Source organism: Panthera pardus, unplaced genomic scaffold (assembly GCF_024362965.1).
Source record: "Panthera pardus isolate Hobbes unplaced genomic scaffold, ASM2436296v1 HiC_scaffold_17, whole genome shotgun sequence".
NCBI lineage: Eukaryota > Metazoa > Chordata > Mammalia > Carnivora > Felidae > Panthera > Panthera pardus.
The window spans coordinates 131,892,392-132,036,570 of record NW_026526732.1 but is presented as its reverse complement, the minus strand read 5'-3'; the positions used below and the strand labels follow the sequence as shown (position 1 = coordinate 132,036,570).

At 39.1% G+C, this 144,179-nt stretch overlaps 1 protein-coding gene and 1 long non-coding RNA gene across 4 annotated transcripts; one reads left to right on the top strand and one right to left on the bottom strand.

Moving 5' to 3' along the window:
* Nucleotides 1-40,879: 40,879 nt before the first annotated feature.
* Nucleotides 40,880-127,163, bottom strand: MYLK4 (myosin light chain kinase family member 4). Of its 3 annotated transcripts, XM_019419911.2 has the most exons (15): nt 127,014-127,163; nt 125,045-125,315; nt 66,976-67,054; nt 66,181-66,631; nt 64,681-64,979; nt 63,193-63,298; nt 60,832-60,925; nt 60,649-60,758; nt 59,556-59,697; nt 56,488-56,558; nt 55,560-55,688; nt 54,791-54,943; nt 51,508-51,586; nt 47,663-47,735; nt 40,880-44,971 (listed from the first exon to the last, which is right to left on the bottom strand). In XM_019419911.2, exons 1-14 carry the CDS (start codon nt 127,028-127,030, stop codon nt 47,688-47,690), a joined length of 2,049 nt encoding a protein of 682 aa, XP_019275456.1. In that variant the 5' UTR covers nt 127,031-127,163; the 3' UTR covers nt 40,880-44,971; nt 47,663-47,687. The 3 variants fall into 3 exon arrangements, with proteins under 3 accessions (XP_019275456.1, XP_053760919.1, XP_053760920.1); XM_053904944.1 differs by lacking the exons at nt 125,045-125,315; nt 127,014-127,163 and adding an exon at nt 120,725-120,937; XM_053904945.1 differs by lacking the exons at nt 64,681-64,979; nt 66,181-66,631.
* Nucleotides 76,627-79,192, top strand: LOC128777730 (uncharacterized). Its single transcript, XR_008423067.1, has 2 exons — nt 76,627-77,669; nt 78,889-79,192. It is a non-coding gene; the product is annotated as an uncharacterized LOC128777730 (long non-coding RNA).
* Nucleotides 127,164-144,179: the final 17,016 nt, after the last annotated feature.

Below are 144,179 nucleotides of genomic sequence, written 5' to 3'. Positions count from 1 at the left end.
TAAGCCATACAGAGAAAGACAGATACCATATGGTTTCACTCTTATGTGGATCCTGAGAAACTTAACAGAAACCCATGGGGGAGGGGAAGGGAAAAAAAAGAGGTTAGAGTGGGAGAGAGCCAAAGCACAAGAGACTCTTAAAAACTGAGAACAAACTGAGGGTTGATGGGGGGTGGGAGGAAGGGGAGGGTGGGTGATGGGTATTGAGGAGGGCACCTTTTGGGATGAACACTGGGTGTTGTATGGAAACCAATTGGACAATAAATTTCAAAAAAAACCAAAAAATAAAAAATGGAAAAAATAAAAAATAAAAAAATGAAAGGCCACAATAGCAGGAAGAATTCCAAGATGGCCCCATGATTTCCATTCTCTAGTGTGCAGACAACCTTCTCTCAGTCACTGGATAGACTAACCTAGATACTGCTGTGAAGGGATTTTACAGATGTAATTAATTAAGCTCCCAAATCAGCTGACCTTAAGATAGATTATCCAACAGGCCTGATCTAATCACATGAGCTCTTTAAATCTAGATGGAGAGGTCAGAGATTCAAAGCATGAGAAGGATTTGATGCACCATCACTGACTTGAAGATGCAAGGAAGGCAGGTGACCTCTTAGAGCGTAAGAGTAACCCCAGCTGACAGCAAGCGGGAAACAAGAACCTCGGCCCTATAACTATGGGAACTGAATTCTGCCAACAGTGAGAATGAGCTTGGAAACATTTGTTTTCTACAAAACCTCCAGATGAGAAATAAGACAGGCCCACCCCTTGACTTAAGCCTTCACCTGAGCAGAGAAGCCAGCCAGGTCAATGCTGGACTTCGGATCCACAGAAACCATGGCGTAATAAATGTGTGTTGCTTTAAATCACTCAGTTTGTGTTGTTATTCCACAGTAGAAAACACATCGAGCCACCTTGGTGTCTTTCTATATTTGTCTGTCTCCTTCTGTCTCACTTATTCTCCTTCTCCATCTATGACACACATAAGCCAGACAAGTGAGAATAATTCATCTGTCTAGATCTAAAAGAGGAAAGTCCTTTATACAAGTAAAGTGAAAGTAATATTTCTATTACAAGATTTTGGCATGTAGAGTTTTGTCTTAAGAAAAACAAAACAGTTTGATGACTGCATAAAATGTGGATAGGTCATCCCAGTGATATGCTGGTTCTCTGCCATGGCACCCAGCAGCCCTCAGCTTCTCAGAGTCAGGAAAGAAGGGCCAGGACGAGGGGGTGATGAGTGAGGTGCTCATCTTGGGTGCAAAATTTAAGGGGGTGCCAGAAATATCAGTCATTGAGATGGATAACAATTTTAATTGCAGTGAAACACACATAGCATAAGATATACCTCTTAATCATGCTTAAGTATGTGCTTCAGTGGCAACATACATGAGCAACCATCACCACTATCCATCTCCAGAACGCTTTTCATTTTGCAAAACTGTAACTCTATACCCACACTATAGTAACTTCCCAGATAAATCACATTTAATACAGTATTTTTTGTTAGACTTCATTCCTTAGAGCAGTTTTAGTTTCACAGCAAAATTAAGAGGAAAGTACAGAGATTTCCCACATGTCCGCATCCCTACACATGCACAGACTTCCCCACTATCAAGATCCCCACCAGTGGTACAGTTGTCATAACTGATGATTCTACACTGACACGTCATCAGCACCCCAAATCGCAGCTTACATTAGGGTTCACTCTTGGCTGCTGTACATTCTTCCAGCTTAGACACACGAATGATGACATGTATCTACCGATGTAGTTTTTTTGTTAATTTTTTTTAACATTTATACATTTTTGAGAGACCAAGAAAGCGTGAGCAGGGGAGGAGCAGAGACAGAGGGAGACACAGAATCTGAAGCAGGCTCCAGGCTCTGAGCCATCAGCACAGAGCGCAATGCGGGGCTCGAACTCAGGAACTGGGAGATCATGACCTGAGCCAAAGTCGGATGTTTAAGCAACTGAGCCACCCAGGCGCCCCTCTACCAGTGTAGTTCTTAACAGAGTAGTGTCACTGTCCTTAAAAATCCTCTGTGCTCTGCCTATTCACCCCTCCCTCCCCTGCAACCCTGGCAAGAACTCATCTTTTTACTGTCTCTACCTCTTTGCCTTTTCCAGGATGTCATATATTTGGAATCATATAGTACTGGCTTTTTTCACTCAGTAACATGCATTTAAGTTTCCTTAAAACTAGTGTAAAACAAATTCAGGATGAACAAAATATCAGAATTTAAAGACCAGATCAGTACTAGTGGCCACCCCAACCGGCTTGACACTTGAACTCAATCTGTGGTCCCATCACATAAGGGATTCTGTCCTCTCATACAATTGGGACATTTTCGTTCAACCACTTGCTGCCAATATTTTTGCTTATTTCGAGAAAATCATCTACGTGAATTATAAGCCAGAATAGACTGGAAATGGAGTCGGCAGTTGCGCGCCCTGCCAACAGTCAGAGCATTGCCGCTCGCCACACCCCCCCCCCCTCCCCTGCCGGACATTTCTGGGAAGTTCCTAGGTGGTGGGTGGTGTAGATTACAGCTGAGAAATTAGTTCAGATCCTGCAAATAAATAAGAGGGATGAAGAATCAGCATGGAGCATATGTCCCCGGCTTCCAGCTCAAGCTCCCATCACTGTTTCCAGCGCTTTTACTGGCATGACTTCAAAATAACCCCTTTCTGAATTTCAGCAGAAAAGTGCTTTCAGCAATGAGAGAATTACTTTGTGAGTGGGGAAAGGCAAAGCATGTCCCCTCACAAGCCCTCTTCCCACCCAAAGAGTGCCGTCAGGTTGGGGTGGAGCAGCTGCAGGTGCTGGCCAGTGCTGGTCCCTCCTTAAATGAGGGGCTCAGGGGTGAGCCCTCCTGGGTGGTGGCCACAGACCCTGACACCACTGCACCACGTGGTGTGTGATTCACTGGGCTACACGTCTCCAAAGGAGTCCAAGCTCACTGCAGTGAATAAGAAGAAAAGATGAAATTTCTTTTGAGCCTTGTCCAGGAAGGCCATCAGAACGTGCCATTTCTGATATTCCTCTGATGGAAGACAGCCTCTAGGCTTCTCAGGAGCCAGCGAGTGACTTGGCCACTGTTGATTTCTAAATAGAATATTCCTGAATAGATCCAGGTCCGACAGCAATTGCACTGGAGGTGGAGAAACTTAGGTGTTGCGACAGGGTAGGATCAGGGAAAGGTGATCAGCTTTAAAGTTACTCAAAAGCCCTTCTGGATACAGTCCCCTTGCCTGGCTCCTGGCAAAGCAGGTCGATCTACCAAATGCTCTTTCCTCCCCAAAAGATGGAAAGGCATTCTGTCCTGCTCCCAGAAGAGAATGTTCCTGAACAGATCAAGGGAAACCCATGGGTTCACAGAAAAGAAGTGCTCACTATCTTAGGTTTATTCTTCTCTGCCTACTATGAATATGGCAGTTTAAAAAGGGATATAAAGAATTTTCATTGTTAATCTCCAGGAAATGGCTCTTAGCTTCTAGAGCAGAAGCCACTTTAATTTTTAAGGATCTATAAAACAATGGCTGAAACTCTTGCATCTCTTCACAACTTCTAGGAATCTTGCGCAGGAGAGCAAGATCCACACCCTTCTCTAGAGTTGGAAGCTACTTCAAGCCATTGCGCAGAGGCAATGTCCTTACAAAAAAAGGAAAGGCAGGCTGGAGTGAGGGCCAAATCCCTGTGCTTGGGGATTTTCTCTGTGTTCTTTACCTCAACCTCATACCTGCTTCAGAGAGAGGATTCAGTTTGTGATTTCCTTGATGAGGAAACAGGTTGTCAGACAATGTAAGGCACTTTCAAAGTCAAACAACTCCTGCCCTTCCTGCTGTGCCTGGAGCCCCTGGAGAGCTGAATTTTGCAGGAGTGAGGGTGGCATGTGCAGTGGGAGTGTTAAAGGGACTTTAACCCTTTTGTGTTTGTGAATGAAATCAAGTCAGGCTGTGCATTCTTCCCCAGTAGTCTAAGAATTTCTTCTGAGAAATAAAATATTTTATGTTATGCTTTTTGATAGCCTGTGTGGGATAAAGTTAAAAGAGAAAGTTAGGCTTTACTATTATTTTCCCAGAAATGGTCATTCTGTGATTTTCAGGATCTAAATCCAACTGGCCTTCCTTGAAAGAGAGTGAGGGCCTCAAGCACCAGTGGCTGCCACAACCCCCCTCCCCACCTTGTGAAGCACCAGGTGGCTCCATGTGACCGAATCCAGCAGGTAGAATGCTCCCCTGCTCAACAAGCTCTCTCTGTGCTCCCAGCCATGGGCAATGAGAGATGGGGCACTGTGTCTCCTTTGATGCACATGCAAAATGAGATTCAGAGAGGTTAGCAGATTCCCCCCAGTACTTGGACTTTGGCCCCAGTGGCCTGATGGCAGGTTTCCATGGCAGAGAGTGGTACAGTAGGAGCAGGTCACCTGTCATCTAATGGGGCCGCCAGGGGGCTGGTTGAATGAGAGACCTGGGACCCCCTGGGTCTCTGTCCAAGGCCTGGCCAAGGCAGATTCTTCTTTCCTGCTTTCCAAAGAAAGGCTGAGTGCCACTTCCCTGATTTTACCAGGTGACTTAGGGCTGAGGTGGGGGTCCCAAGGAGGCTGTAAAATTAGACCCTTCTGACAAGGTGAATATGATGTACTCACATTTTCTCAAGGTGAAAACTCACACCCAGGAGGCAGCGGTGGCAGTCTTTACCCCTGGAAATTCTATTAATGTTGAAGTACGAAATGCAATGAATATATACTATGGTGTCTTTTTGTTTGATAAAAAAAAAAAAAAGGCAAAAACAAATCTCAGCTCCAAACTATTCCAGCAATATAGGACTTCTCTGAAACAATCTCCAAAAGAGCATCCCCCTCACCACCAAGATCATTTCTCTTCCTGATCATGAATTGCAAAGAAAAGAAGCAAATAGGAGAAAGAAGAGGGAAGCATTTCAGATTGTACAGACGGGTTTCTGGTTCAGCCTTTTTAACAAGGAAGTCCATACAAAAACAAACAAAACAAAATGCAAATTAAAATGCAACCTTGAGAGCTGTGTGTTTATTCTAAATTTGTCATGATTTGCATTACTGTTTGATATGTCTTTGCAACATCCTGAGGCTCTAATTGTGACTTTCTTTTTTCCCAGTTTGATTTTCTGCTCTTTTGAAGTTAGGAAATGTCAGTGGTTTCTTTCAAGCATCTTTCGGCAAGACTTTTTTTTTTTTTTTTTTTTTTTAGCGTCAGAGCAGGAAAGGGCCATTCAGCTTATCTTGTTCACTTCCTGAAATCCAAACAAGCTCTCAGAAAACCACATCTCACCCTATCCATTCAGCAAGAGTCTCTGCACTTGGACAGGATATTTCAGAGCCATTTCAACCTTATAAAAACTTTTAGAACTGGTTTGAAAAGTCTCCAAAGATTTTGAGAAATAACTTAGAAAGTTTGAGACTAAAATTGGTGTGGTTATTTCTCTCCTAAAGAAATGATTCAGAAAAATCCTTTCTTTCCTCAGAGAATTCCATTCCAGTTGGCTGTCCAAAGCCCTCCAGTGGACTGATGGCTAATATTTTCAAACTCTTGTCTTAATTCTATTCAGCCATTGAGTGGAGGATGCCTCCAGCTATTCTTGTAACACCCCTCATCCTGACTGAGAAATGGGTTTTGAGATTTGCATGTGATAGAAATGAAGCATTTTGAATGAATCTACTTGCCCTGATCCAGTAATATCTATTTAAGACTAATTTGCAAAAAAAAAAAAAAAAAAAAAAAAAAAAAAAAGACTCATTTGCAGAACATCGAGGTTTTCACTATGCAAGAACTCCCCCCAAAAAAAACAAAAAAACCCCACAAAAGATATGAATTCCAGTGCAAACTCTGCATCTTATTTTGCCAAAAAAAGATTTAAAACTGCCTGTCCTTAAAAAACGGTTACAGGGAGGGTCAGTGGTCAGTACAAATCAACTAAATTTCCAAATACAGCGCCACCTCTTGGCCAATAATCTGTAGTCCTCCTATTTTAATGCGGAATCAAATTACTCCTATTTTAATGTAAAAAAGCAGAAATGTCAGGTAAAATATATTACCAAGGATCAGAAGCAAGCAATGTCCAACCTTCTCAATTGAAATAACAAAGCTCCTTATAATGTACCTGGAGTGTTCTTGGGAACATGACAGCATGGGTTTGTGTGAGTGAGCTCTTAATGCTGTGGCTATTATGGCTACAATTGACTTTAAATGGTGGTGTCTCTGAATACAGGCAGTTACTCCCAGGGGCCCATGAGGGTTATGTGTGTTTAGGGCTGGCCACCAGGAATCTGTTCGTTGTTATCAATGCAGACAGTAAATGTATTCATCCATCAACCCCAGATGCTCATGTGGAAGCCCTAAACTAACACTCATCAGAGGAGCCAGGCTGGGCTCAGGCCATAGAATGAGCCCAGCCATAGAATGCAAGTTATTATTTTTTTTAAGTTCCATTATCACACCACAAGATTTGTAATCATATTTCATTGTGAGAGTTAAAAATAAAATCCAGTCCCCCAAAATCACAACATTCAATTCTATTAGAACATGATTGCTTGCTATTTTTAAACTAATCCCAGTGACATCATATACAACCAGCTTCTTTGATAAAAGAGAGACAATTCATGAGTGAATCATCAAGATAGATTTTGCTTATCCTTTTAAGCAGCACATTTTTATTTTTAATCATAACCATTTCGGTTACATTTTTTCCCAAAACATATCAAAAACTTCCCAGCCTTCTTAATAACTGAGTATTTTCATTGTGGTAAAATATACACGACATAATTTGCCATTCTACCCATTTTAAGTGCAGTTCACTTTTAAGTGCATAGTATTTAAATAGTGTGAAATACATCCAAAAGGTTGTGTGCAACCATCACCACCACCCATAAGAACCAATCCTTTTTAACATAAATGAACCTTGTTTTGATGATTCTGACATCATTATAAATATCCAGCATTATTCTGTGTTGTAATATTACTCATGGGGACAAATGAAGGGTTTATGGTTGTTTACCCCATGTATTAGACAACCTCCAGTTGCTAAAGTATTGAGGCCTTGAGATAGCATTTTAATTGCTTTCGTTTTTGTTGTTCTTTGTCTTTTCCCATTGGGGTGCGAACCATCATTTGCTTGTGACACCCACTCTTCCTTAACTTTCTGCCGGGAAAGCCAATAATCACACTTGGTAACTGCTACATACACATCCTGTGAATGGACTTCATGGTGTGCATTTTTGTGCTTTGGAAAACATTTTTGTTTCTCTCAGGTTCTTAACTTTGTCTTAGATTGCATGATTGACATATATCTGACCTGTAAATAAGGAAAGACCCTTATTCTTGTGAATCTTGCTTGCCTGAAGCTCCCCTTCACATCAAAAGGCAAAATGCAATAATAACATCTGGAAGCCTAGTCCCCACTGTGAAAGCAAAAGAGAAAATTCAATTAAGGAGACAGAAAAATTTAAGCAAAACTCCCTTTTAGGTTATTATCATTTCCTGCCATAGAAATAAAAGACAGATTCTGCCTATATTTTCTCTCAATTTGAATTGACCATACATTTTTACTTATGGAATTGTTCCTCCTAAATATAGTAAGAAAAGAAATAAACTTTGGCCAAAACCTGAAAATTTAGAGCAACCAGAAATCAGGCAACTCTGGTAAGGATAAATCAGGTGGGAAGGTGATGTTTCCAAATACCTATTTCCTTTCTGCTTCAGTATGTGCTGGGTGGATGAATAAGTACTTTCTCTGAAAGTATCTGCTACAGTTTTGTTTTTGTTTTTTTGTTTTTTCAGTTAAATCAGTAGTTCTCACCTGTTGGTGATTTTTCCCCCAGAGACATTTGGCAAGGTCTGGAGACATTTTTGGTTGTCACAGCTGGGGAGGAGATGCTACTGGCACCCAGTAGGTAGAGGCCAGGGAGGCTGCTAGACATTGTACAGTGCACAGGAGAGTTCCCATAGCACAGAATTATTCAGTCCCAGTATCAATAGTGCTGAGGCTGAGAGCCCTGAATTAAGCAAATCAGAACATAATAGAAGAGATGGTTGCCACAGGGAAAGGCCACAGAGAGGAAAGCAGTAACTGTAAGTAGGTCACATAAATGCTGCACGTGTCATGAAATGTCTGTGGGTTCCTAAAAATTGATTTTTAAACCTAGAGGACTATTGATTATTTGAGTTTGATCCTACAAAATGTGAATGATCCTCCTAAGAAGTAGAAGCTGTCTGGGCCCCCGGGTGGCTCAGTTGGTTAGGCTACCAACTTCAGCTCAGGTCATAATCTCACAGTCTGTGGATTCGAGCCCCACATTGGGCTCTGTGATGACAGCTCAGAGCCTGGATCCTGCTTCAGGTTCTGTGTCTCCCTCTCTCTCTGCCCCTCCTCCACTCACACTGTCTCTCTTTCTCTCTCAAAAATTAATAAACATTAAGAAAAACACACACACACTTTAGTTAGAAGAAGAAGAAGAAGAAGAAGAAGAAGAAGAAGAAGAAGAAGAAGAAGAAGAAGAAAAAGAAGAAGAAGCTGTCAGGATGAGCCAACCTGAGCATTTGGAGAATTGTTATAATTGTATCTGCCTCTAAAGGGAGAGGACAGAAGTTGCCTCAGGTCTGGAAAAAGGATCTGACTCTAGCTTAATCTATGTGATTCTCAGAAGAAACATAATTATTTAATAATAATTGAAGAAATGCTCAAACCCCTCATAATCAGGAAAATGCAAGTTAAGAAAATGGAATGCCCTCTTCCACCCTTCAAATAGCTACACTTTAAAAGTATGACAATATAGACTTTTGTTCCTTGTACTTCTATATTGTTATGCATATTTCACTAAGAGTGTGTACTTATATATTACCAAAACAATCATAATTTTTATTTAAAGAATCAAATTCATTTCACAAATATAAAATTACAGGACAAACTATATTTATTTTGTGGCCTATTTGAAGGCATTTTTTGGATGGGATTAACATTTAAATCAATAAACTTTGAGTAAAGCAGATTGTCCTCCATAATATGGATTGTGCCTATAATGTGGGTGGGCCTCGTCCAATCAGTGGACGGTCTAAGAAAAAGACTGACCTCCCTCAAGGAAGAGGGAATTCTGTCAGCCTTTGGACTTGAACTGCAACTTTTCTTTGGGTCTCCAGCCTACTGATGTACCCTGCAAATTTTGGACTTGCCAGCTTCCAAAATCAGGTGAGTCAATTCCCTAAAATAATTCCCTCCCTCTTTCTCTCAATATATATATTGAGATATATTTCTATGTAACTATAGATATATCTGTATAGGTACAGATAGACATATAGAGAGTTGCTTTACATACACACACACACACACATATCCTATTGGTTCCATTTCTCTGAAGAACCGTAACACTAACTAGTTTATAAGAAACAAGTTTGAAGACAATTTAAATTCCCAACATTATTGGAGCCAATAGATTAAAAGCACCATATTCGTATAATGGAATTAAAAATATTCATTAAAATGAATAATTATGTTTATGTCTTTCCACTTGAACAGCTCTTGAACACAAAATGTTGAATATACAAAATAGTGTTAAGATGCCACTAATGTAAATTGTAAAAATATAAAACACTACTACCCTTTTATTATGGAAAATATAAGTGTAATGAAAATATAAAAAATGTGATTGGGGAGGATATACATAAAATTACTGAGTTGTGGGTCTGTGGAGGGAGAGGATGAGGGAAGGCAGAATGTGACAAGAAATGGGACCGCGAAGGGCTCAAAGAAAACTCCCATTTCATTAGTAATGTTTAGGGGGGGTTGGGTTTATTTTTTTTTTTTTTGAGAGAGAGAGAGACAGATTGTGAGCATCAGAGAGAGAGAGGGACAGAGGATCCGAAGAGGAAGTGGGCTCTGTGCTGACAGCAACAAGCCCAATGCAGGGTTTGAACTCATGAACCATGAGATCATGACCTGAGCCGAATTCAGACACTCAACTGACTAGCCACCTAGGCATCCCATGATTAGTTTTTTAAATAAAAAATACCTGGGGCATATGAAAAGATGTTAGATGGTGCTTGTAGGGTTTGAATTATGCCCACACACACAAGAGATAGAGATAGAGAGAGAGAGAGAGAGAGAGAGAGAGAGAGAGAAAGTAAAGAACATCCACCCATAACCTATTAATGTGACATTCTTTGGAAAGAAATCTTTGCAGATGTAATTGAGTTAAAGATCTTGAGATGAGATCATCCCAGAGTAGGGTGGGTCTTAAATCTAATGACAAGTTCTTACCATCACAGACTTCAATTCTGTTTCCAAAATTCTGGAACTATTATCCAAAAATATGTTGATATATCTGAGATACATACATCAGGTAAAAGTATGAAGATTAGATCCAATTAGCACAGCAGCACCTAACCAGTTCTTGTCCTTCTTGAGGTGGTACAACACTCTAATTCCAGCATTAGAATATGGTCTTAAAAGCTTCCCACCTGCCCTCTGGCCCTCTCTTCCTCACGTTGGCAATCTTGGGAGCCATGTGCTCCAGATGGCATAGTGACAAGATGTAAGCCTGGATCCCTGCACAACTTTGGGAAGAGGTCTGCCTTGAAAGCCGCCTGATCTGGATTTTGATAAACACAAAGCAAACTTCGATTGAGTTACTAAGACCTTGGGGTTAGTTTCTGCAGCACGAGCAGTTTTCCCAACAAATACAAGCCCCAGAAGCATCAATCTCATTATTTAGTCTTTGACCTCCTTGAACAACCGCATTTACAGATCCTTCCATCACTATTATTCCATTAATTATTATGGCTCACTTAGTTCTTTTTTGGATTATTAAACCATTAGTAAACATGCATTAAAATAAATTTATAGCCTGTCCCACTGGGATTTCATAAATACCATTTAATAGCCAAATACTTTACCTCCTGCCCCATCTGACTCTGAAGAGCATATTGTAATTAGAACACTATTTGCACAATAATAAAAACAAAGCAGCTTTATGGATTGTGCTGGATACCCAATGTGGTTAAGCCATTCAACTTTGAGTTCTGACAGGCTCAGATTGTTTGTTTAGACCCTTTTCAAAAAGAAAGAGATATGCCATGTGCTATACAAGGTGTGTATGTGCGCATATGTTTGTTACCAATGAAGCCTTGCTTAGTCTTCGTTCTTCCTGACCAAAAATTGGCATTTTTCTATAGATCTCTCTCACACAAGATGTCTCACATGTGATAGAGATGTGACTTAAGGAAGCAGTGAAATGTAGTGAACACAGGCTTTGAAGTTCAGGAGACCTGGGTTCAAATTCTGACATTTACCAGCTATGTATGCTTGAGCAACTCACTCAACTTCTTGATTTCCTCATGTAGAAAATGGGCTAACAGTATTGCCTTGTGGCATTTGTCAAGAGTTTTAAAAATCCTTAACAGAGGGGAGCCTGGGTGGCTCAATCAGCTAAGCCTCCGACTTCAGCTCAGGTCATTAATGATCTCCCAGTTAGTGAGTTCGAGTCCCGCATCAGGTTCTGTGCTGACAGCTTAGAGTCTGGAGCCTGCTTCAGATTCTGTGTCTCTTTGTCTCCCCCTGCCCCTCCCCCACTCATTCTCTCTCTCTCTCTCTCTCTCTCTCTCTCTCTCTCTCTCTCTCTCCTCTCTCTCTCTCTCTCTCAAAAATAAATAAATAAACTCAAAAAACCCAAATCCTTAACAGAGAGCTTGTCCAGTCTAAGCCCAGGTTGAATGGTATCTTTTACTGTAGCCCTATTGTCCAGAGGAAATTCCCAAAGGTCCCTTGCCTGGAAGATCAAGGAAGAATACAGGAGATACCCATTGTGATCTCCACCACCATGTCCATGGAATCCTGCCCCCTAGAGGCAGAAGGTGTAATATTACCCATCTTAGAAGCAGACCAAGATGCAGCGCCTGATGGCTCAGTGGGTTGAGGGTCCTACTCTTGGTTTCCACTCAGGTCATGATCTCTGGGTGGGTTCAAGCCCCGAGTTAGGCTCCACTCAGATGGTGTGGATTCTCTCTCTCTCTTGCTCTCGCTTTCTCTGCCCCTCCCTCACTCGTGAATGTGCTCTCTCTCTCTCTCTCTCTCTCAAAAATAAATAAACTTAAAAAAAGAGAAGACGCTGACCAAGTTGACATTGGGGGAATTCGAGGACACCGTTAGGAGCTGGTGAAGCACAGGCATTAAAACCAAGCCTTTACAGAGGTGGAGGAGCAGACACCAGGGCTTGGGGGTGAGGAAATTCTGCAGCCAGGAAGGCACTCCCCTTGACAAAAAACAGAGGCCCACCCAGTTAGACAAATCTGAAGACCAAAAGCCACCTGCTTTGACTCAATTCATTGTGTTGTGACCAATTTTCAAGTAGGAATAGCCTGGGTATTGACAAACTTGTCTTAAAATTAAAGCAAAAGACAGATGTCTTGAAGGATACTTATTAAAATGTTTCTGGTCATCCTTGGATGGTGGTACTTGAGGTGATTTCTCACACTTTATTTTACAAAACCTATAAAGCCATTTTCAATAAGAACAGCAACAACAACAACAAACATAGTGGGAATGAGGAAGAGATACCCAGGGGTCTAAGTTAAAGAACTAACTTCAAATCCCAAATCTACCACGACCAGCTGGAACCTTGAGTGAATCACATAGAACTACCGAGGGCCTAAGTTTCCACATCTGCATGATGGGGATAATGGTATCTACCTCCTAGGATTCTTTGAAGCTTAAAGTAGGTAAGTTATGATATGCAAAACATCTAGAATAGGGCTCAGAAAGCAGTAATTTTTTTTTTTATTTTAACACTGTAAAACAACTTGTTTGGGTCAAGTCATGTTTCATGGAAGGTGTTGACTTTATTGGAAACTGACCATCTCCATCACAATTTTCCACAAGAAACTCAGAGAAGGGGGACTTTCTACCTCACTTCTTAATGCCTCCAAGACATTGGCAGGGGGAGAAAGGGAAAGGGAAGGGGACTGTGAAAAGCACAGCTGTTGAAATCAGAGGCTAATGTCAGTATCCACCCATTCAGATTTTAGCTATCACAGCCAAACTGAGATTCAGCCCCTAGAGAAGGTGTTTGAAGCCACAGCAACTCTGCAGACCCTCACCCATGCGACCTCACCCCAGGCCTGGCCATCTAGCCCACAGTGTACCCAAGCCAGAGGCAGCAGTGACTCAAACCCATCTCCATTTTAACTTGGCATCCTGGAGCTTTTGAACAGGTTACACAAATGTGTGTGACAAAAATAGGCCAGCATGCCCTGCTCTGCCAGGGGCTCATTGTTGAGGGATGATGTTAGGGAGAGTCAAAACCAGGAACCCAGGCTCAGCACAGGACCCTCTACCTCTACAGTAGGCGTCCTCTCTTTGTTCTTTACTTGCTCCTCTTCTCCATTCGTTGTAATCCATCCTTTTCCAAAAGTTGGCAGGTTAGCTAGAGACAAATCCCCCTGGCCAGCTTTTCTGTCTTTTCCATCTTTAGTTTAGATTTCTCCTGAGAGCTGGTAATCCACTCTCGGCTCATCAATAACTTCATCAGCAAATCCTTCCAGATCTTCCTCGCCTCCTTCCCCTACTCAGCTAAGCCGAGAATATGACCTGGCTGCCCTGGGGGTTCCAGCCTCTCCATCTTCCCATCTCCTTCCTCCCAGGGCCTCAATCTTTCTCTCCTTGTTTGCATCCTATGCTCACCGTTTGCCACTGCAATGAACATGCAGTTGTTTTACTGTGACATCAACCAGTTAGGGACTTTTCCCAGGACTTACAATTTTGTAGCAGAGAGGGATTTTCTATCCGAAGCAGAATGTTGGTCTTGTTTTTAAACATAACAATAATCTGAGGCGTGCCAGGGTGGCTCAGTAGGTTGAGCATCTGATTCTTGATTTCAGCTCGGGTCATGGGATTGAGTCCCGAGTCAGGTTCCAAGGTAAGGGTGGAGCTTGCTTGGGTTTCTCTTCCTCTCTCTCTCTCACACACACAATCTCTCTCTCTCTCTCTCTCTCTCTCTCTCTCTCTCTGCCCCTCTCCCCCACTCATGTGCACTCTCTCTCTATTTAAAATAAAAAAATAAAAATACATTAAAAGATAAATAAAAATAACAATAAACTGAAAGAACAAGTTACTCTAAAGGTATTTGTCCCAAGGCAGTCATGTCCAGAGAAGCATTTTTCCTATCTATTAATTTGTCCCCTTTCCTTAACCAAATGTGCACACTGCTGTGGGGCCTTGTGACAATAGCTTGTGACCTTCTTCCAAGGGAATGTGTACTTAAAAAGGGTGGCTCAGTCGGTTGGGCGTCTGACTTCGGCTCAGGTCAATGATCTCACTGGGTTTGTGAGTTCGAGCCCCACATTGGGCACTGTGCTGACAGCTCAGAGCCTGGAGCTTCCTTCGGATTCTGTGTCTACTCCTCTCTCTGTCCCTCCCATGCTCATGCTCTGTTCTCTCTTTGTCTCTCAATAATAAACGTTAAAAAAAAAAAAAAAAAAAGGATCTCCTCTCTGCCCCTCTGGGCTGTGGCTTCTCAAACCACCCTCCATGCCCAAAGGCAGGGTGCTGTAAGAAGGTGAAGAGTAAGCCGGAGGAGACTCACCTGGCCCAGTGTCTTACCCACAGCCTGACGCCACAGTCTGCTACACTCTGAACTGCCAGAAGAGCAGCTCTGGGTGCCTCTCTCCTCTCAGCTGGCAGGAACACTTGTAGGATAAAGGCAACATCCTTTTGAGGTTCTGTGTGGACATGCTCGCTCACTTCTCTGGATGCACACGCATCCGGTTTTTCTTAGGAAGCCAGCAAAGTATAGCAATGGGACCTGGTCAGTCTGAGAGCTGCAGGGCTTTGCCCCGTTCTGGTATTTATCTCACTGGCCATGTGACCCTGAATATCTGAACTTCAATTTCTTCCTCTGTAGAATGGTGAACACAATGCCTACTTTGCTAGAATATTGGGAGAACTGCTTAAAACAAAATAGGTACCAACCAGCATATTTGATGAACCAAGAGTCTTAAAACAAAATAAACATGTGCTCAGGCTGTCCTAGAGATGCACAGGCACCTGCCAGCTCTTGCCATTTTGCTGTGGCCCTTGCACTCCATGAGCCGTGTCATTTGTATCAAGGTTCTTTATTTTTGTTGCCATCTCATCAACACCCTCCTGTCTGAGTTGCCCCCTTAATGATGTCCCCCCTTTCCGATGTCCCGGTACAAGATATTTTATCGTTTCTTTCAGCTATTCTTACACCAAGGCTCCATCTGTAACCTCAGCCCTGTTCAGGGTGCTCTCTCAAGGCTCAGCAGTTCCCAGAGTCTGCTCCCAGCATCCCTGGTCCCAACTCAGAGAGTTCATCTGCATCAGTTCCCTAAACAATGAGAAGCACATTTAGCTCCCTGCAGATTGAGGCAGATTGAGCTGGGCTCTTCCGTTGCCAGTCACAGTGCTGGACTGACAACAAGGACTGATTCAGGCCCAGCAGGTCTTGGCTTGGAATGTTTTGATTGCTAATGTCCAAAGTTGGTCTTCACTCTTTTATGGGAACAAATTCATGCATGCGCCCCAGTGGATAGAGCTGTTTTCCCTGCTTGCTGTGGACACGTGTCACCCTGCTGCTGACCTCCGGCCCCCCATCCCCTGGCCAGTGCCTTTGCCACTAGGGCCCTACTGTCAACAGATTTCTTTCCAGATGTTCACCTGCGTGCCTCTATCAGACCACCTTACACTTTGCAGGGGTTGCTCTCCTTGCTCGTTAATGCTTCTGAGAGCTTTCTCTGAAGCAGCTGGGGTGGGAGGGGAGATTCTGCGGAGAAATGGCGCTTTATAAATCAAAAAATAATAATGGAGTGTATGCTAAGCACTGGAGGCTGGAAAGGGTCTGGCAACCCCAGAGGGCGCAGGAGCAAAGGGGCGCGCGACTAGTGAATGACGACACTGCCCTCTGGTGGCCAGTCTGAGCTAGAACCCGGAAAGTGGCTGCAATCTCCGGAGCAGGCCCGGCTGGGTTTCCACACAATGCAGATGAGTTTTACCACTAACCCCGTAGATACCAAACCATAATTGTACAATGAAAAGAATTCCCCAGGAAACATTAAATCCAGGAGGAAGCATAATAGAAAAACCTCATTTTTGTACGGTTTCAATTTGTGTGTGTGTGTGTTTTTTGTTTTTTGTTTTTTTTTTTTTTGTCCCCAGATAGTAGAACTTCTGAGTAGTTCAGAGCTCACCAAAGAAGTCCAAACTTTCTAGGGTATTTTAAAACGTTGCTTTTCATAAACAAAATATTTAAGCCATTTCTATCACTGTTGTTGAGGGTTACTACTGACCAAAAACGCTTGTGAAACCCCCTAAAAAGAATGGAAGTTTGTACCTCTTTCGCATTAAGTAAAAATGCCAGTTTTCATGTTTAATTTATTCAGACTCTGAACTTCATATATAACATAAACGCAGAATCTAGCTTCTCTCCAAGCCAGAAACCTGGCTTCTGCACTCATCCACATACTGCTTGAGAATGGCATGCTTGAAGTTGAACATATAAGCCAAGTTTGATGAAGTTGTCTTTAACAGGGCATTTCATTAAAATTTCAATGACTTGCTGTAAATATCTCCAGTCTAGACTGAGGAAAACGCTGTAGCATACTTGGAAGTTGGGATGGAGTATTGTAGTCCAGGAAGGCATATTCCTTTTGGTATTTCCACCCCCTGGCTGTTTAATCTCAAAACTTTGACTCTATTTCTTCATAACTGAAAGATCCTAATGTTTTCATTCTACCTCATAATTGTGTGGAAAAGAGGTTAATACGATAATTTTTATAAAGCACTTTGAACCCCAAGGGAACAGCTTTATGAAAGTTACCTTCAGTAAAGTAGAAAAAAATAGACTTACATTTAGATATGATGATCCAAAGTTGGAAGTTCTCAGAAGATTATAGATCAAATCTACCCCTCCCCCAAATGATGTAAACTTTGGGCAAACATTAAACTGGTCTTGTGTGTTTATGTTATGGTACTTGAGTGCCTGATGAATAGAAATATTGGTCTGAAGAAAGTGTTGTTTTCTAATAGAGTTATAAGTATCACAGTTAGGAAAACTGAAACCCAAACAAATACACAAAGAAATCATAAGCAAAGGGCTTAACCTGTGCTCTGCAAACTGGGCACTACTCCCACCTGGGATCCTACAGAATACTTACCAGAGGCCCTACCCATATGAAGAAAGATCGATCACGGTGATTAAAGGTTGGAGTGACTCTATGAAGCAGAGGAACAGTAGCAGGGTACCCCAGTTCAGTGGGAAATGATCTCCACATTGAGAGCTCATCTTTCACTAGTTTTCAAGCTGCATTCTTTAAAAAAATTGTGGTAAATACACTGACATAAGATTTATCATCTTAAGCATTTTTAAGTGTATGGTCCAATGGCATTAAGTACATTCACATTGCTGTGCAACTATTACCACTATCCAACCACAGAATCCTTTTCATCTTGCAAATCTGAAGCTCTGTACCTATCAAACAAGCCCTTTCAGCCCCTGGCAGCCACCGTTCTCCTTCCTGTTTCTACTCTAGGAAACTCATCCAGTATTTGCCCTTTTGTGACTGGCTTATTTCACTTAGCTTGATGTCCTCAAAGTTCATCCATTGTCTGGCATGTGTCAGAATTACCTTTTTAAGCCTGAGTAACATTCCATATGTGTATACACCACGTTTTCATCTGTCAGTGGACACTGGGGTGCTTTCACTTTTTGGCTATTGTGAATAATGCTGCTATGAGCATGACTTACAAATATCTCTTCAAGTCCTTGCTTTCAATTCTTTTGGGTGTATACCTCAAAGTGGAATTGCTAGATCATATAGAAATACTATATTTAATTTATTTTCCATAAGAGCTGCACCATCTCCCATTCCCACCAACAGTGCACGAGGGCTCCAATTTCTCTGCCTCCTTCCCAACACTTATTTTCTGGTTTTTTGACAGAAGCCATCGTGATGGGCATATGAGGTGATAGAGCTGCCTTCTTTTGATTAGTGCGATAATTACAATCTCTGGGAGTTTTACAGAAAGATGATTTATTTTCATTTCTTAGACAAGAATAATTTAGTTAGTCAAGATCTACTCAGCACAGTCTTATAACAGGGCCTAGCCTCCATGGGGATTCTCCATTTCTCCTGGCCCACCCATCCCCCAATCTCCTAACCCTGCCCACCTAACCATAAATAGGAATTGGTGGAGGGAGGGAAGGAGGATACCCAAGACTTGAGGAAACTTGGAGCCCATGTGACCCAGTGCCTGGGTGGCATCCGGAGGGCAGCAGCCTCCAGACAAGACCTCACAACTACCTCACACAGCCCAGACACCCTAAACTCATTAGTCTTGAGGTCCAGTGTCCGGTAGCCGCCTGGTTGGCTGGAGCTGTATGCTGATGTGCAACCACACAGTGGTTTCCAAGGGAGCCTGGGAAAAGGGTTGGACCCCAGATTATAAAGGAACAAGACCCTGATAGACAAAAATGACCAAGTGGGAAGCCGCTGTGGCCCTGACCAGGTCTGGGAATGAGTTGGGATGGAAAGTCATCTAAATATAGTCTGTTTATAGCCAGTGATCTGACTTCCTCAGGCACTGCTTATATGACAGTGGTGACTATAGCACAATTATTCTAAATTGGTCATTTTTATCACTGACTTTTTATTTGTACTTGAACTGATTTTATTGTAGGTAGCAGAGAATTATAACCCCAGACTATTGCTGTGGTTAGAAGATATGCACAGCTTCTCTGGAAAGCTTGGTGTTGAGCCTGTTTTGGTATTTGAATATTTAAAACAAGATAAAAATAATACAAAGGGATCACATCTTTTTTCACATCTCAACACTCATCTTACTTAGTTTCCTACAGAAAAATCCATATTAACTCCTTACTTGTGCAAAGAGTTGCAAATATAAACTTCAGTTATGGGTCCCGCTTGAGGGGCTGTGAATGAGAACTCCAGGACCAAGGATCCTGTAAGCATGGGAACTGTCTTCTTAGGGACAGTGTGGAATTCCAGATGTGGTTAGAGCTTCCCCATCTGTAAGCCATAAGAGTGGACTCAGTAAAAACCGCCTGAGTAATAAACTGAGTAATGTTACTCTGTAAAAAACCAAGTTACTCAGTAGAAAAAAAACAAAAAAACAATCCCATTCCTTCTGGCAGTGAGTAGTCCCCAACCTTGCTACATATGAGAATCGCTTGGGGAGATTTTGGAGAGCTCAGTGCCCAGGCTGCATCCCAGACAGACTGGATGGGATGGGAACCACCAGATGGGACCTGGGCAGCAGCTGTTAGCTGACTTTTGCATGCACATGAGGTACACGATCACTGCCCGGCAAATGCATGGCACCTGGCACTCCAGGGCTGATCTGATGTGCAGCGGGAACAACAGCAACAAGACATTGACATTTCAAAAGGAAATAATGGATCAAAGATTCTTTGATTAGGTGCAGTGAGCAGCTGACCTCTGAAGAGAATTGTGACTTTTTAGGCAGTGTGAAAGTAAAGAAAAACACAAAACACATCAACAAACAACCGACACCATTACAAAGTAGAGACTTGTGAGCCCCCTTTCACCCAAATACTTCCTTCCCTCACACACTCATTAAAAATCCTCTTAAGGTATGGATTTAAATAAAAGTTTTTTTACATTTATTTATTTTTGAGAGACAGAGCACAAGTCGGGGAGGGGCAGAGATAGAAGGAGACACAGAATCCGAAGCAGGCTCCAGGCTCCAAACTGTCAGCACAGAACCCAATGCGGAGCTGGAACACACAAACTGCGAGATCATGACCTGAGCCGAAGTCCGACGCTTAACCAACTGAGCCACCCAGGCGCCCCTTAAGGTATGGATTTAATCAATTCTCTCCGTAGAGTAAATGACTGTGGAAAACCAAAAGGATGCCCTTGGCTGGAGCACTCAACTTGATCCCTCCTCCCCACAACCCCCAACACACAGGCACACATGTGCATCTAGACATACTTGCAAACACACATACCCACACATGCTCACACACACAAACACGCATGCATGCACGCATGACAACACCCACACGTGCAAACTAATCACTATTTTATGAATCTCCATTTTATTGGAATCTTAGAAGATTAGGAAGTTCTTCTGCCTTTTAAAAATCTCTTTCCCAGGGCTTCTGGGTTGCTCAGTAGGTTGTCTGACTCTTGGTTTCAACTCAGGTCATGATCTCACAGCTTGTGGGTTCAAGCCCTGCATCAGGTTCTGTGCTGACAGCTCAGAGCCTGGAGCCTCCTTCAGATTCTGTGTCTCCCTCTCTCTGTTCCTCCCCGATGCATCCTCTGTCTCTCTCTCCTTCAAAAATAAATAAACATTTAAAAAATAGTTAAAAAAAAACTTTCCCTAAAATTTGCTAATTCCCAGAGCCCATCTCCTACACTGCTCCTAAAATTAAATCTATACATCCTTTTGATTTTAGGGATATTCATTTTTAAAAACAGTGAAATAGACGAGGTTATAGAATTAACAAGCACAGGAGATAACAGAGAATCAAAAAATCTAGAAAATTATGGAGCCATGGTTCCAACGCTCCTAATTGCCTTTTCTAGGAGATCTGGAACATTCTATCTCTGGCTTCTATATGTTTTTCCCAGTGGCTGGCCAGAGAAGCCCAAGAGCTTCAGGTCTTTGCTTTTATTCCTGAGGGTAAAACCCACACCTCACCCCCACCACCATCCTCCTCCAACACTTATCCCTAAGTCCTGAAGGATTCCCTGTCACTAGATCCCCTTTATAGAATCTCTGCCAGCAGGCATATATTAGGCATTTTCTCCCACTGGGCTCTAAGCGCTAAGTTCAAAGACCACCTCTCCCAGAGCAGAAAGTATTTGGGGCATCAAGGAACAAGGAAGGGAAAATTGAGTGACATGGGGTCTTTGCCACCTGCTCCCTAGACCCTGAGAGGATAAATGGAAGGCTTCCTTCCTGCAAGCCCCAAATGGGCCAAGCTGATGGAGGAGAATGCTTCACAGCAAAATAACTTTCAGCACTTACTAATTAAGCATGTGACATTGCCATTTATTAAATCTAGTAGAAATGGTTAGAAGTACAAGAGCTAAAAAGAACAAAATAGTTGGCAAATGTTGAATTGCTGATGTCAGCTATTAATGTCAAAATATGACAAAATATTGTCAAAATGTGCCACTAGCCTGCCAAAATTTAAGGTTGCTAATGTATCTTCAAGGTCCTTTAATAACAGTTGTTCCAAACATTTGAGAGCATGTGGCCTAGTAGAGAATGCACAATTCTAGGAAGCCTCACTTCCAATTCTGCCAGAAGTAACTTAGGTTGTTCATGCAGCCACTATAGGCCTCAGATCTTCATTTGGAAATGAGTGGTAATAACATCTGCCTTAGGCTTGGTGCATCCCCTAAGAATATCTGAGCACTTGTTGAATAGCAACACTATCTGGACAATACTCACATAACAATGTGCTCAACATTATTATCCATCAAGGAAATGCAAATGTAAACCACACTGAGGTAGGTAGCGCTATGCTCCCACTGAAATGGCTGAAGTAAATAAGGTTGAGCACACCACAAGTTTGTGAGGATAGGGAGCATCTAGAACTCTTATACACCACTAGCGGGGGTGCAAAGTGGTACAACCATTTTGAAACCCATGTGGCAGTTATGGTACTTCCATATGACCCAGCAATCCCATGCCTGAGTATTTACCCAAGGAGATGAATCACATGTCCACACAAAGACTCAAATGCCAACATTCACAGCAGCATTATTCAGATAACAAAGACCTGGAACAACTTAAATACCCTTCAGTTGTTAAAAAAAAATAATAATAAAGTCTGGAATATCCATAGGATAAAAATTACTGAGCAATCGAAAGGAACAAAATACTAACCCAAGGAGAAACATGAAAGGATCACAAAACATTCTGCTAAATGAAGAAAGTTGACTTCTTTCCCCAAAAAATTATATATTATTTGATTCCATGGATATGAAAGTGTACAAAAAGCAAAACTATAGTGACATAAGGTATCAGTAGTTGTCAGGGGTTGGGATCAGGAGAGGGGATTAAATGTAAGGGGACACAAGGACATTTTGGGGGTAATAGAAATGTTCCATATCTTTATTATGGTGATGGCTGCTATATGAAAGTACCAAATTCATCATACTGTAGTCTACAGTGTGTATGATGTATGCAGTGTGTGCACTTAAAATGCTTGAATTTTATTGTATGTAAATAATGCCACATTTAAGCTAGAAAAAAATTAAGTCTTCCATGCGACATCCATTTTAATACTATCATTACAGCATTATCTTTGGGGCAAGCAAGTGTTTGCTGGTTCCCACCATGGCCAGTATCACCCACTTGTGGGGCAGATGGCCGAGGTTAGGGATCAGCCTTGGTTCAACTCTACCACCTCCGCACATTCTAAGGGGATAACTGTTTCTTTCACTGGCCCACAGGGCAATTACATTGTGAGAACTTTCTGTTTTCAGCAGGAGAACCAAACAAGTGCAGGAGTAAAGTGTGCCGCCCTTTGGGACAGAGTTCAGGGACCAGATGCTGCTGGCAGAGAGGTTTCCAGATGCTCCATGCTGTTCTCAGAAAGCTCTGACCTCTACATGGGGTGGAGGAGCCTTACAGGGAGAGAAAGTGCAGGCTGCACAAAAGGGGCAGGTCCTGGGGGCACCTGGGTGGCTCATTCAGTTAAGCGACTGACTTCGTCTCAGGTCATGATCTTATGGTTTGTGAGCTCAAGCCTGAGCCTTGCATCGGGCTCCCTGCTGTTAGCACAGAGTCGGCTTTGGATCCTCTGTCCCCCACTCTCTCTCTCTGCCCCTCCCCCCCCCTTTCTCTCAAAAATAAATATTTAAAAAACATGTGTGTGTGGAGGGGGGTAAGTCCTGAGTAAGAAAGAATCCTGGAGGAGGTTTCAAATCCAATGCAGGAACATGTAGTAGGGAAAAGCATTCATGAGAAGCAGCATACAGGCTCCTGTTGTGTGAAAACCAAGTACAATTCATTCAAAAAACTGAAAGCAAATTCATTCAAGTAACCAAATAGATTGTTTATTTAAATAAACTGACCTTCTCTTCCACTTTATTGAGTAGTGGAGAATTAGTTGTAATGACCTAGCCAACTAATTGGTCATTTTGTTCCCATGTAGACTTAAACTTAAGGACATTAGGATGACAGCTGTTAGTTTGAGTTATTTTGAAAGCAGAACCTGAGGGGCACTGGGTGGTTCAGTCAGTTAAACATCTGACTTTGACTCAGGTCATGATCTCACGGTTTGTGAGTTCAAGCCCCGTGTCAGGCTCTGCACTGACAACTAGAAGCCTGGAACCTACTTCAGATTCTGTCTCCCTCTCTCTGCCCCTCCCCTGCTCTCTCCCAGAGAGATTCTGTCTCTTGCTCTCTCTCTCTTTCTCTCAAATAAATAAATAAATAAACATTAAAAGAAGAAGAAGAAGAAGAAGAAGAAGAAGAAGAAGAAGAAGAAGAAAGCAAGCAGAGCCTGAGACAGAGTTTGGATGCAGGTATTTTATAGAGAAAATAGTCAGCAGAGTGAAGGATGGAGAGAGGAAGACCAAAAGAGAAGAAAAGTCCATCAAGACTGTGTTACTGAGCTGGCTAATGCAGTGGGAAACTGGGCTCAACTCCCCTGGGGGTTCTGAGGAACTGGGAAGAATGTGCCCTAGCATCCTCTCTCCAAAGGACAGGAAGTTAGGGATTTCTCATGGACTTCCATCTCCCATAGGTGGAAGGTCCCCAGGGGGATTTTGCTCCAGGGCTGTGTGTACCTAGACAAAGCCACTTTCCATGGTTTAGGAAGAGTCCTGCAGCTGAAAAGGAGCAAGCCAGCTAGAGCATACATTTGTACAGACTTGGAACTGCCCACTGCAGTTGCACTGAATTTAGGTGAGTTGAGGGATGTGGTTCCAGACAGTAAAAGGGTGGGGCAGACAGCTCACTCTGTGAGATGTGTTGGGTGATCCTTCAGTGCTGTTCAGTGGCTGGAAGGTGAATATGGAGAGGTTTTCAAGCTGCCATTGGCCTTCTGATCCTATGACCCTATAAAAGGTATGGGTGTCCCTGACTGGAAGAACTGGAGATGCAAGATTGTTACCATGTGCCCTTCATCCTAAAACTTAGACTAAGTCATCACAAAAAACAAACTTGTAGACAAGGTTTAATGGCTTCACTTTAAAGGCATCCAATTCCTCCAAGGCAAGCCAAGGGCACACTTCCTGTCCCGAGCCTTGCACTTGCAGTGAAAGCTCCAGATCTAAATGGGAGACAAGATGCACTGGAGGTAATCTGATATTTTAGCCTTATTCCTGAAGTAAGTGGACAGAATATGCACATGTGTAATAAGAGCTCCAGGGGTGACCAGATACTTGCCAAATGACCTGGGGGATTCTCTGTGCTTTTTGAACTTTTCTTTGGAGATAAGGGATAATGAGCAGGTTTCTGCCATTTTTGAAATATCAACTGAATGTGCTCTGCCTTTTCTATGGAGGTCACTTTACCCTAAAGCTTTGAGGAAATGTCTCAATTCTCCAAAAAGCTTAGATCCTGAACAAACTCTTGTCCTACCAAAAGAGGAGAACCAATCCCCAAGCAGCTCACAGATGGGAAATCAGAAGGCAAGAGAAGTGATTTCAGATAAGCTCTTAATAACGAAACCTTTTATTAGCAATGGTGTTTCCCTATATCACAAATTCCCAGGACCTGGCTAAACACTTTGGGTAACTGAGAGGCCAGCCTATCCCCAGAGAGTATTTGACACTCAATAAAAAGAGCTGCAGTAATTTAAACAGTTTCAGAACGGCTGACAAATATGAACGAAGCTCTAGACTAAAGAGTAAAAATGTAAAGGAGCATTTTCATTTTGAGTGGCCAGATTGACTTTAAAACAGAAATAACAGATAAGAGCATCCAATAAATCAAGCTCATAGACACATTTACAATGAAATAATTATCTGGTAAATACTGACCTAGCCTAAGAAAAAGTCTGGGATATCAGATTGTCCGAAATGTGCTTTCTTGTTTTCCACTTAGATTTGTGTCTATTCATGGCAGGTGCTGTAAAACAGCATTCAGGAAACTCTAAGTGTGTGTGTGTATTTTTAAACAAATTTCTATCTTAAGCCAACTCTTCTGTACCCTGATGTTTTAATACGAATTCATGATCATTTAGTTTAACCTTTGTTAAATGTTTCCCTGAGGCTAAAACACTACATGTATATGTATGTGTGTGTATATAAGTGTGTGTGAATTCATAGAGAATAGAAAATAATGCCAAAAAAAGAAAGAAAAGAATGCCAGTGAAGATAGGCATAAAGAGAGTTTCCTTATGATACCATAAGTGCTACATATGTGCTGACTACCTTTACGACCACAGCTAGTATCGCTGCAATCATATGTGTCAAAGCACCATCTCTTCAGTAACCCCAAAGGAGAAGATGCATTTTTCACAAGGGAGAGAATTTCAGTTTTCCAGATGGGCTCTCTTACAATGTTTCTCCCCTAACCCAATGACTTGGTGCCATCCTCACCAGACCAATATCCATGTAGTCAGGACATGCTTATGAACTGGCATTGGAGACAATGTGATAGACTATTTCACTGATGCTTTTGGTTTAGAAAGACCATAGGGTAAACTCCAGCCTGGCCACTGAATGACCTTCAACAAGTTACCTAACTGTAGAAGACAGTTATATGGAAAAATCAGTATTATAGCAGGACACATTTCACACTGACTACTATGGAGATTAAATTAGATAATGAAGGTAAATCTCTTAGCACAATTCCAGGCACAAAATATCTGCTCAATTAATAATGATAGCTATGAACATGGTATGCCAGGTAACTTTTCATACACGTAAGCACCAATGCTTGAAAACCTCCTTGATCTGTCTCTGTCTTAGAGCCAGTCTGCTTCTTTGGGCAGCGTATTTGAACCTTATTTTACTTTATTTTATTTTACTTTATTTTATTTTATTATTTTATTTTATTTTAATTATTTTCATCTTTACTTATTTTTGAGAGAGAGAGAGACAATGTGTGAGCAGGAGAGGAGCAGAGACAGAGGGAGTCACAGAATGTGAAGCAGGCTCCAGGCTCTGAGCTGCCAGCACAGAGCCTGACGCGGGGCTCAAACCCACAAACCGTGAGATCATGACCTGAGCTGAAGTCGGACGCTTAACCAACTGAGCCAACCAGGTGCCCTGGAACTTCATTTTAAAATAGCACATGACAGCATAAAACTTAGTAACCCTAATATTCCATGGATTATATCCAAGGAAGCATAGCTATGAGGGAGTTAATGAAGTTTTGCCTGAAAGAATATCCCATGGAATGGATCCTATATACAATGCTATCAGGAGCCTGGTGGATATTTTATTTTACAACACAAGCTGAGAAGCTTCTAATTTGTATCACAAACCTCTTTGGGGTTATGGCTAAAGCAGCAGATAGGGACATTATTAATATTACGTGCCTATATTGGAAAAGAAGGAATATTTCAAATCAATGACTTAAGCTTCCTTCTCAAGAAATTGGGGGCAGAGGGAAGCAAACTGAACCCAAAGTAAAGAAAAGAAAGAAAATAATGAAGATAATAAAAGAAATAAATGAAATAGAAAATAGAAAATGAATAGAGAAAACCAATGAAACAGAAGCTGGTTCTTTGAGAAGATCAATAAAATTGATAAACATCAAGTTACTATGATCAGAAAAAAAAGAAACAAGACACAAATCAAGAATGAGAAAGGTAAAATCATCATAGATTCCAAAGATGTTAAAAGGATCATAGGGAATATTATTAACAACTTTATGCCAACAAAATTAGATGAAATAGGCAAATTCTTTGAAAAACATTAACTTCCAACATTAACTCAGGAAGAAATAAAAACTCTGAATAGTCCTATATCTATTACAGAAATTGAATTGAATTTGAAGTTAAAAACCTTCTCACAAAGAAAACTCCAAGAAAGATGGCTTCATTGGTGAATTCTACCAAATATTTAAGTAATATTTTATACAAACTCTTCCGGAATATAGAAATGAAGAAATTCTACCCAGTTTGTTCTATGAAACCAGAATCTCTCTGAAGCCAAAAGACATTATAACAAAACTAAAGAATAATAATTCTCATAAACATAGATGCAAAAATTCTAAATAAAGGTTTAAGTTTTTTATTTGAAACAGAGAGACAGTGGGGGAAAGGCATAGAAAGAGAGAGAGAGAGAGAGAGAGAGAGAGAGAGAATCCAAGCAGGCTCCACGCTGTCAATGCAGAGCTCAGCATGGGCTCAAACTTACGAACTGTGAGGTTATGACCAGAGTCAAAACCAAGAGCTGGGCGCTTAACTGACTGAGCTACCCAGGTGCCCCTAAATAATGTTTTAACAAATTAATTCCAAGAATATATACAAGGATAATAAATTATGACCAAGTTGGGTTTATTTAGGGAATGGATATTTGGCTAACAAATGGATCAGTGAAATACTTGAAAGTATTTAACAAAATCCAATATCCATTCTTGATGAAAACTCTCATAAAACTAGTAGTAGAAGGAAACTTTCTTAACCTGATAAAGGGTATATATGAAGAACTTACACCTATCATTACACTTAATATTGAAAACTTGAATGCTTTTTTTCCTAAGACCAGGAACTAGACAATGTTGTCTGCTCTCACCACTTCTATTGAATATTGTACTAGAGGTTTTAGCCAGTACAATAAGATATGAAAAGAAATAAAAGATACCCAGATTGGATAGGAAGAAGTAAAATTATTTTTATTTGCAGACAGCATGATTGGTTATGCAGAAAATTCAATGGATAATACAAAAATCTATGAGAATTGTTGAGCTCACTAAGGTTGCAGGATATAAGATCAATATGCAAAATCAATTTTATTTTTAGAGTAGCAATAAACAATCAGAAACTAAATATTTACAAATGCATTTACAATAGCTTCAAGAAACATGAAATACTTAGGGATAAAATCTGACAAGAGTGAGACCTGAACACTGAAAACCATAAAACATTGATAAAAGAAATTAAAGAAGATATAATTAAATGCATAAAATACACTATATTCATGTGTTAGAAGACTCAGTGTTTTTTTTAATTTTTTAATGTTATTTATTTTTGAGAGAGAGAGAATGAGAGAGAGAGCATGAGCAGGGAAGTGGAAAGAGAGAGGAGGGAAACAGAAAATTTCAAGCAGGCTCTGCACTGACAGCAGGAAGTCCAACATGGGGCTCACAAACCCTAAGATCATGACCTGAACTGAAGTCAGGCACTTAACTGAATGAGCCACCCAGGTGCCCGGCTTAGTGTTTTTAAGATGTCAATTCTCTCCAAGTTAATTTATAGGTTCAGTGAAATATCAATTAAAATCCAAGTGGAATTTCTTTGTAGAAATTAACAAACACATTAAAAATTCTTGTGGAAATGTAAAGAATCCAGAATAACCAAAAAAAATTTGAGAAAGAAAAAAAAGGACAAATAATACCCAATTTCTGTACTTTAATTATAAAACTCCAGTGATCAAAATAACATGGTCTTGAACTCAAGATAGACAAAGTAGATCAATGAGACAGAATAGAGTCCAAACTACACATATATGTTCATCTAGAATAGAGTCCAAACTACACATATATGTTCATCTGACTTAAGACAAAGACATAAAGTCAGTCCAATGCAAAAGGGATTTTTCCCCCAACAAATAGTGCGGGAACAATTGGTATCCATTGGCAATCAAACAAACTTTTACCCATCCTTGCACCATATGCAAAAATTAACCCCAAAGGCATTATTAACCTAATGAAAAGTTTAAAATAATAAAACTTACAGAAGAAAATAAAAAAGAAAATCTTTGTGACTTTGGGTTAGATAAAGATATATTGGATATGACATTAGAAGAATGATCTATATAAGAACAAATTGATGAACTACAAAATAAAATTTCTGCCATTTGAAAGACACTGTCAAGAGAATAAAAAGGCAAGTCATAGACTAAGATAAAATATTTGCAAATTGCATATCTGACTGAGGACCTGCATTCAAAATATACAAGAACTCACAAAACTCAGTGATAAGAAAACAAATGACCTAATAAAAAGGGGCAAGAAATCTAATCAGATACTTCACCAAAGATATACAGATGGAACTTAAAGTGGCTAAAATTAAAAGGTCTAGCCATACCAAGCCTTAGCAAAGATGTAGAAGAACTGGTGAGAATGTCAAATGGCATAATTAATGCAAAAAACAGTTTGATAGTTTCTTAGTAAGTTAAATATTCTTCTGCCATATGATTCAGCCATTCTACTCCAAAGTATTTACACACACACACACTCACACACACACACACACACACACACAAAGAAATTTGATGTCCATTGAAAGGCTTGTACAGTACATGAGTGTTCATAGCAGCTTTATTTGTAATAGGCAAAATTTGGATATAACCCAAATGATTATCAACAGATGGCTGCACAAAATGGATTAGTGCTCAACAATATAAATAAATGAACTATTCATATAACATGGATGAATCTTAAAGTAATTGTGTTGCATGAAAAAATCCAGACAAAATGACATATACTATATTTATATGGAATTCTAAAAAATGCAAACTAATTAGCCTTTAGATCTGTTAGAAAACAGATCAAAGTTTGTATTGGAATGTGGGAGTGAGATATAAGGTGCAGGAAAGAAGTCCTACAAAGAGGCATGAGGAAATTTTGAAGAGTGATGGCTATGCTAATTATCTGATTATGGTGATAGTTTCACAGGTATAAGCCTATGTCAAAACTTATCAAAGTGTACACTTTAGTTTTGTGGAATTGTTGTATGTTAATTATATATCAATAAATCTGCTAAAATTATGAGTATATTAGCTATTTTCTATACTAATTGCCTATATATACCTTTTCAATGAAGAATGTGTATAGATTTTTGTAACTGTCCTCTTTTTATTTGATTTATATTTATTAAAGTCTAATTTTACATGTCTTGAGTCTAACAATGAAAAATTAAGGCCTGTATTTTTAATGTTTTGTTTCTATTTCATTTTATTAGTAATTTTTCATTGAACTTCACAAAAGTACCAATTTGAAATGGATTGAAAATCGGGGCACCTGGGTGGCTCAGTGGGTTGAGCGTCTGACTTCGGCTCAGGTCATGATTTCCCAGTCTGTGAGTTCAAGCCCCACGTCGGGCTCTGTGCTGACAGCTTGGAGCCTGGAGCCTGCTTCGGATTCTGTGTCTCCCTCTCTCTCTCTGCCCCTCCCCTGCTCATGCTCTGTCTCTCTCTGTCTCAGAAATAAAAAAAAAGTGTTGAAATGGATTGAAAATTAAAACTAATAATTCAAAACACCTGGTGTTTCTTGACCTGTAGATTGAGAAACACTTCTCTGGCATAATTCCTGTCCATTAATCAGGATCAGATCACATGGCCATGCCCTAACAGTAAGACAGTCTGGGAAAGAAAGGAGAGCTACCAACTTTCGTCACATCTGAGGTCACAATATCAAAATGTGTATAGCCCAGAATGGTGGAATAAGGGACCTCTGGATATCCACTGCTCCATTAAAAACATGAAACAAAACAATAAAACGAAACAAAACTGACAAAAAGGTCCAAATCAACCTTTTTTAGAACTCTAGAAATTAATCAAAGGTTTACAACAATCTGAGGAATATTTATTCAAGAATGGATGAATATCATAATTACAGTTAGCTTTACAACATTTTAACTTGCCCTATTTTTATTGCCTCCTCCAAAGTTCTGTGGTAGTCTTGAAAATCAGCAGCTTAGCAGTCATTAGGGAGTATATGCTAGTTTGGAAATTCCCCCAAAAATTTCATCCTGAAAGCATTGTATTAGACCTGTGTGACAGCTTCCTGAGAAATCCCCATTTTCAAGGCTTGTTATTTAAACTGACTCAGATCTTGTTCAGTGGGAAAAGTTCTATCCCAAGGGCATGTGTGAAAAACAACCAATGAGAATTGTTTAAAATCTCAGTTGCCTCAGTCGGCATTACCAGTTGGGGCAATCAAGAGACTGGCCAAAAACTTAAAAGAAAGACCTGGAGAATGAGATATTCATGGGAGTTTGGGGAAACTCTGACATATTTCTGGGAATTTAGAAAGCCATGCACATGTGCAGGGCTATGTGCATGCCCAGGAAAGAACTGAGAAGACTCTAATCTATCTACCTCTGACTGACTTTGAGGCCCTGTGCAAAGCAGGAAATGAAGACTAAGGCAGAGTTCTAAACTACTGTTGCATTAAAGAAGTGCCCCAACACACAGAGAGAGTCCATCAGCTTTATGTTGGAATCACGTATAAAAATCACTATCTAATTATGAACTCATCACTAAGCTTACATTGAATAGAGACTTCAGCAGCCACTTCATAACAGGGAATACAGATTTTATAAAATTAGTCCAAGAATGTGACTAAACAAGATCATCATCGTCAACAACAACAATAATAACAAAGCAACAATGGCAAAGCACAAGGAGAGAAGAATCTGATTTCCAGAGTAACTACATTATGTTATTTAAAATGTCCAATTTTGGGGGCTCAGTCAGTGAAGCATCCAACTTCAGTTCAGGTCATGATCTCACTGTTAGTGAGTTCAAGCCCAAGCCCCATGTTGGGCTCCGCGCTGACAGCTCAGAGCCTGGAGCCTGCTTCAGATTCTTGTCTCCCTTTCTCTGCCCTCTACCCCCCCCCCCCAAAAAAAATAAACACTAAAAATTTTTTAAAATAATTAAAAATGAAATGTCCAATTTTCAACAAAAAATCATGAGACACTGAAAGAAAAAGAGAAGTATGGCACATATAAAGGAAAAAAAGTAATCAATAGAAATTTTCTGAATTTCTGAAAAAGCAAAATTTTAGAGCTTACTAAAAATGCTTTTTAATAGCTATCACAAATTTATACAAAGAATTAAAGGAAATCATGTTTAAAGAATTAAAGGAACATATGAAAGTAATGACTCACCAAGCAGAGAATATCAAGAGACATCAAAAGAGATGGAAATTATGTTTAAAAATTAGTAATTCTATGGTTAAAAAGTTACAACTGAAGTGAATATTTCACTAGAAGGGCTCAATAGCAGATTTAATTTGTAGAAGAAAGAATCAGTAAAAGTGAAAATAGATTAATTTCATTATCTAAGTTTGTGACAAAAAAAAATGAAGAAAAATGAGCAGAGTTTCAGATACCTGTGGGATACCATTAAGCATGCCATCATATACTCAGTGGGAGACCCAGAGGGAGAGATGAGACAGAGAAAGGGGGGGGGGGGGGCAGAAAAAAATATATTTGAAGGAATAATGACCAAACACTTCCCAAATTTGATGAAAAACATCAAGATGCTCAACAGACTTCAGGTAGAATAAACTAAAAGAAGTTCACACCTAGAAACAGAGTCCAACTTCTAAAAGACAAAGAATCTTGACAACAGCAAGAGAAATCAACTTTTTGTGTACAAATGATCCTCAATAAGTTGAGCTGACTTCTGGTCAGAAACCATAGAGGCCAGGAAGCAGTGGAATGGTGTATCTAAAGGGCTGAAGAAAAAAGGCTGTTGGCCAAGAATTCTACATGTAGAAAACTATACTTCAAAAATAAAAGGAAAAGCAATTCCAAGATAAACAAAAATTGAGAGAATACTTTTATAGCCAACCTTCCCTACAAGAAATAGTAAAGGAAATCCATGTGTATGTCAATAAAGTAAAATAAATATCTCAATAAAGTAATTTAGATAATAATGTGAATCATTTAGGCTGAAATGGACAACAGAAAGTAACTTAAGTCCGTATGAAGAGAGAAAGAGCACCAGTAGAGGAACATAGGTAAATATAACATCTTTTGTCTGACCTAAAAGACACTACTGCATAGAGCAATAATTATAAAACTGTGTTGATGGCAAGATAATATATAAAGATATAATTTGTATGATAATAAGAGCACAAAGAAGGAAGAAAGAATAGGGTTATTTTGTAGAAAATCTTTATATATTACTTAAATTAAGTTGGTATTAATACAAAGTAGATTGTTTTAACTTAACATGTTAATTGTAATCCCCAGGAAAATCTCTAAGAAAATAACTAAAAAGCATAGTTAAAAAAAAACAAGAGAATTAAAATGGCACACTAGAAAATACTTTTTAACACAAAATAAAAGAATGAAAGAGGAATAGAGGGGAAGAAAGACATGACATATAGAAAACAAATAGCCTAAAGACATGCATAAATCCTACTTGATCAATAGTTACATTAAATGCAACTGGGTTAAATACTCCAATTAAAAAGCAGATACTGGCAGAATTAATTTTTTTTTAAGCCACAACATAACTACATAGTACCTACAAGTGACAAACATTGGGTTCAAAGTTAGTTTGCATGGAAAAAGATATACCAGGAGAGCTGGAGTGGCTATGCTAATATCACATTATACAGACTTTAAGGCAAAAAATATTACCAGCAACAAAGAAAGACCTTGTTCAAATGAAAAAAGAGACAATTCATCAGGAAGTCAAAAATTATAAACATATGTGCCTAAGAATAGAGTCCCAAAATACATGAAGCATAAACTTACAAAATTGAAAGGAGAAATAGATAATTCACAGTAACAGTTGGAGAGTTCAATATCCCCCTTTTAGTAATGAATAGATCAAAATGGAAAGAGAAGAATTGAGAATGTGTGAACCAACTACACCTAACAAACACGTATAGAACACCTGTTAGTGAACTGGGCCCTTGGGCTCTCTAAACAATGAAAATTGACAAGAGGCCGAACAGGAGTTCCAGGCAAGGCTTTATTGGGGCTTATGCTCAAGCACAAGAGAGAGAGCCCAGAGGAAAAGTCCTTCAGGCTGGCCCCCAAGGAGAGGTGGGGGAGAGCTTTAAAGAGGCCCAGGTGGGAAAAGGGTGACATTTAAGCATGAAGAGGTGGAGATTTCATGGCTCCTGTGCACTTAAACGTCGTGCTTCTTCATGTGTCGCGTGTCTAACCAGCAGGTTAATCTCCACCCTTGGGTACGATTTTTAGTAGTGTAACAAGGGTACAAGTCAGTGAAAGGCCAGTGCGGGGGGGGGGGGGGGGGCATCTTGGCATAGACCGGTTTCGTCCTGTCTTCTCCAGTCTTCATAGTAGAGTCCCTCCTTTCACTAAGTCCCTCCTGCTTCCTCATTCCTGCAAGATACACTACCCAGGAGGCATAGAGCATTAGCTTTACTTTTTATGAGGACAGCCAAGGAATCCTGTATTTTGCAGTTAGAATTGAAGGGACCTTAGTCCAGTCTCTGCTCTGTCTCACACCCAATCACAGCAAAATATACACTCTATACTAATTGTATAGAATGCCCACAGAACATTCTCTAAGATAGACCATAAGTTAGGTCATAAAACAAGTCCTCAAGAAATTTCTAAGAAGTGAAATTATACAAACTATGTTCTCTGATCACAATGGCATTAAATTAGGAATCAGTAACAGAAATTTGGGAAACTCACAAATATGTGGAAATTAAAAAACAAACTCCTAAATGACCAATAAGTCAAGAAGAAATCACAAATAAAATCAGAAAATACTTTATGATGAATGAAATTAAAACACAACATACCAAATCTTGGGGATCCAGGAAAAGCAATGCTTATACCTAACTTATATAACTGTTAACATTTACATTACAGGTGGGTCTGGTCACTATCACAGAAGTAACTTGAGAGTTACACCTATCCAATTGTACCAGCATATCTTAAAACCATTTTAGAACTTTTATGGAATAATTTCTAGGGTACCTATTATGGTTTTTAAAAAAATATCTTCAATGATAGCAATTCTTTGAATTTAAAGGATTTACATAATTTTTGAAAACAGAAGTCATATTAGTGAATAAATTGAGTGGTGAGGCTAAAGATTCCATTGTTGGTCTAAAGAAGTGATACTATTTTGATGAAGGCATTTTCAAAACAGGACAGTGGGTGGTTCCTGAAGAGGAATTCCAAACATGCATGAAGCAAAAAAAAAAAAAAAAAAAAAAAAAAAAGGAAAAAAGAAAGATTGGAATAAGTGCATACCTACAGAGGATGACTGTTTTGAGTACAAAAGTTATTTAAATGTATGCCTTAGGGCACATTTCTAACATAAGTATCCTCAGTGCCTCATTACTTGAAGTATCTCACCATTTCCAAGTGGTTATCATTATATCTGCCCCTGTTTTGTTGGTTCCAAGAGAAATTAGAAATGGTGACTAGACAAATATTGGCCTAGGAGTTTGGTCTTCTAAGTTAAGTTTATATTGACTAAATGAGTTTCTATTTGATCTTAATTTGATTTTTCCATTGTTTTGACAATTGAACATGTGTTCACAAGTCTAGAGATATGTGCACATGTGGAGATATACCCATACAGAACACAATAGACTATTTTTAAAGCCAGAAAGTCTGTGTGCTATATATACTCATCTTTATAAACCTATTTTTTTTTATTTCCCTAGCTGTCTCTGTAGGCTACCAATACCACATAGTAACTGCCAATAACTAATAAAAATAACTATTAAGTTATATGCAATATAAACTACTATATAAAGGCTAAACAGTAAACACTATTTACAGCTTACTATGAGAAAATGGAAACCTCATTGTGCCAATATGAACAAGATCTCCTCTTATCCTGTAATTCAAAGGCTATTACTTTGAAAATTATGAGTCCCAATTGATTGCCATACTAGAAACAATTATTATCTGATCTGTTCTTCTTTATACTATTAGTAATGTCCTAATATTCTAAAGGACCTTAATCAAACATTCAATGTTTTAAGAAACATCTGGATGTTAGCCAAATTTGTAAGATAGCACAAGCTAGAGCAAAAGAGGTGGTGAGAGGGACATAAGGAAAGTGAAAGCTATTACAGAAAAACTGACTAGAACCGTGGAATCTGATTATAGGGAGCTTAGAAGGTAGGCTTGGCAGGGGAACAAAGCCATGTTTCACCTTGGAAAGCTGTGAGGCACTGCACATGACAAAAGCTGCTAATTATGAATGATAAGATTTAGGACAAATAGGAAGCTTTTTGGCGAAAGGATTTTTTAAAAATTCTGTTAAAGTGTGTATAAAAGCAAACCATACATTGTCTTTTGAAACCTTTGGGAAACTTCATAATTTTTAAAATGTAAAGTTCACTTTTATTAAACATATGGGTAAGTTTGAAATTATTCAGAATATTAAAATTAATTTGAAAATAATTAAAATTCAGAAAAACCTCAGGTGTACATCCAAGTTCTGGGCAGTATTAACATGCTATAAAAATTGCTCAGGCAATTTACAGTGAACAGGTGTGTGAAGTAATTGACAGGGGAAAAAGTTCAGACATTAATTAACAAGAATTATGAATATCCTTGTTGAATTGTTTTCTCTCCATTGACATATTTTTAAGCATATGTGTAGAGGAAATTTTTTTCATTACAAATACGCATGGAAAATGAACTCTTACTTATTAATAATACTCAATGCTTTTGCCATTAATTGCTTGATGAGACATGGAAGGAACACAAAAAGAAAAATGCTCTAAACCAAAAGAAAAATGTCATAAATATTTTTGAAAGTTTATTCAGTCTTGCTAATAATGTTGAAATGTCTACTTCCAAATCCAACAAAATAAGGATTCATGCACTCAAAGAGTATCTCTGTTGAAACTTGGGGAGAAAAGAATAATTATGCCAAAAATAGGACCCAAGTCCTACCTCAAGAAGCTTCCAGAAGGAGCGAAGCCAGAACAGAAAAGCAGGATGTTAGAAAATAATATGAGAACTACCATGAGAAACATAGAGGATGGGATAAGGACTCTGCCCTGGAGGAGGAAGGATGGTAGGATTTGGCTTTGAATCAGGTAGTCAAGATTAGAGGCAAACATTGTACTATTTTTTTAATGTTTTTATTCATTTGTGAGAGACAGAACATGAGTGGGGGAGGGGCAGAGAAAGAGGAAGACGCAGAATCTGAAGCAGGCTCCAGGCTTGAGCTGTCAGCACAGAGCCTGACACAGGGCTCAAACTCACAAACCACGACCTGAGCCAAAGTCAGACACTTAACCCACTGAGCCACACAGGCGCCCCATAGGGACAAACATTTTAGACAGAGATGGGGTTGTGTAAAGCTGCAGATTTCTAAGGAAGCCTATTGTGCTGGTGCTGTCCAGACACTGTAGGACAGTATGGTAACAAACACCTGGAAGGTGGGAGAGGCTTTGGAAGCAGGTCATGGCAAGAAGCTGGGAAGACTCTGGGGAGAGTGTGAATTTGAAAGCTTGAAGAGCCTGCAAGAGTGTTTCATGAAATCCTAATGACCTTTGAGATGCTTGTGAGTGACGGCTTGAGGAGGCAAGTGAAGAAAATGCTATTTGAAACTGGAGGAAAATGATCTTTTTTATATAGTGGCAGAAATTTAGCAACACTATCACTTGATATAGTAAGTAGAAAACTTATGGAATGAACTGTGTGATCTTAGCTAAGGAGATTTCCAGATACTGTTGAGAGTATTTCTTGGTTTCTTCTTGCTGCTTATGATAAATGTGAGAAAAGAGAGGTAACTAAAGAAAGGACTTCTAAACAAAGAAGAACTTAAAAATTTCAGCCTCTCCAGAAAATAAATGGTACTACAATTAAGAAATGGCTGGGGCATGGGACTCTTGATCTCAGGGTTGTGAGTTCAAGCCCCATGTTGGGTGTAGAGATCACTTTAAAAAATAAAATCTGAAAGAAAGAAGAAAAAAGGAAAGAGAAAGAAAGAAAGAAAGAAAGAAAGAAAGAAAGAAAGAAAGAAAGAAAGAAAGAAAGAAAGAAAGAAAGAAGAAAGGAAGGAAGGGAGGAAGGGAGGAAGGAAGAAAGGGAAAGAAAGGAAGAGGAAAGAAAAAGATCAAATCCAGGACACTCTGAAGAAAACATGGTCCAATCATGAAGCCAAATGTTTAAAATCCTCTGTTAAGAACTCAGAAATATTGAAGACAGTACATCAGAGAATCATTCAGTCAAATAATAGGGCTTTTAAGAAGCTTGAGAGTGTTGTTCCTCAAAAGGCTCAGAAGTCCAAGGCAGAGAAGAGTGATTCTCGAAGAGATCTGTGGGGGTGGTTTTTTCTAATGGAGTCAATCCCAATAAAAATTCACAGGTGACCTATACAATTTTTAAAAGATTCACGTCACCAGGTGCACCACCAGCTTGGACTAAGATGGGCAGAGGGAGCACAAAGAGGTAAGGGATTTGAATTCTCAAACTTCTCTGGGCAGGAACTAGGCTGAGGAACCATCTAATAGTTGGCTTACGGGGGAGAAGACTTCTGCCTTCACTTATCTTTACCTATTGGAAGCTTGTAAGAGTTCCCAAGAAGATCCCGATAGCTGTGGTGACTAGGCTTAAGTTGTGACGGCTTAGGTCTGTCCCAGCACGAAGCATGAGACTGACAGGGCACTGAACATTTTCTGCACTTTCATGACACTGTGCACATAGTGTTCATGTGATGAGGTCTCCAGGTACTTGGAGTCCTGGCCTCTTGAGGGAAGCCTGGAGGCAGCACTTGGCAGGAGCAGCTGTTTCAGGGTGGGCTGGAGCAGCAGCAGGGAGGTACCCTCAGGTGGTGTCCTGCCAGGAGAGGCCACTCTCCCTGACATACCATTTCTAAACTTGTGTAAGAATACTTTAGACGTCTCTACAAGTAACTGGGTGAGTTTGAGGGGGTTCAGAGGACCTAAGCTCTGCAGTTGAGGCCATGAGCCAACTAAATACAGATTAGTACCTTTCATGAGACCCTATTTGTACCTGCAACAATGCCTGTGGAACATAAATTAAAAGCTCTTGGAGAAGCCCAGTATGAGGAGAAGGAGAAATAAGTTACTGAAGGAGGAGCATCAGGAACCACTTATCCTCCTGATGGGTGTGGATCATGAGGTGGGGTTGGTGTCCCCTTTCAGAGCAAGGAGTGCTCAAACGAAAAGATGAAGTGGGTTTCAGTGCCCTCCCTTTGTGCAGGAAGTGAGGGAGATTGACCCACTCAGTTTACTTCAGGAGAGGGCAAGGAGAGGTGGGAATATGATTGGTTCCTATCTCTGAGTTCCAGGCCCTGAAACTCTAGCACTGAGGATTTATTTTTGTAAAAGGGTGGAGATGTCCATTGGGACCTATATTGTTCCAATATTTGAGGGTAAAGGAAAACTGTATCTCTACTCATACCATTTCTGACACTGAATGTGTGGAGGTTTTCCTCATATTAAACAATTCTAGCACAAACTACTTGGAGTTTGCACATACCTCACAGGTTAAAAGCTCAGTCCCACAAGACTGCCCCTAGTTCAGGGGCCAATCACAGGTGGTGAGTCCCCAGGTTACCCCCCACTTCTGTATGACATGACTACAAATCTAAGCTCCCTGTAACCCCTTCCTAAGACTCAATAATTTGCTACAATGGTTCACAGAATCCAGGAGAAAACTTCACTCATTATTACCAATTTATTATAAAGGGCATTATAAAGGATACAAATGAACAGCCAGATGAGAAGGTCCATAGGGCAAGGTCCAGAAGGGTCATAAGCACAGAAACTTCTGTCCCTCTGGAGTTTGGGGTAAACCACTCCCCTGGCACATGGATGTGTTCTTGTTCACCAGCTCAGAAACTCTCCAAACCTCTTTGTGTGGGGTTTTTATAGACATTCCATTATATAGGCATGATAGATAAAATCATTGGCCGTTGGTGATTAACTCAGTCCCCAGCTCCTTCCCCCTCCCTGGAGGTGGAGAGAGGAGGTTGGAAGTTCCAACCTTCAATCACCTGGCTGGTTCCTCTGTCAACCGACCCCATCCTCCAAGAATGACCTCAGTGGCCATAAACTCAGGTGCGGTTACAAGGGGCTGATGATGAATAACAAAAGATACTCACTCTTCTCATCCTTGCTACTCAGGAAATTCCAAGGGTTTTAGGAACTCTGTGCCAGGAACCAGGGATAAGACCAAATATATATTTGTTAAAATATCACAATATCACAAATGATCAATGAGGTTTCCCCACTTTGGGGAAGAAGTCAGAATACCTCACCTAGAGGTCAGAGTGGGGAAAAACCTGGGGCTCATTCTAAAGAGAGGGATAGGATTACTTTGTGTGAGACAATAGAAAATTCAGTGGGTCTGTCTCAAGCCAGGTAAAGGTGGGCGGTTTTGTTGACACTGAGTATCTCAGTGTTGATCACTGCTGGGCTAACATATGAATGTTGACATGGGTGTGAATGTCATCCTCAGGCACAAAGGCATGCTTGATGCTGAAGAGTCTCAGCAGCATTTCCGGCCAATGCTGCCCCCAGAAAGCAATGTGGCTGCTGATGACTGGGTGGCCATTATATACTGAAATATTTCAGTGGCAGATTTTCTGAAGCAGGTGCCTTACAAGCATCTGAGGAATATTCACTAAGATACATTAAAGGGATTGAATTGCTAATTGCCTTAATTTATTAAACAGTGTTCTGATACTAGACACTTTACATATATCTTAGTCAATGTTTTCTATTCATAGGGAACAAAAATCCTAAATCTTTGTGGGTACATTGCAATCACCATGTTTTCAACTGGGAGAGTTGTTTTCTCCACCTTGGGGCTGGCCAGTGTGCAAACGGATCTGGAGCCCCAAATAAATAGCATGGCATCATTCTTTTAAGGTATGGGGTCTTAATGTCATGGGACTTTTAACGTGTCAGAACTTGTCATAAAAAAGAGTTTGTACTGCATTTACCAAGTCCACTTATTTGAATAATTTAGCTCATCAACCAAAGGATAAATAAAGTCCATGTTTATTTGTCAATATAATACATATATATGACTGTTATACATCTTTATAAGGCAAAGAAATACAGCTGAATTGAACTATGTTCAGAAATAAAAAATATACATGACAAATTCAGTCACCACATTGTGAATCCATTTTTATTTCTTATCTACACTACTAAACTTCATCGAAAGGACTCACTGACATCTATCGGATGGGACAAATACAAAATACATACAATTCAAGATCGGAACACTCAGGTATTAGATGTTCTCTGCTCTCTTGAATAAGTAGTGGTTGAGTTATAAGCCTTCATGGAAGGTGAAACTACACACATAAAGATCACTTATGGAAAGTACACCTGACTGAAATGTATCTAGGAGACATACATAGACCTTCAAATGTGAGAAACTGTTGACTTCGTGCAAGGCAAGGAAGTTGCCTTCATCTGGAAATTGAGCATCTGATAGTCTGATAGTCCAGCTTCAAGTTTCCTTTAGGACAGCAAGCCATTTGCCTTTTGGGAATATAATTTTCATCCCAAAAAGGCTTCAGGGGAGCATTGTGATGGATAAGAAGATGGACTTTGATTCTAACTGAAGAAAAAGAGAAAGAAGAAAAAAAAAATCAAAACAAAGCAAAAGCAAAATAGGGAGCATCACAGCTATTGAGAAGTGAGCCATGCAGTCTAGACCCATGCTGAACTTGCCAGCGGATAGAGAGCTGAACTGAGTTCACTGGGCATGCCTGCTCAGACCCCTGCTTTGCCCTCTTGCCTCACTTGCACAGATGAACTTTCCAAATGAGGTTCCCTCAGCTGGCCTGTAATCCTAACTAAGCAAGCACATGTAGGCATCCTGACACCATTTGCCTAATGCCTAGGGTGGGGGTACTGGGAGCAGAAGGAAGAATAAAGGAATGAAATAAAGAATAAGACCCTCATTTCCCTAATATCAAATACATATTTTGATTTTAAAACAAGAAAAAAAATTCTACTCTAGTTTCCATAAAAATAGTGAAAATGTAATAATTCATGTATCTTTCAAAACACATTCACATCCAAGTATGCCACAACAATAGCAGCATGCCTATTTACATTTTTGAGGAAAGAAAGCAAAATAATGTCAAGTCAGACAAAAAGTAACTAAAAAACAAACATGAGAATTACCCAATTTTGACTTGGAAATCTTTCCCCAAGGTAGTTCAGGTGAGAATCCATTTCAGATGCTTTTATGTAACAAATTAGGGCATGAGCTCTTTTCTCCCTGATTTTTTGAAATAGCAACAGGTTGTGGGTAAGTGTTGGTGTCTTACAAATTACAAAAGGGGCATGCTGTTTCTTTAATCCTTTGTGAGGTTTGTTTCTCTCTAGGCAGTGGGAAGTGCCACATCAGTGCTTTAATTTCCTCTATTTTCTAAAGCAATGGCTACTGCCTAATGCGAGTGAGTGAAGCCATAACGTCCATTAAGTGGGTGGGGGAGAAGTACAGCCTATCAAATCCTAATGACTTCTTGGAAAAATTGATCACAATAGCCCAAGTCTCGCCAGACTCAGCTTCTCTGGTCCATGCTTGCATCTGGTTTGATTCCTCTGCTGTGCAAAGCCCCCTTTCCCATCAAAGTGGCAATCTACCAAGTTACCAGTGCTTGCTGGAGCAGCCACACATGGGTGTGGAGGGAGGGAACAGGATGAGCAGGAGACCGAAAATCTCCCATTTCACTGTAACTGTAGACTGTAATAATCAACTCTGCGATGCAAACTATCCTCAGCTCTCATATAAAAGGCACCCCGCTGGCACGGGGATACCTCCCCATCCAAATGTGGAAATTCAACTCCAAATTCAAAGGAGATTCGTTTTTAAAGTAGAGTCTCCTTTCTAAACCTCTTTTTTAAAAAAATCACACCCACTGACTGCAGGGTCATTAGTGGATTAATTTGTCAAAGAAATCGTTCCTTCATTTGGCCTAAGCTGCCTGTCCCACGTGTGTTGGGGTCTGGTGAAAGCTTCTCTGCCAGCGTGAGTCAGGATGAGAGTTGGATGCAAAAGATCTCCTGCTCTATCTGGTAGAGATTCCACACCACAGGACAGAAAACGCCCTTCCATGAGGGGTTTCAAATCAGACCCTTGCGTCTTATTTAGCATTTGAGTGAATGCCAGCTCTCTGTGGTCTGAGTATTAATGCATGCACTGACTTGTATTTTTCCAGCCTCAATGAATACCATCAGCTAAAGATAGCACAGTAATATAACACTTCAGTCACAAGGCTTTGTTGTGTTTGTGTGTGTGTGTGTGTGTGTGTGTGTGTACGTGTTTGTTTGTTTTTTTTAAGGAAACCAAATTAACCATTTTAAGCACAGTCACATAACATGAACAGGAGAAAACCAACCTTGGATAAATGCATAGGTCAAAGGAAAAAAGAAATGCATCATAATGTAAGAGCAAAGCTAGAAAGGAGTCAGTTTTATAGCTAGCATGACCACTAAATTGGCATATGGTCCTAACTAAATTACACATTTTCTTCTGTCTCTACTTCCCTTTTACCTTACACATGAGAATAAGAACATTGCACATTTAGTTATTCATGGGCATGCTATAAGCATCCACTAGGTGCATATGAGCAATAATGGAGAAAAGTCAATGCCAATTAAAACTGCCCTCACTAACATGGCCATCAAGTCATTCTTATTTCATGTCACTGCTATTGTGACTACCAGAGCCTAGAATGATTTACAGCTAAAAATAAAGACATTATTATAGCTGATCTCAACACAGGAGTTATTTGGAAATGGGAAATATGAGGAAAACTTAAGAGGCTGAATAGTGAGCTTGATGCTGGATGTGTAATAGGAATTTAGTGTGGCTTTGCGTGGCCTCCTCTTCGTAAAGAAACGACGCACGTTTCACCCTTGAGAGGCCCGATGCCCTTCTGTGCTGTATACGGTCAGGCTCATGTCCATTATTAAATATCTGTAATGAAATGCCACATGAGCTCCGGAGCAAGAAGAAGCTTCCAACTGGAAGTTATTCTCATATCCAAAGAGTGAGCAGCAGTGTTCCCCTCACCGTTGATTTCTGGATGTTCTTTCTTCACAACCACTGAGCCATGTGAGACTCCACGTAGGTGAGATTACCGGTCTTCAGAAATGCTGGAATTTACCCAGAAGCCTGAGTGCTATTTCCCGAGTCATTGCAACACTGGAAGCAAAGCACTGTCCTTCCTTGGCATGCACACGGCCCATGTTTCATTGGTAATGGCAGCATGAGGAAAGTTCTTGTGACTATCAACATTTTTCCAAAGGTTGTAATTCCAAAGACTAACCATAAACAGATACCTCTTGCTCCACCTGTGAAAACTAGAGCATTTCATGCAAGCAAATGTACAATCAGAAGACAGCAGGGAGTGTCTTGTGAAATGCACGTCACGCATTTGAAAGTAGAATCAGCTACTCAGAAGAAACTGATGAACTTGGAGAAAGTTCAGGATATATGGAAGATATAACGTCTGATGCCTCTTGCCTCGGGATTCAAAAACAGTTTGTGTTCCAGAAAGTAAATTATTTATCAGTTGGATTCACCTGATTTCAGACCAAATAAAAATTATAATAGAGTCTGAGAAACTAAATGCTCAAGGGTGCAAAAGACAGAATTTTTTTCTGGCGATATGATGGCCCCCTTTGAAAGGCATAGTTTAAGGACTGGAAGCAGTTTTCTCCCTCTAAATGTATCCTCCAGATTTAAATGTCTCAAATAAATCTCCGGTATGATTGCTCTAATAAGCTGAGAAAGAGCAGAAATAATGTACCCCCTGCCCCAGTGTCTAAAGTCAAAAATTAAAAATTGAAAACTCAAGATGGCAGGGAAGCATCTTTCCCGTTGTGCACTACCATGGGGTCTGGGGAGTTGAGGAAAGGGATGCAGGGCTTGTCTGCACCCCCTGGGACCACAGGACTAGGTGTCCCCCTTAACTGGGTGCTCAGAGTTCAAGTGCAGCGGCTCCACCGCCCCCCCCAGGGCCACCCGTCATCACAGGGGTCAAGGCATCAGAACTGCTGATTTTTCCAAAAATCTTCTCAAAGCAGCAGCAACCGCAGCAGTTTTCCTGCAAAGCAAACAAAATATGACTCTTGTTAATTCAGCAGGGCTTTTAAAATTGTAATTAGTTGGTTGTGCGCCTTAGGAAAACCACACATGATTTTTTTATAATGTATGTGTGCATGTGAGAGAAAAAAAGAAACCCCTTGCAGGATTCCACTGCTTACCCGAGTTGGGTTTTTTTTTTTTCAGTTTATGCAAGATATTTTCGTACTATTTGCAAGATCGAAGGACAAGGCCTCTTTGTTTCATGTGAGGCACAGCCAGCTCCCCAGCTGCTACCACACCATCCATTCTGTCAGCCTGACCCCGCATCAAAGTAAGGCCACAGATTGCGCGTGGGAAAGATTTTCATTTGCTTTATGACCACGTTTGACATAGGCCCGCACAGGGTTTGCTACCCTACATCAAACTCTGAGAAGGTGTCCTAAATTCATGGCTCTGAGAAAGTGTCCTAAATTCATAGTTCACGGGTTGGCAAAAGATGGAACAGAAACACAAAACGAAATGCCACCAGGTTGATTTTTAGAGTATTTCCTCAATGCATCAAAAAACCTCTAACAAATTGCAGGAGATTTATATGCCTCAATCGACATGATGGATCCTGCCTTATTCACAGGGCCTGGAAGTCATTCTTTTTCCACAGGAATAATCTTCAACCACCAGATTTTAAAAATCAATATTATCACAAAGTTGGTTTTACTCACTTGTAAAGCTTGCCAAAAACCCCATCTTATCCTGGCAGGAAATACTATAAAAAATGACTTAAAAAAAATTCTTCTCAAATGAGGCTGCTCTCAGAGTTAATGTCTTAAGCTCACATTTTAATTTGAAAAAAAAAAGAGTAAAAGAAGTAAACTGGGAGGCACCCACATCCCATGGACCTTAAACAATGCTTCCCAGGCCTGCAGTGCAACCAAGTTGAAATTCTGTGGCCCACTGGAGCTGAGGTCCCCAGAGAGGAAGGCAGCCAGCCCAAGGGACCGTCTGGAGGCAGACCTGACCACGCTCAAAGGTCTCATCAAGCAATTCAACAAAGACAGTAGCTAACTGTACCAGTGTCATCAGCTCCAATGTTTTGTCCTCCACATAACTGTCACTGCTTGGGCTGCTACTGGCCTACATTGCCTTGGGTTCAAAGGACCAACGTGGCATGGAAGGATTCTACTGCCTCCCACTACCATTTCCTCCTCTTTCTCTCCCTGCCAGCCCCTGGTGACAGACATGCCTTGCAGTGCAACCTCCAGTCACCCAATGAATTCATTCCTACCAGGCCTCAAAAGTGACTCCAGTGCTTAGGGTGGGAAGGCAGTTTGTGGCAAACCCTTGAGGTTTGTGGTCACCGGAGACAAAATTGCTGGGGGATGGAGGGAGGGAGAGTTCCCCGCAGACTCTGGTGCCCACCACTCACGGGTGAAGGCCAGGCTGTACCTCAGTGAGCCTGACCACCCAGGCCTGGGAGCAGGCAGCGTCCTTCCTTTCTCCACATTATCACAAGGCACATAGCTACCTTCTACTCTTCCAAAAACTTTACCGTCCTTGCTATCTTTGACCCATGATAGTGGCCTTTGTAAGTAGGAAGCACAAGCCTTCCTGCTGATGTTTCATAGATTTCTACATAAGTGGTAGACTGGGAAGGAATGACCCTTACACCAAAGGCTGAGTGCTTTCCTAACTCTGGCCTGGGACTTTTATTATGATGTACTGACTTATTTCTACCCGATCTTATTCTACAAAAGATTTCAAGGCAGCTTGCAAGAATATAGAGTCAAACAGACAAACAAAAACCTCAGGACCAGAGTAAATACAAATGAGAATAAGAGAGTAAGACCAGCAGGCAGCAAGAATGCAGACTCACAAGTCATCAGTCCTACACATTTGTTAAAATTGAGTGGCAACAGTGGCCATGGGCTTACTGCCCCAAGTGAGAGAACTGGCTTGCTGGAGGGTAAATGGCCCCCCAACAAGGACATATATGTTGAGATTTCTAAAAGTTCTCTGTAATAAGTACAAGGCCTTAGGCTTCTCCTTTAGGGCATAAATTAAGCTAGCTTTTGATTCAATCAAAAGTATTCATGTGTAAATCCATCTCCTAATAATTCTGACAAAATTCTAAGCAGGGTACAGGCTGTGTATGAAGTGGTATGGTTCCTCCAGCTCCAAGACTGGGCCAATACCAGGAAGCAGTTCAGGAAAGAAAAACAAGCATGGGCTTTAAATTCAGAGACACTTGAGAAGTCATGCTGTACCATTTACGTGACTTTGGGGGAGTTAGTGTGTGGGTCTCGAGACTGGTTTCCCCATCAGCACAAAAAAGGTATTACTTCTTCTGATCCCAATTGTAAGGACTACCAGAGATGGTTTTGTTCAATTACTGGCACCTACTGAGATAATTATCAAGTACCTACTATGTGCCAGGCCCTGGTATCCAGGCTTTGCATGGATTATCTTGTTGGAGCCACTCAACAAGCATAGGAAGTAAGACTATCCCCAACCCACAAAACAGGAAATTGAGGTTTCTGTGCTAGAAAATGGCAGAGCCAGGCTGCACACACAACAGTCCAAAATTGGGGCCCTCCCCCTCAGCAGAAACACTGCCCTGCTTCCCACATAGTCAGTGCAACACACATTTGGTTTCTTTCTTGCTACTCCCTCTTAAGGCTTGCACAACATCTCTTCAGAAAGACCTGAGACTAACCTTTCAAATGGGCACCTTCCACGGACTATTTGGTCACAAGGTCCTTCGCATTAGAGCAGCAATTCTTCTTCTTCTAGGGAAATCACAAGACATTTGAAGAAGAATTAGAACTTTAGAATTAGAACATATATATATATATATATATAATTTCATTCCTCACTTCTGATATGAGAACACCTGAAGAGTCAATAACTTCCTACTGGTTGAAAATGCTCTTCAAGAGATGTTCTAGAAGCCTAAACTGTTCATGACCCTCCAACAGATGCATTGAACCACCTTCAGGGACCAGCTTGAGCATTCCCCACTTTCCCCTGTCATCACTACCTTTCCTCTCAGAGTCAGAAACAAAGAGCTGAGCACCTAATGACACTTCATTTTTATGTGTGTGTTTGGTCAAAACTCCCTTCCACAAATATTCATGTTGACAAAGCTTGAGGGTCAAGACTGAGACCAGATGAGGACAAAAATGAGTCAGATACAACTTTTGCTTCTTCCAAAAGTTTTCAAGCGTTATTTAAGTGCCACAAGAGAGGTTCAAGAAGACAAAAAAAGCACCTCCAGTTTGGGGGTTGAGAAGAACCATCTTAAAGGAGGTGGCATTTAAAGTAGGTCTCAGGCACTCACTAGGATTCGGGCTGATCTGGAAGCAGTAGCAAAGACAGGATGGAACACCTGATATCAGGGCATGTCAGAGCAGGCTGGACGGTTGGGTGTGTTAGTTTGGTGTGCACGATGGGGAATACTGGAAGAATTTATGGTGTGGGAGGAATATGATCAGAGTTGTCATTAATGAAATAATGATTTGGTGAATTAGAAAAGAGATGGATAGATATGGAATATCAGCTCCTACAGTATTTTATTAGTTCAGCATATTGGAAAAAGGGCAAGAGCTGAGGTTGTAACACTGGGATTGGGAAGGAAAGGTAGAGGCTTATTAGTTCTAGCAGAAAAGAAACAATGCCATATTTGTTCATTTTTCTTTCCTCCAGGCCCAACACATTTATTAAGCCTGCAGTAGATGCTTGATGGGTTCTAATAGATTTGTAATTTGGGAATGCTTTGTTCCACTCAAGCTGAGAGCTGTTTCTGATGGAAGGTGGCTTATGTATGGATGGTTGGCAATGTAAGAGCATAATACAGAAGGCAGAGAGCTACAGGGCTTTAATTCCTAAGGAAAAATCCTTTTTAAATTTACTGACTGATTATAAGCATGTTTAGTGGTTAATAAATTGTAAGTGTTTTAAGCATGAAACAATTAAAAGAGATAAATAAAAGTTTATAAAAGGCTTTTAAAATATAATTTCGATTTGAATAGTAAATAGTTTGGGGTAAGAGTTAAATGTTCAACATAAAGTTACATTCTGATTTTATAAAACATATCAGAACCAAGATTATTCCAAAAATGAATCTTCTGGAAAAATCTAGTCTCAATATTTCTTTGAAAAATAAAATACACTAAGCTTGAATACTGGCTTTCAAGAACACCAAAAATGTACTGTACAGGAAGAGTTCTGGAAATATCATCAGGCCTCCTTTGCCCAGAAGCCCATTATCCAGCAGGATAGTAGAGTAGTGAAGCTCTGCCCAGGTTCCAGAGCCTGCCTGTCTACACTGGGGAGCTAGCTCCATCACTTCCTCCTGGTGAGATCCTGGACAAGTACCCCTGTCTTCGGTTTCCTTACCTATATGAGGATAATAACAACACCTGTTTCAGAGAACTGGTATGTGGATTAAATGAATTATTTTTTGTAAAGCAGTGAGAACAGTGCCTGGCACAGTGCCATATAATTATAACTTTAATGATAACTGACTAGATTTATACAGTGGAATTTGTAATTTTTTTTCAAATCTCCATCGTTCTTGAAATATCAATTTACCTAGGTACCAACAGTTGGATAGAATAACAAAAAGGTGATTTTTGCTGTTGTTATATGGTTTAAAAAATATTTTAAGCACTTTTTAAACTGTATAATGTCATTAATTATCTGTTGTGGTTTCCATATTGTCCTACCACGTCAAAGTGTTATTTGGACACCAATAAGCTTGGATAAAAATACATTGGTGGAAAATTGGCCCAAAATAGGTTGGTAACCCTAATAAGCAGTTTATGTAGTCTGGGTGAGGTACCAACTAGGTAAAAAGTCTATTTTTACTTGACATCAGTACCAATTATCAAGGAAAGGTATATTCAGACACAAATAAAACTCAGTACTGATGCTGAATTTAGAAGTAAAGTTAATTTCAATAAAAACTGGATGTGGAAAAAATGAGTACCTGAAGCATAGTCATTCCAAGGTTTGTTGGTCACTGAAAAAGCTCCATTCCAAAACCCTGAGAAGTAGGGAGGATGGGGTACAGAGATGGAGGAAATGAAAGTGTATCAAACGCATATGACTCCAGGGCATGACGGCAGCCATCTTAACCATGCTCATGTCAGACCTTCCCTGACAAGGCCCGAAGGCACACATTGCTTCTTGCCTCTCCCTACATCTTGGCCAGGTAAACATCCTAAATGTTTAGTTGAGTTACTTAAATGTTACACTTTTGCTTCTGTGTTGTTTGTATAATCCACAGGGATGTGGGTGGAGAAAGTCTGGAGGAGGCTGTTGTAGTAATTCAGATGAGGGGTGTCATGGGCCAGGATAACAAACGGGATGAACAAGGTTAGACAGATTCTAGAAGTAATTAGGGAAAATAATGTACGGAACTTGGATATAAATCAAATATGAGATGGGAGGATTGAGGGACAGGAAGGAAACAACAAAAACGCCCTCGGGTTTGGTTTAGGTCATTCAATGGGGGGCCATTCTGGGAGAATGGTGGAGGAAGAGGTGAGATGGAAAAGATGAGATCAGTTTAGGACGGAGGAGATCCAAGTGGAAATGTCAAGTGGATATATGCATCTGAAGCTTAGGGAAGGAATCTGTGCCAAAGGGACAGATGAGTTCTTGGACATAAATAGGAATTAAGGCAATAAGTAGATTAGGAATCTTATTGTACAAAGTTATCACAGAGTGTGGGCTCAATTATTGTCAACAAGTACTTAGGAAAAAAGGGAAAAAAGAGACAAACCTGGAAACGGATTCTTAACTATAGAGATCCAACTGAGGGTTGCTGGAAAGGAGATGGGTAGGGGGAAGGGTTAAATGAATGATGGGAATTAAGGAGAGCACTTGAGATGAGCACTGGCTGTTATATGTAAGTGATGAATCACTAAACTCTACTCCTGAAACTAATATTCCACTATATGTTAACTAACTGGAATTTAAATAGAAACTTGAGGAGAAAAAAGATTAAAAACAACAACGACAACACACCAGTACTTAGGTCATCTTCATTCAGTCTTTGGTAAGAGTCTCCTTCACATAGATTTACATTGCTCTCTGGATCAACCTGAGTAGAACAGTTTTTTGGTTCCCAGAGCATACTGAACCAGGTAAACACAAAAGTTAAAAATCTGAGTTCTGAATTAAGGAGGACTATTTATCCTGAATATACACTAACATATATTTTCCAAAACATTATTTGTTTATATATTCTAGACTATGTATATAAGTATGTGTGCATAGTACAGTGATGTAATTTATTTTATAATAAGTATAATGATTGAATAATAAACACATTAGTTATGCTGAAAGTAATACTCTCCTAAACATCATATTTGACAAAACACAAACTGCTTAATAAAAGCATTTTAAGCAATTCAACACTAACCCAAGATTTGAAGGCTGTGAGAAATGGAATGAGACAGAAACCCATATAAGGCTGGGATGCTTCTAGCCTCTGATTATCCAAAGATTGAGGTCAGTTAGAAAATGAGAGGAAAAGCAACAAACCTTGGTTACCTGTGAAATGAGTCTGGAGTGGAGCTTGTGGTCTGACAGCCAGGGGTGCTTGAGAGCCTCACTTGCACTTATTCTCCAACTAAAGGGAGATTCAGAAGGCTGTTAGCAGAGATATACCAAATGAGTCCTGAATCTGCCATTCAACCTCAGCTCTGGCCATTCCCTTTGGGAGACCAGATGGCCACATGTCAAATTCACAGGCAATTCTACTTTTTCTGGAACTATCATTGATGATTGTAGGTTACCATCAAACCAGTCAGGGTAACAACAGTGGTAAGACAAGTGAGACAAATCATTCAAAATTCTTGTTATTAATTGAACATCTACTTTCAAATACAAGTAACCATTTTTCATGCCATGTTTGAGCTTCATGGATTGAATTTCTATCAGTCAATGGAAGAATAAATGTATACATACTACTGCCAGAGCAAAATGCTACAATGATTCTTGATAATTGCAAGAGCAATTTATATATTAAAACTTTTGAATAATATGTAGCACTAATTTTTGAATTAAGACATTTTAAAGACTTAAATAGATAGAGAGTTAATATAAGTACTGAGACAGAGTACATTAGATACCTTTACAAAGAAACTATATCCTTTTGAGACAGCAAACATTTATACAGCTTAAAAAATAACATGAGAAAGAATTATAGAGATTATATTCTAATTCTAAATTTGGTAAACTTGTCTTGTGTGCTAATTGTTATCACATTAAACTAAATAGCCTTTCAACAAAAAAACTACAAGTGAGTGTAACAGTCTGGAGTCTACTTCTGAAATTGTATCAAGAAAATAATTTCAAGCAGTCATGGAGCTTCAGTTTGTAGATTGCTTCAATAAAATTGTTTCATCAGATAACAAATATTTAAGTATAAGATTTGAAGAGATGATAAATCTTTACCATGAAGGAAAGTTTAATAACTTGGTGAGAGTGTCACCATTGGCAGGACCCGAAGCAGGCAAATGTAATGTTTCTTAAAACTCTTGACCTCTACCAACCTCAGAGGGAAGTGCTATTTTGTTGAATATTATACATTTTCAGTATTGGACCCCCAGAAGCATTCCAATAGCTGATAGTGCCCAAAAAATTATTATTTCTGCACTGTAATGTCAAACTTGTTAAAGTTGACTATTAAAAAGTTAACAATAACACAGTACTAATAATTAAATTCTTAATACATTTCAAGTTTATTTTTGTACATGGAAATGTATTCTATGAGAGTCGTATCAGGTGTTGGCCTTAGTTTCATCCAATAATAATCAGCCAGTTGTCATTCTGCCCAAATGTGCAATTGTCCCTCCCATGGTATTAATGTGACCCTCAGACTGAAGGAGGGGGCAGGACATGGTGCTGGAGGCCAAAAAGCCTTGCTCTGACTCTGCACTGCACTAGCTGTGTGATTGCTTCACTGCTCTCAGCCTCAATTTCCTCATTTAATCCAGAGGATTAAATCAGTAACACATAAAAATATATCTGTAAAATAGATTCTTAGTAAATGTGGATCTTAGCCACCAAAAACTTGACAGAGTTGACACCTTCTATCTGTTCAGTGCCTGGTGTTCAGTCATCTACAAATAATAATAGTAACAACAGCTTTGTGCCTTTCCATTAAAGATAAAACCAATGTATTTTCATTACCCCTGTCCTCATACTGACACCACCAGCCTGGCTAAGTTCTCCTTATCCTTTAGGACTCAGTCCTGACCCTTTTCAATATACTCTAACTTTGCATTAACTGCATTGGGTTATATCTTTTTTAAAAACACCTATCTCTTAGATCGTGTGTTACCTAAAGGCAGGGACTGGACTTTATACATCTGTTCTCAATGCCCCAGACACATTTCCGGGCGGATTATACATAAAATGCCTCCTTTGTGTCAGGCACTTCCCCAGACCCAATGTCCATGATACTTCTTTAATCCCCTCTCCCCAAATACACCCTCCTATCTGTTCATGGTCATGTTTATTAATAACTTAAAAGCAGTAGAGATAATAAAACAAGGAAACAAGTATTGTTGGCTTTGAAAATCTTAAATACTATTTACTAGTATATATTTTCGATACAAAACCATCTGGGGGCACCTGAGTGGCTCAGTCAGTTAAACATCTCACTCATGATTTTGGCTCAGGTCATGATCTCATCATTTGCGAGTTCAAGCCCCACATCGGGCTCAATGCTGACAGTGCAGAGCCTGATTGGGATTCTCTCTCTCTCTCTCTCTCTCTCTCTCTCTCTCTCTGCCCCTGCTGTGCTCTTTCTCTCTCCCTCTTTCAAAATAAATAAAATAAGCTTAAAAAATCTGTAAGAGTGTTTTTGACTAGTTAATCACAATGTCCTTCCCCAACCATAATTCTAAAATGCCAGCACCTATATTTCAACATCACTCTTCTTCATCCTCTGAATTTTGAATTAATGTGGTTTGAACATGACAGAAAATATGAGGCCATGTTATATATCACAGTTAAATGTACAGCCTTAGGGGAAGGTTGACATGACTATCAGTTCTGCCAATTACTGGCCATATGATCTTAGGAAAACTACTTAGAGTCTTATCCATAAAACTGTAATGACAATTCCAGCATCTTGGAGATGGATGGATGTTAAAAAACATGTCTGGGGCACCTGGGTGGCTCAGTTAGTCAAGCATCCGACCCTTGATTTTGGCTCAGGTCATGATCTCACAGACATGGGATCAAGCCCTTTCTTGGGCTTTGCACTGACAGTAAAGAGCCTGACTGGGATTCTCTCTCTCTTCTCTCTCTCTGCCCTTTCCCCATGTTCTCTCTCTCTCTCTCTCTCTCTCTCTCTCTCTCTCTCTCTCAAAATAAATAAATAAATAAACTTTTTTTTAAAAAAAGGCATGTCTATACAGCACTTGGCCCAGTCTGGCCCACAGTAGGTTCTCAAATGAAATGATAGTTAGGTGTTCACCTACACAGAGCCAGATACATGCTTTGTAGATGTGAAAGGGGTTATGGAAATAACTTATTCCAAACCCTTCATTTTGAGGCCTAGCAAGAGCCCCTAATTGCTACAGCCTCACTGAAAAAGGCAGAAGGAGGGAAGTTTTTGTAGCCCCTTTCAAGCCTCAGGACCAAACCAGTCCCAGACCTCAGTAAATGAGATTAAGAGCATCAAATTCCTTCCATTTACAACTTTGCACAGGCATCAGAGATGTCACTAAGGGAATTCAGGGATTATCTCACTTGAATTGTGGTGGCATGTGCTTCCCTATTATCCCTCCTTCTTCCAGAGCCCGGAACAAACTTGGATTACCTCTTCTCCTTAATCAGAAGCTTGGAGATAAACTCTCTGGCTTCCTCTGAGATGTCCTGAAATTCTTCATCCTGTAAGTCCCACCTGCAGGCCAGGATGTTGTTCAGGGTCTCAGCATCATTGTCACCCAGGAAGGGGGACAATCCACTCAGTCTGTAAGACACAGGATCCAGAGTGGGCATTGTTTAAATAGCTTCAAATCCTTTACAGATAGTTGCTTTTTTGGGCTCTGTCATTTAAAACTGAGAGAAGGCAAATAACCTGATAATTAAACATAATTCTATAATGTATTTTTGCAATCAAGAAAATGCTTACTCCCCCCACCCCAGCTCCTAATTCAACACCTGCAGCAATGGAGTCAGCAGCTACACTGAAATATGAATCTCTAAGGACAGCACAACTTCCTTTTTAAAGCATTTACAGCTGCTAAAATCTGCCACACACTCAGAGGGCAAACACCAGAGCGTCACCCCCGAGGAATAAGGCTAGCATTAGTCATTTAGGAAATCAGGACACACGTTGTTTTTTAATGTTTTTTAATTACTTTTATGGCATTAGGTGGTGTCCCTAAGAGTTAAAGTGATTACAAGTAGACATACATTTACTTTTTCAGGTGATGTGCAGGAAAAGAATTTATTCCTTTCACCCACAGGATCCACAGAGCCTAGAAAGTGACTCAATATGGCACGATGCTATTTACTTTTAAAAGACCTAATTTAACGTTTTTATTCATATTTGTGAGTGTCAGAGAGACTGGATAACTGCTTACAGCATATAGGCAATGACGCCCACACTCCACATGTCAGTGGGAAAGGAAACAAAATCATAGTTCACAACTTCAGGAGCAAGAAATTCTGGGGTTCCAAAATTCACCTTCAGCTTCTCTCTGGGTTTGTATCTAGAATTTAGGAAACAAAGTAGAGGGATGGAGAAGGTCAATCAAAAGTCAACAATCATAGAAACTGAAAAGATGTAGTCTGTTAGACAAAATAACTTCAGCCAAACAGCAAATTTAAAATACACAGACTTTAAGGGAAATCACATATTTAAGAAATAGTGTTTAAAAATTTTAAAAAAAAATTCCAGTAGTTTAAGAGTAATAATTCATACTCTAAAGCCTTAATAATCTAAAACAGTGGTGGGAAAAGCCAGTCAGAATAATTAGAACACCTGAATTATAACAAAAGAAAACTGATAAAATCTTTGACATGTCAATGGCTTGAATAAGCCCATATTAATGAATAAATGAAATGCAATAATTTACAATCATTTTATATTCAACATTAACGTGCTGAAGTTTACGTAAACTCTTTGTTCACTTAAGAAGCTTAAGCATACCAGAAACTTTTGCCATCTTGTTTACACTACCTATTTTTTAAAGTAAATCTTCTCTTTACAGATAGAACAATTATAAAAGACTAAGAGAAAATTACAAATTCTAAATTAATGTCTTCAAATTTAATAACTTTACTGTATTAGATTTTAAGTTTTTTATATTTTTTTCTTAGATGCACTGTAGAAATTTCTAAACATTCCAATTCCAAAATCAGCAAGGTAAGGCTGGGATATAATTTTTGTTAAGTTAATTCTAAATAACAGTATAAAACCAAAAGGTATATCAGACTTATCTTTGCAAAGAAAGGGCATCCATCATGCTCCCTACCTTCATTCATGTACCTATGTCCAAATACACATACCTTCTGGCCAATCCAAAATCAATAATTTTTATTTGTTTAGCATCCCGATTCACACACAGGATATTCTCAGGCTGCCAGGAGAAAGAGACACATTAGCAATGAAAACAACCATCATTCACTCAAATTGTCCTCGAACCACAACTAAAAATACAACGATGCTCAGGAAAAACATATCAGGCCTTTCACTTTGGGGCTGGCTTGTCTGTGTGGGTATTTTCTCCTTTAATTATGTGGTGGATGAGGTTGTGGGTACCCTGCCAACCTTGCATTACCCTGCCTGTCCCTCTCCCTGGTTCTGCAGTTTACCATAATGTGTGAGTTCAGTCAGAGGCCTCCTTGAGGAAAGAAAGACAAGGGGGCTGCTTCAGTACCTTTCAAATGGACTGGTGGAGGCTGTCTCAGACTTGACATCTGCCCCCCTAAAATTATTAAGTATGAATTTCCCCTTCTTGGAGGAATATCTTTCCCAAGGATTTATGAGTTCCAGGAGAAATGGCCTGATTCATTTAAACAGCCACACTGAGTATGCAATATAACGTGAACGCTCCTGACCTCCAGATTTTCCCTTTGTGCTTACTCTTTGAGAAAGTCATGTGTAAGAGAAAGGCTTCCCCCCCGTTCATTCTTCACTCTCAGCAATTCCAAAGTTTTGCTGAGTTTTTTCTCAATGCCTAAACCCTTGACTAAGTGTTCCCTTGGAGTTTGACTCTGGATAGACTTTGTTGTGCCAATCCAACTGTCTTGGGTGAAGAGGGAGAAGCATAGATAGTAGCACTGCATGGAACTCAGCGTTTATAGAATGTCTTACAAGTGTGTCTGTATTTGTTAAGTCTGGAAAACTGAGGTCTGAGAAAAATAAGGAATTTCATTTCAAGTCAAGGTCAGCCAGGGTGCCTTGGAAGCTCAGTAAGCGTCTGATTTCAGCTCAGTTCATGATCTCATGGTTCATCAGTTCAAGCCCACATCAGGCTCTGCGCTGACAATGTGGAACCTGCTTAGGATTCTCTCTCTCTCTGCCCCTCCTGTGCTCCTTCTCTCTCTTTCTCTCTTTCTCAAAGTAAATAAACTTCTAAAAAATTAAAAAAGTAATAAAGTCAAGGTCATCCATAAAAAAAGAAATAAAGTTTTCAAAGAATTGCCTGGAACTCTCAAGGTCTAATTCCAACTCTTTCCTAAGAGCTGGGGTGCATTAGCTGAGTTGCTGAATCCCCCAGATCCTATGTCCTTTTAGGTGGCACCATGGCTGTCCCTCCCCTATTTGTCTGGGTGGAGAGTAGGTTCAAATGAGATCAGAAACTAAGCACTTTATGAAATGATGTAGTAGTGTCTCCTTATCAATATTCAATGGTCCATTTGGTTGACATAATGTCTTTGGAGGCCCTTTTCTAAAATATCTCTAAAACTGATGTCTACAAGTAAAAGCTATTTATAGAGAATGGATGCTACATAAGAACATTTGGTTTCATGCTCAAATAACTGATCAATCATGTATAAAGCTGTTCAGTTGTCGAAGAATACTGTGACATAAAAATATGTTTGCTGAATGTAAAGAAACAGTTTTGAGGATACTTCAAAAAGTTAAATTTTTTCTAATTATTAAATTAAAGCATATTCATTGAATGAGATTTGTGAAACACAGAAAAATATAAAGAAGACCATTTTTAAGTCACTTTTAATCTCTCCTCCATGGTAACAAGAATTCTTAATATTTTTGGCCATTTTCCTTCCAAGGAGACTTCTGCAAGGGATGAGTGGTCCTTAATGACCCACCCAGCTTTTGCCTTTACTGTTAATCTTTACCTACAAGCCATAACTAAAATTGCCCATTGCAAGTCCTCAATCAATGTTATGAAGCCACATACAGAGCTGTTTGACTTATGATAGGTCAAGTCCTAGTTTCAGTTGCCAATCAAATCCCTTTAGGGATATCTGCAGAATATCTACACTCATTGAAAATGCTTCATGAAAATACACATTACAGAACTCAGTTTGTAGCCAAGGGCTTTGCTAATGATTTTTAACCTATGACATTGTCTTTTATAGACCACTTCCTCCTGCCCTGTGAATAGGAGAGGTAGTGCACATAAATCAAGACAGTGAGGGAAGCCAAATTATAAGAAGAGAGGACCATGGAAGCCGACTTAAGGAAGTTAGATTTGTTTAGCTCTACAATCCCCTATGACTTGCAATAGATGGTATGTTCTATAGAATATGTATTTTATATCATGGTCATGTTGTGCAAACAGGGAAATGAGAAAATGATTGAGCCACACAAGAAGAAGCAGCTTATGATATTTAGCCCCAATATTAGAACTGATCAGAGTTATTGAGCTTGGGTCTTTCACTGGTTGTAACTATGTATAGTCCAATTCTATGCACTTCATAATAGGAGAGAGATCAAAAGGGAAGGATCATTAAATAAAAGAAGAAAGGAAGGTGGCTTGGCTCCCTGCTGCTCACATAGGCTCCCCACTATGTCCATCATAATGCCACCAGCCTTCTCTGCTCCTTAGCATTTTAGCTCTACCCTTCTGGCTGCCCTGTATCCCACTCTGCCATAGGTTTCAACCCAGTGCTCTAGCATGCCCACAAGAAAACAAATCCCTAATGTTCAGAACCTCCTAAAAATTTGTGAGACTGCTAGGGATGCTTGGGGAGATAGAAAGTTTGGCTACCACTAGTGAATTCTGAGTTAGCTAAAATCCTCCCACCTACTTATTCTAAAAATGAGAGGGACACAACAAGGAGACCATGGTGGTGGTGGTGGTGGTTTTAGTTCTAAACATTTAGGGAAAGCATCTCCCATATGGATTCCTTTAACACAAGCAAGTTACAAGAATCTGGATAATAGTCCCTAAAGATGCAGACATGAAAATATTAGGGGGTGACAAAAGTTGGAAATGAGGAGATGATGCTAAGAATCCAGATTTTTATTAATTCCCAAACATAACACTTCATACCAGCATGGATTTCCCAAGCTGATATATAGTATCTGACAGGGCCCACTGATCCAGAGGAGGAAGGGGAGGGAGGGGTTTACATTTCATACCATACAAAATATGTTCTACCTTCAGATCCAAATGGAGAATGTACATCTGATGCATGTGTCTTATGCCCTCACATATTTGCTTGATGAACAGGATGGTGTCAAACTCGGTCAGATTGTAGTTGTCATCGATGATGCGATCAAACAGCTCCCCTCCATCCACGCTGAAGAGGGAAGAGGAACAAAGTCCTGAGTCATGAGTCCTACAGCCATTTCTTATAGTGGCAGCCCGGTGTTTAAGCTCCCATAACTCTTCCAAGGAATGTGTGCACAGAGTGATTTCTTCACCTCTGTCATTCTCTCAGTTAGATGATGCTTAGGCTGAAGACCTTAACTTTATCTATCATCAATTTCACAACTAGAAAGTCTTAAGGTCTCTGTCATCCAGTGGCTGCAGCTCTGGGGTGAGTCCACATCTGCCATTCTCTAACACATAGAAGATAAAGAAGACTCTACAAAGGCAGGGAGAGGAATCCCAAATACCAAACGAAGGTCAAACAGGGTCTTCTCAGACTAATTTCAGTGTTAAAGTGTTTCTATGTGCTTCTGATGCTGGACTTTTTATTATCCAAAATTTCTATTGTACAATGATAAAGAAACCCCAAGCAGAGGAAAGAATGAACCGAATCACAATACTAATTCAGCGTTAGTTAAAACTACTCATTTTCTAACTAAATACCTATTAATTTTCTATAAAAGTGATTTAAATGAAACTATCTTAACCCTAATTATTAAGAATTTGATGTGAACTTTGCATTAATGATTAAGTTGAAAATAAAATGTAGGTCAAAGGTCATGTTCCTCCAGGTTAACCAGAATAATATTTAAGCTGGATATTTGACAGTATAACTTCGATATAAAACTACATCTATGCTGTCATTCTACTTCATCTCAGTAAAGTCACACATGGAGATGTGTATTCCTAAGTAATTTTCCTTCTGAAACTGATGCAATTGTCTAATACACACCAATCAGAATCAGAGGTGCACCAAGCATGGATCTAATGACTTCTGAAGCAGGAAAGAGCTGCAGCCGCATAGTCATGGGTTCTGTGGGATGATCTGGATGGGTGCATGCATTGGTTCAGGGGAGGGAGGGGCAGGGAGAACACTCACTACTCCATGACCAGCACAATGTCATTCTTAGACTCAAAGGCGTCATAGAGCTGAATGAGGTTCACATGATCCAGCTGGTTCATGATGTTGATCTCATTCTTTACTTCATCCTAAGAAGAAGGAAAGGTGCTTTAGTGAGGCGAAGATGAGGGTAAGGAGAGATCCACGTTGCACGGCCTTTACCTTATCCTTTGTGCCTCTGGTCTTGATGATCTTAGCTGCCAGCTTCAGACCTGTTGCTTTCTCTTCACACTTGTGTACCTGGCCAAAGCGCCCCCTGCCAGAGAAGAGCATGTGTATAGCATGAGGTAGGGCCAAGTGGAAGATGGGGTTGTCAGGGCGTTTCTCCTTTGGGGTTTGAATGAGCAAACCTATTAGTGCATCTACTGTAGCCAATAAACTTCTAAAACAATGTCAACGTGTATCTATCGGTCATGGTCATTGAATCTGCTGAGGGGTTTCCCGGTCCTACCCAGAACTATTGAGGCAAGAATACAGGGTGAGGCCCCAGAATCTATATTTTCACAATGTTCCTTGGGTGATTCATACGCCCCCTAAAATTTGAGAATTTGTGTTATAGAAAAAAATAGAATCTTTCTGAATACATATGAATGTAATAAGCTAGGCTTTGTAAGCATATGAATAATACAGGCTATAGGCGAGGATTGTAAAATTATTCTTGGAAACTGCATATAAATAAAATAATAACAATATTGCATATAGATAAATATAATAAAAATTCATATTGCATAATCACCTATAAAATGTTCAACAGTTTAGCTTGGATATAAATTTATATATACTATGAAGGACAGCTTCTTACAAATGTGATCACATACAGAAATACACAATCATTAACAATTTTAAAATGTGACTTCTTGGATTGTCTGGGTGGCTCAGTCAGTTAGTTAAGCATCTGACTCTGGATTTTGGCTCAGGTCATGATCTCACGGTTCGTGAGATCGAGCCTCACATCAGGCTCTGTGCTGACAGTGTGGGGCCTGCTTAGGATTCTCTCTCCCTCTCTCTCTGCCCCTCCCCCTCTCACATGCACACATGCTTTCTCTCTCTCCCTCTCTCTCTCAAAATAAATAAGCATTTTTTTTTTAAATTTGACTTCTTGCTTTGATTCCTGAGTTAGTAAAATAGAGCACAGGTGCCTGCTTGTGCAATGTGGCTATCATGGCAGGGTAGAAAAGGGAAGCTTCCTGAACAACACTGTGAACCTAAGGTCCACCACAGTCCTGGAGAACTGCAGAGGTGAGGGTGGTGGCAATAACTGACAAGGCAGGGTGGTGAGTACCACCACATCCCACTCAACTTAGCCACACACCTGTGCAGAAACAGATGGGTCTTAGAGAATGACATTACTGTAAACAAAACCAAGTGATGACTTTAATTCCAACTACTTTTCCAGATGCAGTCTCTTTAATGGAGCACATAAACACAGCCCCAGGCACCTCACATATGGCTACTGATTAAGAAAATGCCTTGGGAATTGTTGCAAAGCCTCTTCTGCAAAAAACTTTTCTCCTTCAGAGAAACAGTTGCTGGCTTGCCATTAATGTCCCCGAAGACCGAAATGAGCTGCTATGTGGAGTAATGCTAAAGACTCCCATGGCACCTATTCACATGTTAGAATTCCCATTCCTCTCTCTGCCCTCCCTCACAGTCTTCAGGGGAGTTCTCTCTAATCAACAGGCTGAGGAGTAAAACATTCAGGTGGTTCCCCATGGTGGAGGGCAGAAAAAATATGGAACAGAAAGAGGAAGAAGGGACTTCACAAATATTGACCACACCCCCACTGACCAGTGCAGAAACATGCACGATAGTTGCTATGCATATTTTCCATGTGTTGGTAAGGAAACTTGGGGCCTATTAGTAAAAATGGTCTGCTTCCTCTTGCTATTTCACATAGATATGCTGACGGCAGTAAACTTTATACTTTAGACTTTAAATGACAAAACATCAAAGGGTGGTTGTGATTGACATCAAAGAGGAATATCTCCTAGGAGTAAACTTGGTCTCTGATGGGCTTTACTCTTTCTTCCTTCTTCAGGGAGAGAGTGTACATTTAGATGTCCTTCAAATAAATTCTTCAGTGAGGGAAGTAATCAACTGAAGTGGATAATAATAATTAATCCAGTAAAAACCTAAATGGAAAACCAACAACAGTGATAAAAAAGATATATGCCACAAGAAATACACTGTGTTCGCTCATTTCTACATTTAGTGTCTCCGTTTTCAAGTTTTGGACAGCTTCTAAACCTTCTGGTGACTCACATGGGGTTTGTCCCACTTTCAGACATTACAACATGGGAAGTAAAGCAGATAATAAATGTGGAGTTTAGTCACTGTCCCCACATCAATCTTTCTGACATCAGTGGCGATTTTCAGAAATGGTTAAAATCTCTTAAAATGTTTGTTTATGATGTTTCTGGTTCTCAGGTCAAGACTAGCAAACACTTTATGAAATCTTCAGGATTTGTCTCTTTGAAAATGCTCTTCTTTTGTTGAAAGAGGATTAAATTGAGCATTACTTACCCTCCTAAAATTTCAGTTCTGCTCACAGTGTAAAAACTGTTGACTGCTGCTTGCTTGGCTGTCACAATACGGTGATTAAAGGGGGCAGGAGGAGCTGGGACATCATCTAGAAGATAAGAGGAAAAGAAGGGCCACTTGTTAAGCAGTCAGACCTCTTTCCAGCACCACGATTGGGTCTCAGAATAAAATGTTGCAAAGGGCGCCTGGATGGCTCAGTTGGTTAAGTGCCTCCCTTCAGCTCAGGTCATGATCTCATGGTTCATGGATTTGAACCCCACATCGGGTTCAGTGCATCAGCTCAGAGACTAGAGCCTGTTTCCAATTCTGTGTCTCCCTCTCTCTCTCTCTGCCCCTTCCTCACTCTGCCTCTCAGAAATGAATAAATGTTTTAAAAAATTAGAATAAAGTGTTGCTCATTTAATAATAAAATAAATGATCCATTTATTTTATTCCTAATAATCCTGGGAATATATGCTTTTATTTCATATTATGATCTGTAATTCATGTAGGTGATACCTGACATCTTTGAGAAAGAATGTCAGGACCACAAAACTATGATTTATACCATCTTCAGGACAACTTTTAGAAATGTCACAGTAGTTGAAAATCTCCAACCACAATATGGTTCACACAGGTGATCCTCCCAAGCCCAAAAATGAAAATTCGAACATGAGAAACTGAACCACGAAAAAAAAGGCACCATTGATAATATCCATTATTTTGATTAAAGCAAAGAGAGAAAGATGAAAAGTTTTTTTTCATGTCATTGAATGTTTGATATTATTATATATTACTTTCCAAAATATTTTAACCTTTATTTAAGGTACATTAAAAGCACAAAGATGAATTTTTCTTGGCTGGAAATAAAAGAACCAGTAAAGCTGGCTAAGGACGTATTATACAGCTCTCAAATTTCCTCTAAGTGTTTAAACTCTAGTCCACACCCCGATTGGTTCTAAAACACATACTCAGTAATATTGCAGTATTCTTTCTACTTTTCCATGGCTTGCTTTCCGTGAACCTATTCATTTCCCCATTTATTACTTATTTAAGCGTCTACCACAGGCAGCTTCTTACATGCACACAAAGGATAAAAAGGGAGGTGAGTAAATAATAACTTTGCCTTCAGAACTTTAAATTTATTCAACATATAATTCTCAAGCACTTATCTTGTGCTAGGCACTCTGCCAAGTGTTAATATTTTTAAAAATTCAGATAATAGAAGTCTCCAGGAAACTGACTTGATATAGACATTCATCTCTCACATCGTAAAAATGCTGGAAACTAAAGAAGTCATGAAAGAATTCTCTTGGTGGCATTCATCTCTTCAGACAAAAAAAAAAAAGGTGATTGAGTTACAAACACAAATGGCATCAGTATGGCATTATGTCTCCTTCAGGCTGTTAGGCTAAGTGAAATTTAGTTGGAAATGCTTGCTGGAAAAAGGTTAAGAAGCTTCAAAAGACTGAAACAAAAGCCATTTCCTACCCAATGGGGTCACCAGATCTTGCTGTCTGGAGGTCTTAATTCCAGCAGATTCCAGGGGGTTGCCTTGTAAGCTCCCCTGGGCTTGTCTGGTTTCCTGTGTCCTAAATGCATGTCCTTCACCTGTACTCGCTACATCTATTCTGCTCTTTTTGTTGTCCTCTTTGATGAAGCACTCCTCCGTCACCCGCCGCTTGCTGCTGCCAATATGCTCTGCTTGCTCAGCATTCTGGAAAATGGGTGCTATTGCTGAATTTTCCAGGATTCGTGATGTAGAAATGGCTTTTACATTGCTGATACACCTGGAAAATAAAATCCAGCTGCAGCTCTCAAAGATTCAAGGAGATAACTTTCAGATGGTCAAAATTCTTAGAACTAAAGCTTCCTTAACAGGGTGTTTTGGTGAAGGGTCATAAGCTTCATGATAGAGAGTTGGCTGTTTCAGCATTTGGGATAAAATAGAGCAGTATGCTTCCCCATCAAACTAAGCAGCACAAGAACAGGTATAGATAACTACGATCCCAGAAACTCTCCCTGATGACCTCATTGTGCCCTGCAAGTTGTCCACTGGCCCTTTACAAGAGTAGTCATTTTATGAATACCTAGCTAATTCGATCTTCATTTTTTTCACTTCCTTTTCTTATAGAAGAGAGAAATTACTAAATTAAAGTATAATAAAGGATGCAATCATCTCTCTGAATATTAACAGAGAGATGTAAACCTTTATTGATGAAAGAATTGAACTAACTTCAGTTTTTAACAACTCCAGACCTTACCAAGCACATCTTTGCAGTGATGGATTTTCTTAATAAACAACAGTCTTTATGTTTAATTCTTACAAAATTAGATTTTTCTCCATAATTAGGTGTCAAATACGTTATTAATAAATGAAATAAAAATTATATTGTAATTCCCTAAAAAACTCACATATAATTTGGACACTCTGTCCAGATAGATTCTATGATCCATTATAACACAGAGTAATTGATTGGCTGAATAATTCTGCATTTATATGTGAAACTTTGCAGTTGAGGAAGAGTCATTCAATAATCTACTTCTTACTCCATCCTCAAAATATTCTAGAAAACAGACAATTTATCATCTATAATGGGGTGGGTAAACTTTTTAAGAATTAGCTTTTTAACTTACAGATAAATCTGATCACTATTCAATTCCTGATCTTAGAAAGGATGTGCTCCATGTTGCTGAAAATAAGAAGTTTTTATTTGATCTCTAGAAAATATTGATTGATAAAAATCATTATCTTTGCCTATCAGTTGGTAGGAGAAAACAATAAAAATGCCTGAAAATTTCACGGGCAAGAAGAAAAAGTAATAGCAAGAGAACATGGCCAAGAAAAACCCACAGAAGCTGGGAAACCGTTTTCTAAACCACTGCTTTAAAAACTCACTTCAGTTATTCTTTTGATATGGCCTTAAGTTTCAACAGCACATAGATCTACCAAAAACATCAGTTGTAGGTGTGTGATGCTTTAAGCCCTACCTTTCATAGAATTGATCACCATTAGTTTTATCAACATACTGCTTTTTATTTGAACACTTGTCCAACACTGTTTCATTTGCAATTGCTGGTCCTCCTTTTTTCTCAACTTCTCTTTCACTAGTGTCTTCCTTAGAACGAAGCCCATTTTTCTCTCCTTTGAACACTGGAAGTTCATTTTTATCCACAGAGGCTTGTTTATCATCTCCAGCACTAATCTTTTCTTGTCTTTTCAGTCTCTCTGTGCTTGAAATGTCTCTTGTGTCTATATTTTCTCTTGACTCTATGGAATTTCTTAGGGCAAAATCTTCTACCTCGTCTTGAGGTCTTTCTGTATGAAATGTGACAAAACTTCTCTGAGCTAGAGAGGCATTGGTCTTCTCAGAATTTTTCTTGTTGAGTTTATTAACCTTTTCCTTCTCAGAGGAGAGCTGGTTCTTCTGGGAAGATCTCTCTAAAAGCCACAAAATATTTTAATGGAGGACGCATGTGATCAGTATAATTTTGTCTTCACATAATGGCATTTCTATTCATGTTTCTTTTTATCAGAAGATATAGGCTTTTGAAAAGCAAAGTGGAAGTGAACATGACCAATTGACTGACAGATGGGTTCCCAAAGATTTTCTAGTTAGTAATTAGTAGGACCCAAAGCCAATCAGATAAAGATATTCAAACAGCACTTCTCCCGGCAAAGGGCTTTATGAACATGTGACTCCCTCTGAATAAGAAGAATGACAACAGGACTGTCATACCAGAGCTTTCTTAATCCATAAATATTTAGTCTTCTAAAGATGTTACCTGTGAGGGCCAATGTCCTTTTGCCTTTGACAGATGCCGTTTCCTTCAGCCCAGGGTGTGACTGTGCCTTCTCCTTACCCTGTAGATACACAATTGAGTAATTGAAGTCACATATTAATTACATCAGGGTTTCTCAACCTCAGCACTACTGACACATGGGGTGGGTAATTCTTGGTCGTGGAAAATGTTATGAGAATTATAGAATGTTTAGCAGCATCTCTGTCCTCTACCCACCAGATGACGATGATACCTTCCCTCCCAGCTATAATATCCAAAAATGTCTCCAGAAATTGCTAGTGTCCCCCAGGACAAAATCATCCCAGACTGAAAACAACTGTATTACATGATTCAAATACGGAAAAAAAAACCCACTAAAATTAATAGTAATTTAGAGAGCAGGACAGTCTGAATTAATGAAACCCTTCATTTCATGTATAGACTACAATATTTGGAAACAAATGGACTCACTATTTTGAAAAAAAATTCTGTTAAACTCTGGCATTGTTTGTAAAAGAAGGCCCATCTTCATGAACTGGCATTGTAAAAGAAGGCCCATCTTCGTGAATAGATTAAAGGATGTTGATAATGTATGTATCACTTGTGACCTCTGCTTGTATTGTCTTGATATGGTTCACATGTAAATCAAATGAAAATGAGAGGATATATCTGAATAGGTTTTATAAACCAGAAAGCAGAAGACTAAAGTAAGTAAGCTTTCATAAATGAGCTTTCACACTGCTTAAAACAGATGGCCCCTTTCCTAAGCAGATAAACATCCTTCTCAGAGTCCTGGCTTCTCTGAATTTGCTTAGCAAACTTTTCTTAAATGCCATATAAAAGGTAAATATTAGCCCCATCCACCCAAATAATCACAAAATTCTGAAGTTATGCAATGTAAATTAATGAAATTGTATGAATGCCCAAAGAATCAGTCTTCTTTTCTTTGGAAAGAGCAAAATTTGCCTTCAGGTGACTTGCAAGCATGAAACGCTGTGTAAGCGCAGCTTGGAGTCTTCAAGACAAACTGCAAATGTACTTTTAAATAATCCAAGGGACAATACCATAGGTTCAGAGCATTTCCATTTTTCATATAGAGACCTGGAAACACAGAGATAGGTTTAGTAAATCTGTGTAAAACCAAAATTAGAGATGAGAACCTCGGAGTCTGTAACTTCTTTTAAGTGAAAGTGCAGGAAAAATGTTCTTTCACTTGCTCAGGCAAAGCCAGTTGCTCTCTTCTCTGCACACAGCACTCAGTTTATATGCCCATCCCAGAATCACTTCCAACACTTTTAAACATTTTTTTTCCCTGTCAGTTTCCCGCTAGCTTGTGGGCCTTAAATGGGCAAAAAGACTGATTCATCTTTGAGTCCTTGGCACTTAGCCCAGACACTGAAATATAGTGATTGATGGTGATGATGGTGGTGGTGATGATGTCGATGATGATGATGGTGGTAGTGATGATGTCAATGATGATGATAGTGGTGGTGATGATGATGATGATGACGACAATGATAATGATAGTGGTGATGATTTTGATGATGATGATGGTTAATATACACTAAGCCATGTCTTCATACTAGGCATATTTCTAAGCATGTTATTAACTCTGTTGATTCTCATAGCAACCCTTTGGGATAGAGACACTATTAGCCCCATTTTATAATGATATTGGGTAATTTCTGAGGGTTATATAGTTCAGAAATGATTTAACCAAGATTATTAATCAGTTGTCTACTTCATTCTGTGCTCTTTCATTTTTTTTTAATTTTTTTAATGTTTATTTATTTTTGAGAGAGAGAGAGAAAGGGACAAAGCATGAGTGGGGGAGGGGAATAAAGATGGAGACAGAATCTGAAGCAGGCTCCAGGCTCTGAGCTGTCAGCACAGAGCCCAACACAGAGCTCAAACTCAGAAGCCGTGAGATCATGACCTGCGCCAAAGTCTGCCGCTTAGCCAAGTGTATTCTGTGCTCTTTCTTAATTACTACATTGTACTGTCATTTATTAAAAAAAGATAGAGGATTATAGGCAAGATACGTTGTTAGTATTTACTGAATATCTATCACACAGCACATACCACAAGAGATAAGAAAGAAGATTAAGAGACAAGGGTGTAAAATTGAAAGAAATTAGTAGAGTGAATAAATATTTGTCAGTCAAAAGATTAGAATTAACATAGAAGAGAGGCAAGAGAGAGATAGAATTTAAGTCCAACTTAGAAAATAAGTCAATTGGTCAAATAAGGTAGTTTAACAACAATCTTATCTATGTAAGATATTGTGTAATTTTGTCTTTTAGTGTCTTTCAGTATTTCTCTTTTGAAATGAAAACTCCTGGTGGATAAGCATTGTGCTTCTGAATTTATTCTTGATGACATGAACATAGGTAGACTTAATAGTGAAAACTGGTATGTATCAATCAATTTCAGTTCATCAAAATATGTAAAATTGAGAATTTGATGGTAAGACTCCATGGAGTGCCAAATCGATGAACATTTGCCTCTAAGGTCATCGAAGTGTTGGTGGCAAATGACCACCAGTTGTGCTAACATTCTTTGGGTGGAGCAGTCTGAGGTGACCAACAGGAGAAGCTGTCGATTCTGAGAAATACTAGAAACTAGCTTCCAAATGAGGCTGTTATTTTTGTCAGTTACATATCACATATGTTTTACCATTTAAATAAGGTAAGAAGGTCTTTATTCATTGCCATAGGCTATTATATTTTCATTTCTCTATGTAACACTGACATCTAGAGGAACTTTGAACTGAAGCATTTCCAAAACACAGAGGTTGTATTTCTCCTTTTCTGTTTCTGGGCAGCAACTTCAGTACAAAGAATTTTCACTTTGTGTTTCCCTATTAAACACAGAAGTTGCTAAAATAGGAAGCACAAGTCTGTAGATACAACTTATTCAAAGATGAACGTATTTTCTACTGATGAGAGAGAACATAACAGTGCTATCAAGCATGATATTTCTGTAAGGATTAATATCACCCTCTGTTAATGGATAAATATCGTATCAGAGACTACGTTCCTCTGCTAAATTCACACTGATTACCAAGATGAGCAAGAGGGCCTCATTTCACACAAATTCACTTATTCCTTCACTTAATAAATACTTCTATATCTGCATATGGATTCCTTTTATAATAATCCATCGATGCATTTAGAATGACATAGGGAAGAAAGGGGACCCAAAATGGGCAAGTATTAAAAACGTAGTTTTGCTCTCTCCACTCTGTACGGTTTTCTAGGCTGGTGTCCTGAGTGCAGAGTATGTACCCAGAGTGCATCCAAAGTAGTCTTCAGGGAATGTAAAGGAAACGTTAGAACTCATTTCTATTTGCTTTCCATTCTTTTAAAGTTTATATTTTACATATTTTTTAAAACATGTGTTAATAAAATTGAACACATATATAATTTACAAGTATCAGTAATATATGTAAATATAAATGTAAATATATGTATAGATGTATAAATATGTATATATGTACAAATGTATAAATGTATAAATATATTTTATATGTATACAAATATATTTATATTTATATATATAAATATATATAAATATATATAATATATATTTATATATAAATATATAATATATATAATATATAAATATATAAATAAATATATATAAATATATATAAATATAAATATATATAAATATATATAATCGAACTCACAGACTGCAAGATCATGACCTGGGCCGAAGTCGGATGCTCAACCAACTCAGCCACCCAGGCGCCCCTTGAGATATGTGTTTTAGAGAAGAATTATTCTTTTTTTTAATTTTTTAATTTTTTAATTTTTTCAATATATGAAATTTATTGTCAAATTGGTTTCCATACAACACCCAGTGCTCACCCCAAAAGGTGCCCTCCTCAATACCCATCACCCACCCTCCATCAACCCTCAGTTTGTTCTCAGTTTTTAAGAGTCTCTTATGCTTTGGCTCTCTCCCCCTCTAACCTCTTTTTTTTTTTTCCTTCCCCTCCCCCATGGGTTTCTGTTAAGTTTCTCAGGATCCACATAAGAGTGAAACCATATGGTATCTGTCTTTCTCTGTATGGCTTATTTCACTTAGCATCACACTCTCCAGTTCCATCCACGTTGCTACAAAGAGCCATATTCCATTCTTTCTCATTGCCACATAGTACTCCATTGTGTATATAAACCACAATTTCTTTATCCATTCATCAGTTGGTGGACATTTAGGCTCTTTCCATAATTTGGCTATTGTTGAGAGTGCTGCTATAAACATTGGGGTACAAGTACCCCTATGCATCAGTACTCTTGTATCCCTTGGGTAAATTCCTAGCAGTGCTATTGCTGGGTCATAGGGTAGGTCTATTTTTAATTTTCTGAGGAACTCCACACTGTTTTCCAGAGTGGCTACACCAATTTGCATTCCCACCAACAGTGCAAGAGGGTTCCCGTTTCTCCACATCCTCTCCAGCATCTATAGTCTCCTGATTTGTTCATTTTGGCCACTCTGACTGGCGTGAGGTGATATCTGAGTGTGGTTTTGATTTGTATTTCCCTGATAAGGAGCGACGTTGAGCATCTTTTCATGTGCCTGTTGGCCATCCAGATGTCTTCTTTAGAGAAGTGTCTATTCATGTTTTCTGCCCATTTTAGAGAAGAATTATTCTAATGAGCAGGTACAAGGACAAGTACATAACTAGAATGATCAGTTCATTTCTTGCAAACTACTTTCTAGAGGTCAAGATTCATTGCTTAATGACCATTTTCACAATTTTGACCAATTGTATGCACTTTATACTCTTGTCTTCATGCAGTTTCACTGACTGCCATAGAATCAAGAGCTGAGCAGGAAGGCAACATCCACCTAGAAGCATGTGCCCACCTACCTGGGTACACTCCCAGGTGCAGGGTCCTTCGCTCCCACCACGGACCACAAGTCTGTCCCAGTTGTACCCTACAACTCTCCCTCCCCTCAAAGTTGTGGGAAACCAAAAGGAAAATTAGTTCACGTGAACAACTTTCCCTCATTCTTCTTCCATTTCCATTCAATAAAAATCAACTTTAAATAATCTTTCTGAGGGGCGCCTTGGTGGCTCAGTCAGTTAAGCATCCAACTCTTGATCCTCAGCTCAGGTCTTGATCTCAGGGTCATGAGTTCAAGCCCCACATGGGGCTCTGCACTGGGCATGAAGCCTACTTAAAAAAAAATCCAGGGCACCTGAGTGGCTCAGTTGGGTAAGTGACCCACTCTTGATTCTGGCTCAGGTCATGATCTCATGGTTCCTGAGTTCAAGCCCCACATCAGGCTCTGTGCTGGCAGTGCAGACCCTGCTTGGGATTCTCTACCTCTCTCTCTGTCTCTCTGCCCCCCCCACCACTTGTTCTCTCACTCTCTCTCTTGCAAAATAAATAAACTAAAAAAATAAAAATAAAAAGATCTTTTTAAAAAATCTATCTTAAAGTGGATTTAACTTTAAAAGAACAGAAAGGCAAAATAGCTGTAGCCTCCTCTGGACGTCCACAATGCAGTGATCATTTTCCAGGTTACTGTATGTCACTTGACAGGCCTGTCGCCCTACTGGGGCATGGACCCTTCTCTTCACCTTTTTTCCCCCAGCACCACACAGGGGTCAGATTCTGAATATGCTTGGTGAACCCATGTGCAGTAAAGGAAAGAAGTGCCTGCAGGACCAGTGTACCCTCAGTCTGAGAACATTCTTTAATCAGGCTGCGTCACTGAAAAGCTTGACTACCCTAGGCACCATCTGAAATGCATCCCTGTCACTGATGCTCATACCCTTTTGCATCACTTAACTGATGGTGAGTGATATCCACAGCCCTGCATTTGGGGATTACGGTTGCCATGGAAAACTGTTTTCTTAACATCACAATGGCACATGACTACACTAACTGCATACCCTGAGCTGAGGGCTTTTCATCTCACTGCTTGTGGAGATGCTGCGATGAACACTTTTTGGTAATTTTAACCTAATGCCTAGAAATACAAAAACAAAATTTTAACAATTTATAATGACTTTGTTAAACTTTTTTTAAGTTTATTTATTTATTTTGAGAGAGAGAGAGAGAGAGAGAGGGAGGGAGAGAGAGAGAATCCCAAGCAGGCTCTGCCCTATGCGGGTCTCGAACTCACAAACAGTGAGATCAAGACCTGAGCTGAAACCAAGAGTCAGATGCTTAACTGACTGAGCCACCCAGGTACCCCAACTTTGTTAAACTTTGATCAGGTTCATTATCAGGGAGAGGAAAAAAAACAGAGACTAAAAGAAATACAAAGGAACGTTCATAGGAAATATCAAAACTACATATCCTTGCTTGAGTATGGAAGATAATTTTAAAGTTCATTTGTAAAATAAATCTATTTCTTTTCATCTTCAGGGCATGCTCAAATTCTTGCACTAAATGAGAAAACTCCCTGAAGTCCCTGACTGATTAAAGGAATGTTAACAAAGCAATAACCTGTTTCATGGTCCATAGGGACTGGCGTAGAATAAGGCAGGACAGGATCCAATTGACTGAATCCAGGAAGGGAAAGTGTTAACCTCAGCCTCAGAACCTCCCTGTGCTACTGAGAACATCAGAGATAATCAAATAGTCACCTGAGAAAATAACCCTGCCAGGAAAATAAAGTCTTCTGATGCATCCACTGACATGGACAGTGCTTCATTCAGAAATCAAGTAAATAAAATTCCTCGAAGATATAAATCAAAAAAGGGCCTGAAATTAAAGGTTCATTCAGGAAAGGCTAATTGGGCCATCTTTTCAGTTGAAGATACGTGGGTTATTTTACTTTATGATCTGTTGAGCAGTACTATATTAAAAAAAAAAAAAAGTGTGCTACCACATTTAACTGTCTCCTCTAACAGGAAAAGACTGAATAGGGAATAGCAATGGTCAAATGAACTGTATGAAGTTATTCTTTATTGACTACAGACTTCCCTTAATTTAAATACACTTTCAGGTTTTCTTATTCCAATAACCCCCTTGTTCTGGCAAGACCACGCGGGCCTTATGTTCAGTCCTGAACAAGTGTACAAAGACCAGCAGGTCAGGGAGTGGCAGACCCCTAATATTTGCCCCGCCATCTCAGTGGCCAGGCTATGGATGGAGCTACAAATCAGTAAAAAAAAAATGGCTCTCTTCCATTCTATTCAGCCTGCCTCTGTCAATTTCAGAAGAACCAGTTCAAACAAGTTAAGAATCTTCACCTAAATATTTAGTCACATTAAGCACTTTGATCAAATAGATTGTGCTTCTTCCTCATTTTATGCCTGATGGATAAGCTTACCAAAAACATCTTATAAATAGACTCATGTTTTTTTTTTTTAATTTCCCTTTCATTGCCAACTTTCTGTCCTCCCCAGACAGAAAATGCTGAGCCCTCTGACTTAAAACTGCTCATTTTTCCCAAACTACCAACATGACTTTGGATGGCCACACGTCATCCCCCACCTTCCAGACCCAACCCCTCCTTTGCTCTTACAAGGTCAAAACTTTGAGGGAATTAGGTGTTTGAAAATATTTGATGCCTGAGTCCTGCCCCTATAGAGGGGGTAGGGATGGACACTTGGGTTTTTTAATATCCTCCCCTGCCCCAGCCCCACAATCACAGACACACCCCCCAGTGACTCCAACGTTCTGCAGGTGTTGGGAGCCATTGCCTCTGTGTACTCCAGCCCAGCTCCCCTCTGGGTTATTTTTCTTTCTCCTGAGTGCTTCTTGCCACCCAGGCTGCTGTGCCACAGTTTTGAATGATAGTAATAATCCTGGAGATGTGGTGTTCCTCTAACTCCCAGATCCTCCCACCCACCAGCAATGGTCTTTGATCCTCTCCCCCAAGGATTATCCAGCAAACCACTGCCTCTTCCTTGCCGACCACCCAGGGACACATGTGTGGAAATTAGCCTCAGGTAGACTGCCCCAGAGACCACAAAACCTCCCCTCCAAAAGTGATATTAGGGGCATCCAGGGAGGGCAAGCAAATTAAAAAAAAAAAAAAAAAAAGCCAGCATTTCCAACCACACCTGAAATCCTCTGCCTTGCTTTCTGGTCAGAGTTTAGTAATTGAAAGTGATTTAATTCCTCCACCAAAACGGAGGTGAGCAGAAGAGGAGAGGACTTGGGTTAAGTGCAGAATCACCACTTCACAGGGTGTAGAATTATTTATAGCACTTTACACAAAAGCATATCTGAGAACCATAAATGGTGGCATACCTCTGCCTTCTTGGGGTTCTGCCACCAGAAAAGCAAGCACCTGAGCATTTCAAAAACTGTGCAGCGAGGTTCCTAAGAAAGTGCAACAGTGTGTGTGTTTGTGTGTGTGTGTGTGCATGCGCACGCACCTACGCGTGAGAGACACAGAAAGAGAATAACCAATTTGAAATCCAGGTATAAATGGGATTATAGCTCCTTGATATTCATTTGATTAAAACGAGTCTTACTAAGTTTCCTCTTTGATATAAACTACACAAGACTCAACCTTGGAATGTTTTCACATGAAGTTTACAGTGTTTTTTCATCACCTAATAAAACTCTTCTATTTCTTCCTGCCGCAGACAGTTTTACAAGCATTCATTTCACATGGTGTTCTCAGTGTGCTTTTTAATTTTTATTTTAGGTTCACTTTTATCACTCCATCTCCTGTCTCCTGCTCTGAGTAAGCAATCTACGTTTTTGTGCAGCCTCTGGCCACAGGCTGGCTCATGGAGGTGTGTCTGCTGGCAGAGGCTCCCAGGAGCTCAGTGCTCCTCAGGTGAGGTGATGTGTGGTCCCGCGGGTTGTTAGGGAAGTTCAGCGATCTGAACTTAGATTCGCGGAGCAAAATATTTTACCTCCTCGTGGTTTGCCTTTCCATATCTTGCCCCTCACGGCAAATTTGCTAAGCACACTACAAAGTGGCTTTAAAAAGCTGTCTCTGAAAAGCAATGAGAAGCTGCAAAGCTCTTAAAAAGTCTCTGAATTTGGGATATGTAATCCCAATTCAGTAGCTATAAACTAAGCAGCCATGACTATCCCCAAACATTTCGTCTAGTCCGTCCCACTCAAAGTAGGTCCACGCACAACAGCAACATGGGAGCTTTTCAGAAATGGAGCTGCTCAGCCCCTCCCTCCATTTATCCAATTAGAACCTGTGCTTCACCACTCCCCAGGTGATTTCCATGCACGTTCAAATTTGAAAAGCGTTGGCCCAGGTAGCATCCTTAATGACTTGGTGGCATCCTTGATGACTTGGAAGAAATATTTCACAAAATATTCGTCATGGCCGCTTGTATTTGAATCTTGCCTCCATCCACCAAAAGACAATGTCATACTTGGTTAAGCTCTCGAGGGAGGATCATGGAGACAGCAGGAAGGAGCCAACAAACACTCAGCTGGTCTTGAGGGCAGTGGCCAGCAGAAGTCCAGGACTGTGTAGAATATCAGTGGGCTTTGGGGCGCCTGGGTGGCTCAGTCGGTTAAGCCTCCAACTTCAGCTCAGGTCATGATCTCACAGTTCATGAGTTCAATTCCCTCCTCAGGCTCTCTGCTGTCAACACTGCTTCAGATCCTCTGTCCCCTTCACACTCTGCCCTCCCCCACTTGTGCTGTCTCTCTCAAAAATAAACATTAAAAAATATTTTTAAAAAAAGAATATCAGCTTTGAAGAAGGTCCAGAATATTGACACTGACCCAGGAGTCCTGGCAGGGACTCAGAAGAGTATGCAAGGTTTGATATCATGTGTCTAGAATGTTCCACTAACCTCTGGAGTCTCTGCCAAACTTATGCCTCACAGAAAAGCAGCATTAAGGTGTAAAGGTTCTGTTATGGGCTGTTTGTGTCCCTCCTAAATTCATGTATTGAAGCCCTAACTTCCGGTAGCATAGTGTTAGGAGGCGGGGCCTTTAGGTAATAATTAGGTATAGATGATGTCATGAGGGTAGAATCTCTATGATTAAACCAGTGTCTTTAGAAGGAGAGGATGAGACTAGAGCCTTCCTCTGTCTCTCTGCCATGGGAGGATACAGGAAGAATGCAGCTGTCTGCAAGACAGGGAGAGGGTTCTCATCAGAACAAGACCATGCTGGCATCCTGATCTCACACTTGCAGCCTCTAAAACTGTGAGAAAGAAATTGCTGTGTAAGTCACACAGTCTGCAGTATTTTGTTACAACCACCTGAACTAAGAAAGGTACAAAGGTAAACTCTAGAGAATCAGGAATATATTCTGATCAGCTCCAAAATGAGAAGAACACAGTAAGAATTATTAATAGAAGTGCTAATAACTTGGTTGCTGTAAAGGGGACTATCAACTTTGAAAGGAACGTAAGTAATTTTATTTAGCCCTGTTCTTGCAAAAGAAAGATAGTACATAACCTCTGATACCATCTTAAACCCTCAATTTATGCAGAACATAAACACCTTACTGAACTCTTCATGTTTTATCTCATTCTTTTGTTTTATTATGTACATATAGGAGAATATTCAGCTGGCACACTGGTACCATACCAGTTATTAAAATAGGGAAATACTTCCATACTGGTTGGTAAATAGGGGGTGTCCTGAGACCTCCAGGAGCCCCCTCTCCCAACTCATGACATAACCACCCTCAGGACCCTCATAAGATGCAATAACTTGAGGGTCAATATTTGGCATGGCAGAGACCTTCAGTTCTCCATCCATCCATTCCAGTGCAGTCTGATCTGAAAGGTAAGTGACCATGGACTCCCAGGTATGAAATTCAGTTCTACACCAATGAACATGAATATAAAATGAGAGCACTTGACCATAATAGTAGACTCATAGCCATGTAATTTTTAATATTGGATTAAAAACTTTTAAAATTATCTGTGCTACCCCTGAAAGCTAATTATTAGTAGGAATTGAAAATGTGCCTTGACACTCAAGGATAAAGCAATAGCTGATGAGTCAAAAGGAGGTAGGGGAGTCTCTGCCAACAACAGCTTTGCCCACCTTAGACCTTGGGACAGTGGTCCTGAAGTTTACAAATCTCCTGCCCCAGAGATTCTTAGTCAATAGGTCTGGGCTGGAGCCCAAGACCATTTTTCATAAGCTTTGGATGTCGTTCTATTGTAAGTGCAGGGTTCATACTTTCAGAAATGTGTGAAATTCTTGTTATTCAAGCCCCTACCTTAAGAAGTTTCCCTTTGTGAATTCTTCCTTGAAACACTCTGGTCCCACATCCTTCTACCAAAAGAAGAGTCTATCTTTCTTCCACCTTTATTAACCATCCATCCATCAGGTATTTATCATACTGTGTTGGCATTATTTGTTTGCAAGCCTGACTCTGCCTGGATATCTTGGTATCTCTGGCATCTAACTCAGCATATGGCAAACACTAATTGATACACTGGTTGATTAGAAAGTAGGGGTAGGACTAATTGATACACTGGTTGATTAGAAAGTAGGGGTAGGGGCTGATGCTGGGCAATATTTACTGAGCATCTCAACCAATTATATAAAATGTTTCCTTAAGGGGTGCTATAGCACACCCTTTATGATATCTTCCTCAGTATCAGACTTTGTTGTCTCACCCTCAGGCTCCTGTGGCACCTAGAAGTTCCCACTTTCATGTAGAGAAACTTGTTGGCCTGAACCTCTAGGAGAAAGCTTAGAGTCTTCTTAAACCTTTGAGTAAAGTTTTAAAGGTTTGTGTTACCGGTAACATCTAAGACTCCACCCTCAGTGTAGGTTATTGAGGTAATTTACCATTTGATTACCTTCTCAATAAATATCTTATACCTAATAAAAATCAGAACATGTACTATAAACATTCATTTCTTAAAGCATATATTTAAGATCCATTATTCATAAAACTACAACTATAACTTTTTAAATATGCTTTAACACATTAGCACACAGAGACACTTGAATACTTTTTTTAAAAAAAGATTTTATTATTTTTAAGTAATCTCTACAAGCAACGTGGGGCTCGAACTTAACAACCCTGATCAAGAATGGTACGCTGTACTGACTGAGCCAGCCAAGTGCCCCCAAGAGACACTTAATGAATACTTTTGATGCTAGAAATGAAAAAAAGTTAGATATTGTTATTGCCACATTTTACTTCATTATGATTATGGAACTTAATTTTGCCACAAGAGTAAGCAGTAGCTATTTCCTTCGACATGTCTGATTGAACTTCTTTGTATATCACCTAACTCAACATTAAAATAGGTGTTACATAAATGCCTTTGCATTTTACAACTGAAGCCTTCGCAATATTTCTAATGGTGATTAAGTAGCGGGTCTAATTATACATCACATCCATTACTCTAATGTTCCTTTAGCTCTAAAGCTCTATGATGCCACATAATCGAGAACAAAGCTTGGCACAGTTAAAGAGCACACTCTGAAGCTTCACATGCTGGCAAGAGACTGCTTCTCAGGTGCTTTTCCAAGTAGCTTCACTCTCAGCATCTATTTTCTGTTGTGATGATGATTTAGCAATAGCCAGTGTCTTTATGGCAGATCATGGAAAAAAAAGTAATGTGTGTTCGGTTTGTGCTGTTTATTTAGGTCTCCAACTCTCCAATTCTCTCCCAAAGCAGGTGAGGGCTTTGCTTCAACCACAGTAGTCATGGTCAACATGGAAGGAGTTCTCTTGGGGATTTTATCAACAAACTTTCCAATTTGCCTTACTAACAAGGAGAAGGCAGTGTGATGGGAGTAGTGCCCCAGTTCTACTGTGTCTTCTTAAGCACTGCTCCGAGGTAGTAACAAGGGATGTGGGGGATGGGTTTGTAAGACAAGCCCCTCCAGTTCCCTTTCAAATTCATGGTCTCAGGCAGCTTTGGTAGTGAACCTCCCTCCCTGTTTAAATAGGGACCTTCATTTGCTGATTCATATAAGAACGATATTCTTATTCTCAAAGGCAAGAGATTGCTATTTCAATAAACAAAGGCAAAACAAAGCAAAAAAAAAAGGCAGGTTTTTTTTTGTTGTGGAAATCAGTTATCTATTAGCCATGATGGCTAATGGCAGGACGGAAAGGAATCTGAAAGACCACCTTAGATTTTACATCACAGATTTAAATTATATTTTAGAAAGAAATTAATGGAACGAGTTTGCCTCACAATCCAGTGGGTTAGATACATAACTGTTTTGTATTCCCAGTCACACAATTCACCACACACACACAAAAAGACAATATTCTAAGTGTTCCAAATAAGACAACAAAATAGAAAACTTACTAAATCATAAAATCCATTTTGAATTTGGCGAGACCCTAAAGAGCATTGTGGTATGTGTTATGGATACCTAACTCACAATCAGAGACAGGAAGTCATGAAGGGAGAGCTGTCACACACACCCTACTCATTGCAGCTTACATAGTCCAGCAGGAAGAAGGAAGATTTCCTCTCAACCTGGCAACTGCCCTCACCTGCAGCCAATAAGAGGCCACCTCCACTTGTAAACTTTCTCCTCTCTATAAAAGGACACTCTCCTCCTGTGTTCTCTGTACTTACAATGAACTTGGAAAAACCACTCTCCAAACTGGAAATGAATATCTCTCTGTCCTGATTGATATTGGTGCTACACTTTAGATGTTCAACCTCACTACCATTATTTTTTTCATGTTCTTTTATTTATTTTTATTTATATTTTATTTATTTTTTTTAATTTTTTTTTAACCTTTATTTATTTTTGAGACAGAGACAGAGCATGAACGGGGGAGGGTCAGAGAGAGAGGGAGACACAGAATCAGAAGCAGGCTCCAGGCTCTGAGCCATCAGCCCAGAGCCCGACGCGGGGCTCGAACTCACGGACCACGAGATCGTGACCTGAGCTGAAGTCAGACGCTTAACCGTCTGAGCCACCCAGGCGCCCCATATTTTTATTTATATTTTAGTTAGTTAATATACAGGGCAATATTGGCTTCAGAAGTAAAATTCAGTGATTCACAACCTCACCACTATTAAACAGCCCCTACCTCAGAGTACTAAAACAGTTCAAATAGTGAAGGTCTCCAATAAACCTCAACAGGTTTCCTTTTGCTTAGACCCTCAAAGATATACCACCTTTTCTCCTTAGTTCCTCCACCATATTGATTTATTTGGGCCAAGATTTTTTTTAAAATATATCATGCTAGAAGTTCTTTCTCCTGAAAAGGAGAAATAGTTCTAGAATTTTGGAGCAGCAACCAAAATAGCCAACTAGGTAAATCCCATGACCCTCAGTATCTTTTATTTGCTCTGACCCTGATGGCCCTTAGAACTAATTCCAAGAACAGTAACCATTTGTCCCCTTTGGATGAGCTACCACCCTCCTTATGGGTAAATCCTCAGCTGATATTGACAGAATCCAGTGTACCTCCTACTAAGATCCAAATAGATCCCTCAAAAGCTCTCCCCATAATTCATTAATAAAGAGGCCTATAAATAAAGAGGCCCCTCAAGACACTAAGCAATAATAAAAGACCATAAGGGTCAGAGCCCCATTATCCCCTGTACCTATCCCTGCAACACTTGTATTTTACCTGTGAAGAAACCAAAGGGCCATAGATAGAGGCTTGTCCAGGGCTTCCAAGCTATAAACATTATTATAATCCCTCACCATTCTATTGTCCCCAACTCTCACACTTTATTAACCCCCAACCCTACTGAGAGCAATTTTTTTTTTCATGACTGATTTATGTAGTGCTTTCTTTAGTGTTGCAGTAGATAAAGCTAGTCAATATCTTCTTGCTTTTACTTGGGAAGGATAGCAAAGCTACTGAGCAGTAATGCCAGGGTTTCACAGAAAGCCCTTCTTATTTCTCACAAACATTAAAGGCTGATATCAAGTTCCCTGGAGGCTCCACTTTAATACAATATGTGGATGACTTCTCTGCTTCTCTTTCCAAGCCTCCTCACAAGAAGATAGCATCTATGTGCTAAAACTCCTAGCCAAAAAGGGATATAACATCTCTAAGGAGACATTACAATTTGTTCAAACTCAAGTTCAATATTTAGGACATCTAATCTCAGAACAAGGACTTCATTTGGATCCAGACAATTTTCATGGCATCCTGAACTTCCCAAAGCCTCAAACCAAATGTCAACTGTGAGGTTTTCTTGAATTGACAGATTATTATTGCAACTGTATCCCAAACTTCTCCTTATGGCCCAACATTTATACACCTGACCCTATCATCTAGGAAGATCCAGATGACATAACTTTCCAATGTCAAAAGAAAGTTTAATAAAGCCCCTTGCTCTTGAACATCCAAATTATCAGCTCTCTTTCTTCCTTTTTGCATACAAAAAAGAAAGGAATGCCTGAAGCCTGGGCATATGCCCTCCCCATGCCTCCCAGCTTCACCTGCTACTTACTGTCTTTTTTTGTGAAGGCCACTGAGAAAACAGTCTTTGCATCCCCTTTAACCACTTCTGTGCTGTGAAAGCTCTCCTTACCTTTCGTCACACTCAGTTTCTTTCTATAGGCTATCTCACTTCCTATGAAATTCTACTGTGTACCACCCCTTATGTTACTTTTGCTCACTGTAATAACCTTAACCCTGACACTCTTCTCACCTCCTCTACCAATTAAACCACCTACAACTGCTTAATACTGACAGATCACCTTCTTGCCCATATGATGACTTACAGGAAACTTCTTTGGATAACAGTTGACTTTTCATTGTTCACTGATGGTTCTTAGTTAAAAGATGAAAATGGCAAATACTGTGTTGGATATGCAACATCAACTCCTTCTGAAGTAACTGAAGCAGCACCCTTGCCTTTGGCTACTTCAGCCTAACAAGGAACTACAAGCACACACATGGGTCTATGTTCCAGCCAAAGGCAAAAGTGCCAGCATTTACACCAACAGTATATATGCCTTTGGAGTGGCTCCCAATTTTGGAATGTTATGGAAACAATGTGGCTTCTTTACTTCCAGGAAGATAAAATTAAAAGCAGCCCTTACATTCAGGAATTACTGGATGTCATACTCTTACCTGCTGCTTCGGCTATTATTAAAATCCTGGAGCATTATAAACTTGACTTTCTGGAAGCTAAAGGAAAACATCTCACTGACATTTCCATTTAAAAATGCTATCCTCAAAGGGTCTAGAAGTCAAATCTCTGTCATGGTGCAAAGGAACTCACCTCCAGAGGATAATCTGGAGAAACTGACTAGAGACACCCAACAGTAAAACAAGATTGGCAATCAAATGGTTGTTAGTATGATAAGAAGAGAAACTTCTGGTTTGGACCAAGTACAAACCTGGCCCTACCAGAAATTCTAAAGTTCCCACTATTGACCAACATGCATTGAACCACTGGTCTAAAGATAAAATGATGTTCATAAGTTAATAGTTGTAGGGAAATACCAACAAGACTACAAAAAGTACCTACTTTGCTTTCCCCACCTGCCAAAAATACAATCCAGGGAAACCTGTCGACACTATTCCTAGGCACTTTAAATTGCCTAATGGGTCATTTGAATTTTGGCAAATGGACTTTATTCAGCTACCCCCACCTCATGGATACAAATATGTCTTGGTAATGATTTGTATGTCTTCCCTCTGGCCAAAGCCCTTCCATGTAGACTAGCTACTATTTTTCTTCGGTAGCTAAAATCCTATTAGAATACAACCATCCCTACCTGGGGAATGCCTCTTGAGCTCCATAGCAACTGAAGAACCCATTCTATTGGTCAAATATTATGGCAAGTCTGTGCCGTTTGGCCAGTTCTATAGCATTTTCACTGTGTTTACCATCCTCAGTCTTCAAGGCTAGTCAAAGGAACCAAAATAAATTAAAAATTTTATGGAAACCCTCCAAATACCTTGGCCAAAAGTGTTGCCATTGGGCCTTCTAAATCTCAGATCCACTCCCTTTAACTCATAAACTCTCACCCTTTGAGACAAATACTGGGTTCCTGATGCATCTAGCTTCTCCCTTTTCTGATCTGCACGTAATAAAGGAGACATATGTTACTGTTGCAAAGCTCTAATTACATCCCTTAAAAATAATCATACTCTAGTAGGGCAATCTTTTCACAGCGCACTCCCAGGAGACAAAGACATCAAACACCACACTCTGCAACCTAGGAATTTTGCTTATAGGAAGAGACATCTTAAAAAACCTCTTTTCAAGCACACTGGAAAGGCCCTTACCAAGTGGTACTAACCAATCCTCATGCCACCAAACTGCAAGGAGTTGACTCTTGGATCAATGTTCTTCATCTAAAGAAAGCCCCTGACTAGAACTACACATTCTCCTATGCCTTGCTTTGACCTCTCCCCATTATAACTCCCAATGCAACTAACTGTACCTATTCCACCCATACAGTTTCCCATTCTCCCTAATACCTCAGGTGTGTGTACGGTAGCAAAAGAACTTCCCTCTGTACAGCCATCAAGAATAAAGTCCACATAACAGAAGGGTTTCTCCTTAATTATTCCCCAAACACCACTGACCCTTGACTTGGAAGAACCAATCAAGTAATTCCAAGTAATGGCACTATTAGTAATCAGCCCCCAATAGGAATTTTATGTGCACCACCTGGTTTACTCGTTGTGTGTGGTGAATTGGCCTCTAAATGGGCCTGTGAATGTACTGGAAGATTTGATTCTAACTGTTCCTGTGGCCATCCACAATAAATTGGAAGCCTCCCATGGTCCTCCATTGGTCTTTTCCATTAAGCTTTTATCACCACCTCAAATGGGAATTCATAGGACATATACATGACTCTGTATTTGCCTCCTTTGGAAGGGCACTTATCCCTTCTGTGCATGTTCACGCCAATGAACAAATAATTAGAAATCTCTCTCTGGAATTGGGAAAACTTACTTATTCTACCACTATGGCAATAACAGGCCAACAATGATCACTTAGCTCATAAGTCAAAGTAGTTTTAAACAATTGCATAGCACTTGATTACCTACTTGCTGAACAGGGAGGCATTTGTGTGATAACAAACATGGCCTGTTGCACATGGATAAATTCCTTCAATTACATAATATTAGAGGAACAAGCACATTGGCCACAAAAAATTCCACCTGATGATCTATGGTGCTTTGATCTCTTTAGCTGGCTTGGGCTTCTGGTTTAGGACTATAATACAAGCTGGGGTCACTACTCTGCTCCTCATCTTATTTTGTGTAAACATTGTTAAAGCTTTGTACCTGTTGCCTATTGAACCTTTGTAGTAACAAAGTACCCAATACGGTGATGCTGACTCAGTGCTTCCAGATGATCCCCAACACTTACAACTTTGATAAGATGTAGACCTTGGATGAGAAATGCCAGAAAGCTCTCCCTCCCCACCCTTGCTTGTTTTCCAAATATGGCCTCAGTGTCTTCCAGTCTATGTACTTTCCTTCCAGCATGGGATGTGACATCTGGAAAAGGTCCTTCCTGGCACCAAGGGACAAAAACGATTCCAATAAGGAATAGATGATCCAGAGAAAGATCTTTATCAAAAGGGGGAAATATGAAAATGTGTTAAGGAAAACCTAACTCAAAATTGGAGCCAGGAAGCCTGTAAGGGGGTAGTTCTCATGCTCATGGCACTTGTCACAGCTTGCAAAATCCAGCAAGATGAAGACTTCCTCTCCGCTGGCAATAGCAAGCTGCCCTCACCTCCAGCCAATGAAGGGTCACCACTTCAATTGCCTGCAACCAATGAAAAGTTGCCACTACTTTAAACTCATCTTTCTCCAATGAACTTTTGTTCAAAACAACCCCTTCCTAACTTCCTCCTTTCCTCTATGAAGAGACACTTTTCTCCTTTGTTCTCTGGACTTGTCTATGGTTTGCCACAGTTTGCTTGTCCTGAATTGCAATTCTTCTGCTTTTCCCAAATAAACTAGATTTTCCTGGCTGAATCCTTTACCTTTCTCTTTTAAAAGATTGACAGCATGTAGCCCAGTCAGCTCAACTAGAGATGAGAAATGAGATTCTACCCAATTTCACCTAATTATAGGAGATTTTAATAACATTAAAATGTTTCTGCTAAAAGGAAAAGTTGTTGATATTACTGGTGATTTTTTCCACAATACCTTCATCCTTAAAAATGTAGAGGTGGCTCAGTTGGCTAAGCGAGTCTGACTTTGGCTCTGTTCATGATCTCGCAGTTCGTGAGTTCAAACCCTGTGTCAGGCTCTGTGCTGGCAGCTGGGAGCCTGGAAACTGCTTCAGATTCTGCATCTTCTGCCCTGTCTGCCCCTCCCCCACTCGTGCTCTGTCTCTCGCTCTCTCTCTCTCTCTCCAAAATAAACATTAAAAAAAATTGGGCGGGGGTGGGGGGAACCCCTGAGTGGCTCAGTCAGTTAAGCGTCCGACTTCGGCCCAGGTCACGATCTCATGGTTCATGAGTCCAAACCTTGTGATGTGTTCTGTGCTGACAGTTCGAGCCTGGAGCCTGCTTTGGATTCTGTGTCCCCTCTCTCTTTCCTTCCCCCACTCATGCTCTGTCTTTCAAAAATGAATAAACCTTAAAAAAAATTAAAATTTTTTTAAATGTAGAAGGACATTGTGGCACACAGTCTCAGTCTTTATTTTTTCTCATTAAAAATCTACCACCACCAGTAAATTTTTTGAATGTACACATAGTCTCAGCATTTCATTTGTTGTTGCATACCAGTTTTCTATGATGTTTAAAAGTAGTAGGCAACTATAGATTATGTTAGGTATTGGCATAAGCATTAATCTATGTTTTCTTATTGGACTGCTATCATGAGAAGTACATAGTTAGGTCAAGTAAGTTTTAAAGTGACTACTTTTGTCTGGAGGAAAAAAATCCCTGTCAAATAAGACATAATGATGGATGGGATTAAGAAAACTCTTCAGCCTTAGACTAGACATCCCCTGAGAATAGGGAGCGGCCATTCTTTACTTTCCTTGGCTTGTGAAGAGTCCCTCTTGGAATTCTGTGTGAGGGGAGAGGTGAGCACTATCATGCACACCATATATTTCCATAGGAAGCAAAAAACAATTGCAGACTTGCTCTTCTGCCTTCCTGGAGACTGTAGGCTAGACTACACCCAGATAACAATAAATAAATAAATGCCTATGATGAGGTGACAGCTGGTCTCTACGGCAGAAATGCATAATCAGTGTTGGAAAGTTCAAGTGTGGGTATTCCAAGAACAGGATTAAAGTCTGTTTTCAGTTAGGAACCTCATAAAAAAGTGTGCTCCATCTGTGTTTACTACATGCAGCTGCACCTCTTTCCAAGGGCGTAATGAACTTTTTCTTCTTTGTGAACACTGACTTACACTCAAATGTAACAACCTTAATTATCACTAGCAAAATACTTGTGTGAGACAACATAGACCAATACATGTGTGCTCTTCCCCCATTTATTGAAAGGTATTGCATACTTCATATTCATGTGCCCAGCTATTTAATCAGATTCCAGAAAATAAATCTAAACTGTGAAATGAGAAACTGCTAAAAGAAAAAAAAATAGAAGTAACTTTTTCCAACTATTCTGATCATATCTCATTATGTTCATGTATTAAAATTTAGGCAATAGTCTAAATATACTTGAATTTCACATTTAATGAGATCAGTTCAATTTGGCACTTAACAATCACTATAAAAATTTTCATTTTGATTTAGTTCGGTTACAAGCAATATAGTTTTCAAACTGACCTCATTACTGGTGGAATACATTTACACAAATATATAATATACCAGCAAAATCGGTCAACTCTGAACATGAAAAGTTCTTCACATGCTATTACTTTGCCGTTGTTCATTTTCTGTTCACTCCCACAAAATTACTCATATTGGCACCAATTTCTCCTATCTAACAGAGAAGTAGTGTTATTTAAAAATAAGTAAGTTCCAGGTAGATGTTATAATAGCATTAAGTACATTTTATGAATTTTACTTATAGAATCACCTCAAAATTTTCTCTACTAAAAGTTGTTACAATAAATGTCAGTCAGATTCAGTTTTTCCTTTGAATTTTAAAGAGAATTAACCAGAGGAGAATTACAACTCTATGAAAATCTACATTCTATAAAATGGAGACTCACCTGCAAAAAATCCTCAGTTCAAAATCCTAAAATGTGTATTTTTTTCAAGTGGTTAAATAACTAAGACTAGTTTATTATATAATAATGAAATAATTTTAATTAAATAGCATACCATTCATATACAGTTCATAATCATCCATATTTTTATTAAATATTGTTTCCATCAATAGTAATTTAACCAAATTAATGTCTGCAGAGTATACATAGCCTTTCCCCCTAGATGATCTAATATCTTTATTAAAACTTAAAAATAGGAATTGTGATAGAATTAATCCTACCCTAATATCTAAATAATGTTTTATTTTTATAATTAACAATGTTAAAATAAGTTCCCTTCCTAAGTTCAAGTTCTAATCAAACAACACCGGCTCCAAACTAGAACCTGAAAAAGTTGAGTGAATATATAAACATACTTGTGCTTAGAAATAATAGAAGTGTATGCTTACAATTGATATTGCTGAATGAAAACTCCATTTTTAAAATTTTGCCTTTAAGCATTATATTTTGCTACATTCTCCTTCAATGATTTTATGGATCATTTTTCAGACAATATGAAAGAGTTGACTTCTACTTATCATTTAACTTCAAAAACTTGCCATATAATGTAGGCTTCATTGTCATAAATTTTGGCTATGGGGAAAAAAAAATCATGGCTCACCCTTCCATTTCCTCTGCTAACACAACAGAAGCAATTATCCAATCTCAAAAAGTATCCTTGCTTTGACTTAAGCCATTAGTCTCATTAGCCTTAGGGAGCTCAGGGGTAAATTGGCTACTCCTCACCCACTTAGGGATTCTGGCAGCTCTCAGCTTCTCACAGGGGTTGTTGTTTTGTTTATGCCCAGGACTATATGTTCCAGTCCACTTAATCTTTTGGCTTGTTACTTTGTACTCCAACTCATAACCGCAAGTTCTGATTTCCTCCCCACATGGTTCCCTCAGCGCTGCAGTCTTTATATTATAGGAAGGCCTGGGTTCACCTTCTGGCTTCTACACCTCTGTATACTTTCCTGCATAGCACATAACCTTGAAAACACTATCTGGTTTCTTTCTAAATGAGCAACTCTCATATGGCACTTTTAAAAATATCTTAAAACTTTAATATCTCTTGGTAAGCCATGTACCTATCAGGTTTCTGATGGTTCCTGTTCTCTTAGAAGAAAGATCCTTTGGTTTCTTCAGCTTAGACCTACTCCCATTAACCGTACTTATTATTTATGCATAATCAGAAACTGATATCTGTGTGACATTTTTTCCCACTTTGGCCATCATAACACTCTTACCAGTCTTTTCATCTACCGGTATATTTGACATCTAAAATAAAAGCTGCCCTAAGGAATAGCAGAGAGGTCCAGGCAGCCTAGCAGTTCTTACTTTACCCCAAGCCTATGGATCCACAGCCCACTTGAAACAGAGGTAAATTACACACTTGTAAGTCATGGGAACAAGGTTCAAAACTGAAACACATATTATAGGGCAGTGACCCTCTATCCTAGCTGCATAATAGAATTACCTGGAGAGTCTTTGAAAAATAGCAATACTGGTTTCTCATGCCAGACTAATTGTATCCAAAACTCTGGAGGGAGGCCCACACTTTGGTATTTTCTAAAGGCTTACAGTTGTCCGATTTAGCAAATGAAAACATAGGTGCCCAGTTAAATTTAAATTTCAGATAAAAAACAAATACTTTTTTTAGTATAAGTATGACCCATACAATATTCTTATACTAGAAAAAATCATTATTTATCTGAAATTCTATTTTAACTTGTACCTTGTGTATTTTCTCTGGCAACCTATGTGACTGCAATGAGCAGTCAAGAGTTGGGAACAATTGTCCTAGGGTTAGCTTGCTAGGGTGCTATCCCTCTAATTTGCCATGTTTGTCTTGGTGGAAAGTGAATTCTGTTGCCCCATTCAAGACTCATCTTTCAGATTTGGTTAACTATGGTTTAATTTACCACACTTTAGTAGTATGTGTTGCAGACATGCTAGGATTTGACAACAGAGAAATAAACAAGATACTGTCCTTGTCCTCAAAAGACCATTCCAGAGGTGAAATCAAACCTTCCATACTTGAACCTATATTTGATTAAAATAAGAAATAATTTTTTAAAAATTTTTACCTAAATAGTAATTGATTGTGTTGACATTTCTGTTTATAAGAAAAGCCCATTTGGAGCAAGACTTACAGGAAAACGATTCTTTAGAGTTATCAAAAGTACATTCTTAAAAATGAACTTTTAAACACTGGTTTAAAGTTTCCCTCATCTATAGGTTTTCTGGCACTGATAGCCAATTCCAGTGTTAAATGATGCCTCCCTTCTCCAGGCTGCTTTCAGCTTTGGTGCTGTTACAAGCTCTCAAGCCATGCAGTTCCTTAGAAGATTTGAAGCACACTTTTTAGTATTTTTTAAAATTGGTGTTTAAAATGTTGAACAGGATGAGATCAAGAGACAAAGAGCCAAGTATTTTGTAATAGCATCACAGCTGGAATCTTACAGCATGACAAATAATTTGTTACCGACAATGTCCAAGGTATGGAAATCTGCAAGCCTTTTATTTTCCAAATCAGAGTGGTAAATTTATTCTCATATCTTGCACTAACTCATCTCCAGGTGTGTGTTCTTGAGTGGGACAGATAGGCTGGACTTGCGGCCAGTCTGCTGGACTATGCGTAACTGCACACAAGCATGTACACGGGTCTAAGACAGGACCCGTCACCCTCCATGTGAGCCACAGCAGAGAACATGCTGAAAGCCACAGGTCTACATTGGTATCGATCTGTTCATTCACACATATGGAGTATTGTTTTGTAATTAACCACAACTTCAGCCAGCTCTTCTGTTACCCAGTTTACATGCCTCTGAATTTCCCACAAGACATGGCAAGAAACTCAATTGCAGAAATTTATCTATGTCATGGCATTCCCACACCAGCTAGTAACTCAGGAGAAAAAGGAATAAAACGAGTTTAGCATGACATTTTCTTGATGAATGCAAGTTACAGATTTTCATTAGTGTTTTGATATGTTGGCAAACCCCTACCTTTACCCCCAGATGGTACTATATACCAAATATTCTTAACTACCAGTTACTCCCAAATGTTTCGTTAATTTCTCTTCCATATGTCTCAGTATAGATGAAATAAAATGAGAGGGAAGAGTCTCTTTTTATTTTCAAACTGTGTGTTAGTATGATACGGGAGGAAAATTTTCTGGTTGTCATGCATGAGATTTTCTGGGGGGGGGGCGCTCAGCCCCATGGAATGAACATAATTGGGTATGAATAAACTTTAACAGGGTGGTATTCTCTGAGAATCTATGAGGTGAAAAAATGCATCTGAGACAGGCATTCAACATGTAACATTATCCACTAATTAAAAACAGTTTTTAAGTAATGCTTAAAGTTGAGTATCTTTGGTTTAAAAAAAAATAAGCAAATTTTAAGGTATTTAATTTTAAAGTAGGCTCTGAGGATTTTGTTACACAGAGCAAGATACTAACATACTTGTTTCTCACACTAACTAATGCTCTTCTGTCCAATCACAGTATCCTTGACAAAAGGTGCTTCTGTACCAATATAATTAATAAAAACAAAGATTATATATTATGAATGGGAATATGTATCAGAATACATATCAGAATTGGCCAGTATGAACTAAGTTTTTCTCATTTTTTTTTTAATTTCTTTCAAATGTTTATTTATTTTTGAGAGAAAGAGAAAGACAGAGAGTGAGTGGGCGAGGGGCAGAGAAAGAGGGAGACACAGAGTCCAAGGTAGGCTCTAGGCTCTGAGCTGTTAGCAGAGGGCCCAATGCAGGGCTCAAACTCACAACCCGCGAGATCATGACCTGAGCTGAAGTCAGATGCTTAACCAACTGAGCCACCCAGGCGCACCACATCTTTTCTTTTAAAGCAGAAGAGGGACTGCTGTTAACTGATTTATTTAAAGAAACCATCACCATATTCTCATCTAATACTCACCGTAATCTAAAACCATCAAGCACTGATATTACTCTCACTGTAACAACAGCTTCATCATGCTCTGGGGCTCATATTCATCAGAGGCCACCTGAGCTGATGGATGACCTCTGTGGAGAGAAGTCTTAAGTCTCAGCTGGTCCCCTTTTGTCCATCAGTGGTGTTCACCTGCTGTGTTCATAAGTATCCATGTGCTCTCTCTGACACGTAGGTCTCATTGGTCTCAAGTTGGCAAATTCCAGAAGAGGAACCATTTATGCATAGGCTTGCATATTTGCAAATAGCCTGATGAGCTCCGCCCAGACCTGTGTGTCTACTTCAGGCCATTTAAAATCCAGTAGGAAGCCACCAGTTAGTCAAAGAATATCATCAGTGATAAAAAATTTCAAGTTATCTCTGACTTGAGCTAAGCAGAACAACAACAAAAACCTAGAATATTCATTAGTCTAGGATATTCATATTTTGAGAAGTTGATTTTAATGATCACGAAAATCATAAGCAATGGTTTCAAACTTAATTTAAGCAGAATTAACCAAACCTGATTTCTAAGGGTTTCGAGGAGTACTAAGTGGTACCCACTGAGGTGAAGAAGGCCCCCACTGAGGTATGCTTGTCTTCATGGAGTCAGATTTCTACTCCCTTAACACCAAGACTTTATGGCAAAAGGGCCAGATATAAGCTACTCTGCCACTGCTCAACAGAGTACCTTGCTTCAAGTCATAAACAGTCCTGAAGAAAGCAAGCTATTCAAATCCATGAAATTTTAACTCCTAGATGAGGTCATCTCCATCAAAATCGATTATTGATCTATAGCCAGGATGCTGGGTTCTAGTCCCATTTCTGCTCACCAACTGTGTGCCCTGAGGAAGGCATTTAATATCTCAAAGACCATGTTTCTCTCTGCCAAATGGGCTTACTTTCTACTTTCTAGATCCAAAGATTACTGTGAGACTAAGATACAGTGACAAATGTGGAAGTGTTTTTGGAAAAAGAAAAGCAACGAAAACACTAACTCAATTTAGTCTTCCTCAGACAAGCATTTTCAAGTGTCTGCACAAACTGTGTTTGCTCTGAATCCTCTCTCTACTGCCAAAGGGGAAGTTTCTGTGTGTCTCTATACCTAGTCTGTCACCACTGCTGAAATAGAAGGAGTGTCCATGGATGACCCTGACACTTGGAAGAACACTCTTCCTTTTACATAAGAGTTCGTACAAAGCTGCCACTGGCATTATGTTAGAGAGGGGAGTTCCCCACCCCAAGAGTCAGGACAAGCTTTAACTGTCAGGAATCCCCTGGGGAGGTCACCAAGGACCAGCACAGCCAGGTGGTGCAGGGTTTCCCAGCCAGTACCTTTTAAAGGTCGTATTCCATATTTAGGCCCAAGGATAGGCTGGCAAATGTGCCCTGAGCTACAACTCAATAGAGAACTTTGTGTGTCTTCAAAAGAAAAATAAGTCACTGCCACTCCCACCTGAACCCAGAATAAAGAATGATTTTTTTTTTTTTAGTGAAAAGTAATAAAAGCCAAAACCACCATGAGATACCACTCATCAGGATGGCTACTATCAAAAACAAAAAAGGACAAACAAAAACCAGTGTTGGTGAGAATGTGGAGAAATTGGAACCTTTGGGCCCTGTTGGTAGAAATGTAAAATGGTGCAGCTGTTGTGGAAAATGGTGTAGCAGTCTCTCAAAAAATAAACATAGAATTACCATATGATCCAGCAATTCCATTTCTGGGTATATACCAACATAATTAAAAGCAAAGACTCAAAGAGATATTTGTATATTCATGTTCTCAGCAGCATTATTCACAATAGCCAAAAGGTGGAAGCAATTCAAGGATCCATTTACAGATGAATAGATAAACAAAGCATGGGCTATACAGACAATGGGAATATTGTTCAGCCTTAAAAAGGAAGGAAATTCTGACAGAGGCTACAACATGGATGAACCTTGAAAACTTGCTCAGTGAAATGAGCCCATCACAAAAGGACAAATAGTGTATGGTTCCACATATGCAAGGTACCTAGAAGAGTCAGATTCATAGAAACAGAAAATAGAAGGGTGGTTACTGGGAGCTGGAGGATGGGAAAATGGGGAGTTAGTGTTTCATGGGTTCAAAAGTTTCAGTTTTGCAAGATGAAAAAGTTCTGGAGGGGCGCCTGGGTGACTCAGTCAATTAAGCATCCGACTTCAGCTCAGGTCATGATCTCACGGTTCATGAGTTCAAGCCCCGTGTCAGGCTCTGTGCTGACAGTTTGGAGCCTGGGGCCTGCTTCAGATTCTGTGTCTCCCTCTCTCTCTGCTCCTCCCCCAGTCATGCTCTGTCTGTCTCTCCTTCAAAAATAAATGAAAACATGAAAAAAAATTTTTTTTAAAGTTCTGGAGATGGATGGTGGTGATAGTGGCACAACAATGTAAATGTACTTAAAAGCCACAGAGCTGTACCCTTGAAAATGGTTAAGGTAGTATATTTTATATTTTACCATTATTTTTTTAAATCATAAAAGCTAATATATGTTCTGCTGTTTGGGAATTTTCTGAAGAAAAAGTAGGGTAACCAGACAATTGTGGACAGACAAAAAGGGCTGTTAAGGCTGTAAAGGCATGTTAAGGTGTCCTGGCTCCATTAGAGGTCTGAGCCCAGGAGAGTTTATCTGCTCAAGGAAAAGGAGTATATCCCTACTGGGCATCTGTCAAAGCTTTCTGCTGAGCTAGTCCTGCGTCAAGCTCCCAGTCTATAGTTAAGGATCAAGATCACAAATACATTGTTCTTCTCTGGTTCACCTTTGCAGAAATTCATGTTCTCTTTCCATTTCTGCAAGAGGTACATGTTTGCACCGTATGGAAAATGAAGGTGTTTTCCCTGCCAGAGAAGGAGATGTTTGCACAGTAGAAGAACTCAGAGCATGTGTGAAACTAAAGTTCCTTGGCAAATCCAAGATTTATGGAACCTTTACTAGCCAGGAGCTCATGGTTTGTAATGCACACCCACTGCCCAGGCTCCCACGACTCCTGCCGCCATGAATTTTAGAGACTTCACACTCTGCTCAAAGGTCTCAGTTCCCCAGCTCCATTTCTAAACAAACAAACAAACAAACAAAAACCCCTCTAGTAAATGCTTCTTTGTAAATGCAGAATAACAGAAATGAAAGGGTTCTAAGTAAGCACTGTTGATAAGTGGATTGCTTAAGCTAGATAATTATCTTTTTCCATATTTCTTTTCTTCTTTCCCAAAGGATTTGAGGTCATTACCACATAGTTAGAACATTTTAAAAGTTGGATTTGGTGTTATGGTCAATAATTTTAAATGACAACAGGTTTTTTTTATTTTTTATTTATTATTTTTGAGAGAGTAAGCGGGGAAGGGGCAAAGGGAGGTTGGGGAAGAGAGGATCTGAAGTGGCTTCTGTGCTGACAGCAGACTGCCCAATGAGGGGCTCAAATTCATGAACTATGAGATCTTGACCTGGGCCAAAGCTAGATGCTCAATCCACTGAGCCACCCAGGTGCCCCAAATGACAACAGTTTTTATGGAAACTAAGTCTGTGGATGCCTTTTCAAGGCATCATAATCAAAATATCATGAATCACCTCTTCTTTGGTTTTTCTTTTTTTTTTTTTTTAAGTTGAAAATAGACTTGCACATACTAGCAAGGATGTGTTTAAGCATGATCCTTTTTGGATAAATCTTTAAAGCATTTGCATATATGCTGAAATGTGCATAAAAACTTCTAGAAGAAAGCACAAGAAATGACTAACAGTGTTAACTGCATAGAGAGAAACATGAATTGGGCCCACCCCAGAGTAATCTCTGTCCATTTTAGAGTTTTCTGTACAGTTTGAATTTGTTATCCCAAGCTAGCATGTGTATACATATATATTCATTCATTCAAGATAAAATGTTGGGTATGCTCAGAGGAATAAGACAGAGCCCCTGACAGAAAACTATTTATAACCTAGTAAGGGACACTGATAATAAGTACATTATTAAATAATTATCATGTATGTGCTACAATTGTTTAAGAGCCTGGGCTCAGGGGTGCCTGAGTGGCTCAGTTGGTTAAGCAATCGACTTCGGCTCAAGTCACGATCTCACCGTCCGTGAGTTCAAGCCCCGCATCCGGCTCTGTGCTGACAGCTTGGAGCCTGGAGCGTGCTTCAGATTCTGTGTCTCCCTCTCTCTGTCCCCTCCCCCGTCCATGCTCTGTCTCTCTCTGTCTCAAAAATAAAATAAAACATTTAAAAAAATTTAAGGAAAAAGAACCTGGGTTCAAATTCTGACTTGGCCATTTTCTAGCTATGTGATTTTGGGTAAACTACTTAATCTTTCTGTGCCTCAGTTTTCATCTGGAATAGGATAATAATAGTTGCTACTTCATCAAGTTTTTATGAGCATTAAATGAATGAGCATATGTAAAGCACTTAGGACAGTGCTGGGCTTATGGTAAGCTCTCAATAAACTCCTAATATTATTATGGGAAAGATGCAAGATAGGCAATACACCAACCAGCACAGTGAAAAAAGGAACTTCTTCTGCCTGGGTCCTGGGTACCAAGGTTTTGAAGTGAAGATGCTGCTTAAATGAGGACCTAAAAGATAAATAGGTTTTTGCCAGGGGAATAGGAGGAAAAGAACATTTTGGGGAAAGAGAACAGTGTGAGAAAGGGCAGGGAGGTGTGGCTGCCTGGACAGCAGCCCAAAATAGGCAATTTGAACTCCTGAACTTTCCTTCCAGGAGTGTCTCAAGGAAATGAAAAAGAAAGGGCAACTTTGTTCATTTTTAAAGTCCAGTACGTAATATGTGTAAAGTCTGACCCTTCATATGGCTTTTCAGACTCACTTGTTAAATTGCTTTTTTATAGTCTTCTTGGTAGAAGTTCACACCTGATCAAACATCTGTAAATTAACTAGTATAAAAAATGAAAATCGTGAAATATAAAGCAGATACCTATGCAGACCTCCAGAGCACAGATATGCAGGATAGAGCGGGCCTCACACCTCTGCAATCCAATTTACACCTGCTTCTGGGGTCGAGTCATTTGAGACACACTGTTTGGTATTGGGAAACAGACCCCTGACAGGTCCACCTCAGCACCCACTAAGTGGTATTCAAGGCAGAGGTCCAGCATATAACACTCCCCCAGTTGTTCCCAAATCTGAGTTTGGACCATGACCTTGCACTCCTCAACTCAAAGTCACATTGACTGGGCACCTACGTGTGCAAGACTCTGCACTAAGGGGTTTCTTAATATCTCAGTCAATATTCACAAGGAGCCTCTGGGAAAACATTTCTGATTTCCTTCTTGGAGGGGAAAACTGAGCTTCTGAGAAGTTAAGCAATTTTCCCAAGTTCCTGGCCAATAGTTAGGATTTGTATCCATGCCTTCTTAATCTACATTCAGTGCTCTTTTCGCTATCTGCTGCTGCCTCAGAGAAATGCTCTAAGCTCAGCATGCCAAGATGTCATAGAATTAAAGAGAGTTAGAGATGGAAGAAATCCTGGACATCTAGCCCACACACTGAGAACTCCCTTGCTGCCCATAATTCCAGATGCACTCTCAGCATTGTCTACAGCCTGTGTCATAGATTGCCCAGGCAACATCCCTCTCCCATCTTCTAACAGAGACTTGTGCTCTTAGATAATGTGCTGCATTCTTCAACCTCCTTTGGGGTAGCCACTGAGATATAAGCATAAAAGAATAAAAATCTTGCAAGAAATTTTTTTGCCATTCCATTGTCCTTCTTTCCTCAAGCTTCAAGAAAAGCAGATATCATGTCAGGAGCTCCAGCAACCACTTTGGGACCATGAAGGAAAGGCCAGAGAATTTCAGAGATCTTGGCTATAAACCAACACATATGGGCTTCTTTATCATGAAGGTCTAAATCTATATGTGTTTAATCCACCATAGCTAGAGCTGTGTTTCTAAAAACTACATAAAATTCCTAAGTGATACAGTGGCTAAAAATTAGCATGAACTGAATGCGTGACTATTGTTCAAATGTTTGTTTATACTGGTGTGGTTGGTAAAATTCAGACTTACTTGAAAGAATCGCTGAATAAAAATAGCTTTCAGTCATGTATTTTCTCAACAGGAAATAACAGAAGTATAGTTGCTATTATGAGTCTGTGAACTTTTTTCTTTTACATTAATAAGGTTGGAAGTCACTAATCTCATTAGGCCTTAAAGTGACTTTGTAAGGCCACTTGGCATTCTCTTTGCACCATTCCACCAGCATCACTTTGGATTGGTATTGCAGACAGATCTTACTAGTAAGGAGTGAGCAAAAGTGGGAAGTTAATTTTGAGCAAAAGTCTTGGGGCTTCTTAGGGAAAGCCAGAACTCCTCACAAAGAAGACTCTTCAAAGGGCAGGAAGTGCAGCTAAATCTTGGGTTATATCCTAGAGTCACACCCATCCACATGGGAGAAAACACTCTAGTCAATTTTGTTCATAAAAATCAGCACATTGAATGTTCATTATTGAAGAATGAAAGAAGGGAGGGAGGGAGGAAGCAAAGAAAGGAGGAACAGGGGAAAGGAGAGAGGGTGGAAGGAAGAAAGAAAAGAAAGAATAGAGGGAGGAAAGAAAAGACCAATGGGTAGTATTAAAAAGAAATAAAAGAATACTCTGTGAACTGGAAGACTGAGGCACAATTTCCCCATCTTTTATAATAGTCCCTGAGAGTATGAAAAGAAGGCCACCGTTTCACAGGTAAAATTGTGAATTTGAAAGCAATTAAATATAGTAATTTTTCCCACCTAGCTACAGAATTGAATGTGCCAAATAATTAAGTATTAATTGACTGTGAAAATGCATGGCATTTTATAGCCCTTAAATTTCTTGCCTGTGTTTAGTGATTTATTAATTATAAATGACATGTTATATTTCACAGTTTGTCTTTCTGTTATTTTCATTAGAGTAAGTTCTTAACAATTCCAAGTTCAGGTACCTGGGAAGTCTATTAAAAAAAAGTATGAAATTTGTTTAAAAAGAAGTGCAAATTTAATCCAGTTCTTTTAATTCAGTAATACAAATTAATAGCTAATAAAGTATGGTTCAAGTACATGCATATCAGATTCACATCAACAAGCAGCATTTGTAATCAGAAGAACTAGTTTGTCTTTCCACATGTAAGTTCTAATAATATCTTTGAATATTTTCTCTCTTACCTAGGTTGCTAATCTACAATCTTGTTTACACTAATTTTTTAAATCAAATCCAAGTAGAACAAAAGTAAACTTTACCCAAGTCCATTATCACCAATTATTGGTTAGCAAAGTTTGACTACATGAGGTTTTATTGTGTAACTGACTATATGACAGTGCTGTCATATTTAATGAAAATTTGGGTTATTTTTGAACTAGTAACCCCTTATTAGAATAAGAAGTGAAATCACTGCTAATATACCTGAAAATATATCAATAGGACCTTTCCAGTTCAAAACTCACTTTTTCAACATACTCTTTCCTAAACTCCACACTCTACTCCTTCCTTAAACTCCATTAAAATAACAGTAAAGGGATTTGTGAAATGACAAATACACAAACACACAGTAAAAAAAAAAAAAAAAGATAACACTGATAGAATTTTGGAAGCTGGAGACATAAGCAGGAGAGCTGAATCTTAAGACAAAAGAGGAAAACATTGAGAAGTATCTTAAATTGTCCCACAAAATCCCATAATATCGCCTGGAATGCTTCACATATATTGATCTCTAAGTCCTATTCCCAAAGATTATGGTGTAATTGGTCTGGCATGTGGCCTAGATTTTGGAAGTTTTTCAGATTTCCTAGGTGATTCTAATATGCAGACAAGTTTTGGGATCCCTGCCCTAACATGAAAAACAGAGATTTAAAACTAATGAAACAAAGTAATTAGAGGAAACAGAGATTATGCAGAGAAAAAAACTTCCTAAAAAACTCACCAATATCCTCAGAGAAATAACAGAATGTATAAAATCTATGTAACAAGAACAGGATTCATAAAAAAGAAACACTCAGAATTAAAAAGAGTTCTTGGAAATTAAGACCATACAGGAGACAAGAAAATTTTTAAAAAGTTTCCACAATAAGGAAGTAATGTTGAAAGCAGAGCAGCCAGATATATAAAATAAAAATGAAAGGAAAAGATGAGAAATTTAGAAGCCTAGACTAGGAGATTCAACATTCAAATAATAGGATCTCCAGAACAAGAACAAAGAAACATGAAATTGTCCAAGAAAGTTTCCAAGATTGAAAGAGGTAAGAGTCCAGCAAATATCCTGCACAGTGGATGAATAACGTGTACAAGGTCTATCATTATGAAATTTCTGAATATCAGGGACAAATAGAGGGTCTCACAGGTGCTAGAGAGAAAAATATATGCCTCATACAAAATATCAGAATTCTGAACTTACTTGGACATTTCCATAGAAATATGAAAGCTAGAAGACAACCTACAATGCCTTCCAAATCCTGAAAAGAAATTATTTCTAATCTAGAATTATATGCCAGATAAACTATTATCCAAGTATGCCTTATTATGTAAAATAAGGCATTTTCAGACATGTAAGATCTCAAAAATATTACATCCCTCCATCACTTCTCAGGAAACTACTAGAAGATGTGTTCTATCTAAACAAAGTCATAAAACAAGAAAGAAAAACAAAGCATAACTACCAGATGATACCCAATATAAGAGACAGGATCTCTCTACACTGATGGGGAGTAGAAATCCTAGGATATCAACTGTTCTTCAGGTTTAGAGGGCAACCAGTGTAGAATGGATTAAAGTTCAGATTGATCAGAAGTCTCTGGGAGAAATTCCTTTAAGAAGATAAAATTGATAGGATAACTAATATATATGAAGATTTGTAGAAAAGGTTTAGAAATTTAAGTTTGGTTTTGATACATAATACATTTTTTTAAATAAGCAAATTTTTAAATCAAGGCAACCAATAACTCCAGGAAAAAGAAAAGGCTGAGCAAGAAATGAAAATACACAATGAAGCTCTGCATTTCTCTGTCATGAATAGAATTTTCAAAATCACAATAATTGAAACACTGAAATTTTATTTAACCAAAAATTATAATTATATTGGGAGAAAAGGTGTGTGTGTGTGTGTGTGTGTGTGTGTTGTGTGTGTGTGTGTTGGAAGTGGAAGACGAAAGAGACTTAATCCTTGTCTTTCTACAGCATTCAATGAAAGAAGTCTAACTATGAAATGAAAAAATAACATATACATGTTATTTAGACATATGAAAGTAAGTAACAAAAGAATCAACTAAAACAAATGAAAATGCTTACCTCTGATGAGGAGGAAATGGGGACAATAATGGTAAGGACTGCTGTTTCTCACCAAAAACATTATATAACTTTATGACTTATGGGAATGTATAATAAATATTTTAAAATATATGAAAAATATGAAGATTTTATGTAAAAATATTCTATGTATCTTATATATAAAACATTTTAACTCTGAGTGAGCCACCCCAGTTTTAGCATGACAACTTGACACCCTGTTATATAACCTTAATAATTCACTTTTACATTTAATAATTCACATTTTTTTCAATGATATACCAACTCCTATTTTTACTTCTCTAATTAAAAAAATAAGTTATGTGATATCTGATAATTCTTAAGATGACAAAGTAAAGTTTTAAATGTAAGCTTTCTCATCTCTGTGGAGCATCAAAAAGAGCATATGTTAAAGCTTGAAGTGAATTTGCTCAAGCAATTCAGCATTCAAATATTTGGAAGTACAAAAGATGCAAAGATCTCAATAAAATTGGATGACTGCCCTCATCCTGGGCTATCTTGAGGTTTTCTTTCTCACTGGCACTCTACAGTTTGCATTTTTTTTTTTAAGAATCAATTTTCCATAGTTCTTCATTCATGGCTTAGTCAAAACACCTCATAAAGTGTGGAATTTTTGCATCCTCAAGAAGAGCTCAGATAGAAGTGGTTGGGCTATGGGTGACTCTGGCTCCAGGCATATCTGGCTAGACAGACACCTTTCGTTAAGTTGTTAGCATTCAGGGGAACCTGGCTATTTCTGGGCCCTTCTACACAAAGTTAATTTTGACATTCCTGATATTCTTTACACTGGCTCTCTGCTCATTTTAAAGATGACTTTATCCTACTTTAGTCTCCCTGTAGCCAAGAATGATGCTTCTCCTTCTCACCTAACACCTGTGCTGGTGAGCTAGACACATAAGGGACCAAACCCCCAGATCCTGATGTTCCTGCTCCTAAGGGTCCAGTGGGGGGTTGTTTTCTGTTAGGATTATGTTAAGGAAAAACAACAGAAATCCCAGAAGGTTTGGATTTATAGGAGCTATGAAGGGGTGCTCTGGCTTTGAACCAGCTGAGAAGAAACCACGCAGAAATCCTTAGTCACCCTGTGCTGAGGAACAAAAGTGTGAAGGATCACTGAGAGCCATAAGGGAAATTATGGAGGAAAGAAAAAAGTTTTTTTTTTTTTCTTTTGTCAAGTAAACTCACACGACAGAAATCCATCCTTTAGAACTTTATGGTCAGTTGCTAATTAATACAAGACATTTTAACCCACTCCACAGTTGATAATTTTCTGGAGATCTGGAAGGAATCCATTTCATGGAGTGAACACATATAGAACAATCTGGTCTGCCTAACTTTCTAAGTACTGTATGTAGCACAGCACCAGAGAAATGAAAAATTCGTTAATATCTTGATGATGATAAAGACTAACAGGGAAATATCCTCATGGAGAATCCTCATATTCTATTAAGAAACATAATTTTTCAAGTTAAAGTTCATGACACAACTCAAGCTTACTAAAACTATATATAAAATTTTAAATATACTGTGTAGCTAAGTGGGATATTGGACTTAACATCTTTTGAATTAAATCTTGATATGCAAAGTACTTTTAAAAATAATCTCATGTGTACTGGGGGAATATAAATCAGAATTCAACATATCTCAGGATTCAATATTTTAAAAAATCAAAGAGTTTTATACTTTGTGACTGTGTCTCATTCAAACCCTTTTTATAATATCACTGACAAATGTTTGTACAGCTACAGGTTCATGATTTCATGATCATGTTGCAGGATGGAATGACCTCAGTGTTTGGAAGGTCTACTCTTACATACCATGGCCAACATTTCTGGTCTCATCTTCAAGACACTGACATAGAGTTTACCAAGTAGCAAACAATGGCCATGGGTGCTGGGCTGCCTTCTTTTGGCTGACTTCTTATCCTTATTTGTTGCACATACTACCAAATGTTTCAAAGAGTTAAGGGGCACTAAAGCATTTCTAAAAAGACTAGGAAAAAAATCAGCATCTCCAGTGTATTTAGGAAACGTATCTTTTAAAAGTCCAAAAATGGTACTGAGGCTCTACAACTATAGAATTGCAGAAAAGTACAATGTTTCAAGTTACAGACAGCTGTAATAAAAAGCAGAGAAGATGTAGGAGGTGAGAGGAAGGAAGGAGCTCTGGGCACACAAAGCCATAGCCATTTGCCAGGAAATAGTTGCAAGTGTTTGAAGACTGTAGGTGAGTGGTTTTCGTGAAACCAGATCTCAGTGTTAGGTGTCTGCTTAAGTAAATTCCATCCTCAGTGCACTCTCCTAGCCACTGAGAAAATACTTGCTCCAACTTAGAGGACACAAAAGCCCTATGCAGAATTGTAAGGATATTACAACAGATGAGAAAGCACATTGAAAAGTAGGAGTGAGTGGCTCAAAGGAACCCGAGACCAAAGTAGACCTCACACCCCTCGCTTTTCTTTACTATATAATTAACCAAATGATAACTCAAGCGAAAACAAAATTCTATGTAAATATCTTAAAACTGGATTATTACCTTACAGCAGGAAAGACCAATTTTGTGGTATATGATACTTGGGAATTATAAATATGTGTCCGATTCTGTTACCTGAAATGTGGCTCTAGTAAAGTCCACTGTGTGGTTTCAGAGAGCACAGATGCAGGCAGATGGGTGGAACCCCAAGGACATGAAGAATTTGGCAATCTTTATTAATCTTAAAGAACTGGCCCCATTAACTAAATCAAAGGCAATTGCTGCTACTCTTTAAAACAAAATACAGTAGATCCAGTGTTCTGCCTCAAACACAAAAACTTTGTATTCTACTACTCCCAAGAGTCTAGACACAAAGAAGGAGCAAGACACCGGGAAGCCCTTTTGGGGTAAAAATGTAAATTGAGAAGAGTGGGGAGCACATCAGGGAAAGAGGCTGCCCTAGAGCTCGTGGCAAGGAGGCACTAGAAAGTTCCTCTTCTCCTTCAGAGTCTCAGGGACACAACCTACACTATAAGTAGGTGGGAAGCCCCCCAAGGACAGGCATTTTTTCATAGAAAACAAAAGTCAGTGTTTCTAAAAGTTTAGAATACCTAAGAATCACTAGATTCTTAAACATAAGGATCAGAAATTTTGATTTCAGGTTTCTGGGATAGAGCTCAGAAATTTAAAAAAAAAAAGTGACCTGGTTGCTTCTTATCTTCTTCTCCTTTTTTTTCCTTGTTGTTGTTGTTGCTATTATTATTATCCAGCATTTACTGAGGACTCAACAATGGCCTGACACTGCCCTTGTTCAAGCCACCTCAACCTTTTAAATGTTCATTTTTCTTCCACTCCACACACAAGTAAACTGAGGCACAGAAAAGTTAAGTCATGACTCCAAGGCAACTTGGGTAGTAATTAGCAGAGCTGATACCTCTATTTTTAAAAGTTACCCAACGGGGTGCCTGGGTGGCTCAGTCGGTTAAGCGTCCAACTTCAGCTCAGGTCATGATCTCATGGTCTGTGAGTTTGAGCCCCACCTCAGGCTCTGTGCTGACAGCTCAGAGCCTGGAGCCTGCTTCAGATTCTGTGCCTCCCTCTCTCTCTGACCCTCCCCCGTTCATTCTCTGTCTCAAAAATAAATAAACATTAAAAAAAAAAAGTTACCCAAATGCCACAGTTCAAAACACAAAGTCCTAGCAAGTGGCATCAGACAGTGGGGGGCAAATCCTGCTGCAACATGCTTTGTTTCTTCCTATTTGTTTCAAGGTTGTTTTTCGTAGGTAAGACACAGGTGGTGCAATGAAATCTTACTCTTTTCTGTACAGTGGGAGGTTTGTACCTTTCCCCTCTCACACCTGTATTTTCTTGATCTTCAATTAGTCAAGCCCCCACCTTCCAATCAGTAGACTCTCTGGCTTCCTCCACCCATACACACCCAGTTCCAATGAGAGAGAAATGGAGAACATTCGCAGTGCACATAGTTGCAGATTACTGCCCCTCTGCCTTCTGTAGCTGCCTCCCCATTGGGCTAGTACAGTGCCCAGCATGACAATCAAGTCATTGCTGGTCCCCCATTGGTGCCTTCGAGCAATGGGTCCTCGGTGCCCCCACACCCTCCTGTGGTCCAGTCCACCAACTGCCCTCACACCTGGGTTCTCCAGGCTCCAGGGCCTTCTGTTCACAGCCACAGTCACAAAGCACATCATGTGTAGCCTTACTTATGGGCCACACCCCATGACTGTGCAAATAAAAGTACAGGAAGCCCAGAGGAATTTGAATTTCAGATAAGCAATGAGTAACTTTGGGGTATAAGTATGTCTCAAATATCGCATGAACATACTTATACTAAAAATGATGCATTGTTTATCTGAAATTCAAATTTCACTGGGGGCCTGAACTTTATTTGGCAACCCTACCCCAGCCTCTGCCTACAGCAGTGGGCCAGACCCCCTCAAGGAGAGGTTCTCTTTCGGCCTCCTTGGATAATTTCCAGACTGGAGATTTCAGGTCATCAGATGTGTTTCAATAACTTTGGGGAGAAAAGCAAAGGTCTCATTTTGTTTCTTTCTAGGAGGCTCCTCCTCAGAGGCATTTTTCAGCATTTACCCACCAAGACCATTGGGAGAGAAGTTTTTGACCGACTACAAAGGAACCTGTCGAAACCTATCCTACAGGCAGTGGTTTCTGTGATTTTTTTTTATTATTTACATAACCCAGAAGGGGTTACTCAAGCAATTCTCCCAGCAGGACCACTGGGCCCAAGACAACTTTTTACCTCCATCCAGATGGAGATGCATTTGGCAAATGCTAACTTTTCTTCTCCCTAAAGCATTGCCTTACCAGGAAACCCACTAAGCTTTTGCAAATGCATGATTTAGATTCTCAAGAATGAACTCTTAGCAGTTCAACAAGAATGAATGGACAGCAGACTAAGAACAGGTTCTACATTCCAGCAAGACATCCACGTTCAGTGAGTGGTTCACACACCGAGCAAAGTTGCCCTTCGAGGAGGCAAATGGACTGAAAGCCAGTGTGTTCCCTTGGCTGAGCCTAAGGAAGAGATGCCTTTTTCTTCTCTCATAAGTGAGGTCACATGACCAAGATGTCAGCTCAAGGGGCACATAGAAGAATGTTCCTGCAAATCTACTGCCCTAGAGGGAACACTTGTTAAAATTTTGCACACAGGTACTTTTCCAGCTTGGAGTGACTGCCTGTTTGAGGAGAATTGCCCAGCATAGGGGAAGAAAGAATGAGAAAACATGGATAGGAGGCAAGTCTCAAAAACCCAGTTTTGCTTAGTTGCAACATTGAATAAAGGACTCCAAATAGCCACAGGAGCAAGTCCTTATGTGGTTAAAGGCTCTGGCGTTTGCTTAAGAGCCTAATTTTCAGTCCACATTCTCTTACTCAGCACTTTTAATCAAAATAATCAGTCCAGTGTCTGAGGAGGAGCAGGGAATGAATAGGGCAGTGTAAGAATCCCTTGTTGCTAATGAAATATTTAAAAATCCAGGACAGGGATGGCCTGTACTATTTAAGACAGAGGAGACTCTTACCATGCCCCTCCATACCCTGTTTTTTTTATTTGCAAGAGTAAAAAAATAGAATTTATGCACCTTAAAAAAATATGAAGTGAAAAATTATCCATTAGCACAGCAAAGACCTATTTCCAGGAAACAGGTTTTAAAAGAAAATTCTTGACGTCCTGAGGTTAAAACCAGGAGGTGTCATGACTTTGAAAGTGAACGATGAAAGAGCCACTGTGTCCAGGTGCAGTGCAGGCTTGCTTCGTTTCATCTGTTAAGGGAGGCTGGTTAAATCCCTGGTTGTGGTCCAAAAATATCCTGGCAGTTAGCATCTTACATTAAAATTTATAAACCACGAAAGACCTTTTCTTAAAGAAAAGTTAATTCAGACTGGATAGCCTGGAAAAAAAAAGCATTTAAAAGGGGTAGTCATCAGAAGTGGTTATATGGAAAACTAGAGGTAAGTAATGCTTTTTACTCCTCTAAAACATACTAAAAATATAGCAATAGTAATTTCAGAAGGAAGGGAAATGGCACCAAGTATAATTTCATTTCTAAGAAGTCCCAGGAATGAGCCCTGGAACTGCCAGAATTAACTTTTAGGGGTGACAAAATAATGGTAGAGATATTAGCAGGAAATCAGACTTGTCAAATGGATGGAAACAGGCTACCTTCTGGTATCTCCACTCAAGCCAGCTAAGAGGTTCTACTCTAAGATCTTGGTTAGGCAGGTCTGGAAGGGCACTCAGCCTTTCCCCTCCAACTCTTTCTGCTATGCCTCCTTCTTTAATTCACCTTTATTGACCACCTCCTGTGTGCTGCCCTACTCTATGTATGCTTGCTCATCCTACAGGTGCAAACTGAAAAGCACCACACGCTCAAAGAGACCTTCATGAATTACCTACAGATTAGGTAAAATCCCCCATCTGTGCTTCTCTCCACCCTCAGCACTCTTTTTAATGGCCTGACTTCCCTGTGAGATTGTGGGAGTGGAGGGGAGACTTTCTTTTACTCACCATATAGCTACACTCTCCATCACCCGCCCAACACCCACCCATTGGGGTGCCCAGTGAAGACTGGCAAAATGAATAAACTCCAAGCTCTGTGATTCCAGTTTCATAGGCCTATTTTATCTGTTTTCATTCCAAAAGGACTTGGAGATTCAGCTCCTGAGTTTGAGTTTTAAGGGGGATTGGTAAAGTAGAGAAAGTGACAGCAAGGGGAGGGTAATCATAACAATACATGGCCATGACATGGTCCCTTCTACATGGTAGTGAGCTTGTCAACAGGGAATCTGACCCATGGCCTGTGGGTGACTCCATCTCTGCATAAACCCAAGTGAGGGGAGAGAAAGCCCTAAACAACAGCCCCCTGCAGGTTCATCCAGCAAGAGGTCAGCCTGGACCAGCCTGCTGGCTCCACTTGGAGAATTACAGTCCCCAAGCACCATGCATGAATTTCCCAATCTTGTTTTCTTCCTGATTCATATAATCAGACATTTCAACCCCAACTAAATGATCAGCTTCTACAGTAACAGTAACAACATTAACATTAGCTACCACTTAGTGAGTACTCACATATCAGGCATAGTGCTAAGTGTTTCATACACAGTCCCTACATATTCTGCATAGCAGCCAGCATGAGAGCAATATTATTAACCCCATATTTCAAATACCTACTCAGCAAGCTACAGGAATTGATAGAGGTCCAACAGCTAATCATGATGGGTACTGTAAATCCCATTTCTTTGGCCTCCTCTATAGATCCTAGCAGGTATCTGGGCACTTGGGAAGCATTTCATAAATCTTTTCCAGTTGGCCTGAGCAGAACGGTACATTTCCTTACATTTCTGGTGACAGTAGTTCCCACGTGGGCCCACACACAGCCAGAATCCGTCTGAGCTGGACTCTGGTCTTGACAGAGTTTATTGGACAGCTCCACAGTGACCCTAGGAATGCTGTTCTGTGCCAGGCCATGTGGAGTGAACCCTGAAGCTGCTGGAGCCTTGGGAAGAGGTGGAATCAACATTCTGGGAGGTGGGTGGAACCTTTATTGCTAATGCCTTAAAACTGAAAATCTAGAGGGTTTTGCAGGAATGGCCAAAGGGACTGCACTGGTGCTTTATTTCTGCTGAGAGTGACCTCACACTGAAGAAGGTTTGAGCTTCACTCCACCTGACCTTGGCTGTTCCTCCCAAACATTCTTTCACATGCAACCTTCCTTGACCCTCTGTCCCCAACTGCTCTCTTGATCTATTTGTGGATATGTTTAGGGCTAATAACCCTGGGGTTGAATTTCATTCAGTGTCTCAAGTACATTCAAAGAAGGCTTGCTTTATTATAATTATTTAGACAGGGACAGGTCCCTCTACCAGCTTGCACATCATGCAAAACGATTCTCAATTCTTCTTTAAACCTTTTATTATATCTTTCTTCTTTTCACATTATTTTTAATCTGTTCATTTTATCCTGAATGAATCCTCTTTTGCTACTTTAACTGCCTATTGCATCTTCTACCAAACTGTGAAGAAGCCAGACTTCTCTCTTCTCTCACTGGATATGAGAGAACCAAATTTTTAATCCTACAAAACATTTTTTATCTTAGTCTTGATGTGACTAATATAAAGACATAAGAGTTATGGTGGAATGGTAATACATATGTAAATTATATATATATATTTTCCATGAATTCATAATCCCCAGAGACCAAGATACCTGAGAGACTTAACAAGCAACAGAGGGGTCAAGAAACTCAATAATATCAGCTGACATTTATGTAACATTGATTCAGAGCAAAAATCAACTGTATGTATAATTTCCAGCTTATTCTATGGAAATGGAAACTCAAGTGGTCACAACACTAACTTAAGAGGTAGGGATGATGAGTACTCAAGCTAGATATTTCTTTTTTTATTTCATCTTTAGATAGAGTGAGCATGAGTTGGGGGGAGGGGCAGAAGAAGAGAGAGAATCTTAAGCAGGCTCCACACTCAGCATGGAGCCCAATGCAGGGCTCAATCCCACAACCCTGGGATCATGACCAGAGTGAAAATCAAGAGTCAGATGTTCAACCCACTGAGCCACCCAGGCATCTCTAGATATTTCAAAGTTTAATATTTTTTTATGGTCTAACCAACCCGCAGCAATGACACAACATCACCTTCTTTGTTGCCACTTGGCATTTCCTGATATAAACAAATTTAGGAATTGAAGAAGGGAAGTGAGCTGGATATTAATCAAATGGCTTCCCTAGAACAGTGCTAACCACACTTCTTACAAGAATCCCCTGGAGGGTTATTAGAAACACAGATTCCCAAGCTCCACTCATGGAGATTCTGGCCCAATAGTTTTAGGGGGGCTAGGCATCTGTCCATTCACCAAGAATCCTAGGTGATTCCCAGGTGATTCCCATCTTCAAAAGAGTTAGAGAAATGCTGCCTTCAAACAGTGGTTGTCATCCCAGATAAACAAATATCAGAGAGTTACATAACGTGCTCAGAGTCGAGGTCACTTATCTAACGTGAGTGGCAAAGCCCAGATGGACCGACAAACTCCAGATACCAATGACCTTTTCACTTGACCCTGAGAGCTTCTGAACCGTAAGCTATCCTAAAACTGGCAACAGCAGAAGGGGATGGATCCAGTCACTCCACACCACACGTGCTCATGGTTACGTGCTAGAAAGCACCTGCAGAAGTAACTCAGTTATCAGATAGATTCTCACGGATTAGTCCTTTACTCAGCACATATGTGGCTTTCAATTATACTGCCTGCTGCTGTGCAGACAAGAGCAGACTAAGGAATTTCCATGACGCAGAGTCTCATCAGAGGGCTACAACCTCTCAAATGGGCAAGGAACTTGATGTCCACACCCGTCTCTGAGAGGACCAATGTGACCTTCACAGGGAAGGCAGACCATGCCTGGCACTTCACATGCTCTCTCACCCAGCTAATCTCACTGGACAGAGTGCAAGTTTTGTGTTTTGTCTGCCTGGGAAATCAAATGGAAAGAACTATTATTAGACATATTTATTTTATCAAGGAAAATATGCTCTTAAGATGTTCAGGAAAGGATATTGCCTGGTTCTCAAGAAACAGCCGGAGAGACCCCTTGGAGGATACACACATATACACATGTGTCCTGAATAGATATGCATGAATGCATATGTAACATACATATCTGCTACCTAGGTAAACATATACTCATAAGTGCAATAGTAAATGTTTATTTCAGCAATTTTTTACAGTAAACTTTAATTAACCCTTCATTTTTCAATTGCAGGAGGTAACGAATATTCTAGTGCTTCTCAAATTTTGATGTGTATGTGCATCCAGAGACCTTAGTAAAATGGAGATTCCTATTCAATAGGTGCAAGTTGGCCCTAACAGTCTGCATCCTAACAAGTTCTCTGGAGATGCTGATGAGTCATGGATCACATTTTAGGTAGTAAGATTCTGGTTTGTGGTGAATGACTATCTTCATCATACATAAAATAGCACAACTGTCAAAGGTTAGAATATATAAAATAAATGAAAACAATAAAAATAAAAACTATATTCATGGTCGCCTAGGTGGCTCAGTCGGTTAAGTCAGGTCATAATCTCACGGTTCGTGGGTTTGAGCCCTGAGTCTGGCTCTGTGCTGACAGTTCAGAGCATGGAGCCTGCTTTGGTTTCTGTGTCTCCCTCTCTCACTTCCCCTCCTCTATTCTTGCTCTGTCTCTCTCTGCCTCTCAAAAATAAATAAACGTTAAAAAATATTTTTTAATTTATTTAAAAAACTATATTCAAATTAACTTTTTTGGATAATTAATTCCAAAATGGGCTTCAGAATCTATGAAATGTCCCTTGGATATAATTATACACAATTTTCACCCAATTTTATTAGACCAATTTCAGAGTACAAGTTGATAGACACTTGCAACTTGAGAGAAAGAGGTGGCAGATAGCCTTCTTTTCCAGAAGGAGGCAGCAAGCACCAGAACTCCTGGTATTCTCTTATCTCAGACATTCTTATCTCTGGGTAATGAAGAATGCTGCAGTACATCAGATCATGCTGACCTCTCAAAATTGGTTCTGCCAGTCTAGAAATGATTAAAATTCCATTCAAACACATCCTCTTAGATCTTTTTGAGAAAATGTCCAACACCAATATTATTCCAAATATTCTCCAATTTGGAGGTTGACTCTACTCACTACTTTGTTTAAATATTTGAAATAAGGATATTAATAATTATCTTCACTTCTAAGGCTTAAAATATGAAATTGTTCCTAAAAATGTGTTGGTAATAACTAGAGCACAAATGAAAATGGACGTGCATCGCACAGTTGCTATGAAGGATACAAAGAAATCTAAGGAATGATCCCCACAGGCAAGGAGCCCCAGCTTTTTTACAAGCAGAGGCCCAACCTATGAAATAATTATTGCCAGAAAAGACACCAAAAATATCCACACAAATGGCACAGGTTGTGATGTAGTCAGTGCATACTCAGTGGGGGTGGGGAGGAGGCAAGATGTCAGATAAGAATCAATTGTGGGAGGATTTGAATTTAACCGTGAAGGGCACGAAGGATTTCAAAAGGCATAGAAGAGAAAGAATGAGGCAAGGTGTGGTGAAAATAAAGAAGTGGGAACAGATATTAAATATGGAGGCCACATCTCTGTGCCAGGCACCAAACCATTTGCTAACAGATTAGCTAATTTAATCCTCCCAATTATTCTGCAAGGTTGGCATTCTGACCCATTTTGATGAACCAAGGACAGAGATTCAGGTTAAATAACTAAGGTCACACAGCTGGTAAGGGGTCCCACAGGGATTTGAATTGGGGTCTATTTGATACCAGAGTCAATAATGAATCGTCTCTAAACCAGTATTCCCCAAGGTACATCTTAGGGCACCCTAAAACGTGAACGTGAGTCAGGAAACAGAAGAGTTCAGTGGTCAGATCAATTTTGAAAGCTCTTAGGATAAATTAGAATGCTAATGTTTCAGATATGACCTAACATTTATTGAATGCGTCCCATGTGCCTGGTTAAAATGGTTTTGTTGTTTTAACAAGGGACTGCTCAGAGCCTTTAATACTGTAGGTGCATCGAGAATTTGCAACATTATGTGTTGGGGAATAATACTAATAAGCCCACAGAAGATGATATGATCGTGCAAACACAGTATTAAAATAGAATGATTGGAAATAGATTGATAGGCTTCAATTAGAAGTCATTACCTTCTGGTGCACAAGATTAAGAGTTAGATATTGTTCCTGGTGACTTTCCATTCTTCCCTTTATCCCCCCAATAACTTCACTGTAATATACAGCTCTGTTTGTAAACTGTGTGGCCTTCTGAGCTTGGGACCAGGGATGGTCTCAGGGTTGAAGACTGGACAGGTGGAGAATGCAGCTTGCCCTGTGGTATCGGACAGCTAGGTAAGACAGTTATAGTAACTCACCATTTGAAGTATCAAGAGACAAGGGTGCTGGACAGCACACCAGTAGAGTCTCTCCTGCCCCTTTTGTCATAGGGGTGATAGTACTTGTTGTAATTTGAGAGTTTGTAAATCTTTGTAAATTGTATCTGTGTCAGGCTTGACGGAGTCACACATTGCCTGTCTCCTGTGGCATACTGAGTAACGTGTCCAATCAAATAAATGGGCTTTGTCTTCTCTCATGTCCTAGTAAGCCCATGTTACTAAATCCTTCTGTGTGTCAAATACAGTTGACCCTAGAACAATGTGGGGTTGGGGCTGCTGATGCCCTGACAACTGAAAATCAACATATAACTTTTAACTCTACAAAAAATTAACTACCAATATGCTACAGTTGACCAGAAGCCTTACCAATAATATAAACAGCCAATTAACACATATTTGTATATTATGTACTATATTCTTACAATAAAGTAAGCTAATTTAGTTTATGATTTTCCAACCTTACTATATGTTTGAGAGAATAATACTTCCAATGTATTCTCTCTCCCAGCTTCCACTGTGTTCATGAACCAACGCCTGACAATGGCTGACTGCAGCCACAAGACAGTTTCTTCTGATCATAGGATCAGAAGGATTAGCCTCAAGTGCTGTTAACGTCACTGCACTGCCGCAGTGACTTTTGCAACTTCTCTCCACTGGAGGCCACTGTTACATCACAGTTCCAGAAAAAAAGCGTGACTCATGCAAAAGAAAGTGGATAGTTTTTTATCCATCAAGTCTGACTGTGTTTGCCTAAATAGAACAAACAAGCAAAACAGTCATCAAATGTGAACTATATTTCAGATAATGTGAGGATAATACAAACTGCCCTTAGAAAATTCATCAGAGACCATTTGTTTTCAAATGATTCATGTTTAATTTTTTAAAAATTAATTCCAGTTAAATTTTCTATAAATATAATTTTCCTTTTCATATTATTGGGAAATCCACGGGATATCATGGTATATAGTTGCATAACTTTGGGCAAGTACCTGACGTCATTAAGCCTCAATTTACTTTTCTCTAAAACAGAGGTAACAATTATACTAAATCCATTGGACCATTGAGATTTAACTGAGATGCTCTATGACAAGTGCTTAACACAGTGCCTGGGACACAATAAACATAACATAAATGGTAGCACTCATTATTATTATCCATACAGCCAAACAGGGTAGTGCCTACAAGCCTTAAATGAGTCCTTATTTATTTGTAAACAGCTTAGAACAGGGTCTGGCACACATGTAAGGGCCACTTACATGCTTGTTAAATAAAATAAGTAAGTAAATAAATAGACCCAAGTTAAAGTATAAATCCTAAATTGGCAAATGCAAACACAGCCTTAAGAATGGAGAAACTAGGGGCGCCTGGGTGGCTTGGTCTGTTAAGCATCCGGTTTCAACTCAGGTCATGATTTTGCAGTGCATGAGTTCAAGCCCCACATCGGGCTCTGTGCTGACAGCTCAGAGCCTGGATCCTGCCTTGGATTCTGTGCCTCCCTCTATCTCTGCCTCTCCCCCACTCACACTCCTCAAAAATAAATAGACATTTAAAAATATTTTTAAAAAGAATGGAGAAACTTACCTATGTTATCATATTAATTCAACATACCTATTCTAGAAGGTTGGGAAGAAAGTAAGACCTAACACAGGTCACCATTCATGTTTATTTTCCAAATAGCTAGAGATTTCCAAGTGGTCTAAGGAAGATCCTAACATTTCTAATATGTGGAGTTCAGACTGAACAGAAAAGAGCCCTTTGCAACCTAAATGCATATTTTATGAATGATCTTGTTTCATCAGTTTCTGCCTCTTTTTGATACCATCAACCATCAGTAAGTGAAACTATGTGTGTCTTTGAGTTTCAGGTATCTGCCCTCCAAACCAGAATCATATCCTGCAACGATTTGGGGACAGTCCCCACAGAATCAACAGGGTGTCTTCATGCAGTAGAAACTCAGCGATTCTTTATTGAGTAAAGTAAAACAGTATATACGCACGAAGATCTAAATGACTTTGATACAGGCTGATTAAATACATATACATTCCTGTTTCATCAAGTACATTTTTAAGGAAGACTGGCTCTTTACAAAACAAAACAAAAAATTCAAGTGTCTGGTGGTGAAAAATGCTATGATTACTAGGACACTTTGGTGCCACTGCCTTATTTTGTGCTGAGGTGCTAGCAGTTTTACCCACCACAGCCTTTTCATCATCAGTGCAAATGTCAATGCAGTGAAAAAGGCACAAATATTCAAATTATTATGAAAATAGTTTTGAACTTGCAGACCTCCGAAAGAGTCTTAGGAACCCTAGGGAGGCCCAGGAATTTCACTTTGAGAACTGCTGGCCTAGTGGATGATGTTCCAGTGAAAGACAGTGCCAAACAGTGTAGATTTATCATGTGTTCCCCCTTGCCTGTTCCATCCCCTTGCTTCTCTTCCTTGGGCACCGTGGCTTCTAGGACCTTCTTTAGGGGAGAGGCTGGAATGGGGGGATGAGCACTTTCTGAAGCCACACCTGCAACATTTTCTAAAGCCCTCTCCAGAGAACTGAAGGGACTTGAGTGATTCAGGGACATGCAAAGGCCTCTGGCAGAGTCTAGGAGACTCAGAAACTCCAAATAAAATATTCAGCTCTTATTTCCTCCTCTCTTCTTGTGTCTAAGGGAGCTCAAAATCCCTTTCAGAATCTGGAACCATCCTGTAGACCAAATATATGCTAGAGACAAAGATATCCAACCCGGAAGTGGGCCCCAAGAATGACAGATGCTCTGGAATTGAGAAGACAGCAACTCTTGCCAGAAGTTGCTTATTATGGCCCACATATAAGAACTCTGCAGTTAAAAATTCCAGTGGTATACCTGCAGGCTGGCACTCCAAAAACAGCAGAGCAAAACTCAACTTAGAATTGAATGGCTGGATGTGGGAAATACTATTATAACACTTGTATATTTCACAGAAGGTAGAGTCATTTTTTTTTAATTTTTTTTTACATTTATTTATTTTTGAGAGACAGAGTGAGACAGAGCATGAGCAGAGGAGGGGCTGAGAGAGGAGACACAGAATCTGAAGTAGGCTCCAGGCTCTGAACAAGCATTCAGCACAAAGCCCGATGTGGGGCTTAAACTCACAAACCATGAGATCATGACCTGAGCCGAAGTTGGATGCTTAGCTGACTGAGCCACCCAGGCGCCCCAAGGTAGAGTCATTTCTTAAGGACACAAGAAAAAAACACTTAGAAATTAAAATCTTGTCTCTATAATTCATCTTGGTACTCACCCCTCACCCCAATTAGGTTCAGATAAGCCCTAAACCTTATATAAAGTGGAACAACAGGAAAAGTTTACAACCCTGTTCACTGCTTACACTTAGAATGCCCAATTCTAGAAGCTAGAGGTCTAGTAGACAAATCAGAGGTTGGGCTCACACACCACTCATTCTAGCTTGCTCACTGCCTTGTTTTAGAATTTCCTGACACCTGGCCACTGACAGGAGCATTAAACCTGCTCTGTCACAACCTGAATCTTCTTTATTATTATTATTATTATTATTATTATTATTATTATTATTTTCACATTTATTCCTTTTTGAGAGACAGAGCATGAGCGGGAGTGGGGCAGAGAGAGGGAGACACAGAATCCAAAGCAGGCTCCAGGCTCTGAGCTGTCAGCACAAAGCCCTACATGGGGCTCAAACCCACGAACCCTGAAATCATGACCTGAGCCAAAGTCCAATGCTTAACTGAGCCGCCTAGGTGCCCCACAACCCGAGTCTTCTAATTGGGCTCCTTGCTGCTCAGATTCCTGGCTCCTGAGCTGAAGCTTTGGGAGAATTGTTCATAGAGGGAGAGCCTGAGGCACTGGAAAATTAAGAAGCAGGATGCTCCTGCCTAGAAAGAGGTGGCGCCAAGACAAGATGCCAGCAGGCCTGGCTGATGGCCAGCCATCCTTCGAGGCAGGCCTGCAGGACTCAACACGCTGCCTTGCTCTGGGCCGGCTGACCCGGGTAGCTGCTGTGCTGTGTCCACGTTGGAAATGGCCAACAGGGAACCTTAGCAGCAACCATGCAAAGTGCTGCCCACCCTCTCTGAAAAAAAGCTGGCTCAAATAAAACAAAATGTGTAAAGAGCAGCATGGAAAACACAGTTGGAAGGTAATTCTGGTTTTAAGAAAGAATTGGCCCTCCACGTACTGAATCTTGGTCAAGTCCATTTTACCTCTCTTAGACTTTGAGTCCCCCCTTCAAAGAAGGATTTGGATGAGCTGACTGCCGAGATCCCTTAAGAACTATGTTTCTAGGTCCCGAATCTTTGAGACACTGACTCCATACTACAGCACAGGTCTTTAGTGTCCCGTTCATTATGGAAATACCACAATAACCTGCATTCATTAGAACCCTCAAGTAGGCAGAGCCAGGATTGTGCTGGTATCCAAATGAGCACGAATCACGTCCACGCAATCAATGGACTAGCAAATCAGACACTTTTCCTGAAGTCAAAGTTGTAAGTGAGGTTGAAGCATTGTGTGGGATGTCCCCTGAGAACCAACAATCACCTACGTGCGTGCAACTGAAAGTGCTAGGATTTTAGTCACCCCATGTGACAGCTCTTGACCAGTGGGGATGGCCCAGTGCATCAATGCTCCCCACGCCCCAGTCCTACTGGTGGGCAGCTCTGAGGTCATCCAGCCCGTCAGTGGTCAGCTTGTCAATGTGAACTTGTTAGGTCTTCTTTCCTTATCTATTTCACACTCTCCAGGCTCCTACACTTAGTTGCTGAAGTCAATTCCAAAAATAAACCATCTATCTACATGCTCTTGTCTTAGCTCTGCTTTCTGATGGGATCTTAAGACTGACAATGTGGAGAACATGGGTCCAAGCACAGAAAAAATGCTACATAAACTTTACCTATTACCAATCCTCTGTGTATCCACTATCTAGAGGAAAGACTTTGGATTTCTCTTCTCTCCATGCTGTCCACTCATTACCAGTTTCCCTGGTCTTTGTTATTGTTACTGCATGCTGGGCAGAAAATGAGAAATAGAGTAGAAAGTACAAAGTGGCACAGGGAAAAGATGTGGAAATAGCTTCTTGAGTCCAGGTGTCCAGAGACTGACTTGGGATCATGTCATTGTTAGGGATTTGGGGTGATTTAAGGTTGTAAACAAACCATTTTTTAAAGTTTATCTGTGTGCATTATTGTATATCTGAATATCTAAACCATAATTTCACTCTAAAATTTTTGCTAAACATTTTAAATGATTTGATATTGTGAACATATTAATTGATAGGGGTTAAAGTAGTATGTAGATATGGCAAAACCCATGAAGGTGTATGTGAAAAACTGAAGTCCAGGAAACACTAATAGATAAATATGCTTTTTACAACTATAGTGTTTTAGATAAATGGATAAGGACATATTCTGATCAATTATATTTAGGAATTTCTCTATCAATATGTTACGCATTTTCTTACTTAGGAACACAGACTTGATTTGCAATATTTATATTTTTTACTATATTGCTATAACTTTTAGAGAAAATAAGATTTTTTTCTCATATTACACCAAATAACATAAAACTATCATAATTTTAATTATTCTGAGAACCTGAAATGACACAAACTATATATGAATCATCTGTGTGTTTGGTCCAGGACACCCAGAATTTTACATGGGCAAGTATCTGTACCTAATGTGTTGGAAAAAAAACTTTCAACTGTTTTATGTTCTGAATGGAGACAGAGTACATTAACATCACAAATAGGATTCTCTGATGCCCCTATAAAAGGCAGTTCCTAGAACTTCTGTGTTTGTAGAAATTTCTAAGACAATAGGTTGTCCACATTTCTAAATAACCATTAGCAATGCAGAAAAAAAGTAAGAGGATATATTATAAAAATCTGACTTAAAAGACATTTTCTTTACAGTTCAAAAGTTACAAAAACTTTGAAATACATACCCATAACCCTCCCAATTAGCCCATATATCTTATTGACCTTGTCATTGGGAAATACTACAAGGGCTACTTTCTCAGAGCTTGGGTGAATAATTCATTCTTTTCCATATTGAATATGAAAGCCCTCATGGTATTTCCCATAGGAATCTGTTAAGCAGCCAAAAATGAGTAATGCTTGGACAACAGTGACCAAGTCTGAAAACGCAAACCTAACAGTGCTATTAGGTCAGAACTAAAGAGACTTATAATGTTTTATGATGTCTTACTTAAAAAAAAAAAAAGTCTATTCCTGTCTATCCATCTTTCTCCCATCTCTTTTACCTTGTCCTCAACTAAGATAGATCAGATAATAAACCATTCCAAGGTTTGGCAATTCCTCTGAAAGTGAACTTAATGGTCCCCAAAATACTTACTGTGTCAGGGTCCCACAGAAAAAGGCTCAGGGCCATTATGAAAGCCTGACACCTGGTGCTCTGCATCCTCCAACCCCACAGGGTACTGAGTTGGTGGTTTCTTATTGAATAAATAAATATAAAGAAGGCATTTGCATACAGGTATACGGATATATTGCCCAACTCCCCTGGAGACATTTTTTTTTAACTATAAATCATGCGTTCTTAATGAGGGAGTAAAAATTGGTTGTTTAGGTAGGGTGAAAAAAAACCTTATTCTTTTTATGTATAAAACAGGTTGACCTATAATATGTAAACAGGTAACAGTGTACCTGTGTGGTTCAGATTTCATGGGAAGGGTTCCACCAGGGGGAGAAAAGTCTGAAATCTCTGCAAAAGGAGTAGATGGTAATGAAACAAAGCTGAGAGACGCCACTCTAAGTCCCCTTCCTATGATTCAGGCTGGTTTCTACATTATCTTCCAAACTGTTTTACACTGAATTGAAAATAACATATCTTATGCTAATTGACAGAAGAATTACATCCGTGGAAAAAGCTGTTTCCCCAGATACAGATACCCTCTCTTGGGAAGTGCTAAAATACTTAGAATCTGAATTATTTCTCTTCTTTCAGAATTGTACTATTCTCCTGGCTGAATTCCATTCCTGGAATAGCTGCAGCATCACGTGAAAGGCATTATCGGGCAACAGTTCAAAAGAAAGAGCATATAGACTGTGCTAGCTAGCTCTCCCAGGGGAGGTGGTCACTCTTCAGATGCTGGTTTTGCCATAGACATGATGAGGGGGATGGAAGTTTTGCTTTTGTGTTATTTTATTTTCGTTATTAAGTCATATAATAGTAGGGTAATGAAGAGATGTTGACATTATTCAGCTCTCAAAACAAAAATAGATCACCAACTTTAATATGCGCCAGGAACGGCTGCTTTGAGGTTCCCCGAAAGTTGGGGCAAGTGTTTGGAATGTTGAAATGTGCCACATGCCACTATTATTATCCCAACCCCTCCTAAGGCAGTAGTAGTCTCAGGCAAGGATTAAGACGGGACATGCATTCCGTCTCCTCTGGCAAGCACCACTCCCTGGTTGGAAATAGAACAGTAAATAGAACAGCAAAATGAATCTGTCGTAGTTAAAAGTGATGTTACTACCTGTGAGTCCTCAAGAGCAGGAGACTGTCTGTGACCTCCCCGTGTCATCATGGACCGGAACACACGCCAGAGTAGGGAAGATGAGATAAGGCACACACTACCTACAATCCAGATGTCTTTTCTTCTAAGTGCTAAGTCCATTCTCTGGGAGCAGCTATAGAAGTCACTTGGCTTATATGTTCCTTCCCTCCCCTGATCTAGCATAAGCACGTTTCCAAGCACATGCTTATTACATGCTCTGTTCTGAGGAGTAGGCGTTGCCGAATTGCAGAAGGTTCTTGCAGGGTCCTGCGATATGTGTTTCCAGTTACGTGATCAACAGATAATCTGCCTCTTTAAAAGGAAAAATATGATGACCTGTGTGACAGATCTGAAACAGGTGCAGGGGCAGAGAGAGACCCGCTGGTGACAGTTGACACCAACTCGAATTCTCTTGTCCCCAGTTCAAGGACGATTAGCACCACAGAAACTGGCATCTGCCTTGATGGCTGGGCCACTGCCAAGGAGCTTTCTCCTGCCCTTACGGGCGAGGAGCAAAGAGATGGGGGTGGGGAAATGCAACCTTAAAAATCACAAAACCTCCACCCTCAGCTATGTTATTTTGATATCTAAATAATTCATTATGAACACTAATGATGGTACAATTTCACAGTGGTTAGTCAGGAAATGCCACCTGCTATTTAGCACACCAACTGCAATCAAAATAGGGAGATCCACACTTTGCTCCCACCCACTCTATCCTATTCACATCCTGTCAATAAACATTTTATTTTGTTTGCTCTTTGGAGCATTTGCACCAGGCATTTAAACATTCTGCCTCTGCTAGGGTTATCCTTATTTTCTACCCCCACATCTTTGCCTTCCTCTCCTGGTAGGGACAAAGCCTTTCAGATGGAGGATTGGAACCAGGGTTATTCAGGAGGGTAGGGGCAAACCAAAGGACAAGGATGTGAGCATAGATGATCTCAGGCATAAAAGTAGGTATGTGTAAAATAAATAGGGGCAGGCAAAGGGAGACAGACAGAACCAAATGGAAAAGTGGAACTCTGCTTGGTGGGCCCTTTTGTCTTTTATTAAACAAATAAAGTGTGTGTGTGTGTGTGTGTGTGTGCGCGCACGCGCGTGCACACACACACACTGAACAGTAAATTATATCTTAGGGAAATATAGCAGGGGCTATTTATATGGGTAACAGAGAACTCACAAAAGAAGAAAACTTGAATTTGAGTACATATAATCAAATTATATGTAATCAAATTTGATTACAAATAATCAAATTACTAATAATACTAATTAGAGTTATGGGAGTCATTTATCATTCGTGAGTTCATGTTATATACACAGTAGCTAGTAAGCTCATCACTCATTTTTTTGTTTTACTTAATTTCAACACCGTATTATATAGGCTTAGAACAGACTTATTATGGCATATCTGCTAAAAGTTTTTAAAATTCAGGGGCGTCTGGGTGGCTCAGTCAGTTGAGCGTCCAACTTCAGCTCAGGTCATGATCTCACAGCTCATGAGTTTGAGCCCCACGTCGGGTTCTGTGCTGACAGCTCAGAGCCTGGAGCCTGCTTCAGATTCTGTGTCTCCCTCTCTCTCTGCCCCTAACCCACTCACATTCTGTCTCTGTCTCTCTCAAAAATAAATAAACATTAAAAAATTTTAAATAAACAAATAAAAGGTTTTAAAATTCTACATTATCTAAGTGATTTTGAACACCCTCTAGAATATAATACAACGAGAAAAGTCATTAGAAAACAGAATAAGAAGGGAAGTAGAAAAATAAAGTGAACAAAACATAGTAGAAAAGTAGAAGATGTGGTACTTAACAACTTCAACAAAAAATAGAGGAAAAGAAAGAAGATAGTCAAAATTAATCTAGTGGAGGAAAAATAAGTGAAATAGAAAAACCTGGTTACGTGCAGGAAAAGAGAATGAACCTGAGCTTAACCAACCTAGACTAAGGAGTAAAGACTCTTCTAGAAAGAAATTGCACCTCAAGCCTTTAAAACAAAGCTCCCACTTCACTAGAGTATCTGAAATTCAGAGTGAATTCTTTTTAATGCACCACGGTGAAGTTTTCTACGATGATCAGCAATGCTAAGCTTCTCAAAAAGAGAAAGGATAAAAGAAAATAGGTCTTCTCCACTTATGGCAAATTACGACAGGCATTTTTTATACAGTACCTGGAGAGAAAAGACTGCTATTGCGAAGATTTACTGAGGCTGCAGCAGAAGATGGAGACATGTCAATCTAGCTCTGTCTACATACCTGCAGACATCTGAGCTGCTCGAATGCCCTTCTCCACTCACCCACTGCCAAAACCTGCTTCTGACCCTGGCACCCACTGACTGGGCAAGCCAGAGCCCTCCAACACTGCAGCCTTGGCAGCCACAGAAAGAAGAAGAGCTCTGTGTCTCCCATTCGTGTCCCATCCCTCCTCCACAAGGCAAGAGAGAGAGGCAGGCAAATTTATTGCTGACATCTCTGGGCTCTCAGCCATTTACAAAGAAGAAACTGAATGGGACATAGGGAGCAACCAGTCATTCCTTTCCACCTTCTGAACAGCATCCACTGCAGAAGCGAAGCCAGGAGGCCCACATCACATGGGATATCAGAATAGGTGCGAAGGATGTTCTTTTAGGGTTTCTGAAGAGCAACATTCTCAGTCTTGTCCTCAAAAATATCCTAAAATATTTAATTTTCAAATCATGTGATATCTAATATTCTGGAGCAGTTTATCATGAAAACAATTCTTCCTAACAATGTTTCTGTTCCAGCTTAGCACCTTCTCACTCTTTAAAGATATTTCCTACCTGTAAAAATTATAGCACAGAACCCAGAGAAAAACAGTACTAGAAAAAATAATCAACTTCTTATAAACTATTACCGGTAGTTAGTTATTTCAAAGTTATCCAAGAAGATTGTTTTGTCTTCTTTGTCCTACCAAAATTAATGAACAGATAAAAGAATGCTTCTGTTTAATTATTTGTGTTTTAACAGCCCTAAGGAGGAAGTTCTTCATATGCGCTTCAATTTTGTCTGCGGAAATTTCTTTTTGGTGTATACTGAACAAGATATTAACTCATAGGGAAATGGAGGCCTCAGAAAACCTAAGCTTCAACCCAACTCATTTCTTCTCTCTGGCACATTCTATCATTCCATATTCACTGACAATGAAAAGACTCGTCTGCCCTGTATACCTAACAGCCCTATTCATTGTCCATGGCACAGTTAGAAATGTCCTTCCTACCCGAACAGTGCTTTTCAGAACAGTAGCTGAACAAAGAAGGATGTTTCCCAATCCTGCCTAATAAGAATCACCTGCTCTGGTTTTTAAAAATAATCATTCCTAGCTTTCAATCAGAATGCAGAATTCACCTCTATAGATCTGTTCATTCTACAGACATTTTGGGGACCTATTCTGTGCCAGTTACCAGGACAGTAACTAAGAGTCCAAGTATGAGTGATTCAAGGTCTTGACCTTGAAGAGTGGTGTCTAGAGAAAAGTGACAGAAGTTCAGAACAATTGCATGTACTAGAATAAGACACAGACAACATGCTGAGAGGGCAATGCTGGGCCAGGAACTGCACTTCCATGGACCCATGAGTGGCAATTACTGAGTCAAGGTAGAGAGCAGATTGTTGCTGGAATGCATTTCTAGAATGCTTACCATGGTGACAGATACTGTGCTACATGCTTTATATACATTATCACACGTAACTTCCTCAACAGACATTATCCCATTACTCTGATGAGGCAGACTCTTCTTGATCACCAAAGATCAAGCAGCCCGAATCAGGCTCAGAGCCTCATTGTGCACAAATGAGGACACAGGCATAACCTTCAGGGAAGGCTTGTTTGTCCCCATCTCTGACTGTCACTGTCAATAGCTATGTCACCTATACTGTGAGGAGCTCATGGTCTTAAGGAAATTAGAAACTTCTTCTGCAGAGTGATTGTGCCCCTCATAATGCTTCTCTGAATTTCATGCCCAAATCCATCCTTTTAAATGATCCTTTTCAAGAAAGATGTGTTTCCACAAGTTCAATTTCAAAATATCAAAGCCACTAACCACAGCGAGGAGTATCCAGCTAGTAGAGATACATATTCAAAGGCTTCTCAACTATTTACCAAACTCAGTCATATAATCTACAACACATTATCTTCAGTGAAACAAAATGAAAATTTCTTACCCATAAATGTTCCTTAATTCTTCACACAAGTAACAAAAATAAAATTTGTTACTGATTCATGTAAGAATAGATAAAGTAGCACTGATACTTTTTACAAGACGAAATTAGCACGTAATTACCTCATTCTTTCCAGATCTTGAATCCTGTTCACTAGAACTTTCTTCCAGAAAACATTTCACTTTCTCAACCTTTTCCATGCAGTGGAAAAAGGCCATTTTCTCCAGTTTGTTACTGTTATAACATGTGTTGATTTCTTCCAGCCTCTTCACTTTTAACATCTTGGTGGTGAGACCGATTAAGTTACTGTCTGGAGTGTGGTTTTCATCTCCCTCTGTCTCTGATTTGTAAATTAAGACGCAATCATGAGCGTTGAGCGTGCCTTCCTCTTGACTGTAGAAAGAAAGAAAGAAAGAAAGAAAGAAAGAAAGAAAGAAAGAAAGAAAGAAAGAAGAAAGAAAGAAAGAAAGAAAGAAAGAAAGAAAGAAAGAAAGAAAGAAAGAAAGAAAGAAAGAAAGAAAGAAAAGAAACAAAAGTTCTCATCAGTTATTCACATATTTGACTTTTGGGGAAAATGACCAGTGAGAATTTTGAAGTCCCTTCTATTTAAACTGGAGAGGAGATCAAAAATTAGGAACAGAAATGCTAATGTTAATATCAAATTTCAAATGCTAGGACTTAGAAAGAAAAAAGGATTTTCCCCCACCTTTTCCTATAGAAGCAAACAGTAAGAAGCAAACTTCATTTTCACTGGGTGACTAAATATTCCCCTCATTGCATAAAATAAGATTTATATCAAGTGACCAGGTTAAATATAGAATATAAAGTTTCACTGAGGTTAATTGGTATTGCAGCCCACCCCCTGAGAGGGAAGGGCTTCTTCCTGTGGGAGGATTCTCTCGTGTTCCCTGGGAATTTTGTCCCCCTCTGGGGAGTGATCTCCACCAAATGAGCCATTTCCAGAGCTGTTCTCTGCCTACACCAGAAATGTTTGGTGTTTATTTTAAAAAAGAAATTTCCTGGGCACCTGGTTGGCTCAGTTGGTTAAGCGTTGAAGTCCAACTCTTGATTTTGGCTCAGGTCATGATCTCACAGTTCATGAGATGGAGCCCCCTCCTGGCATGGTGACAGCAAGGAGCCTGTTGGGATTCTCTTTCTCTCTCCCTCTCTCTCCGCTCCTCCCCCTGCCCCTAAATACATAAATAAATAAATAAATAAATAAATAAATAAATAAATAAATATTAAAAATAAATAAATTTCCTTGCAGCCCTCTCACGCAGATCACATAGATAGATATCCAGATAGCTTTCTTTGCATTGTCATTAACTGCTAGTTATCAAGAAGTTCAAATCCTTGTGCTTTCCTTGAAATACTTTCATTACAAATTAAGTAGTTCACCTAGTACTGCTCTGATACTACAGATCTACACTTAGGTATGTGTCCACACACTTGATAGTGGGGGACTTGGGGAGAAAGATTGATTTGAATTTACCGCTGGTACCCCACTGCTGACTGCTGAGGCCCCCTGCTGGAGATGTTCTGAAAATTGCTTCCAGCTTTTGCTCCAATTAACATCATCTGCACTTATCTCCACAAAACTTCATTTTTTATTTTCTCAACTCATATAGTAAAACTTATACATACCTTGAGTTCCAAATTATTAAAAATAGATGCTCTACAAAATTCTACTTCACTACACAAACACCTTACTTCAAACATTAAAATGTGAATAATATCAACCAGAGTTCAATACTACCTAGATCAATAGTAGCATTCCTTCAAATTTCCTTGAAACAAAAGTCACTAAAATAAGGAGACAAATACATAGTTATTTCTAAGGTAAACTATGACTTAAATATAATATATAATTGCAGATGGTACCCACATTGGATCAGGAAGCCACATAAAATTAACATATTAAAAAGAAAACAGGTCCAAGATATAATAATTTTGCAAAGAAATATTAAATGCTAAATACATGGAGTTTGGAAATATTAAATGCTAAATAACATACAACTTGTTATTGAAGGCAACATAGAAATAGAAGTAAGTGTGAGAGGTTATAACAACGTTTTAAAATAGAGTAATTACCATTTATAGGAGGACATCCTAGGGTTTGGACCACTTCAAGTGCAGAGTATGATTTCCGGCAGATAACGGGAAGTTTCTCAGAGTTCAGAAAGACTACAAAGTTCTCTGGTAAAGGTCTTTATTCTCAGTCAGTATAAGTCTTCTGAAAAGACAAGCGTCCACTCTGAAAGGAAGTATCCTCTCTCTCAAATGCCACTTTGAGCCCCTGTTTAAACTAATATGGTCCTTGATCTCATGTTGCTCAGCTGTTGCCTTCTTAGTCAGATGGGGAAGAACATTAATTTTAGACACTAGGCTTTTCAAGGCCAATGGCTCCATTTCAGAGGTCAGGTAAGGAGAGGATGTACTGGGAACAGTGGATGAAATATCACCTTCACCTTTTCTTCTCATCAGTGTGGTAATACTCTCAGAGTTAACAAGCTGCATTTGCCTTTGGCCCTGTTCTTCTGCCCCTTTTAGACTCATGACGATTTAAGTGCTCATTCCCAGCCAAGAAGATTCTGGGTGTGAGAATCCCACAGCCACCTTTGTTTGCCCATGTGACACTTTGAACATATACAACTAGAATATGAGAGATCTTTTGAAACCTTGACTGCTTAAAAAAACAAAACTAGTAATACACACAATCACACAATTCATCAAGACCTGGAAACTTTTCACCTCTTTGGAGGCTTAGTTGATCCCTCCACTCCTCACCCTCTAGTGCTCTCTTACTTTTCCAAAAGAAAAAAAGTTATTATTCTTAATTCAGATCCATGTGTTCCATAATATAAAAATATATGTTTCCATTTTGAGTAGCATATAAAAATTATAGCAAAATCTTTATAAAGTAAAAATTAGGTGTTTTTCTAGGATTGGAGAACTATCCTTTAGGAGGAGTAACTAAGCAAAATTAGACATTTTTTTAAAGATAGATTATTTAATAAGGTGGTTATGAAAAGACAACAGATTTGAGGTTATCAATTTTTCCCAGAATAGTTAAATTGTGAAAAAGTGATAAACTGATAAAATGACAAATCTCCTGCCAAAGAAAACAACACATGTGGCCTTCTGCTGATTTGACTGTAATTTTCACCTAGACCATCCAAACAACAGGATCAGATTTTCCATCCCCTCTGTTCCAGCAAACCAGCCACAGGCTCCAATGAACCAGAAAACAACAAAATCTTTACCTTTGCTTCTTTTTCTTAATAAGTTGTTTTATTTTAGAGTAGTTTTAGATCTACAGAAAAGGTGAAAAGTGAAAATATAGTACAGAAAGTTTCCTAATGCCCTGTACCCAATTTCCCCTATTTTTAACACCTACACTGGTCACAATTAATGAACTAATGCTGATATTAAACTCCACGCTTCACTAAGAGTCTATGAGGGTTTTTTTTCCCTAATGTCCTTTTTCTGTGCAAGAATCTCATACAGGATTTCAGATTCCATTTAGAACCACTAGAATTTGTGATGAATTGGGTCTGGGGTGTGAAAGAAAAAGGATATAGACAAGGGTGACTTTCCAAATTTTTTGCTGAGCATTTGAAGGAGGGAGTTGACATTAACTGAGATGGAAAAGGATGTGAGAGGGAGCAACTTTTCTTGGGTGGGCGGGGGGAAGGAATCAGGAGCTCAGTTTTTGATACGTCCATTGGACATTCAAGTTGAATAAGTTGTGAAATAGAAATCTAGACTTCAGGTAAGAAGTCCAGATTGGAGATAAAAATTTGGAAGTCATCACATGTAAATAGTTCCATGCACAATATGTATTGAATAAATATTTGTTGATTAATTACTAGAGGGAAGCTTTTTACTTGTGTCTATTTGTTATAAAAAAAAGAAAAACCGATTAAAATAATCCATGCTACTTGCCTTCTAAAATTAGATGACTGTAGTCCACTTATGCTATGTCATACTGTCTCCAGCTTCTGATAGCACAGAGGACAAGCAACCTGGTATAATACTTGACCACCAAAGCAGAACAAAACAAAACAAGAAACCAGGTAATATATGCATGTCCATTATGATCTATCTGCCTAGTCTTAGCACCCTAAGTCTATACCCATAAAATAATTGGAATCTCTTAAAGATACTCCTATGCTTGAGAAAGTTCACAGTAAGGCTATCAGCAGATTCAGTGATACGTTTCCTGGATAGCCCTGATATTTTGAAGATATAAACCCTTAAAAAAAAATACCAACCTCAGAAAAACCATATTCCACAGAGTCATGGGAACTGCAGTTCTTTTCAAGGGACATTTTCATTAACTACCAAGAAACTATACTATCAGAAAAGCCACACAAAGCCACATAAAGTCACACAATGACTATGTTCTGGTTGGCATTCAAACAAGGCTAGATAATGCTTATCACTTCTATTTGTACACAGCATTATGAATATTTCCAGAACGACAAAGCCTCTTGAACATTTATCCATAAAAGTGGAGCAATCTTCACAAATACCAAAATGCAAACGAAAGACTTCCCTGTTATCCACATAACTATTGAATTTTCTTCCTTTCAAAAACCACCATTGAGAATGACCCATAAAAGCAAAAATGGATAAGTTGCACTTCATTGAAATTCAAAATTTGCTCTTCAAAAGGCAGAATAGGAAAATGAAAAGACAAACTACAGACCTAGAGAAAATACTGTGAAGTCACACATTTGATAAAGGACTTGTATCCTGAATATACAACAAACTCTTACAAATCAACAATATAATAACAATCCAGTTGTTTAAAATGGACAACTGATTGGAAAGACATCTCATCAATGAAGATATATAAATGAATGGTTACAAAGCACACAAAAAAATGCTCAAAGTCAGTCATTAAGGAGATGCAAATTAAAATCACAATGAAAACATTTACACCCACTAGAAGAGCTATAATTAAAAAGACAGACAAGAGCAAATGTTAGCAAGGATTTGGAGTGCCCAGTACCCTCATCATACATGTTGGTGGGAAAGTAAAGTGGTACAGGTGTTTTGGAAAACAGTTTAGCAGTTTCTTTAAAAATTATCTCCCATGTGACCTTACAATTCTTTTTCTGGGTATCTACCCAAGAGAAATGAAAACAGGAACACTCAAGGCTTTGCTCATGAATGTTCATAGCAGCAGTATTCACAACAGCCAAAAATCGGCAGCTACCCAAATGTCCATCAAATTGGTCCAATGAATAGAAAGAGATGATGTGATACATCCATTCAAATGGAATACTACTCAATAATAAAAAGGAATGAAGTACCAATCCCTGCTACAATATGGATAAACAAAAACATTGTACTAAGCAAAAAAAGCCAGAAATGAAGGCCACATACTATATAGTTTCATTTGTTTGAAATGTCCAGAGAAGACAAATCTAGACACAAAAAATAGATTAGTAGTTGCCCGGGTCTGAAAGCAGGAACAGGGATTAACTGTAAGCAAAATCTTATTGGGGCGATAAAAATGTTAAAAAAAAAAAAACTGTTCTGTGGTGGTAATTGTCCAACTCATGAAGCTTCCTAAAACATGGCTGGATTATATACTTAGAGTGGGTGAATGTTATATGCAAGTTATACTTCAATAAATTAATTTAGAAAAAAGAAAACCTAGTAATACGATAAATAAAAAGTAAACTTGTTCAAAGAAAAAAAGAACAAAGCACTGCTGAACATTTGTGGTAACCAAGCTTTTCCAGGTGACCAAGGCTGGAATCCAATTATACCCAAACTTGTTGGGTTATCTGGAGCCAAAGAAAGGGAAAGGGGAATGGTGAGTGGGGAAAAGTCAAGACTCTTACTCTTCTCCTGGGATGAACACCACATAATGCATAGCTTTGTAATTAATAGAAAAATCAGTGGCAATTTAAAACTAAATTCTATCTCATTTTATCTCAGAATACTTGAAAGGCTAATGATGTTACAGAACATCACGATGTATTTACAACCCAGTTTGATATTAGGCCCTTAATATTTCCAAGTGACAGTGAATAAGTAGCTAAATTCTGTGCACTAAAAAATAAAAATAAAAAATAAGAGGGTTTAAAAAAACTAGATAAAAATATAAATGGAGCCATTTAAAAATTAATCTCCTCCAAAATATTAAGTAATGTTTTAGTTCATTACTTCTGTAATGGTTTCACAATTTGTTCATCTAGTTATATCCTTTTTTTACTTTCATATAAAATGTAAATGCACATCACTGAGTAAATATACTGTGGATAAAATAATACGTGTGAAATTCAATAGGAACAAAGTACATTGTGAAAATACTATTCATAAATAAATTTCCAAGGCTGACATGACTTTCGTATAATTTTTGTTAAATATTTTTCCCTTTCTCTGACTTATTTATTAAAACTTAAAATTCTCTACAGAGAATTTACATGACTAGAACAATGAATCTCCATATACCCTTCACAGAGATTCACTAAATGTTACACTTAATGTACTATATTTTACATATTAATTAATTACATATTAATTACATATTAATTAGTTACATATTAATTAATTAGTTACATATGTAGCTAAATGTTACACTTAATGTACTATATTTTATATATTCACTAAATGTTACACTTAATGTACTATATTTGCTGTGTCTCTTTTCTGAGAGTAAGTTACAGACCACATGAACCTTTATCCTTAAATACATTAGCATATGTCTCCTGAGAATAAAGACACTTTCTCACATAACGGGATCCATTCACAAATTACACAGCACATTTAGTTGGCATGTCTTTTTAGTCTACTTTTATATATTCAAGAAACAATCACGCAGTCTTTTTTTGTTTTTTAACCCTTCATGACATTGACATTTTTGGAGACTCCAGAACACTTTCTTCACAAAATATCTCTCAATTTGAATTGCCTCATTGTTTCTTCATGTTTGAAACTGGGCAAACCATTGAGCACGAAAACCACACAAGTGATGTGTCTTTCTCAGAACGTCACAACAGGCGGCACATGGTGCAGCTTGTAGCGTGATCGGTTATGTTAAATTTGGTGGTCTGATTAAGGCGGCATCTGCCAGTTTTCTCCAATGTAAACTTACCCTTTTTCTCTTTGTAATTAATAAGTAACTCTGAAAATTTATGGATATCCTATTCTCCAATAGTCTATCATCCTAAGAGTTTAGTGTTTACTCTTGCCTATATCAATTATTACCACAGGAATTATTAAGTGGTGATTTTCTAATTCTATCATTTCTTCTACATTTATTACTTGGTATTCACCAAGAGAACAGCTCCCCAACTCTATCCTGGTCCCCTTTGCTTATTAGTATCACCATGAACTTGTGGATTTTTAAAAATGAATATATGTCCCCTATATTATTCATTTTGATGCTCAAAGTTTTCCAGATTTGGTCCATTCAGGGCACATCTGAGTGAGTTCCTTGTACTTCTGACATCCCACCATTATTTTTTGAGTATTTGCTTACTTTCTGGCATAACAAGTTGTTCAAAGCTCACATTGTATATTTCCAACTCTATTTCTATAATCTGCCATTTCTCAAAGGAGTCCTGGTTCCTTTTAGAGAATGGTATTTAGAAATTAAGAGAAAGACAATGGGAATGTTCTTTGATACTGGGATGTCATTGCTTCTAGCTGGTTCAGGGACAGAGCTAGGAAATATAACTTTTTAAAAATCATGAGTTCATACCTGTATATTTCTAATTCCAACTCAACACCATAGGATTCTTTCTTCCCCTTCCCTCATTCCTTATATGTATCTCCCTCTCATTATTTGGCCCTGAAAATGAAAAAACACAATAAAATGCTTGCTACAAGGTAAAATTCATGCTACTGCGTGACTATTCTAAACAATGAGGGCAAGTCTAAGAGTGTTCACACCCAATTTTTAAAAACCCCATTCTACAGCATGAATCATCATTTTCTTAGTTTTTGGAATTGGAAAAAGGGTATATTTATGTTTACATTCTTGGGAATGCTTTTCTGCCTTCTAAATTAGAAGCGAATTTCAGGAGCTAGAAGAAGCTTATGATAGTAACAGGGCATGAAATTACAGAAGTGCAAAGCCTAAGTCATGCTCTTCTGACCAAATGTTGGCCTGCTTTTCCCAAGAGGGTAAGGTTCAGGCAAGGAATTTTCCATAGGGAAAAATACTTCAGTACAGAGGGTACTAGTGGCTGATGGGGAGATGGCTGAAAACTTCACATACTTTTAGGGATGTGTTGTTTCCTGTTAAAAATAAAACTTGTATTTTTAGGTAGAAAATAGCTATTATGTAATGGTTCATAACAGGTTCTTAGATTTTATGCTCTATGCTCAAAAGCATTGAATTTGTGTGTGTGTGTGTGTGTGTGTGTGTGTGTGTGTGTGTGTGTGTGCAAAAGGACCATAGCAGCTGGCAAAATGGTAAAATGGCATTATACAGAAACATTTTCTGGGTGGGCATAGAAGGATGAATACCCTCATATACTTCTGATTGGAATGGAAATTGCTATAATCCTTATGGAAGGTAATTTGGCCATATCCTCTGACTCACAACTGCATTCCTAAGAATTTTGCCCCAAAGAGATAGAGTTGTAAACAAAAAAAATCTTTGAAATCATCCATGATGATGACATTATTTATTATATTTCAAACCCTAAAAGAGAAGTACAAGCTGGTTAAGTAGATATGGTACTTCCATGAGAAAGAATATTATGCTTCCATTAAGTCACATGTAGAAGAACGTTTAACAATATGAGAAAAGATGAATGTGAAGGGAGGAGGGGGCAGATTATAGAATAGTATATGAATGAAATTCCAGTCTTGACTAAAAAAAGATACTCTATAAATATATAGATGAATGCTAATACAGATAGATACGGTTTGGAAAAATGGGTAAGGTTGCTACACCCAAATATTAACAATGGTTATCTCTAGAGTAGGGATGAGAATTAGGTTTACACTTTTCAAGAATTGCCAGTTTTTCTAAAAACATGTATTTTCTTTTTAATCTGAAAAAAAATTCTATTAAAATAATAAATGCCATAATAAAGAGACATCCTAGTGGGTAAAGCTTGTGCTTTGAAAACAGCTTAGGCTTACATTTGAGATTTACTTGCTGTGTGAACTCAGAAAAATTGCTCTGTTTTCCTGAAGCCAGGTTTTTTTCATCTGTTAAATGAAGATAACATTTACCTTACAGGGTCACTTAGATATAAGAAATGAGATAAAAATAGCTGATGCATCAGAGAGACTTGATGAAATATCAGCCTTTATCGTTACCATTGGTAATATCATTGTTATTAATATTACCAAATCTCATTTAAAAATAAATCAATTGAAAAACTTGAAGTTTAAAGTCTAAGGAAGAAAAATACTCCCAAGTATCTCAATTTTCTTAACCACAGTATAAGATCACTTACTGTTACTGTATGCCAGGGCCTTTTCAGCCTATGGCTGCAAACTTGAAATATATTTTTCATTCATTGGAATACACACATTTAGAAAGTACATACAACTATACATACAGCTAAGAAATAATTATAAACCACCACCAAAACTAGAATATTACCAGCATCCCCAAATCCCATTCCTTTGTCCTCTTTCTTGAATTAACCACTAATTTGAGTTTTTTATAATTATTTCTTTGATTTTCTTTGTAGTTTTGCCACTTACATATGCACACTAAATACATCGTTTTGTTTTGCCAGTTTGGGATTTGTATGTAAATGTATTCATACTCTTTGCATTATTTTGTATCTTTTCATCAGTTAAAGCTTTCTGTGATTCGTCATATTATTGAGGATAGCAGTCTTTGTCATTTTTCATTGTTGTGCAATATATCAGGGTATAAATACTATAAAATTTATACATGTACCCTACTAATGATGAACATTTTGGATATTTTTGGTGTGGGACTTGTATGAATATTATTATGTATACATGATGTATATGTATATTTTCAATGTATACACCAGCATAAACTCCTACCAACACTATAAGAATGTTTTTGTTGCTCCGTATCTTTAACAATAACTCTTTTTTTAATTGTTTTAAATATATTTATTTTTGAGAGAGAGAGAGAGAGAGAGATGAACAGAGACAGAAAGTGAGCTAGGGAGGGGCAGAGAGAGAGAGGGAGACACAGAATCCAAAGCAGGCTCCAGGCTCTGAACTGTCAGCACAGAGCCTGACACGGGGCTCGAACTCAGGAACCGTAAGATCATGACCTGAGCCGAAATCGGACACTTAACCAACTGAGCCACCCAGGTGCCCCATCTTTAACAATAACTCTTACTGATCTAGTGGATGTACAATAATACATTATTTTTTGTTTATATTGCACTTCTGTCTACTGAAGGCCTGAGAACACTTTCATGTATGTATATAATTTGGTTTTTGTCTTTTATTAAGTGCATATTTCTTTGCTCACTTTTTATTAAGTTTACTATATTTTTTATTACCATGTATTTTTCATGTATTTTATTATTACTATTAATTAAATTTAAATATTTTTAAATATTTTTTAATAATATAAAAACTGTGCTTGACAGTAATGTGTATTACAGATATTTTCTCCCTAGAAGGCTTATAAAGTCAGAGGAAGAAATAAAAGGTGTGAGGATTTTTTGGAACAAGAGAGAAGGTCAATATCACTCAATAACCACATAACGTTGATGGTGTGCATAACCATGAACATAGATGTAACACTGAGTAGAAATGATGATAGCAGACATCCTGCTTCTGTTCCTGATTTCAAAAGGAAAGATTTCACCATTTCACAGTTAAGATTAATATTCGCTGTAGAATTTTTGTGGATTCTCATTATCATATTAAGAAAATTCCCTTTTAGTTTTCTAAGAGTTTTTAAATGAATGGATGTTAAGTTTTATTAAGTGCTTTTATTTTTGTGAGTCTTTTGAGATGATTGCATGATTTTCTCCTTTAATCCATCAATGTGGCTCTTTATATTATTGATCTTCTAGTGTAAATCAACCTTCAGTTTTTGGAATAACTCAACTTGGTTATTCGTTATTATCCTTTTCATATATTACTGAATGAGATTTGTTAATATTTTATTTTTAAGATTTTTCCACCTATAGTTCTTGAGTAGGATTAGCCTGCAATTTTTCTTTTAACAAAAGTCCTCATGGGGTTTTCAGCCTTCTTTCTGTTTTAATATATGCATTTAAGGCTACAAATTTATCTCTGAATATTGTTTTAGGCACATTTCTCAGGCTTTGAAATGTAATATTTTTGTATCCTTGAGCTCAAAATATATTCTTATTTCCATTCTGATTTCTTCTTTGACTCATGGGTTATCCAAAATGTGTTTCTTTCTCTAGAGAAGGTCTCTCTGTCCCTTTGTCAAGCCCTGGGAGCACTTCTCAGAAATTCAAGACTTAAATTTTCGGCTTGAGGCTCAACCCAGGAATGCATGACCAGGCTGCAGATTTCTCACAAAACTGAGCCTGCTGGCACAATACTCAAAGATAGGCACTTTTAACATTATTGTCTCTGTGCTTTTGCTCAGTGCCGAGGGAACCTTCTCCAAGGTCTCAAGGGAGTAGTTATGGGGAGCTGGATTTACTTCTCATTTACTGTCAGCATCAGGATATTGCGCTTTGGAGGGTGCCAGCTTAATGGAGGAAGGTCTAGTAGACCCCTCAGCTTGGGCAGACCCCAAGCGTGCCTACTGTCATCCTCACCATGAAATCACAGTCTATGCTCTTTTGTGTCTGGCTTTTTTCACTCAACATGATGCTTGTGAAAGTCTTGTATGTTGTTGCATATATCAGTAGTTCATTCTGTTCTATTACAAGGTAGTATTGCACTGTGGGAATTGACCACAGTTTGTTTATCCCTTCACCTACTGATTTACATTGTTTCTAGGTGTTTTTTGTTTTAGTTTGGTTTCGAGTTTTTGCTGTGAAGAATAAAGATTCTATAAACGTTCTTCTACAAGTTTTCTTGTGGACAGGTTTTCATCTCTTTTCAGGAAATACCTAGGAGTACAAGTGCTAGGTCACAGGATGAGTGTATGTTTAATTTTATAAGAAACCAAGAAGTTTTTCAAAGTGCTTGTACCATTTATGTTTCTACCAGCAACGTACTACCAACGTGTGAGAGTTCCAGTTGCTCACATCCTCACTAACGTTTGGTATTGTCAGTCATTTGAATTTTAGTCATTCTCATGGTCATGAAATAGGATTTCACCATATTATTAAAAATCAACATTGTTGAGATAAAATTTACATAAATAGACTGCACTCATTTTAAGGGTACAGTTTTATGGGGCGCCTGGGTGGCTCAGTCCGTTGTGTCCAATTCTTGATTTTGGGTCAGGTCATGATCCCAGGGTCATGGGATCGAGCCCTGCATCAGGAACCCGCTTAAAATTCTCTCCCCACTCTCCCCTGCGCGCTCTCTCTCTCTCAAAACAAAAAAAACAAAAACAGGACAGTTTTATGTTTTTATAAATACATACACCTGTGTAATCATCTCCTCAATCAATATATACCATGTTGCTATTGATATCCCCCCAAATCCCTAATATTCTGTCACCATTAGTAATCCCCACCTCTCTGCCCCAGATAGCCACTGATATAATTTCTATCACTAAAGATTCATTTTGCCTGGTTTAGAATTTCACATAATTGGAATCATACACTATATACTCTTTTGTGTCTGGCTTCTCTTTTATTCAGCATGTTTCTGAGACTTATTTATCTTGTTGTATGTATTGGCAGTTTATTTTTTACTGAGTAGAATTGCATTGTGTGACTAAACCAAATTTTGTTTTTCCATTCATCTCTTGATGGGCATTTGGGGTATTTCCAGTTTAGGGCTATTATGAATAAATCTGCTATAACCATTTGCATACAAGTCATTTTGTGGACATGTTGTAGACATGTTTTCATTTCTCTTGGGTAAATTTCTTAGGAATGGCATCAATGGGTCATGGGGCAAGGGTATGTTTCACTTTTTAAGAAAATTGCCAAATGATTTTCCAAAATGTTTGTACCATTTCATACTCTTATAAGCAATACATGAGAGTACCAATTGTTCCTTGTCTTCTAACGCTTAGTATTGTCAGTCTTTTTTTTATTTTCAGTCATTCTATCAGGAATGTAGTGGTATTTCACTGCCATTTTATTTTGCATGTCCCTGTGCATGTATCATGTGTTTTTTTGACTATTCACGTATGTATTTTTGCGAAGTATTCTTTTATACCTTTTCCCCATTTAAAAACTGGGGTGTTTTGTCTTAGTATTGAATTGTAATAATTCTTCATATATTCTGTATATAAGTCCAGTTCAGATATTTATGTATTGAAATATTTTCTCTCAGTCTGTGGCTTGTGTTTTTATTTTCCTAAAGGTATCTTTTGACAAGCAGATGTTTTAAAATTTTGATGAAGTCCAGTTTATATATACATATATTTTTAAATAACTAGTGTTGTGTTCTCCCAAAAAATCTTTGCCCCAAAGTCATGAAGGTATTTTTCTATGTTTTCTTGTTGAAGTTTTATTCTTTATTCTATTCTTTTATTCTTTCTTATTAAAGTTTTAGCTTTTACATCAAGGCCTGTGATCCACCTTGAATTAATTTTTGCCTGTGGTGTAAGGTAGAAGCCAAAGTTCATTTTTTCTCTTTTGTTTAATCACATTTTGACAGGATCATTTGTGACCTTCACATTAATTTTTAATGCCTTTTTTAAAGGTCTCTGAGATTCTCCTTTGCAATGCCTCACTCTACCAACCAGTCACTCACTAAGCAGCTCCCAATGTATCCCTTACTTATTTCTGAAAATTCCTCAAAGAGTTCCTTAAATGTGCTACAATCTGTTCTGTCTGCTGCAGTCATCATGTTGTGCCTGCAGGGCTCTACTATCCTCGCATAGTGAAGGCCAATCAATGCTCAGGAGTCTCCTTAAAGAAGTCTGACTGCTGGCACTGCTCATGGTATCCATGGTGCAAACATCAAAGTCTGTGCTGTGAGTGCTGTCCACAGTTCTCCTTAAGGTGTTCCTTAAGCTGCCCATCCACAGGGGCCAGAGCAGAGCTGGGGAATATGGCCTCCTCTCCAACTCAGTGCTGCTGGGTCTTCTAGCTGCCAAAGAAGCACCATTTATGCCCAGAACATTCAGTTTCTCACAGTTTGCTCATCTTCTGGTCTTCACCCTTCTCAACATAAGGTTTCAAATGCAGTTTGATTGGCAAGAAAGAAACAGATGTCATGGTATATCCTCCACGTTCTCTTCTGTCTTCCATTAACAATCCATGTCTCCTGAGGTGCCTGGGTGGCTCAGTCGGTTGAGTGTCCAACTTCGGCTCAGGTCATGATCTCACAGTCCGTGAGTTCGAGCCCCACGTCTGGCTCTGTGCTGACCACTCAGAGCCTGGAGCCTGTTTCAAATTCTGTGTCTCCCTCTCTCTCTGAACCACCCCCGTTCATGCTCTCTCTCTGTCTCAAAAATCAATAAAGGTTAAAAAATTAAAAAAAAAAAAAAAAGCAATCCATGCCTCCCAAAAGCAAGTTAGTCTTACTTCCCAGTGGCAATTCTCCACTGTTCTAGGTGACCATCTTATTTTCAACCTGAGAAAAAAAAGTATCTTTTTTCTTTATGGAAGTTTGTCTAAATACCTCCATATCAGCAGAAAGTCTTCACCAAGACTTTCCATGCCTAAAAACCTACCCAGGTGATTTTTTTTTTAATGTTTATTTCGAGAGAAAGAGCACAAGCAGAGGAGGGGCAGAGAAAGAGAATCCTAAGCAGGCTCTGCACTGTCAGCACAGAATTCGATGCAGGGCTTGATCCCATGAACTACGAGATCATGACTTAAGCCAAAATCAAGAGTCGAACACTTAACCAACTGAGCCACCCAGGCACCCCTAGTCAGACCCCTAGTCTTTTTACAAAAGAACCAGAATGCTCCAAATGTGAACCTTAGGAGAAAAGAGTTAAGTCTGTACTTTAAGCCTGCCTGATTGGTTTTATTCATGGATTCCATTCAAGTACATTCCTAGTGTCTACTACATGTCAGGCATGGGGCCTGGCCCTGAGTGTGCAAGGTGAAAAACTCTATCTTATAATGGAAGCACAAACAGGATGCAAAGAGACATGTAAATGGGCAATTATAATGCTATGAGGTATCCATTATAATAGACAAGGTGTCAAAGGGCACCAAAGCATATGGCAAAGAGCATCAAAGCAATCTGGAGGGTCAGGGCAGGTTAACAGGACTTATCTAAACTGAAGGGTAAATAGTAACACAGATATAGCAAAAGGCTAGAAGGAAACCCTATGGTGAGGAAGATACATATGTGTGAAAACATGATGAATATCTTTAGTGTTTTTACCATTAAACATAACAATGGCTGCTAGTTTGTGGCAAAAACAAAATCTTTTTAAGGAGGTATATTTCTCTATTTTATTGGAAGGTTTTTTTTAATCAGGTATTAAATTAGAATTTTGCCTATGTTACTTCAAATTTCACTTTAGAAGATTAAGAGACCTGCTTTCTCCATTAATTTAATAATAGCTAGTACTGGCTAATGCAATTCAAAAAGAAAACAAAATAATAGATAAACGTATTGAAAAGAGACAAGAGTATTGTTCTGACATCAATTCTCTGACACTAACTGGGTGTCCTGTAATACTTTTTACTTTATTTTATTTTATTTTAAATGTTTATTTACTTTTGAGAGAGACAGAGCATGAGTGGGGGAGGGGCAGACAGAGAGGGAGAGAATCAGATGCAGGCTCCAGGCTCTGAGCTGTCAGCACAGACCCTAATGCACGGTTCGAACCCACAGACTGCAAGATCATGACCTGAGACATCGGATGCTTAACAAACTGAGCCACCCAGGCACGCCAGGTGTTCTGTAATTCAATTCAGTTCTGACAACCATTAACCAGGTTAGTATCAGACACCACAGGCTAAGGGAAAGTTCTCCACAAGACTGCCCTCACTTCAGACACCACCATCAATCTGAGGAGCTGCACTCCTGACCAACTGAATACAAATCTGGGGGTTCCCATGATCCCCTCAGTTTTGGTAAATCACTACAACACATCACAGAACTCAGCAAAAGCACTCTACATGATTACAGTTTGTTGGTAAAGGGTATACATAATGCAACGTCTGGAGGGCACCAGATGCAGAGCTTCCATGCCCTCTCCTACAGGGACAGGGCTCATCACACTCCCTGCCCATCAGTATGTTCACCAACCAAGAAATTCAACTGGGTCTCTGTGTCCAAAGTTTTTACTGGAGTTTCATTATGTAGGCATTATTGACTGAATCCCTAGACACGTGATTGAAAATCTCCAATGGGGGCGCCTGGGTGGCGCCGTCGGTTAAGCGTCCAACTTCAGCCAGGTCACGATCTCGCGGTCCGTGAGTTCGAGCCCCGCGTCAGACTCTGGGCTGATGGCTCGGAGCCTGGAGCCTGTTTCCGATTCTGTGTCTCCCTCTCTCTCTGCCCCTCCCCCGTTCATGCTCTGTCTCTCTCTGTCCCAAAAATAAATAAAAAACGTTGAAAAAAAAATTTAAAAAAAAAAAAAAAGAAAAGAAAAGAAAATCTCCAATGTCCTCCTTCGCAGGTCAGTCTGAAGGTCTAATTATGTGTTTGGTCTTTCTGGTGACCAGCCACATTCCTGAAGCTATGTAGGAACCCATCAGAGGCAACTTCATTGGCACAATAAAGACTCCCCTGTCATTCAGGAGATTCCAAGCATTTTTGAAGCTCTGTATCAGGAACTAAGGACAAAGTTCAGATATATCATTTTTATATTATATCAATAGAAAAATCACTTAAAACTAATAAAAGGGATTCAAAAAAGGCCAAATATGAAATGAATTAATAAAACTCAATGCATTTCTTTTATACCAATAAGACCAGTCAGAAAATAGAACAACCCAAAGGCCTTATTACAATATCAGGAAAATGTATACAATTTATCAGAATAAACTTAATAAAAGATACGGGGGAATTTCAAGAAAAGAAAGGAGCATGAGGTTGGGTTAAGGGAGAGGAATCACAAAGCAGGAAGAACAGATAACCATAAGGCTCACTTCTAGGATGGTGAGTAAAAGTGTCAGGGATGTTTCACAGTGGGATTAACGGGATTCGGAATGTCCAATGTACCTTGGGTATGAATATGTTACACTGCTCAAAGTAGACTGACAAGGCCAGTTGAAAACAATTAAATTAAGCAGTGGGTTATTAAAAGAGAAAATTTAAGCCTGGCTTTTATTGCTTTACAATGTTCTCATTTCCTGCAACCTTATAATACAGTTCAAATTTATCTGTATCTATGCTGATTTTAAAAGAAAGTTTAAATTTGGTTAGAAAAGTTGGTATGGTAGATTCATTTTATTTTTCTACCATCACCATCTAGTGGAGAAAACTTTGAACTTCAGACAGAATGAGCTAGGGTTCAGGAAAAAAAAGAATAGAGGCATTGTGTGTCAGGTACTACACTACACACTTTATATTTATAAAGTCATCTAATTCTCAACTGCAGGTCATGTAGTGCCTCATGGAAGTAGGCATTGTTGTTCCTCTTTTAGATTTGGAAACTCAGTCTGAGAAGCTGAGTACCTTGCCCAAGGTCACACTGTGGCCAGCTCAAACCCACATTCCTGAAGTCCAAGTCAAGTGCCATTTTCACCTCACAGTACATCCAAATAGCTCAGTTTTATTCGTGGAAGTAAAATATACAAACACATATGGAGAATTTTGTCTTTTCTTTATATTTTTCCCTCTTTCTTATTATTTCTTATATACATATACGTCAATATATATGAGCAAGTCATATATAATATATATGAGCAAAGTATATATGTTAAAAGAAAATAAAATTATACTATAGAGTTTTGTATCTTCTAATTTTTACTCCATATTACATATTTTCCCATTACAATAAATACTTTAGATTTACTCATATATACATACTAGGTAACAATAAAGACAGATCATATGTAATCATATGTAATGTAAATATACAGTGTAATCTTGAAATGCATTTCAAAAGACTGGTAGAAGCTGCTAAAATATTAATAAAGCTGATCTATGAGTAGATATTTCTATAATATGTATTATTTCTAAAAACAAAAACAAAAAGAAACATTTTAAGCCTTACAGTTACCAAAAGGAAAGAGAGTCAAGAAACTTCACAGTTGTCTAGTTTATTGTCATTATTTAAAAATAATTTGCCTGTGTTAGGGGTGACCATATATGCCTATCTTTCTATAATTGTTTAAAATTAAGATACCATATTACATTTCCATCTTTAGTAATACTTTTCTCACAATCTGTTTTGAAAGCAGCCCTACAACCTGAAGGGTAGCAGGATTTGCCACACAAAAATATACCACTTTGGCAGAAGGATTACAGTTGACCCTTGAACAACAAGGGTCTGGACGGGGTGAGTTCATTTACATACGAATTTTTATCAAAAAAAAAAAAATAGTACTGGTATGTGGAATTTAAGAAACAAAACAAATAAACCAAGGCAGGGGGTGGGGGCGGGAAAGAGAGAGAGAAGCAAACCAAGAAACAGACCCTTAACTCTAGAGAACAACTGATAGTTATCAGAGGGGAGGTGGGTGGAAGATGGGTTAAATAGGTGATAGGGATTAACAAGGGTACTTATGACAAGCACACGGTGTTGTATGGAAGTGTTGAAATCACAATACTGTACTATACTGTAAATGGATTTTCTCTTCCTTATGATTTTCTCAATAACATTTTTTCTCTAGCTTACTTTATTGCAATAATACAGTATATAATATATACAACATATAAATTGTGTGCTAATCCACTGTTTATGTTACTGATAAGGCTTCCCATCAACAGTAGGCTATTAGTAGTTAAGTTCTGGAGGAGTCAAATGTTATGCATGGATTTTTGACTGGAGTGGGAGTGGGGGGGCTCCACTGCCCCTAACACTGCAATTGTTTGAGGGTCAACTAAGTGTATTTTGAGGTGAAGGCAACTAAGAAGCAGCAGATACAAGAAAAGCTCTCTACTCTCCCTGCTATTTGCCTAAAAGCAGAACAAAAATTTGTAAAGGTGCCCCCCGCTTCCCTCTTTACCAGAAAGGACACACAGTATATTAGTTACCATAGATAACTCTAGACACTTATCAGCCCACAGATGGCATGAGAGGATCTACATAACAAACTTTACTTACTGGTCCTTATCTTCAATTAGTTTCCCATATATTGACCT

What these genes read in the sequence shown, in the direction of transcription:
- MYLK4 (XM_019419911.2), bottom strand. An exon ending in ATTGTGCTGGTCATGGAGTA is followed by an intron (nt 59,698 to 60,648) that starts GTGAGTGTTCTC and finishes TTCCCTCTTCAG; the next exon opens with CGTGGATGGAGGGGAGCTGT. An exon ending in GATTTTGGATTGGCCAGAAG is followed by an intron (nt 55,689 to 56,487) that starts GTATGTGTATTT and finishes CCTAAATTCTAG; the next exon opens with ATACAAACCCAGAGAGAAGC.